General features: G+C 43.9%; 1 protein-coding gene and 1 long non-coding RNA gene across 2 annotated transcripts; one reads left to right on the top strand and one right to left on the bottom strand.

Annotated features, from left to right (window-relative positions):
- Positions 1 to 6,071: 6,071 nt before the first annotated feature.
- LOC115134262 (multiple C2 and transmembrane domain-containing protein 2-like) lies at positions 6,072 to 46,515 on the top strand. The gene is made up of 23 exons (XM_029668051.2): positions 6,072 to 6,201; positions 7,285 to 8,377; positions 10,587 to 10,646; positions 10,750 to 10,846; positions 13,771 to 13,913; positions 14,140 to 14,216; positions 14,297 to 14,408; positions 14,523 to 14,543; positions 17,073 to 17,273; positions 18,124 to 18,254; positions 18,480 to 18,666; positions 18,844 to 18,937; positions 19,050 to 19,152; positions 19,252 to 19,354; positions 19,479 to 19,580; positions 19,743 to 19,817; positions 20,162 to 20,281; positions 32,214 to 32,333; positions 33,374 to 33,415; positions 38,882 to 38,991; positions 39,180 to 39,289; positions 43,291 to 43,388; positions 45,638 to 46,515. Exons 2-23 carry the CDS (start codon positions 7,328 to 7,330, stop codon positions 45,695 to 45,697), a joined length of 3,216 nt encoding a protein of 1,071 aa, XP_029523911.2. The 5' UTR covers positions 6,072 to 6,201; positions 7,285 to 7,327; the 3' UTR covers positions 45,698 to 46,515.
- LOC135573389 (uncharacterized) lies at positions 32,331 to 74,467 on the bottom strand. Its single transcript, XR_010464712.1, has 3 exons — positions 74,035 to 74,467; positions 49,208 to 49,294; positions 32,331 to 32,465 (listed from the first exon to the last, which is right to left on the bottom strand). It is a non-coding gene; the product is annotated as an uncharacterized LOC135573389 (long non-coding RNA).
- Between the last annotated feature and the right edge of the window lie 47,429 nt (positions 74,468 to 121,896).

Here is a 121,896-nt window from a genome sequence, read left to right as displayed (position 1 = left end):
TTGTCTTCTTCCGATGACTAATGTCACGTTTAAAACAACTAGGAACTTGGAAAAATACGAGGTCAAATCATGACGTCAGTGTTTTTCAGGATGGAAAGCTGAGTTCGCGAGTTGGAATCCAAATTGATTTTTCGCAATCGAAGCTCGTTTTTTTCTCCAGATGTCCCAGTTGTTTTGAACGCACTGAAGTCGGATGTCAGAGAGTTCCGAGTTCCCAATGGTTTTGAACACGGCAATAAACACTAGTTAAGGGCGGCAGGTAGCCTAGTGGTTAGAACTTGTAACCGGAAGGTTGCAAGATCAAATCCCCGAGCTGACAATGTAAAAATCTGTCGTTCTGCCCCTGAACAAGGCAGTTAACCCACTGTTCCTAGGCTGCCATTGTAAATAATAATTTGTTTTTAAATAAAGGTTTAATAATAAAGGTTAATTTTGGGAACACTGATTGGCTGAAACCAAACGCTGTGATGGACAGCTGAGTGAGTGCGATATCACCATAACAGGACTGGGGGGAACTAAGGGGACTGTGAGGGATAGTTAGGTTGAGAGGAAGGGAGCAGATTGGGCTTTTTTATAACATAGTTTAGTCTAAATAAATATCCTTGGATGATCATCATTCGATGCGTGGATTTATGGGATCCAGTGGCAGACGCCGCGCCCGCTTGTTAAAACAAGCAACACCAGTTACACCACTCCTGTCTCACTAGCATTTTCAAATACCAACCAAGGTAGGTCTGTCCACATTGAAACAAAGGTCAAGGTAGGGCCCGACCCAAGCCTAATACCGCCTAAGTAAAAAAAAAATGTTAGTTTATTTTATCTCTATGCAGGCTAATACCCAACACATTACAATAAGGTTCCATTAGTAAGGGGTTTAATTACGCTATTAACGATGATTTAATCATATGTAAATAAACGGTTATATCGCGTCAAAATAGTGCAAAAACGGGTCAGTGTTTGCCAAAAACGGAGCCGATATTTACCTAGTTATTAACAATTTATAAATGCACGTACAAATGCTTAAAAGATTAACCCATATGTATCATCATGCGACCTTAATTTCAATAGCTGCACACTGAAACAATTATTTTAACACTTGTAGGTGTGATGAATTGGTGCTCTGTCCCAGGAACAGGAAATGTTGGTTTTCATGTGTCTTGATCGACCTTTGAGACCCTGGCCAAATGTACATACGGAACATTATTCAATCATCATTCCTAACATATTAGCCCTTACCAGATATTTTCAACACACTTACCACTTCTCTGTGACAGTCCAAGTATGGTGAAGTCTTTGATGTGAAATGGTAACTGTAATACCTTTGGTTGGTAAAACAGTGGAGGTATTCTCTCACAACGTTGAATGTTTTGTTCTTCATACCCACCATATTTTTTATATGATTAATGCCTCATTCCATCTCATGCATGTGATCAGTGTTATAGCCTGCACAAACAAGCAGTTGACCCTATTGATTTGCCAAGGTGGAACAAGAGCTTGCAGACACAAATATTAGGAGCAACTTCACTTTCCAATAGATCTATGGCAATGCAATGCATAAAGAAACTCCAATAAGGGCATTTTATCCCATTGAATGGACCAAGCCACCTGAAAGCACAGTGTTACTGTCTATCTTTCAGGGGTCTACATAGCCCAATATGTACTCTTAAGGAGCTTAATGTTACTGTACCCTTATTCCTTAAGGTACAATGATATTATGTTATTTTCAGAGGCAGACTGGCTCTTGCAGCCAAATACTCCATCTAAATGTGAATGGATTCTCAATTGCGAAACGGTTCTAGAAACATAAAGCCCTTTACTTTCATTTAACATCAAAATAATTTCACAAATGCAAAATACACACTGTTTTAACTAGCTTTATCACAGTTACAGCCTACAGTATTTTTGACAACATGTTTCTGGCGGCCTTCTTCTGTTACACACAGGTGTTCGGCGCATGCCAGATAGCTAATTAGCACAGGTGGTCCCTCTGTCTTCCGTAAACACGCGCTGCAACATGGAGATCTGGCCATGTGGGAACACTAACCTTAACCTCATAAAGGTGTGTATCAGTTTAACATCTATTTTAATTTGTATGTTTCTTGCTGATAAAAAGACAAGGTCCTTATGCTTACAAAACCGTACCGCAAGCGATGCGTGTTAATGTTTAGACCGAGCGTGTGGCCTCTTAAGAAATCTCCCCTGTACATAAGATGCCTTCGTTCAATGACTCTTATGTGTAATGTAAGGGAACTGAGAGTCATGATCACAGGCTAGGGTCTACAAATCTCTGTCCTCTGACAGTTTTTGAGCTACAGATTTGTAACAGGCTAATGCGATTCTTCATTACCCGTTACAGGATACGTACTTTTGGTGTAACACAGAGACCAACATTAACTTCCCAGTATTATCTTTGTTCTCGATTTGGCAAAACATCTAAAATGTCCGTGTCCAGTTGCAAGTGGTTCTCTTGAATTTAGAAAATGCTCTGTTATTAAAATAATGACATGTTTTTCTCCATTAAGTAATCCAACAATGTGTACACCGCCATCTTGGCTATTTAAACTCCCTAGAGTAGAGGTCGACCGATTATGATTTTTCAACGCCGATAGCGATACCGATTATTGGAGGACCCAAAAAAGCCGATACCGATTAATCGGCCAATTATTTAAAAAAATGTATTTATTCATTTGTAATAATGACAATTACAACAATACTGAATTAACAGTTTTATTTTAACTTAATATAATACATCAATCAAATCAATTGATCCTCAAATAAATAATAATCAATTTGGTTTAAATAATGCAAAAACAAAGTGTTTGGAGAAGAAAGTAAAAGTGCAATATGTGCCATGTAAAACAGCTAACGTTTAAGTTCCTTGCTCAGAACATGAGAACATATGAAAGCTGGTGGTCCCTTTTAACATGAGTCTTCAATATTCCCAGGTAAGAAGTTTTAGGTTGAGGTTATTATAGGAATTATAGGACTATTTCTCTCTATACCATTTGTATTTCATATACCTTTGACATTGGATGTTCTTATAGGCACTTTAGTATTGCCAGTGTAACAGTATAGCTTCCGTCCCTCTCCTCGCCTCTACCTGGGCTTGAACCAGGAACACATCGACAACAGCCACCCTTGAAGCATCATTACCCATCGCTCCACAAAAGCCGCTGCCCTTGCAGAGCAAGGGGAACAACTACTCCAAGTCTCAGAGCAAGTGACATTTGAAATGCTATTAGCGCGCACCCCGCTAACTAGCTAGCAATTTCACATCGGTTATACCAGCCTAATCTCAGGAGTTGATAGGCTTGAAGTCATAAACAGCGAAGAGCTGCTGGCAAACGCACGAAAGTGCTGTTAGCAGGCAATATTAACTAAATATGCAGATTTAAAAATATATACTTGTGTATTGATTTTAAAGGAAGGCATTGATGTTTATGGTTAGGTTCATTAGTGCAACGACAGTGGTTTTTTCGCAAATGCTCTTGTTAAATCATCACCCGTTTTTCGAAGTAGGCTGTGATTCAATGAGATATTAACAGGCACCGCATCGATTTTATGCAACGCAGGACACGCTAGATAAACTAGTAATATCATCAACCATGTGTAGTTAACTAGTGATTATGTTAAGATTGATTGTTTTTTATAAGATAAGTTTAATGCTAGCTAGCAACTTACCTTGGCTTCTTGCTGCCCTCGCGTAACAGGTAGTCGGCCTGCCATGCAGGCTCCTCGTGGAATGCAATGTAAGGCAGGTGGTTAGAGCGTTGGACTAGTAAACGGAAGGTTGCAAAAACTAATTAAGAGCTGACAAGGTAAAAATCTGTCGTTCTGCCCCTGAACAAGGCAGTTAACCCAAGGCCGTCATTGAAAATAAGAATGTGTTCTTAACTGACTTGCCTAGTTTAATAAAGGAGTAAAAAATAATAATAAATAAAAAAAATCGTAAAATCGGTGTCCAAGAATACCGATTTTCTGATTGTTATGAAAACTTGAAATCGGCCCTAATCAATCGGCCATTCCGATTAATCGGTCGACCTCTACCCTAGAGTATATTCATGAACTGGTGTGTCAATCTAAGTAACATAATTTAAAAAATCAAATCAAAATCCATCAGTTTAAGCTAGAGATATATTTTTTGCCATGGGCTGCATGCGTTTCAATCCACAGCATCAGTTTATGGCAGCCTTCCACATCTGTGGTGGAAGGTGGCCAAGCTACAGCAGTGTTTGTCAGACCATGAGACATCCCGGAAATTGGTCTTCTCAAAGAAACCGTCCAAACGGTATGGCCTACAAACCACTCTGTGGAAAAATGAACACGAAGAACATGTTGGTGGTCTCCTTTTTTCTCTACGACCTCCACAAGCCCCAGTGGTCTGAAGTTGGTACCGTTGATGTGCCAACTTCTGTTTGTAGCGCCCAAAGCGTTTGGGCTACACTGTGGAAAGGGGAGATTCTCACGAAGATGATGGTGTTCTCCGTTTTGCTCTAGGACCGCCACAAGGACTCCTCTTAAGGCAACCGTAAAACAATTATGGAAGTATGGGGATAGTTTGGTGCCAACCCAAAAAAAGGGGTTATATATGTGTAAAAAAATATATATATATATATTTCTTACTTCTCCTAGATATAGGACAGACACTTCAAAACCTTATTCCTTATGATAGGTTATTTGACTGTCTTTTTTTGCCATTTATGAATGTGTAATTCAATGTGTTTCTATGGGCTATAGTAGTAAAGGCCAAATTCAATATTTTATTATATACATTTTCTATTTACAAAAAATATACCTAAAGGGGTCCTAAAATTCAAAATCAAACAGCTAAATGATCCATTGTATGACCATTCTTAAAACAATTTTAGATGTTTGGCCGAATCGAGAACGAACATGTTGGCCGAAATTTCTCTGTGCTTCGCAAAAAGAACCTATCCTGTAACGGGGAATGGAAAATTGCATTAGCCCATTACAAATCTATAGCTAACAGCTTGCATGTGCTTTGAGGACATGTTTTTGGGGGTTCAGTATTATGGGCCAGCTGTGCATGGTGCTGGAATTAGTCCAGTGTGCATGTGTAAAGTAACCTTGCAGGGTTTTGGACTGTTTGAGAAGGAGGGCGACAGGCCACCTGCCACAGGGGCTTGCCCTCTCTGGGTCCCCACTCCTCCCTTTTAACTGGTTGCCAAGTTGGGGCTTCTTTCATGTGTGCCTGAGCTCTTTAAGACATTAGCAAACATTGAACAAGGCTTGGTCCAGAATCCCAACGCGTCTGTTGTCACAGAGTCACCTCTGTTCTGCATAGAAAATCAGTGTGTGAACATTGCTAGGCCTGTTGTATTAGCCTCCATGTGTGGACAGAAAGCTATTGTTGATTCTCAGCAAACATAAATGCTCACTTTTGATGAGCTTAGGCTAAACCATGTCGCACTGTAAATAACTAGAGATTAATTAAAGAAACGTAGCCTGGCTATGTTCTCTACAGACAAGTGATGCAGTGATTGGATGTAAGAGCTGGAGATCAGTAATGAGTTAACACAGCCTACATTCTTTACTATGCCTCAGACTCCATGACTCAGAATCCATCATCTGGGATGGTTTGTCTAATAAAATAAATATGCACGTTGTTTCTTGTAATACTTATGAACAACAGCAAACTTGAAAATATGACTATTCATGATAAAACAAACACAATGTAAACAAACAAACAAACAAACCAACAATCTGAACAAGCAAGGCTTTCCCGTCTGTCAGCAGCTAGTTAGTGTTTTTTGGGAGCAGTCACAGTTACCTACTTTGTTACCTACTTTGTTCCTTTCTTATGAAGCACTTCCATAACTTGAGGATTTCCCTGACTTTTCAAAATAATATGCAGTGAAGGTATACATTGTGCTATAATCCACGACTTCAACCTGCTATTATTGGACAGAAAATATCACTATGTCATGAAACTCACCTGGTGGGACTGGTGTGGCCTGTTTGGCCCTGCTGTTGCTCTCCACCCAATCATCAAACCTATCTAGAAGCAAGAGCATGTATTTATAAGTTCATTTGAAAGGGACTTCCTCATTTTCACCATACTATTGTCTGAGGGCAGTCCACTGACTAGCTCTCTGGAAGTTTCCTGAGACAACGGACTTGGAACATATTTCTATTTCCTCTTTGTAAGGTTGTGGAGCAGCGTTGTAACTGTCTAAGAAAGTATGTGGCTGTTTCATCATATTTCATTATCCAAATTCTGAGGCTGTTATATTCTGATCGTTTGTTAACCAATCTCTATAGAATGATGATTTTAGTTTTCTATGTCTGATGTGGGCCTCTCATAGATTGTGGTGATATAGCCTAGGCCCAGGTAAAGAACATTTGTTTTTGAGAGAGTGAGAGGGGGAGAGGAGAGGGATGAGGTCAGATTATAAATGGCCTATTTGGATGTCTCTTATTGACATTGGATTTCTTCATCTTAAAGGTCCAATGCAGCTGTTTTAATCTCAATATCAAATTTATGGGTAACAACTTAAATACCTTACTGTGATTGTTTTTGTTGAAAATTGTGAAAAAGAAACAAATAGTTTCTTAGCAAAGAGCAATTTCTCAAGCAAGAAGAAACCACTCTTACACTTAAATTATCATAATTTTCAACATTTCACAGTATTATTCCGTACGTTTGTTTATGTGTAACTCTGTGTTGTTGTTTTTGTCACACTGCTTTGCTTTATCTTGTCCAGGTCGCAGTTGTAAATGAGAACTTGTTCTCAACTGGCCTACCTGGTTAAATTGTTCCAACATCATAGTGTGGAAATGTATATAAAATACAGGAAAATCATGTTTTTGACTGCACTGGGCCTTGTATTATCTAAACAAACTCATCATATAAGCTGTGATATCTTTCTCTCTACCGTAACAAGATGCTACACCTAATATTGTATCTTTGTATAGATGTATCTTTTTGGCTCTGTGGCTTTTTTTTACCCCATGTCATCAGTAGGAGTGAATAGTGAACGGATACGAGTAAACGGCAGTTCCTACAGTAAATTGAATAACAATGTGATTTGTGTACCAAAAGCTTGGCAAGTGTCATTATATCATTACAGTATCACTCAGGGCATTGTGCCAATATAGATTCAGAGTTTGCGCCCAAAAGCGTCCCTGAATGCCACTCCTATGATGAGAATCAAAACAATTTTGCAATCATGTTTGTCAGGCCTGAAGCTTTTTTTTGTAAGAGTTCATTAGACAGTACTACTTAAACAATAATGCTGATACTACTTCATCTTGTTGTTGCAGTCTCTGTGTGAAAAGGTGTGGTCTGTTGCCTGCACCACTCAGCATGGACCCAAAGAAGAAGACTGTGTGGGAGAACCTGCGTGAGAAGACCAAGACCCAGTTCAACAACATAAAGAAGAAGAAGACCCCTGGGAAATTGGAGAAGAAGAAGCCCAAGCCCCTGCAATACAGGCGCAGTATATCAGTGCCGGACCTGAGGTTTGTTCAGGCTGAACCCTCTCCCACAGACAGTGCCTTCTGCACAGCCCCAGACAGCTCTTCAGGCTCCGGTGATAATACCTCTGTTAACTCAGTCCCTCTATCCACTGACAGGCTGACTGCAACTGATGCAGGCCCCTCAGGTAGAAAGACTGTGCATGATTTGACTTTCATAGATAACATGAATGTATCTGGATCTAGAATGATTGCACCTGTGGAGACACAAACTCTCTATGAAGAATCTGAAGAGGAGGACATGGCAACCTTTATGGGTGGAATCCACACGCCATTAGACAAACAGAACGCACCTGCAGAGAGATCTACTTCTTATGCTTCTTCTTCTTCAGCAGACAGAGTAAAAACAGCAGTGGACAGAGGAAAGCCACCTACCCCGAGATCAAATTCTCCACATATTCCTGTGCCCACACCAAGATTGGCTGCTTCAGTAGAGAGAATGAATATTTCTACAGAAAGATTGTTCTTCTCTAAAGACAGAGTGGTCACTTTTAGCGACAAAGTGAGTGCATCTGCTGAAAGATCTGCCTCTTCTGTCTCAGACCAAACAAACCTGGTTACAGAGAGACTGGCTGCTTCCAGGGAGGTAGGGAAACAACCAGCAGAAGTTAGATGGTCTGTTCCTACAAATCCACTTGACAGACTGAACATCCCCCCAGATAGATGGTCTCTGCCAGTGGACAGGGCAGACAGAATGGGCACCCCAGACAGGATGGGCACCCCTGCAGACAGTGGGGACGGTTCTGTGTGTGGAACCCCGTTCGAGGATCAAGCCTACTCGTTCTGGCCCATTGACTCTGAGGACCTGGATATGAGGGAGCCCTCCTTCTCGACAAACATCAGAGACATCTTATGGAGGGAGCCCCAGGAAGACATTGAGGTCAGATACCATACTAACCTTGTACTTTACAATACCCTCCACAGATATAGATATAGACCTACTGCATACAGTGTAAAGTCTAAATGCGGACTGACAGATTTCACACACGTTTTGATAGAAAATACATGTTTCTATGTGACAGTAATACAGGAGGATAGTTTAGTGACCAAGACACAGTACAGTGTGTTAAAGCAGTGCATTTTCACTGGGGTCTTATTAGCATTTGCAAGCTCTCTTTTCATATTCAAATACTGTGGTCTGGGTTTTCACACCCTTGAGCTGTTATTCTGACTCTATGCCTAGAAGTTTTCTATGATCAGTCTCCAGATCAGCTACAATAGATAAACTTTAAAGTCGTGGATTGTGCTTAAATCTAGAAACCCTAATTGCTACATCCATTTTTGGACTAAATTAATGATATATACCCATTGATTTTTGAAGAATATAACTTAGGAATTCCTTATGAGCTTAGTTCAACTATCATACCTCATCAGAACCCAAAATATTAAGTTGTTTTACTCTCAATGTTTGTAAACAATGTAAATGTGAGAGGAATGGGCATTTGAAATGTTTTGATTATCTTAGTACTTGCAGGATTTTTTTTAGAGTACTCGAATGAAAAAATATATATAATAATTAGAAAACGGCCCTGGATTTCTGTTGTTGCATTTATCTATATGCCAACAGTACGGAACAATGCCTAATTGATCATAACCATTACAGATAACACATCCTAATTACTAAATTGCCTCTATATATAATATAAATTGCCTTTATATATAATATCGATGAAAAAAATATTGCCATTTAAGATTAATTTATTGAAGCCATAATATCAAATCTTTGAACACAATCTTCAAAAAGGCAGCTACATCAGAAGTGGTGCTTGTTTGTAGAAGCCTTATGTTAGGAATCAAAAGGACTATGTAAAGGTAAGTTAGGTAATTAAATGTCAACTGAAATCAAATTGCCCCATATATACTGAACAAAAATATAAACGCAACATGCAACAATGTCAAAGATTTTACTGAGTTACAGTTAATATTAAGGAAATCAGTCAATTGAAATACATTCATTAGGCCTTAATCTATGGATTTCACATGACTGGGAATACAGATATGAATCTGTTGGTCACAGATGGGCGTGGATCAGAAAACCAGTCAGTATCTGGTCACCATTTGCCTCATGCAGCGCGGCACATCTCCTTCGCATAGAGTTGATTAGACTGTTGATTGTGGCCTGTGGAATGTTGTCCCACTCCTCTTCAATGGCTGTGCGAAGTTGCTGGATATTCAGTTCCAGTTTCTTTGTATGTGATAAGCATATGATTTCTCATGGATAGGGACATGTGTTTTGGTTAATCATGTCAAACAATCTGGATTTGAACCTTTATTTTTAGCCATTTCCAGAAATGAGAATTCAACCCAAAATGATGATGGCGCTGGACCATCTGACATGAAAAGGAAATCGGACAGTTTGATGAAAAGCTTTAAATAACGACAAAAATCCAGGTCATGCAACATGATTAACCAAAACACAGGGCCCTACTCATGGAGTTAGTTGTGCTGTGATAGGAGAGCTTGAGCTGGTCCAACGCTCTTAACCGCTAGGCTACCTGTCGCCCTGTTTTCAATTTTGACCAGAGTTATGAAATAAATCAGACAGTTTTACAGTATTAGAAAAAAATGAATCTCTGGTTAAAGATCGAGTTTCGACTTCCGTTTGAGTCCTCGATTAAACACTGTATACAGTAGCTTAAAAACATGGTTAAAACGATCATTTTGATTTCATGGACGGTCAGTCCTTGTATCCATAGAGAGTGGTTACGAAACAGAGGCGGGTGGCCGCTTTGTTCCTGTTTAAAATAACATTTTATCTTTAAGACAACGCTTCAGTGGTTCTTTGTCAGAAATCCCATTGCAGATAGCAATCCCTATACTCATATAATGTATATGCTGAGCAGAAGAAACATTATTTTAGGAGCTCTTATGCCGACCTGAAGTCCCTTCCATTGTATTAAATGTAGATCTGTCTTATTACAAGGCCAGACATTGTTGAGGCTACAAACCTGCCTTACTGGTTGCCGGTACAATTATAGTACCTGAGGTTAAAAAGTGGTAAACAACGTGACTGAACATGATAACATCTACATTTGTTCCATACTTTGTAGATGTCTTTTTGATAAGCTTACATTTTTTCTCTCCCTTAGTTACCCAATGAGCACAATGACTTCTATGCCCAGCCCTTGCAGGGTCAAGCAGGCAACAATGTGAGTACTGGACTTGGATGTCCTGACCTTGTCAATGATAATGGACAACACTAAGACTTTAGACTATAAAGCATCATATTAATGTGATTCCTTTCCTTGACAGGCTGTGGCAGCAAGGGGCCCACCTGGTCCTATCCAGAAGTACCTCCTCACCGTCAACCTGAAGGAGGGCAGGAACCTGGTCATCAGAGACCGCAATGGTAAGTGGATGAAAAGAACCTGCTACTTTTGGAGGTCTACATATGGATGAATGTAAAGTCTGAGGCATGCTGGGTATATTGATAGACACATACTTTCAACTTGAGAAGGTGTCCCTTATGCCGTGAGTAGGATGATGACAAAGCAATTCATCATATTTACTTTGTTGATCTTGATTTTGAACATGTCATCAAGAAGGTATTTTTTAGTTGAAGCACATACATTACAAAGGGCCCCTAACTGTGTGGAATGTATTTTTGACAGTGATTCCAGTCAGACCAGAATCTGACGCCAAAACACACCCAGGAGCCTTCCCTTAACAACACGTGTGGAGAAACAAATTATGTGGTATGGTTTTCAAAACCAATGCAAATTTAGATGCAACATGTTTTTGTCAGTTGGAGAGTTCATGCAGTATTTCACTGTTGCTTTTAAATAACATTTTCCCGCCACAAATGACAAGCTGCCACCTGCTGGAGGTTTGCTGAAATACATCCTAGGAAGTTTGGACCTCTGCTGTAATTCGTAGTGTTCTGAACACATTGAAGGAAATCCCTAGTCTTAAATCACAATGGTTGTAAATGTTTATGTTAACTTATGTCATACTTATTATTTTGGTCTGTATAGGACAGTAGATGTTGATATGTTGGCATGTCATATGAGTAAACTTAAGCAATAATGTACGAGTGGGTGTGATATATGGCCAATATACCACGGCTAAGGGCTGTTCTTAGGCACCACGCATCGCGGAGTGCCTGGACACAGCCCTTAGCCGTGGTATATTGGCCAAATACCACAAACCTCTGAGGTGCCTTATTGCTATTATAAACTGGTTACCAACTTACAGTAAAAATACATGTTTTGTCATACCCATGGTATACGGTCTGATTATTATTATTTTTTTTTACCTTTATTTAACTAGGCAAGTCAGTTAAGTACAAATTCTTATTTTCAATGACGGCCAAGGAACAGTGAGTTAACTGCCTTGTTCATCGATAGAACGACATATTTTTACCTTGTCAGCTCGGGGATTCAATCTTGCATCCTTTCAGTTACTAGTCCAACACTCTAACCACTAGGCTACCTGCCGGATATACCATGGCTGTCTGCCAATCAGCATTCAGGGCTCGAACCAGCCAGTTTATAAAAAACATTAGGATCACCTGCTCTTTCCATGACATAGACTGACCAGGTGAATCCAGGTGAAAGCTATGATCCCTTATTGATGTCACTTGTTAAATCCACTTCAATCAGTGTAGCCAACTTGAGACAACTGTGGGAAGCATTGGAGTCAACATGGGCCAGCATCCCTGTGAAACGCTTTCAACACCTTGTAGAGTCCAAACCCCAACGAACTGAGGCTGTTCTGAGAGCAAAAGGGGGTGCAACTCAATATTAGGACGGTGTTCCTAATGTTTTGTACACCCAGTGCATGGCATTCCATTATATACAGCAGATAAGATACCGAAGGCTTGTGGAATACTACTGACTGCTTGGGGTTTGTATCCCAAAATTATTGATTGTTATATTTAATATTTACTGAATATGATGTAGTCTCCCCTTCAAAATACAACTAAAATATTTCTCATATGCATACCTCAATTGTTAATTTCCTCAGTCATCTGCCCACTGTCATTGTGGGCTTGTTGGGATGCAATGCAATTGGTTTGGGGAAGCAGGGACCTCAACTGTCCATAAACTGAATTGCTGTTTGAAAAACACAACATGGACTTTATTCATTTCTCCGCTGCTATTGAAAACCAAACATCTCTGGAACATTTTGTTTATTTTATTTTATGAACATATCGGTTGGAGGTTTTTGGCTGAAATTCAATCAAACATGTTTTTTTGTCTGCAATCCTAAATTCCACCTCTTTGCCTGGCTGACCGCTGCTGCCATATGTAGGCTATATTATTTTCTCGATGTAACCCTCAGCTTGTGCTAAGGTTTCTTATGTAACTGTCGCTGTGGCTTCACTAACCTTGTCGTCTCGGGCCACAGCTCCCTGCTAGTTGAGACCTTACTTTTCCTGACAGGATGGCACCATGATGATGATGCAATACCCACACGCCCCCTGCCTCTCCACTGTTTGCCCTACAATCAACACGGTGCCTGAGACCCACCAACACCATCCACTGTCATTACATATTCTGAAAGGACCCTCGCCACCAGCCCCCACTTCTCTTTTCTCTTCTCCCCTTTTTTCGCGGTTAATTTCAATGGTCACCATTCTGTCACGCCAGAGCTTTTCTCCTCACTGGCTGCCACATTCTCCTCCTGTCAAGTTGCCTGGAGGTTTTCCTGTCAGACTGGCAGGGCGGAGCCTGCCTTCGGGAGATGTTCATTTGGAGTGGGGAGCTGACAGGCCTGACAGCTCATCCCCACAGGGCCTTTGTCATGTGATTCAAGCCTCCCTGCAGGTTCTCTCAAGCACCCTTTCATTTCTCCATACAAATGAAGGCATGGGACTGGCTTTCATTTTTCAGGCAATCTTCATACCATGGCTGAGACAAAGACGCCCCGTCCCCCCACCCCACCACCAGGCCGACTTACTTAACAGGCTTGTGAGATTAACACTGGTTGCTCCTGGTTTCAGGACTTTATTTGCTGGTTGCTTCATGCTGGCGAGAGTTTCTTCTCTTTCACAATTAAACAGATACATCCCTCTGTTTTCATAAACACATGTGCGGTGTACCTCATCCCTGCATATCTCAGTCTCTGTGTTCTAATTGGTGCGGATCTGACTCTCTCATTTGTCATATATATATTTCATTTTGTACGTTTATTTTTTAATACAATTGTTGTATAAATGACACCCCTTTGCAAGTACGAATTTGTCTCATATCATGATTGATTGTGTTGATAATCTGATAATGCTTTTATCTGCTATTTTCTGAACATTCTGTTTTGTTTTTGAATCTCTAGGTACAAGTGATCCTTATGTCAAGTTCAAACTGGAAGGGAAGACGATTTACAAAAGCAAAGTTGTTTATAAGAACCTAAATCCAAAATGGAGCGAGTCCTTCTCCTTCCCCCTGCAGGATCGAGAGCAGGTTGTTGACGTGAGGGTGAGTGTCACGTTGATCTGTTGTTTTGACTTAGGTTGTCTAAGTAACACCTACAAATGAACAGCAATGTACTTATATTGTCATAAAAGTGACAGATTGACACTCTAATCATGTCATAGCTATGGCCTGCAAAGGATACAAAACTGGCATGCAATAACAGTTCATTGTGCCAAACCTGATTGACATACAGTTTTTATATTGAATATGGTGTTTCTAACTGTTGCAGGTCTATGATAAGGACCTAACCACTGATGACTTCATGGGTTCCAGCACGATTGTCATCAAAAACCTTGAATTAGACAAGTGAGTAATACACATGCTCTGCTAATCACTCAGTGTATTATCTAGTAAACTGCAGTACGTCTCTGTCTCTCTTTGTCCAGGACCGGTGAGATGGTGTTGAGTCTGGAGGACCCCAACAGTCTGGAGGAGGACATGGGGGTTATCGTCATGGACACATGCCTCACTTTTAGAGACGCTACTATCAAAAAACGTGTAAGCCTGATTTGATTGGAGTCTAATGTTACATCCCTAATTTTCAATGTCAATATTTTCAATCACTATATTTTCAAATTTTCCTGATTTTTTTTTTCTTCTTCTCGTTAACAGAAATGGCACCAGAAAAAGAGGGTAGGAACTAGAATGTTCTATTTTCCACTGGTCTCCTTTCTACTTGCATAAATTTAGTTGTGTGCATCTAATTCTAAAATCTGTTCAATGTCAGTATATGCCAATGTCTATTGCTAGAATAGACATACAGTACTAGACTTACTAACAGTACAACCATTACTTTAGTCAAAGAAATCCAAATATGGCCGAGATTGTGCCTGATATCCAGCAGCAGGGGGCAGTAGATCACTGTATTATATATGACTATCATAACAAAGAGCGAAGTATAGTCCCAGGATTTAGGTTTTTGTGCATGCATTTTCAACCTTAAATAATGTATTTTGTACACATGGTTTCATAATGACAAGTTGTATTTTCAAGTGTCAGACTAAACCATGCATTACAAATGATCTAAACATGATAACAACATATTTACATGTTGACTAAGCACAGTTTGGAGTAGAGCCTTTATTGGGTTTAATATACAGCCCTTAATACAGCTCTCTCATTTGAAGCATTGTGATGAAGGCTGAAATTGGATGCAGTTAGTGTTGATGTGTTTTGGACTGGTGCTCTTCTCATGATGGTGCTTGTGGGTTTATTCTCACACCTATCCAGTCACTTCATCTGCCACTGTTTCATCTCTCTCTGAATCTGAGTTTGATGTTAAACAGGTCAGAAATAAAGCACAATTCACATAGTCACTGTATGCTCTGCAGATGGATAAATGGGCAGATAGAAAGACAATGTGAAAATGTTCATCAAATCGTGGTGCAAATGTACCCTGTCATTTGGCAGAGGCAGATGGCGGTACCAAGACATTTCGGTGGCCGTATGACAATGTTAATGTGATGTTTGAACCCATATTTTTTAGCAAAGATGATATTTCTCTAAATTACTGTTCCATTTGACACCTATCTGATGGCCGGGACTGAGCACTAAGCTAGCCATTCTTCATCTCCCACTGCTACTCCCCACTCCTGTTCACTCTCAACACTACCACAGAGACAACTACCACAGAGACAGTGAATGGCAACTGTCCCAGTAAAACTCTGTTTCTGTGCTTTGCTTGATAGTGTTTCTGTCTGGAGGAGGCAGTGTGGGAGGAGGGGTGGGGGGGAGCTCTGATGTTCGAGGCACATTGCCAGTGTGGGATGCCGAAGATTCGCGAGGTTGATAATTCCCAGGCATAGCGGGCAATAACCCAGATGTTAGGATGTAATATCACAGCTGTGGATGGACAGAGCCGAGGTACCAGCCAAATGGACCTAGGTTTGAGCTCATCCTGCTCGTCCCCATGCTGTCCCACCATATGGAAGCAATCGCATACCCCTTTTAGGACCAGGAATAGATTCTCTTTAGGGGCCACTTACAGTTAAGTGGAATTGTTTTATTGGCCGCTGAGATAGAACTCTGTCCAAGATAAACACTTGGGATGACTTGGCCAGGCCCTACGTTATGTCGCTCCTCCACTCCTCTGTATTCCTCCTCTGTAGAGAGCAGAGCAGGGGTATTTATAGGGCCGAGCAGCGCTGTGCCGTGGTATTCCATGTTAATGCAGGTCCCTGAGACCGACGTACAGGCTCTGATCCCCAGCAGCCTGGGCCCTGGGCTGCAGTGTGGGCGGTGACCCTGGAGAGAAGGGGAGAGGAGATGGGAGGGACTGGGTGGCAGGGGAGCCGTTTGAAGCTGTGCCGGCCAAGGCAGCAGAGGGAGACAGAGTATCAAAGAGGCCAGAGCAGATTATAGCCCTGCTCTTTAATTAGTCAGCCCACACAACCTCTCTCTCTCTCTGCTGTTTGTTTTGAAAGAGACGGCCTATCACTGCACAGGCTCAAGGGAACTTTAACACAGGGACACATATCAAGGCCTGTTTCTCCTCCTCTGTTTCCCGCTGTGCCACGGCAGGACCGTTGGATCATTTGGGAGAGGCTGTCCTTGATGTCTCAGTGTTTTGACATCCTGGACATTTAACACCCTAATAGTTGATTTTAGAAATTTGATTGGACAATTGAGATAAGAGATATCACTGAAGACAGTCAACATTTTGGTTTGGGATTCAGTGAAAAATAGACCAATGTGTACAATGCTGTGTATATCATTCCCAGACTGTATGTACACCCATGCATAATTTGCTGATGAGAGGGTTGTGTGGTTGGATTGCATCATTACTCACTGCTGCCTGCTGTCTCCTGTGCAGTATGCCAAGTGTCCTGCCTCCCCCCACTCTGTCTCTGGGTCTGTGATGAGTGGGACTGTCACAGCCAGGGACATCTGGCTGCTGTGCTCTGCTCACTGACATTCCGTCTCTCCAGGAACTGCACCTCTCCTCGCTGGTGTGGCTCTGCTGCTGTCACTGGAGATGGGCTAATGTTCTCAAACAGAGAGGGTCTGGAGCCTAGCGGAGTCCTACAGTACTTTCATGCAATCCATATATGTAATGAGGTGCCAGATTTGAGGGGCAGGTGAATGAAGTGGGGTAGCCACTCAGAGTGTTTTGTCATGGAGGGTGTCCTAATGCAGCTGTGTGTCCATGTTTGTGTCTCTTAGGGAGTCCAGAACCAAAAGGGGAACCAAACCCAGCCCCAAGATAAAGCCCAGATCCAGCGCTCGGCTGAGGCCACCAAGAACAGCCAGCTGTGGAGTGGAGTCTTTGGTATCACCCTGGTAGAGGGACAGGACATGCCTGAAAATGTCCAGGGGGACATCTATGTGCGCTACAGACTGGGAGAGCAGAAGTACAAGAGCAAGGTGAGCTTCTTTCTCAATCTATTTCTCCTTGTTTTTTTTGCCTCCTCCATTCCTCTTTTCTCTTCCCCTACCCTTTTGCACATACTCTCCACCGGCATTTCACCCCCCACTTTCTCTCATTCTCTGTCTCTCCCTCTCTCTCCTTCTCTCCCTCCCTTTCTCTCATTCTCTGTCTCTCCCTCTCTCTCCTTCTCTCCCTCCCTTTCTCTCATTCTCTATCTCTCCCTCTCTCTCCTTCTCTCCCTCCCTTTCTCTCATTCTCTGTCTCTCCCTCTCTCTCCTTCTCTCCCTCCCTTTCTCTCAGCAGGGGCCTGTCAGTGGCTCACCTCCACCTTGGCTCACTCGGGCATGGCAGAGCAGCTCATTAGACTGGGCCTCTCTGCCACTGTACCATCTCCCCACTATGCTCTCCTTCAGGTGGAGGGCTTCACTATGCTTTACTTGATTTGCATACCCAGCATGCCCTGCTCATCTACCTCTACTTGTTGGCCTCCCCCCTGATGATTCCGCAGTGCGCCCGTCTTGTGTTTTCATGTCATTTCTCTGTAAACCTCTGGTTTCGTTTCAGCTTGTTTGTTGAACAAAGCTAATTCTAATTGGATGCTGTCAGTGTTTACGATCCCAGAGAGGAGGCTGAGGTGCGCTCACACAAAAACCCCTCCTCTCCTCTCCCCCGCCCCTTCCTGGTAGTACTGAATGAAGACTTAATCCACCTGTCATGTAGTCTCTGCTCACTGTGACACTGCATTAAACCTGACACTGCTCCACACCAGGCTCTGTGTGTGATTGTGCCAGTGCCCACCTACGCTACAGTACTGTATCAGCACTCTGCTCTTTCTCTCTCCCCCAGAACCTGTGCGTTCAAGGCAACCCTCAGTGGAGGGAGAGGTTTGACTTCAACAAGTATGAGGACTGTCTGGAGCCACTGCAGGTGGAGGTGTTTGCGAAGAGAGGCAGGAAGAGCGAGGAATCCTGGGGAATGTGAGTATTGATTTGCTTGATTCTGAGTGTTGTTTTTGTGGTACGACTGCTGTTCTTTGAAATAGACATATGCATTGCTTGCTGTTTGGGGTTTTGGGCTGGGTTTCTGTATAAGCACTTTGTCTCATCTGCTGATGTTAAAAGGGCTTTATAAATACATTAGATTAGATTTTTATTTGATTCTATTAAGTAGTGATATTGAAGACCGATCCCATCGTTATCTAGGTTTGAGGTGGACCTGTCCAGGCTGCCAGTAGCCACTCAGCAGCTCTACACTCATGTCCTGGACGAAGACAAGGGCAGGCTGGTGTTCCTGGCCACCCTCAACCCCTGCTGTGGGGTGTCCATCAACGAATTCAACAAAACTCCCCTGGAACAGCCAGACGAGAGGGACCAAATCCTAGAGAAATATGTTAGCATGTTTAGTGACATATTACTATTTATTCATGCCACTTTTGACATTTTGCATGGTTGAATTAATATAAGTGCTACTAGTAGATAAGTAAGTACATTTCAAAAGCTCTCTAGGAATACTAGCTTGCATTAATACATTTAAGTAAGACTGGTTTGTATCGTTTTATTTTTGCAGAGTTTGAAGAACTCGCACAAAAGTTTGAGGGAGGTTGGCTTCCTTCAAGTCAAGGTTGTCAGTGCCACAGATCTCACATCAACTGATCTCAATGGTGATGTATCACTCCACTTTTAGCCATTACCGTTTTAACTGGTTAAGTTACATGGCTAAGTTAATCTACAATTGCACACACATTTTAACACAGCTTTCTTCATTCTTTGCAGGGAAAAGTGATCCATTCTGTGTACTGGAGCTGGGGAACAGCAGGCTACAGACTCACACCATCTACAAAACACTCAGCCCCGAGTGGAAAAAAGTCTTTACATTGTACATGTGTTTTTACTTGGTCTTTTAGTGTACTTTGCATACATTGATGCAAGTGAATGTATTCCTTCGGATTCGGACTAACTGGTTATCTGTTGGCAGCCCAATAAAGGACATCCATGATGTTTTGGAGCTGACGGTCTTTGGTGAAGACGGAGACAAAGCCCCAGACCTTCTGGGCAGAGTGGCCATTCCATTACTCACAGTAAAGTTGGGGATCCTTGGATTTATAAGGGGCTTATAGTTTATTCATTGACATTGACAAGTCGTAAAACATGTCATGGGTCAGAGAGGTGCTATTGATTGTAATGCATTTTCCACCGCTACAGGTTCAGAATGGACAGCAGGTCACCCGGGGGTTAAAGAAAGCGAACTGGGGGGGTCCGGCCAAAGGGACCATCTCACTGGTGATGGAGGTCCACTATAACCCAGTAAGAACTCCCTGGCTGATTCTAGCCTAGCTAATGCTCTTTGACAGATGACCCAGTCATATACCCAACTCACTGTATACTGAGTTTTCCAATTGCATTGAGTTTCCTTCTCATTGCTTTTGGATTGGATTTGTCTTTGATCATTTGTAATATCTTTCTCAGGTTAGAGCCAGCATAAGAACCTTCAAACCAATAGAGGAAAAATTCATGGAGGACAACCCAAAATTTGCCAAAAAGGTTTGTTTTAGCAATGAATTTTAGGCCTATATAATCTAAAATTCAAGATTTATACACATAAAGCATGGTAGACACAATTGGTTGGATGAAGGAGTGAAGTGTGAGTACTGGAACATGCCCCTCATATAACAGAAACAAAGCTGCCACAGGCAAGCAGCATAGAAGCTTTGATTGGTCATAGTCAAACTAATTGGCTTTATTAACTCCAGACATCAAACTAGTAAAGCCACACAGCAGCAAATAAGGCCTTGAGTAAACCTGAATAAACCTGCTTATGAATCATACACATACAGCTTTTAATCAAGTCATGCTAACTGCCATTTGCCATCTGATTCTCCCATTAGGTCCTTGCCCAGAATATCTACAGAGTTCGGAAAATCACCATGGCACTGCTGCATACGTTACAGTACATTAAAAGCTGTTTTCAGTGGGAGAGCACGCAGCGGAGTATAATAGCCTTGCTGGTAAGTCATTGCCCCATGTTAATGAACTAGCGCTAAGCCTTGGGCTGTGCAAGTGGTGTCTGTGTCCTATTTCACTGCAGAACATTTGAACCCTTTCCTTCATCTATATAATGGACAGTATGGTTAATTCAGGTACACACATCTAGATTCTTGTTACTGTTTCTCAGTCACGTACTTCCAATGAATCGAAGCTCCCATCTTCATTTTGCATTTGAAAGTAAAGTAGAAGCTGTGCTCTATCCTTTAATTCAAACCCCACTTGTCCTCCTTCAGTGTTCTTCTGGCACTAGGGCTTTATGTGAAGGGCTTCGGTCTGGCCGTTTGGTCATCTGACTTCCTGGTAAAGCATTCCCCCTGCTCTTCTGTGTGGAGGAGGAGTGACAGTCGGCCTGGGAGATTTGAACCTTGTATAAATGTCTCTGTTTAGAGGTTTTAATGAGGCGTTGTGATCTATTGCCCTAAGCTGAAATAATCTTTATTTCACCCCGTGAATCCCCCTTAAAGTACATGTAATGTCATGATTAAGAGCATCCTCTTGCCATAAAGCCCTGGCAGCGTCAAGTCAGGGTGAGAAAGCGGTCACAGACAGATCCCTGTCTTCACAGCCTTTATTCCTCTCTATGTTCTGTTTCGGGACGACGTGCATTTCATACCTGGTGTATTCTTTAAACCCTGCTCACTGATCCTCAGGTGGATGTCCCCTCAGGCAATGGCCTGGCTCACCATATCAGAGCCTGTGGTACAGGTAGGGACACAGACAGACAGACAGACAGACAGACAGACAGACAGACAGACAGACAGACAGACAGACAGACAGACAGACAGACAGACAGACAGACAGACAGACAGACAGACAGACAGACAGACAGACAGACAGACAGACAGACAGACAGACAGACAGACAGACAGACAGACAGACAGACACAGACACACTGACACACTGACACACAGACACACAGACTGACGGGAAGGTAGAGTATATTGTATGCAAGTGCATAGGCAGATAGGCAGAGACTTTGAGGGAGAAAAGCAGGTAGTCAGCCATGCGGGCGGGCAGGAGAACAGGCAGTCAGGAAAGCAGGAGGGTAGGCCGGCTGACAGGTGACAGGTCAGCAGTATAGGGCCATCTCCTGGCCCCCATCTAAAATGAGATGCTGTGCAGGCCACCAGAGTGTGGTAGTCTTTCTTTTTCACTTCTACTACACCTGCTGTTCAAGACAAGCCCACAAATAGGAGATCTGGGGAGGGAAAAACAGGGATTACTCTCTGGCATACCTTTGCCAGAAATATGTACATTATTTTATTACTGTGGGGTAAATAGATCTAAATATGTATACTGTAAGTAGATAGATCTTTTGTTGATTTAGTATGAGCATAGTGCTCCTGTTGAAAGTAAGGAAATGTTTTCTGTGTGTTGTCTTATCTTCATTGGAGGAAGATGGACAGTTTGGTACCCAGGCAGTTCTATTTAGAGACAGACACTGCAATAGAGCAGTCTGGCTATCTGCAGTCCACTGAGCCCTATGGCTTCCTCTGGAATGAGGTGTGCTTCCCAAAGCGCTGGTGTCAAAGGTGCCTGAGACTTGCCTGAGGAGAGAGTGAATCAGCCTGCTGATAAATAAGTAGTGTTTATCACCCACTCACCAGCAGATAGAGTTAGACCGGAGAAAAGTTCTGATTTCTAATCAGGCATCTCATCCACAACACCTCACTGCATGATGAGCAGCAATAATCATAGCCTGAATATGGCCTTCGGATCGACAGTCAGAGAACTCCTGGGCGTGAGTAAAAACACAGACAGACAAAATCCTTGCCATGTGAGACGAGAGGGCAGCCGAGGGGCCTTGACAGCCATTACAAGCCCTGTGACATACCACTACACACGCTAGTGCCCTGGCCCTCTGCGGGGTCAGCGACAGCACAGCCACACTAGGGCCACTCCTCCTCACAACAAGTCCTCATTTGCAATTAAGTTTGTGTTTGGAGCCATCTGAAGCAGCATGCCACCGCGTGCCTTAATGAAAGCAGCTCCCTCTCCTATATTTATATCTTTAGGCACTGGTAATAAGGTAACTGATTCAGACACTGACAGATGGCCTCTGCTTGCCTCTCAGATGTGCATAATTAGAAGACTGTCTGCTCTTTTCTACAGCAGCACTCTGCCTCTGCTTCTGCTGCTTCTCAGAATATGCTGCTAGGAACGGCTGCAGTGTTGGCTCAGCCTTTAATATACATTACAATACATTATTTATCAGCCAGCTAGACCATTCCTGCTGTTTTACTCCATATGCATCCTGTAATGCATTACCGCTGATGTGGTTTCATCCCAGGACTGTGGGATCATTTGCTAGTGCCTTACCAGGAAGCCTTAGCCACCAAGCTGCTGTAAGTCCCATAGGCTAATGCTCTGACCTGCTCACAACATGCAGTATACATTGCTGCTCAGATGAAGCAATCAATTCAGGGAATGTGGATCTTTATGTGTGCGTTATAAAATACCTTTTGGTATGTGTGAAGTATTTTTAGTTTGTATGAGAGATTTGTCTGACAAAAAGTTCACTGCAATCTAATCTCCCATGAGCTGTTTTGCCCTGTAGGTCTGCATCAGGTCTGGTCTATGTTAACAGAGGGATGTATGGAGAATGTTAGAATTTTTTATAAACTTCTCAGGCACATAACTTTTCCCTGTGGCAATCAGAGAAGTATGTATTCTGAGTAAATTGGGTATATAATGTACTCTGTTTGGAAATCAAGATTGATGGCTCATCAGGCATTCTACTGCCATAGAGTATTATAATGCGAAGAGGAAGCCTCGAAAGAATGCAAACTTCTGCAGCACTGTCATTTTTTGCAAGGCTGGAGGTTACTGATTCTGATTGCGTTGTCTCCTTTGTAAGTGAAGTTATTTTCCACCCATAGGTTTGTTTTAAAATGGCGACTTTCTAATTAGGTCATGTTAAAATAATCTTTCTCACACATAAAAAAAAAATTATCCTGCAAAAGCCTCATAAACCTCATCAGTGAACGGAAATGCAAACAAGAAATGTATATATTTTTCAGTGCTTGTTTATGCTACAGTAATGAGCTTAGGAAGTGCCTTTTTCTAAAGTTTGACAACGGCATGTCCCCTTCTTCTGAGAGAGAGAGAGCGTGACAGCTAAAATCTTCATCAAATAACTCCCTTTTAAATGTGCTTCTCCCCAACACTGAGCTAGATGAATGTGCTATACATCAGCAGCAACTGCAGAGAGAGGGGTCACCCAGAGTTCTTTCCTGCAGACATTTCCAGTGCCTGTAGAGGGAGCTATAGCACTGCTGAACTATGTAGTGGAGAGCCTGATGGGAGATCACTTACTGCTCCCAACTAGAATCCTTCATGGGAAAGTGAAATCCTCCATTCTGTGGATCCGCTGGATCAACAGAACAGAAGTTTCTCAAACATACTAAATGAGCATGTATTAGCTGGCCATATTAATCTGTTTCAGAAGTTTAAAGTTGAGAACAATTTTGATTTAGATGAAATGGATGTAAGTATACAAATGAAAAGGGGTTAATTTACACTTGAAATCTGATTTTGAGCTTTGCTGTCATTAGAGCGCTTTAAGTATTTAGGTAGAATTAATATTTTAACATATATGAGCTAGTCTCGTCTGTCAGGAGTTCTGACTAGGAAGAAACCTGTATACCTTATGAGATTATTTTAACCATTTTCTTTTTGACACTGCCAGGTAGCAACTGTTTTAGACATCATTTGACAGCCTGTGAAATGCTGATTGCCTCTCATCACAGAATGTAAAGATGGTATTTGATAAATGTTTGATCAGGTGCAGCTGTAAACACAGTTGGCAGCTGCCAAGGCTGCTTTTTTGGGCTGATAGACTCCTTGTCTCCCAGATGAGAGCAGGACAGGGTCAGATCTGGATCCAGTGGTCCCGGGGGACCACCTGTGAGGTGTCGCTGCACAACCCCCCCTCCGCGCCGGCCGGGGCTATTACCCAGAATACCAGGACGGCCAGGATCAAAGGCATAATCAGCGCTGTTATAATTATTCTGTTTAACACCGTCCCCCAAAATGACATGTTTGGTGAGCACTGATCTGCCCCGTTTTGGTTTACTGCAATGCAGTAATGCAGTATGTATGACCAGAAGAGTATAAGAGAAGTGTAAAGTTAAACTGCGTAAGTGCCTGAGAAACTTCCTCTCGTTCCTTTCTCTGCATCTGCTTTCTTTCTGTTGAAAAAGTTGGAGGACTGTGTGTGGCTCGGCTGGCTGGCCTTAAAGGAGTGGGTTCTTGCAGTCTCAGGGGGGTTACACTCTTAAACTCTATGGCTGTGGGAGTTCTCACAGAGTTTGCAGTGGGAATGTGGCAGGGAGGGAGAGGGAGACAGCCCTTGATGGTGATGTGTGTGTGCATGATTTAGAAAGTAGTCTGAGATGTATTAATGATTAAAGAATAGGATATTAGTATCTGGAAACATTAATGCCTTCTTTAAAAAAAATAAGCAGTATTGTTGTTATTGAGTCGCCATTGTGGATTGCAGTGTGTCAGTTGACAGCTCTTGGGGCTAGCTGGTAACCGTAACCTTGAGATGCTTCCTCTTATAAAACAGAGAGCCTTTCTCTGGCAGACAGTTGTCCTCTTTCAATTACAGCGCTAAAATAACATATTTCCTGCAAAATAATAAATGTTATATGCAAGTTTATTTTAATAATGAATTGGCTTGTATTGTGAAATATATTCATTTTCATAAACTTTTTGAAATATGACAAAGTGGCATGAAAGAGGATAAACAAGCCAGATGATGTTGCTGTGATTAACACTGCAGGCATCTGTGTTGGTGCATCCGCCGTGGTGCTTTGTCTGTGTGTCTGTAGCGGTTTTACAGTCAGGTCCAAAATTATTGGCACCCTTAGCAAAAAAAGAATGTATAAAATAAATAAAATACAAATAATGATGCTCTATGCTCAAGAAACGTAATAATACAAATGCTCTGAGAAATGTATTCTCTCAAAAAGATAGGGGTAAAATTATTAGCACCCCTGTTTTCAACACCTGACCTCGCGAGGATGACTACCCTGAGCCTTTTTCTAAAATGTTTTATCAGATTGGAGAACACATTGGGAGGGATCTTCCTCCATACAGAATCTTTCCAGATCCTTGATATCCTTCGTCTCTGCTTATGGACATCCCTGTTTAATTTAAACCACCGGTTTTCAATGGGGTTGAAGTCCGGAGACTGAGATGGCCATTGCAAAATGTTGAATTTTGTGGTCAATTAACATTTTGGGGGGGATTTTGATGTGTGCTTGGGGTTATTGTCTTGCTGAAATATCTACTTGCGGCCAAGTTTCAGCCTCCTGGCAGAGGAAACCATATTTTTGGCATACATGTCCTGGTACTGGGTAAAGGTCATGATGTCGTTGACCTTAAAAAGGGCCTCAGGACCAGTGGAAGCAAACATCAAAGCTCCACCACCATATTTTACAGTAATTATGGGGCTATTTTCTGCATATACAACTTTATTTCGACGCAAAACGCACCACTGCTGTTCATGGCCAAAGAGCTTTATTTTCATGTCCAATCCAAGTGCCAACGCCATTTAGCAAACTCCAGGCGTTTACATTTGTTGAATGACATGAAAATAGAGCTCTTTGGCCCCGTGGTGTGTGCTGTATCATAATGACTGCCTCTAACACGCTCACCACCTTCCCAGTCATAGAGGACACACCTCCCCAGGCGGCTGCTGCAGAGCCTGCGACCTGACCGCCCCTGTGTGTTGCTGTGACTGGGCAGGATTCGGCCCCGGCACGCTAATGTGTCTGTGAGTCGAGCTGACAGGGAGGGAAGGGAAATAGAGTCCACGCCACTCCCTCCCTCCCCACCTCCTCGGGGGGAAAAGGCTCGCATGGCGGATCTGTCACCCAGGAGGTCGCTCAGTGTTAACGCTCCCGACACGGATTAAACACTTGTGGCCAGTGCTGGAGCTTGGGGTCGGAGTGGCCACCACTGACAGGCACCACGGGGCCCCTGCTGACCACCCTGGTCCAACCCTGGTCCAGCCTCACTCCACCCTGCCTCCAGATATGCTCCAGCCTTGGCATGTGTCAGACAGGCAGGGAGACAACGGCTAACACCAGGCCTGCAAGCTAATGCTAATACCCTGCCGCTCTTCTCTTGTCTTCCCTTCCCTTTGATAAAGAGCCCACTATTACTACTGTACTGTAGTACTGGCACCTAACTAGCCGCAGAATTTTCTTAGCTAACATTAATTGATTTGGAAACCTTCAATTTCCTTGTTTTATTAATCATTATTCAGATAAACTAAATTAGATTCATAAATATTAAATTCATTTCCAGATTAGAATTTGATTCAAATTGATGGAGTTTAGATATGAATTTATTGTTAGATTTACTGTTGTTCCATGGCATACACTACTTACAAGCCACTGTAGTAAGTAAAACAAGAGTTCCTTTAAAAAAAGAAATGATATGGCCATGGATTATCAGAAACTCTTCTATGTATACCAATGGTTTATTTGTGTGAACTGTGTATACATTCTTTTGTGGAGCTTCTACAGCTGATATGGTCACGCTCAAGAGGGAGATGAGATTTCCCCTTTATCGCTCTCAGTAGAATGCAGCATCTCTCTCTTTTCTCTCCCTCTTTTTCGCTCTCGCTCTCCCTAGTCGATAAGACTTGAGCTGAGCATATTTTAAATATTTATTCAGCGTTAGCTCCGAGCACCATGGCTGCCCACACACTCTACCTGCCCTGCAGAGAAATCTTATCTGCTTCCTCTCTGCCTCCGACACCCCCTGAAAGCCTGTCCCCGTATTGGCCCGAGCTCACCACAAATTACATGTCTCATTGCTCGGGGTTTACACATGCTTTAAAGCCTGCCGCCGAGTAGCATCCCCAACATTAGCCCTCAACCAGACTCTCTGTTCCAGCCTGGCCAGTGGGGGCCTTTGATTTATTATAAATCTATTTCTTTTTTGTATTTTAATTGAGGAAGCAATGCAGATTACTCCTACTGCCCTTGATTTCACCCAGAAAAATACATCTATATTACGTTTTTCCCCCTTTTACATTTTGGTATTTTGATCTGTCCCAAGCACGCACGTGCACACACACACACACACACACACACACACACACACACACACACACACACACCCCCTGGAGCCTGTAGTCAGCCTTGTTAAACTTATTCAGCTATGTTCATGTAATCTGGCATCCATCCACATCCCCACTGACTGACCGCCATAATGCTGGTTGGCTTTCTTCTCTCCTCTCTCTCTGCTCAGTTTTTCTCTTAGCCACAGTAGCTTTCCAAGCGCAACCACGGATAAATATGAGATGAACACAGAAGAGAAAATATTTCCCATTAGAGCTGTTTGTTTACAGTAGTATTGTATTTGTAATTACTGTGTCCTCTTTAACGCATGCGTAATGTCCGGTTAATGAGTGATACGCTATTGGTAATAATTGCTATAATTGTAGGATTAAATATAATTCTCTATATCATCACATTTCATTAGTTGGCATATGCAGTATATACTGTGGTATATGTTTACTTGAAGCTGTGTAGACATGCCGGGTTTGGCAGACCTCCTGTCTAGTGTTAAAGTCTGTCAGTCAGTAGTCTGGGTTGGTAGACTGGGCCTCTCTCCCATTAATCAATTTGCAGGATGGTAGAAACTCTTGGAGAGGGCATCTTTGTCCTTTTGTTCCTGCTGCGGTCCCTTCTCCCCCTCCTGGGAGAGTGTGGGTGGTGTGAGCTGCCATGCTTGCTCAGCTTTAAGAGTTATTTTATTCACACTTTTAATCGCTGAGTGCTTTATTATTAGGTGCTGGATTTTGCTGGCCAGGGGATCTGCATGAGAAGGCGCAGAATGCATTTACTGGAATCATATTAATGGCACTATAAAACAAATCTGTCAGCCTGTTGTTAACCCCGCTGGCAGAGTGGCGCTGCCCAGGGTCGGTCCTTCTCCAGGCGCTTACAGGTGGCTAAGGAGAGTACATCTCCATCACCTACTCCACCGCGCGCTAATAGTTTTATTCATTCATTATTTTCCCCCTAGACACCCCATGCATGCATTATCATGCAGGCATTTTTCAGCTAAATGGTGTTTGTCAAGGGAGGTTTTCTACATGAAAGACACTCCTCCCAGACATACTAACACTTGTTCAATTACAAGTCGTTCATTATCCATTTCTGCTGTGTGGAAACGTACCTTTCAGGTAGATCATTAATTATTAGCTTCCCTGCTTTCTGTTTGTTGCTTTGTGTCCTTTTGGTGAAATAAATGACTGCTTTACCGCTCATGTAACATATTAGTGTTGTAGTATTTTGGACATTAAGGTTCCTGTTGTCATGTGTCATTTGTAGCGGGATAGTATATACGGTAGGAAGGCTCTCAAGACTGAAATGAAATATAGCCCAACTTTGAGGCCAATTAAAAGGTGGATTATTTTCAATATAAATTTACACTTAAGCCTGACAGGTTGCACTTTGTCCACACCGTCCTTTAATCACTCACGCTCGGCGCTAATAAAACATAAACCACTTAGCGGGGAATTAGTTCCATCTCCATTTCACAGAAGCAGCAGAGAATGTGAGGAGACAGGAGGAAAAATATACCTCTGCTCATTAATGAGGGATATCTGACGGCTAAGAGGCAGCTCTGTGCGCCTGAGCGAAGGAATCCGAGAGGCTTTCCCAGATGTTCACAGTAAAAATTTGTATTAGTGTTTAAAAACCGAGAGGGAGGAATTGAGAAGATATTTCTGACAGTTTTGGTTTATACCCTCATTTAGGCGCTCAGTTTGTACAAAAGGCATTGTATTTCTTTAGGCTTTTATCTTGTCCACCAAGCCAGAGCGCGGTGAGCTGAAATTTGCATTAGTGGGCGATTATGAATACCTGTGACAGATTCTCTCTGCCGGCTCCCTGGGAGGAAATGAATTGGCTGCCTCTGTTGACTCGCACAGGAAGACAGAGACCAGGCAATTAGACTTTAGTGGTTTATGTAGCAGCTTTTGCAGGGAGGGCAAGGGGGTTCAACATTCCTGCTGGGCTCTTGTCAGTTTCCAGGCAAATTTTATTCCTTTCTTTTTATTTTAAAGGGAAAACTCTGGATATGACAGGCTACCTGTCTGCCAGCCTGCTGAATTCCTGTGGGTTGAAAACAGTGTCGCTTTAGAATAGCCTCATGCGAATAGAGGTGACAACATATGACGTAGGTTATTCATAACCTAAAGGAGACATTTTGAAGCTACCTCCACACATCATGCATATTCATTTTTTACCTTTAGGTTTTCCCACCAGTGTTAGTTGTCGCTGCATAATTCAACTCATTTGTTATGGAGAAATTACAGTAACATATTGTTCATATTAGGTCTTCACATCTTGGTTATCCCACCGTGTTTCTGCTTGTTCCTACACTTCACATTACTCAGACATTATTGAATGAAGCCTAGGGCTGTGAGGGCCCAGTGTTTACAGTATTACTCATGGTTCACGTTTCCCTGGTGGCAGTTTGAATCCATTGAACCTAGGCCTTGTGTGGCAGTAGGTAGACTGCCCCAGAGCCAGTAGGGCTGGAGACAGGCTGATATGACAAGACCAGTCTGCTGTTTACAGGGCTCAAATGGAGGCCTGAAGGCCCCACCGGTTCACATCCTGTCTCAGGACTAAGTCAAACATATTGTTACTGTAACAAGCCCCCAGCAGTCCACACTCAGACTGCACAGCATGCTATTGTAGTGAGCTATTGGAGTGCAGGCATCCCAATTCTCATTTCATTGGGTGTTCTAAGTTACTAGGTTTGTTTTCTTTCAACCTTTTGGTTAAGTTCTTCCTCTCATGAAAACAAAGTTTAAGAAAAGAGGGGTTTTTGAACCTTTCAAAGATTAAATTGTATTTTATCCCCAGGTGGTAAGGGAAGGCAACAACACAGCTTCAAGTTCCTTGGAGTTCACATCACCAACAAACTATTATGGTCCAAATACACCAAGACAGTCGTGAAGAGGGCACGACAAAGCCTATTTCCCCTCAGGAGACTGAAACGTTTTGGTATGGTCCCCTGATCCTCAAAATGTTCTACAGCTGCACCATCAAGAGCATCCTGACTGGTTGCATCACCGCCTGGTATGGCAACTGCTCGGCCTCCGATTGCAAGGCACTACAGAGTGTAGTGCGTACAGCCCAGTACATCACTGGGGCCCAGCTTCCTGCCACCCAGGACCTCTATACCAGGTGGTGTCAGAGGAAGGCCCTAAAAATGGTCAAAGATTCCAGGCACACAAGTCATAGACTGTTCTCTCTGCTACCGCACGGCAAGCAGTACGGGAGTACCAAGTCTAGGTCCAAAAGGCTGCTTAACAGGTTCTACCCCCAAGCCAACAACTAATCAAATGGCTACCCGGACTATTTGCATAGACCCCCTTTTTTTACGCTGCTACTACTCGCTGTTTATTATCTATGCATAGTCACTTTACCCCTATCTACAGTACTTGTACATATTACTTCAATTACCTCGACTAACCTGTACCCCCGCACATTGACTCGGTATCAATACCCCCTGTATATAGCCACGTTATTTCATTGTGTTACTTTTTGAAACTTTAGTTTATTTAGTATTTTCTTAACTCTTATTTTCTTAACTGCATTGTTGGTTAAAGGCTTGTAAGGAAGAATTTCATGGTAAGGTCTACATGCGCACTTGACAAATCAAATTGGATTTGATTTATAGAATGGCGTATATCCATTACAAAATAAAAAAATGCCAGAAATGGGTAAAATGAATGTCTACGCCAAGTGTTACCCAGTAATAGATTTAAACTAAATTTGGAGGACTTTTTTTTATTTCTTCACGTCAACTGGCTAGTGCGCTCCTCCTCACACATAGTGGATAATTCCAGCTAGAGCCAGACTCATTAGGCTGTCACTAAATGGGTTTAAATGCAGCCGTCCAATTAGTGCTCTGCTGTGAAGTGCAGTGGGTGTTGTTCGCTGTTCTTAGCGCCGCTCCTTTGCAGAATTATGAGGGATTACTCATTCAGTGTGATCCATCTTATTTCTACCAGGGGTCTTGGCTTTTCTCACTATCATCGCTGTGGAGAGGTAAACGTTGCAAATGCTCCTCCAGTTGCCATATGCGCCTTGTCACAGTCAGACAGCCCAAATGCTTCCCAATCTAAGAGGGTTAGATATGCTGTATAAGAGACAGCCTACCCTTGTCAGACGTTCTGTTCTGCAGAAAGGGACACTGCCAGCACATGTTATCTCTGTAAATAAATTGGATTTTGGAATATTAAAAATCCTTCCCAAAGGTCTCTTACTTCCCAGCCACTAAGAGGGGGCTCTGATGCTGTATAGCAGTGATCATCAACTAAATTCAGCCGCAGGACAATTTTTTTTCTTGTGCGTATGGTCAGGGGACCAGAACATAATTACAATTTTGTAGACTGCAAATTGATCACAAGAAGCCAAAACAGATATAATATTTGACTAGAACATAATATTTCAAACATTGCTTACATTTGTATATGATCACATATCTCTCTGTTGTGCGTGGGAATACCTTGAAGCTGATTTTCTGGTGTTTTTACAGTCTTTTATGTCCAACAATGAAAAAAACATTGTGCTCAGAAAACTTAGGCCGCCAGTTGGGGTACCCTGCTGTATAGTGTCGTGGCATAGCTTTGCAGTCTGCTGTGTTGTTCATGGGGCTTGGGTGGTGGGTAAACCCATTGTTTGTTTTGAGTGGTGAATGCTGGGATGTGGGAGGAGGACATTGTGTCCGTGATGTCTGGGCTTGGGTTCTGGCCCATGTTGTATGAGGGCAGTGCCACCTGCCGTGCTGTATCCGTGTTGTTCATGAGTCTCCCCCTCTCCCACCCTGTCCTTCCTGTCCTTCCAGATCTTCATAGTGACGGTGTGGGCCTGGGAGCTCTTCATGCTGCCTCTCTTCCTGCTGCTGCTCATTGGCTGGAACTACTTCCAGATCACCACAGAGAGGATCAGCAGCAATCAGGACCTGGTGAGTGTCTCCTATACAGCTCTGGTCTATACTACACATGTCACAGCAGCTCTTCATGTTTCTCCTGGCCCACTCACCGGTCAGAGAGACAGGAAACACAGGGATAAATACACTGGGGGAAATAAGCGACACCTGGAGGGGGTGGAGACAATCACAGGGACAGGTGAAACAGATCAGGGCATGACAAGAGTATGCCGTTAGCATCATTTTTGCTAAATGTATTAATAAAAAATATATGTATTTTTTTTACCATGTTGATACCAATACAGTATTATTTCAGCATACAACATTGTATTGATGTTGTGTAGATACTGTTGTAGACAAAGTGCATTGAGTACATTCTCAAGATAACATGGCTATCTCCTCTGTATCAAAGACTAGGTTATGGAAATCAAGTCTCCCCCTAGCCATGTCTGTAAAGGTTAATGCTGTTCACACTTCTCAATGCCCTCCAATTTCACTGTGTTGTAAGCCATCTCGACGGCCGGGGCCTTGGCCTGCAAACATCCCCTCCCTGCAGCAACGTATCCATCCCCAACCCTAGCTCACTGATTGTTTGAGGCTGCTGGCAAAGATGCAGTCCCCGGGAAATGTTAAAGCCTGGATTCACCCTCATATCCAGTGTGGAGCCTCTTTCACCTCTCTGTGACCCTGTGCCCGGCAGTAACACAACCCTGTTCCCAGGCAATGTCACAGTGTGCACCATGCAGGGGTCAGGGATGACTTGATGTAAAGGGATCTAGGCAACAGCATCCAAATTAAATGTTTTTTTCCTCTTTCTGTTTTTCTGTTGTGTTTATGTTGTGAAGAAATTAGATTGCTTTGCTGTGACAGTGCTCTTGTGAGGAAGGCCCTCTTTCACCTCTCCTTTTGTGTGAGGTCACCCCTGTGATGCCGTCTCTATGGAAACAGGCCTCTCCCAATAGGGGTATATGTACTAGAGCAGAATTTCATTACTAGGTGTTTGTTCAAAATGCTCCAGTGCCCACATGTGTCCTTGTCCATTTGAAAACACACTACCTCTCTCCATTCTCTTGTAGGTGAACATGAACATGACCGATGATGAGGAGGAAGATGAGAAGGTATTTTATTTCCTTAATTTTGGACTATTCTATAGTATATTCTGTATGCCAGCTGTACAAGTTCTAGTTGGGACTTTTGCATAGTTCCACTGGAAATCCTCTCAGAAGCTTGTCTTTACCCAAGAAGAGAACATTTCATGCATTCAAAATTAGGACAGACTGTAGGTAAACAGTAATAGCATGTGAACAAACACATTTCCTTCAGCACCTGCAGTCTATTTCATTGAGTATTCAGTATCACTACAAATGTGCTCTGCCGCAGTGTCCCAGCCCTTTTAAACCCCAAATCTACGCTAAACTGCATCATTAATTGACGTTTGTCTGTCGTTGGAGATATTAGCAGCGAGTGAAGATTTTCTCACTAGACTTTTCTAAATGGGATGGTTACTATGAGACTAACCTTTTCCCTACAATAACAAATGAGGCTAAGAGCATGTACTTACTGTTCTATCAAGATTATCAGTCGCTTAAACAATTGGATCTCTATATTCATAATGAGGCCTTATTTATAATTGTTCATCTGAACTTGATAATACCAAAACAATTATTTGAATGCCTGTCCACCAGTGGACGTTCAATGTGTTCCATTCCAGCCATTACAATGAGCCCATCCTCCTATAGCTCCTCCCAACAGCCTCCACTGCTGCCCACACCAAAAGAAGAAGACAAAAGTGTCATGTCTTTTCCTCCTTGTTCCTCTTATCTAGACATTTCCCTTCATTTTGGTTAGGAGAGACAAGAGTTAATGGGATGTGTATTATTGCTTTATGGTGGAGAAGTGGGGAAGTGTGGAGCTGCTGCAAAGCCTCCAAGCAATGACCCCTCTGCAGTGCGCCTGGGCCCGGGAATCATATCCATAATGTGCTTAATATATTCTGTTGTGATGACCGGGGGCTACCATCATCTACGGAGAGGAACACCCTCTGCTAAAAAACAGGCCTGTCCTCCAAATCCTGTCTGAAAGCACAGGCTAATTCATGGTATGTGTGCATACACATAATACAGCTTACACTTAGTTGCACTACGTTTGTAATCATAGCTTAGAAAAGACAACCCAGTCCCCAAACAAATAGTAATGATATGACAATTGTGTGTTTGTATGAATAGTGAATGAGGATGTGCTGCTTTTGTTGCTTGATCCTGAATAGGATCATTAGTAGCAGGTCTTTATAATTTCACTCATCCTCAATGATTTGGCTTTTTTGTATTTTTATTCTCTGTTTGTTTTCTCCTTTAGATTAAAAAATAAGTATGTTTTTAAAAAGCAGGGAGTAGATTTTTCCAAATACATGTCCATGTGTTGTGGAGCTCAGTGTAACGGCTTAAACCAAATCATTCTTGTTCCTTGAAGTCCTCTCTGAAAGGTTTAACGTGCACTAAGCCCATTCACACTCTGTGAAAATGAAATATCTGCTTTCATTGACTAATTAAGTAGTTGCCTGTGTTTGTTTTTAAGATGTCAGCTTTAATTTAAAGTGGCTTATTTGAAAGTCGTGTTACGGTTTTGCTGTCACTTAAATGTGATATCAGGCAGACAGACCAAGCAATGTAGCTTTACACTTCATATCAAAGTGCTCTTTCAAACTATTTGGGGTTAAAGAGTGATCAGTGTTAAATTTCATGACTTCAAACGCACTATTCTTTTTATTGTAGTCTTTTCGCTAAGAAGTGAATAAAGGCTATTCCCTCTGAGAAGGTTACCATTGCCACTCAAATGTTTTTCCCCTGTTTTCCCCTGGAGGAAGGAGATATGTAAACTTCCGATAGAGCAGTTGGAATGTGAGAGCATGACGTTAAAGGGAGACGAAAGGCCCGGCTACGTTACATCAGGATAATACACAACAGATCTCTCTCTCTGAACAAATCTGTCCTCAGGGAAAAAGACAGCTTACAAATGATGTGTGGCCAAAGTGACTTCCCTTTGGCCTTAGGTATCAATTGTGTAGATGGACAATATTTATTAAATAACATAAAAAAAATACTAGAAAAGCAAAACAAGCCCATAGATCTCCACCACAATGAACAGAGAAGATAAACCAGGTCTTCTATGGCCCCTGGCTGGTATGGCTGGTCCAGGGTAAATAGGGGGGAGTGTTGCTCCTCAAGCACTGCCCAGGGGAGCAGGGGGTTGGGTAGGTGGGTTGAGGGGGTGACAGACTGAGCTGAAGGGGTGCTTTCCCTTACCCCCTCAGACCCTAGTCACCACTGGGTCACCTTCAGCACACCAGCTAGACAGACTGCTGATGTCATAGTCAGTGATGTGCATTATGGGAGGTATGTATCACGTACTGCCTCTGGGAGCTGCTCACTCCTCACACGTTTGTTTGTGTATCCATTTGTTTGTTAGCTCGTTTTAATATCATAAAAGAATCCACGTCAAAATCACAGGTGTTTTACATTAAGATTAACGTTTCTCTTCTTTGTGGAATAAGTCACTAGAAAATATTCAGTCAAGCTTTGAATGAATATTCAAATTTGGTTCCATTTATTCAAATTAAAGCAATGTTAAATTAACTTTTTTTTCAGCAGATTATTATGCCCCACATGCCTGTGAAACCACATTTTCTATTTACCTTTGTGCAGGAGATCAAATCTGTTCCCTTTAAAAGGTATAGCTTTTACAATTTGATCTGAAATGAGAATATGATTTGACACAGGTTTCCTAATCAGTACACATTTATGATTTATGTGGTCCATCCCCACCAGTATACCCATCCCTTTCACTTCAAAGGAAGACATTTTATTTATTTTTGTTTACCAGCAGCACAGAACAATTTTGTAGGCGGCTAAAAGGGAAAATGAACGAAGATAAATAATATCATCAAATGAGTGATGTAGTAAAGGACTTCCAATGCTCATCACTAAGGAGATGGAGGACTTCAAGGGAGATGAAAGGTGATAATCATGAGAGCTTAATTGATGCATACTTTAAAGTACATATCATTTGGATTCTTTTTTTTCAAAGAAACCTCAATTATTCTTATTCTTATTGTTTATTTTTCTTCACCTAAGTCATCTTTGGCTACATCTACCTTGTGCACACAGTCCTATCTGTTCTAAATAAGAGTTGATATCAGACTTTATCAGATTTGAATCCTAATTCATGTTTAGGGGGCCTTAATCAATTTTAGATTCCCTTTCATATCTCTAACTGATGAGGCTATCCAGTGAGCTCTCATTTCCCCGTGCGCAGCTCTCTGTCCATCAGGAGCACACAGACATGGATCTTAATGGCTTTTTAGCAGGCACAAACAGTTTCCTCTGCTGTGACTCAGAGCTCAGGAGAAAGAGATAAATTAACACCTAATGTGAAGTAAATGATACGCATTCTGCATTCACATTAGACTGAGGTTGTCTCGTTGCAGACAGTTTCTCTTCTATAAAACTATGATTCATAGGATGATACTCTTCAGTACTATCCTTCCCTCTTTTGTATGACACTATGGGATAGTAATCTATTCTATAGGATGATAGGCTACAGTACTATCCCTCTCTCTCTATTGTATGACACTATGGGATAGTAATCTATTCTATAGGATGATAGGCTACAGTACTATCCCTCTCTCTCTATTGTATGACACTATGGGATAGTAATCTATTCTATAGGATGATAGGCTACAGTACTATCCCTCTCTCTCTATTGTATGACACTATGGGATAGTAATCTATTCTATAGGATGATAGGCTACAGTACTATCCCTCTCTCTCTATTGTATGACACTATGGGATAGTAATCTATTCTATAGGATGATAGGCTACAGTACTATCCCTCTCTCTATTGTATGACACTATGGGATAGTAATCTATTCTATAGGATGATAGGCTACAGTACTATCCCTCTCTCTCTATTGTATGACACTATGGGATAGTAATCTATTCTATAGGATGATAGGCTACAGTACTATCCCTCTCTCTCTATTGTATGACACTATGGGATAATAATCTATTCTATAGGATGATAGGCTACAGTACTATCCCTCTCTCTCTATTGTATGACACTATGGGATAGTAATCTATTCTATAGGATGATAGGCTACAGTACTATCCCTCTCTCTCTATTGTATGACACTATGGGATAGTAATCTATTCTATAGGATGATAGGCTACAGTACTATCCCTCTCTCTCTATTGTATGACACTATGGGATAGTAATCTATTCTATAGGATGATAGGCTACAGTACTATCCCCCTCTCTCTATTGTATCATACTATGGGATAATAATCTCTTCAAGGATCTCTGAGAGAGCATATTTGAGATATTTCCAGCGGCCTCGTGGGAATTGCTCTCTTCCTGTGGTTGTTGTGGAGGAGACTGGGGACTGACAGTGGGGAGTCTCGCTGCTCTGTGCTGCCTGGCGGACAGCGTGTTTTCCCAGGGGCTGCCTCATGAGACTCTGATAAAAGCATTCTGTCTGGACACTGTCACTGAGCCCAGGCTGGGGCTGGAACTGCCTTCTAAGACAAACATATAGACATCCTCAAGCCTCCTGTTAGACTCCATCAGATACCTCCCCTCTCTCTCCCTCGCTCTTCTCTGTCATCATTCCTGTCATTATGTCCTCCTTTTGATGTGAGTTTTCTCAGCCCTCTTTAGCTTGCATTACTGGTGTTATCATCTCCAGCCTCTCCTTCTGGAAAGCTTCCCAGCGCTGCTTCTCCTCTGCTGTTAGCAGCACTCATCTGATCATGTCTAATTCAACTCAAGACAAGCCTGAGAATATCTCTCCCCCCCCCACACACACTGAAATTGACTGACACCTTCCCATACCATGGCCATCTGGTCTATATAAGATGTCTGTATCATATCACAACTTTTGCACTATGATATTTATATATCAATACAAAATGAACACTATAACACTATATATACACTTTGTTGGTGATGAAGGTGGACATTGCCGTAGTCCATTCACATGATATGAGAGTTGTATATGAGTGAGAATACATCCAATGATTACAACTCTGCGCTCTGGGGTGGCTGAACCACTTCTCCCTCACACACACAGAGAGGTGTGAGGACAGACCGACAAAGAGACAGAGTATAGAGGGGCAGAACAAGTCCAAACCCGCTGTATGGAGACTTGTGGGATTGGACTCCCTTACAAGTTGCACCATACATCCTCTGTCTGCTCTTCTTGTCTGGGTCATCTGGCCTGCTGCCTGATTACTGATGGCCATTTTATGTCTTTCTCATCCTACAGTTAATCTGTGTTTTAGATGTAGAGTACTTCCATTGTTTGTGGCAGACAAAAGTGGAAATCTCAGTCATCCTCATGACAGCTTTTCAACATTGAATCTGCCTCATTTTCAAAAGCATAGTCTGAAGAGACATCGTTTGCTCATTATAGGCTATTCAATAGATCAATTACTCATGATAGCACAGCAGAGATAAACTGGGCTTTGTCTGCTTCCTCAAACAATTGACATGCAGCACAGTAGACCTCATCAGTGCCTTTGTGTTTTTAGGAATCAGGGAAAAAGGGACTGATGGACAAAATCCATATGGTCCAGGAGATTGTCATCACTGTCCAAAACATTTTGGATGAAATCGCATGCATCGGGGAAAGAGTCAAGAAGTAGGTTTTACATTTAAAGTTTTGGAAATGTTTCATAACACATTACAGTATACTGGAGTTCAATATTCTCTGTAAATGTGGGTGTATACGGCTTTGGCTAGCAACTACATTATTGATTGTGCAGTATCTTGTATCCTCTTAGTCATAATGATATTCTGACTTTATTTGATGTAAAATTTCATCCACAGCACATTCAACTGGTCTGTGCCCTTCCTGTCCTGCCTGGCCTGCTTGGTTCTCTTTGTGGCAACAGCAACATTATACTACATCCCACTGCGCTACGTTATCTTGATATGGGGTAAGTCAAATATACACCATTATTTGAATAATACATACTGTATTTTGGAATGGATAGCTTCCCCTTCTGCCAAACATTGTTGTAAGAAGACAATTACAGGGAATAGCACTTATATCCATTATCATTATAACGTGTTCTTCATTGAAGTCATTTGAACATACAGCCATCCTCACATCTCTGTAATGCCCAGAGCTCAGACTGCTAGCTCCAGAGGCCCATTGTGCTCAGAGCTCACTCAGTGGGGGATGTAAGCAGACCAGTCTGAGGCTAGGCTCAGGGTCTGTGAGAAAACAAAGCCGAGTGGCAAGGCAGAGAGTATCATGCTGTATATAAAACAGGATGTCCTTGGGCAGTGTAGGCTACTGGTGTAAACCCTCATTATCTGCTCCAGTCCTACAGAGGAAGACAGTTGCCTCAGCGGTCAGAGGGAAACAGACACTCCTCCTCCAGCTGTTAGCCCACAACTAACTGTACTTCCACACTGCCTCCAACACAATCAATACCAAAATCATATCAAACAACAGCACTGATACACTCTCCTGACTCCCCAGTTAACCCCCATCTCTGGTTGTAACACAAGCCTTTCATGTCGTCTGCACACATTTAGGTCCTTAGGTTCTTTGTGTACACGTCGAGGTAAGCGATGTAGCTAGCAGTGAATATATGGTCTCATTAGAACCTAGAGGTATTTGTTTGCTTTCTAGAAAGAGTGTGGACTGCAACCAAATGGGTGGAAATAAAAGTATTGAAAATTAGATAAAGAATAAACTTTATTTGAATGAAAACAGAATAAATGTTTTGGTTGTTTGACTAATATGAAAAGGTGGTTGGGGGTGGAGTGGTGATAGGGGGAAGGGAGATTGGTAATCTCTGCTCCGGGCTTTAGTACTGTACGTGTACTCAGAGGACCTGAGTCGCCCTTGGACACGGACTGAAATGTATGTTCTGCAGTCAGCCACCAGGCTCTGTTCAAAAGCTCTTATGGATGTTTGTGTTACTGTGCACCTGCTGCCTGCATTACAGCATTCTCTGTACTGTTAAGCTGCCAACATACAGTACCAGTCAAAAGTATGGACATGCCTACAGTACTCATTCAAGGGTTTTTCTTTATTTTTACTATTTTCTACATTGTAGAATAATAGTGAAGACATCAAAACCATGAAATAACACATGGAATAATGTTGTAACCAAATAATTGTTAAACAAATCTAAATATATTTTAGATTCTTCAATGTAGCCACCCTTTGCCTTGATGACAGCTTTGCACACTCTTGGTTTTCTCTCAAACAGCTTCACCTGGAATGCTTTTCCAAAATTCTTGAAGGAGTTCCCACATATGCAGAGCACTTGTTGGCTGCTTGTCCTTCACTCTGCGGTCCAACACATCACATACCATATCAATTGGGTTGAGGTCGGGTGATTGTGGAGGCAGGTCTTGTGATGCAGCATTCCATCACTCACCTTCTTGGTCAAATAGCCCTTACACAGCCTGGAGTTGTGTTGGGTCATTGTCCTGTTGAATAATAAATGATAGTCCCACTAAGCGCAAACCAGATGGGATGGCATATCGCTGCAGAATGCTGTGGTAGCCATGCTGGTTAAGTGTGCCTTAAATTCTAAATAAATCACAGACAGTGTCACCAGCAAAGAACCTCCATACCATCACACCTCTTCCTCCATACTTCACGGTAAGAACCACACACGCAGAGATCATCCATTCACCTACTCTGCGTCTCACAAAGACAGGGGTTGGAACCTAAAATCTCAATTTTGGACTCAGACCAAAGGACAGATTTCAACCGGTCTAATGTCCACTGCTTGTGTTTCTTGGCCCAAACAAGTCTCTCTTCTTATTGGTGTCCTTTAGTAGTGGTTTCTTTGCAGCAGTTCGACCATGAAGGTCTGATTCACACAGTCTCCTCTGAACAGTTGATGTTGAGATGTGTCTGTTACTGGAACTCTGACGCATTTGGGCTGCAATTTCTGAGGTGCAGTTAACTCTAATGAACTTATCCTCTGCAGCAGAGGTAACTCGGGGTCTTCCTTTCCCGTGGTTGTCCTCATGAGGGCCAGTTTCATCATATCGCTTGATGGTTTTTGCGACTGCAGAAACTTTCAAAGTTGTTTTCTGCATTGACTGACATTCATGTCTTAAAGTAATGATGGACTGTGATTCCCTTTGCTTATTTGAGCTGTTCTTGAAATAATATGGAGTTGGTCTTTTACCAAGTAGGGCTATTGTCTGTATACCACCCCTACCTTGTCACAACACAACTGATTGGCTCAAACGCATTAAGAAGGAAATAAATTACACAAATTAACTTTTTTTACAAGGCACACCTGTTAATTGAAATGCATTTCCACTGACTACCTCATGAATCTGGTTGAGAGAATGCCAAGAGTGTTCAAACCTGTCATCAAGGCAAAGGGTGGCTACTTTGAAGTATCTCAAATAGAGAATACACTTTTTTTAGTTACTTTATGATTCCATATGTGCTATTTCATTGTTTTGATGTTTTCACTATTATTCTGCAATGTAGAAAATAGTAAAATAAAGAAAAACCCTTGAATGAGTAGGTGTGTTCAAACTTTTGACTGGTACTGTATACACGACATATACAAAAGTATGTGGACACCCTTTTGAATTAGTCAATTTCAGCCACACCTGTTGCGGACAGCTGAATAATATCAAGCACACCGCCATGCAATCTCCATAGACAAACATTGGCAGTAGAATGGCCTTACTGAAGAGCTCAGTGACTTTCAACGTGGCACCGTCATAGGATGCCACCTTTCCAACAAGTCAGTTCGTTAAATTGCTGTCCTGTTAGAGCTGCCCAGGTCAACTGTAAGTGCTGTTATTGTGAAGTGGAAACGTCTAGTAGCAACAACGGCTTAGCCACGAAGTTGTAGGCCACACAAGCTCACAGAACAGCGCATAGCATGTAAAAATCATCTGTCCTCGGTTCCAACACTCACTACCACGTTCCAAACTGCCTCTGGAAGCAACATCAGCACAAGAACTGTTCGTCGGGAGCTTCATGAAATTGTTTTCCATGGCCGAGCAGCCGCCCACAAGCCTAAGATCACCATGCGCAATGCCAAGCGTCGGCTGGAGTTGGTGTAAAGCTTGCCACCAATGGACTCTGGAGCAGTGGAAACGTGTTCTCTGGAGTGAGTATCACGCTTCACCATCTGGCAGTCCGACGGACGAATCTGGGTTTGGTGGATACTAGGAGAACGCTACCTGCCCGAATGCATAGTGCCAACTGTAAAGTTTGGTGGAGGAGGAACAATGGTCTGGGGCTGCTTTTCATGGTTCGGTCAAGCCCCTTAATTCAAGTGAACAGAGATCTTAACACTACAGCATACAATTACATTCTAGACGATTATGTGATTCCAACTTCGTCGCAACAGTTTGAGGAAGGCCGTTTCCTGTTTCAGCATGACAATGCCCCTGTGCACAAAGCAAGATCCATACAGAAATGGTTTGTCCAGATCGGTGTGGCCTGCACAGAGCCTGGACCTCAACCCCATCAAACAACCTTTGGAATGAACTGGAACGCCGACTGCGAGCCAAGCCTAATCGCCCAACATCAGTGCTTGTTGTGGCTGCATGGAAGCAAGTCCCAGCAGCAATGTTCCAACATATAGTGGATAGCCTTCCTAAGAAGAGTGGAGGCTGTTATAGCAGCAAAGGGGAAACCAACTCCATATTAATGCCCATGATTTTGGAATGAGATGTTCGATGAGCAGACTTTTGATCATGTAGTGTATTATTATGATGATACATATCAATGCCCTGTCCATACAACCCCACCATCTTACTGATATACAGATTCAATTTAGTTCCAGGGGATCAATTTAATACCATCACAAGGTGCAATTTCTCATACAGCAGTGAAAGAGCTAGGGATGGGGTCGCAAGATTGTTTTCTCCTTGTAAAAATATGCAGGTCTGGATGACACCTTTATTTATTAATGTGTCCTTGTTTTCACAGGCGTTAACAAATTTACCAAGAAGCTACGCAACCCGTATGCCATTGACAATAATGAAATACTGGATTTCCTCAAGAGGGTGCCTTCTGATGTTCAAAAGGTAAGGGTTCAATTTCACATACACATAGAGGTAGGGAATTCCCTGAAGATATCTGCATTATTTGCTCTAACAGAATTCTCAAGTGTTGGGGAAATATATCCTCTGGCTTTGTTTGATTATTAATGAACTCACGCGTTTAAAGCACCCCTGGCCCAATTATTTCTGGCGGTGGTTTGATTCAGTTGCCCCGTTGCCTGGATGGGGTCTGCTCTGATCTGTCCTCCGCCATATCGCTCCAGCCTCGTCCCTGATTAGCAGTTTTGTCTCTGTGATAAAAGCGCTGTGGTGTCGGGGCCTGTGATTGGCCAGGGGCCGGCGGAGGGCCCCTGACGTCTGTGGTTGTCTGTGGCTAGTGTGACCAGCTCTGTGTCAGCTTAGACACTCTGACGTTGCCCCCGCCACATCAGGGTGGGGGAGTCAATTAATGTAGTCGTGAGACCCGGCCATCCTGCTGGCTGCCATATGTGATCATATATTAGCCATGGCTGATATGTCATTTGCCGTTACATCACAGGGCTGGTAGCAGATAGCTGCCAGGGCAGGGTGCTGTCGGGGTACGTGGTACTGGGTGTTCATCCTGTTCTCTCTCTGTTCTGTTCTCTGACTGAGAGAGGCTGAGTGTGGGCAGGAAACGGAGCAGCAAACAGTGCCTTCCTCTCCCAGGTAGAGTACTCCACAAACAGTATTCAGCTAGGATACGTGACTGTCTGGATCTAGAAAGACAATGAACCCCGGTCTCTTTCTCCACTGTCCCCTTGATGTTGTCACTCTGAGAGTTATTGCCAAATGTTCAGTGATGTTGGAGAGAAGCCTATGTGATTTTTTTGGCTGAGTAAAGTTGGCAAAACAACAAGATGAATACATTTAGTTTTGCCATATTTTATGTCTCACATCTTTTATGTGACACATTGTTAAAGTTTTAAAAATGACTCCATTGGGACAATACTTTTTAGTCTAGTTTACAGATGAACTATGTCATGGATGGTGGGTACATAACAAAACAAAACATTCATAATGACTCATCAGTAGATAAAGTTTTGTGAATAATAATCTGCCGAACAAGACAAAGACAAGAACCATAACAATAGTTATTACCTTAGAACTCCAACCCTTAGATAGGCCGAGGGATGGACACAGTCTAGCCATATTACAAAGGCTGGAAACAGGCTCCTGTCTCACAGCAAAATTACTTGGCAATTAGTGCCTGTGCAAATCTACAAAGCCCCCCCAAACCGGGACTTCTGACAGGAGCTTGTCTGTCCTGAAATAAGAAGCATCTGTTAGTTCTAACAGTTTCATGTTCTGATGCAGACGGCAGTCACTTTGTTCCCTAATTCATTCCATCTCCCATTCTAATAATCAGGGTTTGGTAATTAGTATGGATTCTCTACCTTGATTCAACAGAACCATGTTATTGTTGTAGCAACAACAAAAATGCTTTTGAAAGCAATTTTTCTTCAAACTTCATTTTGTCAAGTTTCTAAATATTTTTCCAACTATCAATTGGTTTCGCATTATGGTTGTTTTGATTCATTTTTGGGGCCTGTTACTTTCAGTAGAGACTACAAAATTGGACAAAGATATTTTAGATACTTAGTTTTTCAACCATTTGCCATAGTAAGTTCCAATTTGGAAGTTTAATTCTAGACTTTCAGCCTTGATTTCTCTTACAAATATGTGTGGACGTGTAGGAATCTGTGTAAACCTGAAATCTTTGATGTTGAGCATAATTCTGCAAACATAACTGAAAGGAAACTGGGGTTTAAAGTTAAAATGTCAAAGTGGCAGGTCTCTTTTCTCGGATGAAATCAAAGTCAACTTTTAGTTCCCATTGAAGCATGTAAAATTCGACATCCCATTGATGCCAGTTGCTACTCTAGTTAAGAAACCCCTGGCTGAGGCCATTCTTGGCTTCATACAAAGTTTTCTCCGAAAGGACACAACTTGCAATGAGTGATTATGCAGTTTTACAACTCCCTCACTGGCAGGTCTTCTCAACAGTTGATGTCTGCTTCTAATATTGCGATTGTGGCAGAGGAGGGGGGAGTGCGCTGGTACGGAACCCTTGACTTCTCAAATCCTTCCTCCCTGTGATTAATCCCCTCTGCTCCTGTGTTTAAAAAATGATTCATTACAGGCAAGCCCGCCTCGCTTTCCCCTGCACCAGCTCTCCTCGGGGGAGCCATTACCGTGCGCTCCACTGAGCTCAGATTACCTGCCTCCGACCAAACTCCTGTTTGTTTTTACAGGTGCAGTACAGCGAGCTGAGAGCGCCCAGCGTCCAGAGCCCGCCACGGAGGAGAAGGTAAGCCCCTCGGACATGCTGGATGAAAGGCCCGGGCTCCTTTTGAAAATGGCACGGCCCAGTCCGCTACGATGGCAACGCTCCAGTGCCAGCAGAACCTGCGACCCCTCACCGCCTGCTCCCCCCTCTCCCGTGCCCCCTGCTGTGGGGTTGCAGTCAGCCGCTCTCCCGTTTGTGTGTCTGCCACCCCCCTGACAGGGGCTGTGCACTGCACCGGCTAGGGAGGCAGCACATGGAGCTGTCAATCACAGAGCCAGAGACGCCGTCTGCCCGCATCCATTCATGCATTTTAGAAAAAGAATGAGAGCTAGAAAGTTTGGTTTAACTCAGACCTCTGCTGTTTGGCTTTTATTGGTTTGAGTAGTATAACTGAACCGCTGCAATGCTTTGAATCATTTACATTTTATTTTCATATAAGGGCAAATTGGTATATGTAATACTGTAGGTGTGCTAAATCCATTTAATACTTTGTACTTTGTACATTCCTACCAATTTAAATTGATCTCTCAAATATAGACTTTAGGTAAAGTATTACAGGCATTAATTTTGTCTTTTTATGCTTCTCTTTTTATGTAGGCCGATAACTGTTTACTACAAAGCCTTTTTATATTCAAGGTGCATATCATTATTTTAATTAGTCAAATCAACTCTGTACAATCCCTTTGATCAAATATTTTGTATTATGAAGAAGTGATTTTCTGAACAGATTCAAAGGAAAGTTAGACACTAGTGCAACTTCTCATGTTTCCTGTGTTGATGTCTTTCTTATTTGTCAATTCTCAAATGAAAATGTGATGAATTGTAAAACCTCGAAAAATCCAATCTCAAACTGTAGTTGCTCCACAATGATTTTCTTTCTAACTGCACTGGGAATGTATTACACCACTTCTCTCCCTGAATACACAGTAAATACATCTGATTACACAACACACCCATTGGAACAGAGCTCATGCATCGGCCACCGCTGTGCCTTGGTTACCGAGCTCACATCAAAGCCCTGTATGTCGGTCCGGCGCAGTGGCTAATGCAGTGCTTTTGTTGCCTTCTCACAATAACAGGGTCCAAATGAGCGCTCATCTCACAGAGAGTACTTTTCATCTTCAGCACTTAATGCTTCACGTTTCCACTAAAATCACCTCAACTACCAAATGTTGGCTACACACAGGGGATAGTCTTTCTCTCCATGATGGAGTTCCTGGAAGAGTAACATATGCTCCCTACTCCATCAGACATAATCCTCAGAGGGTCTTTCACGGTTTGCTTTGAGGCATCTTCAAATTATTCACAACGATTAGCCTCAAACATTGATGTGATGTTACTTAGAGATGATTATTGGTGTGTTTAGAAGATTGTTTTAGATCTTATATGTATTAGATTTGAATGTGATGATTTTCAAACAGTTTTATCCTTGATGGGCCTACATTAACTGTCTCTTTCATTGCCTTTGACAAATTACAATATCTTTTTAATGGGAAATCGATTCCTCATGACATTTCCAGACTATGCACATATTGGATAAAATCCTTATGGAGTATTTCTTGCTCATGTACCAGTGGAACTTTAATCATATAACATGTTATCAGAGTTATTTTTGTCGTTGGATCTCCACACAGTAGGCCTTTGAAATAACTTATTGTTTAGTTGGTGTGTTCTCAGATCTGCTCATTCAAAGAAAGAGTACATAAATAAACAAGGAACACTTAAAAATAGCCCTAGTTTGAGCAGAGTTTTGGCTGAGGCGAGCCCTGGACCCCAGCACTGGAAGTTTGTTCTAGCTGATTGGTGTGCTGAGCATCCCAGTCGGGCGGGAGGGTGGGTGATCTCCTTCCTCTGCAGTAGCACGCTGGTGAAAGAGCATCTATCTGTGCTTTGTGAAGAGTTTGATTGGCTCAGGGGGACCTGGTGGAGCCCCAGGCTATCTCTTTTGACAGGCTGATAGAGACATCACTGGGCTCTCCCAGGAGCTGCCACCAGGGGTCCATTTCAAAGTGAGGGGGAGTGGAGGTGACCCTGAGCTTCTGACGAGCTAAATCCCACATACAAGCTGAAACCCTGCTGCATTCTGGGCTCCACTGGGGGTGGGGTGGGGGTGGCATGGAGGAGGAGGTGGGGTGCCCACAGAGAAGAACCAATGAGGTGTCCCGACAGGTGAAACCAATTAAGCATCACAGCTGTATCTCACACATACAGTGATGTGCACTACAATATGTTTGATCCTAGAAACTCATTAGGATTCAAAACTTCTAAAAATACAAAACAGAACTTTCCAAACAGAAATATAACTGCAGCTTGTTACTGATGCATTGTTTCTGAAAGAGATGACCAAATAACTATTAAGTGACATTTTGTCTTGAAGTTACAACCACTACCTGTTCCATAATGTTTGACATGAGTATCGTTGGCTAATATTGATGAATTGAGCCTGGCTCTGGGGACTTCTGGGAACTAAGAGGTTGGAGCTGTCATCAGTGGAGATATTATCAAGGCAAATGAGGTCATTGGTATTAAGAGAGGTCATGGTGAATAGGCTGTCTGCTTCCCAGCTGTCATGTCACTGGCACTGAGCTTTTGGACTTGGACGCCCTCTGTTAATGTTGAGTCATTCATTCAATGAGTTAAAGACAGGATATAGACAGGGTTAGGGCTGCCATAGAATTCTCACCAAGCATAATGTCTCTTTCCTCTTCATAGAGAGGTAATCATATTTAAGAAATAATTTATAACTCTATTCCCTCTAGGGAAAAGCCCAAATCTCAGCAGATAAGTCACCATGCAATCTGGTCCCTGAATGCATTAGAAACTCCCTGGATGTTTTACAAGCTTGCTAATAAACATTTGAGCCACATAGCAGTTAACATTGCCTGGATCATATTTTTTTTCACTAGTTGTTGTTGTTTTTGTGCGCTGTGTGGCAGTGATGTCTTCATCAGTCTGTCAAAATGGAAGTGCCTGCAGCTGTGGTGGATCCCCCCAGAGCCTGTCACACTCCTTGTTTCCATGGTAGTCCTTCAGGCAGCACCACAGGCAGGCTGTGCGCAAGGACCCCTACAACCTGTTTTTTCAGCAGTCGCTCCTGTGATGTGCAGCCCTGAAGCGGGCGTCAAACTAGCAAGCGCAAACACAGAGAACACTGATGTGATCGCTTCTCTCCTTCGCAGGTGTACCGCCCTGCCTTTCAGATGATGCCAGCAAAGGCTTCATTTTATTATGCCACTACACTCCGCACCTCTTTTTAGTAATTGTTACATGAGTGATTTCATGATGGTTCTCTGACCTCCCATCATGGAGACACTATTTCACCACAGTGCCGCATAGTGACAGAGGCACTACTCTTGGTTATACTTACAGGTGTCAAATCTCTTTGGTTATAGCTATTTGTTCTAGTGGTACCAATTGAAAAACGGGCCAATGAGATTAGCACTAGTGCCCTGAGTCTGGGCTGCCTTGAATTAAAATGCCAGAGGTCAGGGCCGACTCTAAGAGGACCTTGACACCAGTAAAGTGGAAGACTCACCTGGAATCAACTCAGTAACGACATCCAAATGACGGGCCAGATTGTGGTGCTACAGTCCCAGATTGGTCTCCTTCCATAAGCATGTACCTGAGGAGACAGCATGTGGAGCTTTTGAAAAGACATCCAAGCCTATATTCAGGTGCCATTTTGCTTTGTAGGAGTCGGTTTATCCTCCGTGTCAACTACAAAAAACCATGCAAATAGATTTTATACTGACAGTGTCGTACGTTATTCAAGAACAAACTCGAATGATAGGAATACTAGAAAGTGCAAGAACAGGGACTGATATGGTCTCTAGGATAAGGGGTGGAAATATGACTGCTAATGGTGGCTGTTTCCAGAAGTCATGGTTTGGTAATAATTTATACAGTGGCCCACTGTACTCTGTGGTGTAAAGACATGGCAAAAGCCATAATTCTTTGTAACATATCAAAAATAGAGGGTTTAAGAGCTTAAATTAAATCATTGGCCTTTAAAAGCATCTCTCCGAGGGGCAGCCTGCATTAATAAATTCAACTGATTCTGCTTTAATATTATTCAGAGTGCATTAAAATGAAGCGAACAGCTGGGATCACGGCCAGTCTCTGGAGCATGGCCTGGGCCATGAGTGGTGGTTGAATGCAAAGCATGTCGGAGGCAGTGCTGTGGCCCAGCATGGCCCTACATGCTGGATGCAGGGCCACAAGGTCTCTGTTACAGGTGCAGGCCTGACAGGCACTGCTCTAGGATCAGGGGGTCCTGACATGGGCCTCAGGATAGCTACTGTACTGCCTACCTTGGAACAATGTCACATGAACAGAAACCAGGGCCTTGCAGCCAATCAGGTCAGACCAAATTGTTACTGTTGCTGAGAGAACCTTCAAATGGTCAGTAATTCAAAACGTTATTTGTATGCCTCTACACTGGTTTCAACTTTATTTTCTTATTCTTCAAGATAGATTCCCAAGACTCCCTGAAAAACAGTGCCAATTGCTACTGAGTTTATCCTGGTTAAACAAATCAAATTGAACTAAAGCTCTACATCCTTGACAAAGAACCTTGAACATATTTGTAGGATAAACAGAGTTCAGGTCTGACTTTAAAAATTAAAAATACATTTTAAAAAAGCAATAGAACTGTAAAGCCTTTAACTTCTTGCGTTACCTCGATGCTCTGTACTTAGTGTGAGCGTCAGGCAACAATTCACAGAATAATCTAACTGCATATTTAATTTGAATTAACACTGAATGCAATGTGAGTCTGAGCCTCCTGAAGAAAGAGAAGAATATTTGGTTTGTTAAATCTGCTAAAGACATTGATAGTCTCGCCGTTGCAAACCCTGGAAGAAAAAAATACAAATAAAATCAGGTATCAATAGAGATAAGTACAGATCAACTTTTGTTTCATTGAAAGAGGGAGAGGAAAAACACATTTCCACAGTGGCTGGCACATGGATGACTGCAAAAGTGTTCAATAGGAATAGCCTTTCATTAAGGACACCGTTAGGACACCTCTGACACATTCTATAGCATCAGAATGAATATGTATACGCAGTCCTTAGGAAAGAGACACAGCAGAATTACAAAGTGAAGTCATGGTGGGAAAATCTAGTGTGATAAAGAAGCCCAATCTGGAGCTGATATACTGTATTTTGATCTGCTGTGAATTTAAAAGAAGCTAAATATTAATGTAATGAACATGAAGGGAGACAGAGAGCTGGTTTCAAGCACATTGGGATCTGGAGAGTGAGCTGCGTTCAGGGGATCTATGTGTTTGAGAGTGTGAGTTGGAGTTCCGTACCCCTTCCAATCCACCAGGTAGTGGATGCGACCACCCAGGTTCTTGGAGTCAAGGAGGGCTTGGGCGGAATAAGCTGGTGCTCCGCCAACATCAAACGGAGGTGCGCCACTGGTGGATGGAGAGGGCTGTACCTCACAGGCTTAAGAAGGGACATAAGGAAGGATGAGGAGATCCGGAAATGGTGGGGCAACTGGAGACTGTAGGTGACAGGATTGATGCGGTATGTTATTTTGAAGGGACCAATGAACGGGGGACTGAACTTTTTGCAGGGGTCACGAAGCCAGATGTCCCAGGTAGAGAGCCACACACGTTGCCCAGGGTGTAAGAGTGGAGTAGGTCGGTGGCGCCGGTCAGCGAACAATTTCTGGGAGTGGGAAGCTTGATGTAGGTTCCGATGTGCGGTCTCCCAAACCTGCTCACTCTGTCAAACCACTCATCGACAGCAGGGGGGGGGGAGTTAGTATCTGAAGACACACTGAAAAGGAGTGAGATTTGCACCAGGGAGTTATGTGCGTATTCGGCCCAGGCTAGATAACGACTCCACCCGTGTGGTCGGTGGGTGCAGTGTTGGCGAATGTACATCCCTATTTCCGTCTGCCCGTTGGTTTGGGGATGGTATCCGGAGGATAGGCTGATGGAGACCCGCAGTCGGTCGTAGAAGGCTCGCCACACCCTGGAAACAAACTGGGGTCCCCGATCCGAAATGATGTCATCCTATCCAGATAAAACACCCGTCGGAACATGCACTCGGCCATTTCCATGGCATTGGGTAGATGAGTGGGCACATCTTGGAGAACCGGTCCACTACAACTAAAATAGTAGTGATGCCCGAAGTGTCTGGCAGATCAGTGAGGAAATCCATGGCGATGTGGGACCATGGTCTGTGTGGTGTAGGTAAAAGGCTTGAGCTTATTGGTAGGTAATTTGTGCCCATGCACAGACGGGACAGAAAATAACGTAATCTCAGACGTCTGCTGTTAGGGATGACCACCAGAACTTGCGTGTCAGCAGCTCCACGGTCCGGGTGATCCCGGGATGGACAGAACTTAGCGAGGTATGGCACCACTGCGTTATTTGGCGTCTGATGGATGCCGGAACGTAGGTCTTGCATGCAGGGGTTTCGGGAGGTGCTGGGTCGTGGCGTAAGGTCTCTTCGACGGCTGATTGTATTTCCCACGACACAAGATGGAGGCAAGATGGGCTCTGGAGCTGGATTAGAGGAATGGGAGTCAAACAGACTGGATGAGGAATCAACCATCACATTTTTCTTGTCAGACAGATAGGTGACGGTGAAGTTAAAGCGGGTGAAGAAGAGTACCCAGCGAGCTTGTTTGGGGTTGAGCCTCTTCACACTTCTTAAGTACTTCAAATTGCAGTGGTTGGTAAGGACAAGGAATGGGTGGTGAGCTCCCTCTAACCAGTGGCACCACTCTTCGATAGCCAGCTTAATGGTGAGGAACTCTCGGTTCCCGAAATAGTTCCTCTCAGCGGGTGACAGTTTCTTGGAAAATAAGCCACATGGATGTCATTTGGGAGGTGTCCCTACCCGCTGAGAGAGAACCGCTTCTTCGCCTGCCTCAGACGCATCAACCTCCAGAACAAAAAGAAGGGTAGGATATGGCTGCCTATGGATGGGTGCAGAGATGAAGAGGCTTTTCAGTAGGTCGAGTTTGGAGTAGATGGTAGCCTGTCCAACTTGTTCTAGTTCGTCCGGAATCAGAGGGAAGCAATTTTTGATGGTAAGGCCATTGAGTGGTCGGTAATCTATGCAGGGACAGAGACTACCATCCTTTTCTTTCACAAAAAAAGAAACTGGATGCCGCAGGAGACGTGGAAGGATGGCTGAATCCCATGTCGAGGGCCTCTTCTATATAGGTGTCCATAGCCTCATTCTCTGGGATGGACAAGGGGTAGATCCGAACCTTATAGGGGGCAATGCCCCAGTAAGGAGGTCGATTGCGCAGTCCTTCCGGGCGATGAGGGGGCAGAATGGACGCCTTGTTCTTGCTGAAGACACTCAGAAACTGGGCATATACAGGTGGGATGTGGGTTGGAATGGCAGACTCCGATCCTTCTATAGAGGTGGCTCAACAGGGTAGACTGAAGCAGTTCTTAAAACAGGCAGGAGACTATGACAGCAGTTCCCTTTGCCGCCAGGAGATGTAAGGGTCGTGAAGGCTTAGACAGGGGTGACCGAGGATGAGTGGTTCTTAGGCGAAGACAACACCATTAACTGAATGACCTCAGAGTGAAGGAGACCAATCTGAAGGGTGATACTTTCGGTAGTTGCGAGTCACAAGACCAGTTCCGAGAGGTTGTCCATCCAGCGCATTAATCCTAACGGGAGGGGGGGGGTTAGAGGCACAGGTTTTCACGTAACCTCCGATGGCCGAGTTGCATGTGTTTGGGGCTATTAGACCGTGGTGGATGAGAGAAGGGCGTGGAAGACTCGCAGGCAATGGGCGAATGTATAGGTCTGCGGTCTACCAGTACGTTGCCAATGGATATGGACATCCGGATGTATTGGTTTAGGTTCGTTAAATCTCCTCTGCAGGCCCGTTTGGTCTAACTCCCAATTAAGAACCATCCGGTAGACTAAGGAGAGATGGTTCACTCCATCCACTGCCAGGCAGCCATGGTGCTGAACTCAAGGGTATACTCGGTGGTGGAGCGATGGCCCTGTCGCAGCTCACATAACATGTACCCGGTTTGATGACCTGAAACTTAATGTTCGAACACCTCCTTGAAGAGGGCGTGGAAACGTGATTCAGATGGCAGATCAGAACTTTGAGAGGCCCACAGGGTTGTGACCCAATCCAGAGCTTTGCCTGTGAGTAGGGAAATGACGAAGTCCACCCGGTCTTTGTCAGAGATTAAGTCAGCGGGGTGATGGTCTATGTACAGGTTACATTGCATGAGAAATCCTTGACATTTCCCTAGGGAGCCGTCATATTTATTACGCATGGATATGGAGGAGATGAACGAGAGGAGGCTGTGGCACCTGATATCGGTGAAGCAGGAAGGGACTGGTGAAGGAGGTCGCAGAGTTCATTGATTCGTTCCTCCTGTCGGGCCAGACATAGCTGCAGCTCCGCTGAATCCATCTGTCGTTTTTGGTGAGGGATTCAAGCACAGGGCGCAGCAGGTGTTCATTTGTAAAGGAGGAGGCAGGTAGCTGGGGGGCGGGAAGAAGGTCATACACAGGGGGGCCAAGAAGGCAACAGTACAGTCAGGGAAAATGTTAGTAATGTCGTCTGGGAGATCAGGCAATAGGTTGATAACAGGAAATCCGATAGGCTAAAGTACAGGCAGGGAATAGGCAAAAGGCGTCGTTAGTGAGGCAGGTCAAAACTATCATACACGGGAGAATTAAATTATGGGAAAACAAGAGCTACAAATAGAAGTGTGTCACAAAACAAACAATACCTCACAATGATGGGGTGCAAAGAACTGAACTAAATAGTGTGTGATAATGACATACAGGTGTGTGAACAGGTGATCAGAATTCAGGTGATTGGGATCTGGAGAGTGAGCTGCGTTCAGGGGATCTATGTGTTTGAGAGTGTGAGCTGGAAAGTGAGCTGCGTTCAGGGGATCTATGTGTTTGAGAGTGTGAGCTGGAAAGTGGGCTGGAAAGTGAGCTGCGTTCAGGGGATCTATGTGTTTGAGAGTGTGAGCTGGAAAGTGGTCCGGAAAGTGAGCTGCGTTCAGGGGATCTACGTGTTTGAGAGTGTGAGTTGGAAGCAGAAGTTACAATTAAACGTTTATTATTTAACCAAAATAGCATACACTACACATTTGAAATATCAACAGCCACACAATAACACACTGACACAAACATAATATCGCCATACTATTTTCATCTATTAGAGTAACCAACGGTATTTCAGGAACTACCTCGCATATCTTCAATCAATGTCTTTATTCAAAGCTACTTGTGTGTTTCACGTCAGTGACATCATGTAGCAGTACTGTCAGAGTGACACCAGGCAGCAGTACTGTCAGAGTGACACCATGTAGCAGTACTGTCAGAGTGACACCATGCAGTAGTACTGTCAGAGTGACACCATGTAGCAGTACTGTCAGAGTGACACCATGCAGCAGTACTGTCAGAGTGACACCATGTAGCAGTACTGTCAGAGTGACACCATGCAGTAGTACTGTCAGAGTGACACCATGCAGTAGTACTGTCAGAGTGACACCATGTAGTAATACTGTCAGAGTGACACCATGTACTTGTACTGTCAGAGTGACCCCATGCAGCAGTACTGTCAGAGTGACCCCATGCAGCAGTACTGTCAGAGTGACACCATGAAGCAGTACTGTCAGAGTGACACCATGCAGTAGTACTGTCAGAGTGACACCATGCAGCAGTACTGTCAGAGTGACCCCATGTAGTAGTACTGTCAGAGTGACACCATGCAGTAGTACTGTCAGAGTGACACCATGCAGCAGTACTGTCAGAGTGACACCATGCAGTAGTACTGTCAGAGTGACACCATGCAGTAGTACTGTCAGAGTGACACCATGCAGTAGTACTGTCAGAGTGACACCATGCAGTAGTACTGTCAGAGTGACACCATGCAGTAGTACTGTCAGAGTGACACCATGCAGTAGTACTGTCAGAGTGACACCATGTAGTAGTACTGTCAGAGTGACACCATGCAGTAGTACTGTCAGAGTGACACCATGCAGTAGTACTGTCAGAGTGACACCATGTAGTAGTACTGTCAGAGTGACACCATGTAGCAGTACTGTCAGAGTGACACCATGCAGTAGTACTGTCAGAGTGACACCATGCAGTAGTACTGTCAGAGTGACACCATGTAGTAGTACTGTCAGAGTGACCCCATGTAGTAGTACTGTCAGAGTGACACCATGCAGTAGTACTGTCAGAGTGACACCATGCAGTAGTACTGTCAGAGTGACACCATGCAGTAGTACTGTCAGAGTGACACCATGCAGCAGTACTGTCAGAGTGACCCCATGTAGTAGTACTGTCAGAGTGACACCATGCAGTAGTACTGTCAGAGTGACACCATGCAGTAGTACTGTCAGAGTGACACCATGCAGTAGTACTGTCAGAGTGACACCATGTAGTAGTACTGTCAGAGTGACACCATGTAGCAGTACTGTCAGAGTGACACCATGCAGTAGTACTGTCAGAGTGACACCATGCAGTAGTACTGTCAGAGTGACACCATGTAGTAGTACTGTCAGAGTGACACCATGTAGTAGTACTGTCAGAGTGACACCATGCAGTAGTACTGTCAGAGTGACACCATGCAGTAGTACTGTCAGAGTGACACCATGCAGTAGTACTGTCAGAGTGACACCATGCAGCAGTACTGTCAGAGTGACACCATGTAGTAGTACTGTCAGAGTGACACCATGCAGTAGTACTGTCAGAGTGACACCATGCAGTAGTACTGTCAGAGTGACACCATGTAGTAGTACTGTCAGAGTGACCCCATGTAGTAGTACTGTCAGAGTGACACCATGCAGTAGTACTGTCAGAGTGACACCATGCAGTAGTACTGTCAGAGTGACACCATGCAGTAGTACTGTCAGAGTGACACCATGCAGCAGTACTGTCAGAGTGACACCATGCAGTAGTACTGTCAGAGTGACACCAAGTAGTAGTACTGTCAGAGTGACATCATGTAGCAGTACTGTCAGAGTGACACCATGCAGCAGTACTGTCAGAGTGACACCATGCAGTAGTACTGTCAGAGTGACACCATGCAGTAGTACTGTCAGTGACACCATGCAGTAGTACTGTCAGAGTGACACCATGTAGCAGTACTGTCAGAGTGACACCATGCAGCAGTACTGTCAGAGTGACACCATGTAGCAGTACTGTCAGAGTGACACCATGCAGTAGTACTGTCAGAGTGACACCATGCAGTAGTACTGTCAGAGTGACACCATGCAGTAGTACTGTCAGAGTGACACCATGCAGTAGTACTGTCAGAGTGACACCATGTAGTAGTACTGTCAGAGTGACACCATGTAGTAGTACTGTCAGAGTGACACCATGCAGTAGTACTGTCAGAGTGACACCATGCAGTAGTACTGTCAGAGTGACACCATGTAGTAGTACTGTCAGAGTGACACCATGTAGCAGTACTGTCAGAGTGACACCATGCAGTAGTACTGTCAGAGTGACACCATGCAGTAGTACTGTCAGAATGACACCATGCAGTAGTACTGTCAGAGTGACACCATGTACTTGTACTGTCAGAGTGACACCATGTAGTAGTACTGTCAGAGTGACACCATGCAGTAGTACTGTCAGAGTGACACCATGCAGTAGTACTGTCAGAGTGACACCATGCAGCAGTACTGTCAGAGTGACACCATGTAGCAGTACTGTCAGAGTGACACCATGCAGTAGTACTGTCAGAGTGACACCATGCAGTAGTACTGTCAGAGTGACACCATGCAGCAGTACTGTCAGAGTGACCCCATGACAGCAGTACTGTCAGAGTGACACCATGCAGTAGTACTGTCAGAGTGACACCATGCAGTAGTACTGTCAGAGTGACACCATGCAGTAGTACTGTCAGAGTGACACCATGCAGCAGTACTGTCAGAGTGACACCATGCAGTAGTACTGTCAGAGTGACACCATGCAGCAGTACTGTCAGAGTGACATCATGTAGCAGTACTGTCAGAGTGACACCATGCAGTAGTACTGTCAGAGTGACACCATGTAGCAGTACTGTCAGAGTGACAACATGCAGTAGTACTGTCAGAGTGACACCATGTAGCAGTACTGTCAGAGTGACACCATGCAGCAGTACTGTCAGAGTGACACCATGTAGCAGTACTGTCAGAGTGACACCATGCAGCAGTACTGTCAGAGTGACACCATGCAGTAGTACTGTCAGAGTGACCCCATGCAGTAGTACTGTCAGAGTGACACCATGCAGTAGTACTGTCAGAGTGACACCATGCAGTAGTACTGTCAGAGTGACACCATGCAGTAGTACTGTCAGAGTGACACCATGCAGTAGTACTGTCAGAGTGAGTAGTACCATGTAGTTGTACTGTCAGAGTGACACCATGTAGTACTTGTACTGTCAGAGTGACACCATGTAGTAGTACTGTCAGAGTGACACCATGCAGTAGTACTGTCAGAGTGACACCATGCAGTAGTACTGTCAGAGTGACACCATGTAGTAGTACTGTCAGAGTGACACCATGTAGCAGTACTGTCAGAGTGACACCATGCAGTAGTACTGTCAGAGTGACACCATGCAGTAGTACTGTCAGAGTGACACCATGTAGTAGTACTGTCAGAGTGACACCATGCAGTAGTACTGTCAGAGTGACACCATGCAGTAGTACTGTCAGAGTGACACCATGCAGTAGTACTGTCAGAGTGACACCATGCAGCAGTACTGTCAGAGTGACACCATGCAGTAGTACTGTCAGAGTGACACCATGTAGTAGTACTGTCAGAGTGACACCATGTAGCAGTACTGTCAGAGTGACACCATGCAGCAGTACTGTCAGAGTGACACCATGCAGCAGTACTGTCAGAGTGACACCATGCAGTAGTACTGTCAGAGTGACACCATGCAGCAGTACTGTCAGAGTGACACCATGTAGCAGTACTGTCAGAGTGACACCATGCAGTAGTACTGTCAGAGTGACACCATGTAGTAGTACTGTCAGAGTGACACCATGTAGCAGTACTGTCAGAGTGACACCATGCAGCAGTACTGTCAGAGTGACACCATGTAGCAGTACTGTCAGTGACACCATGCAGTAGTACTGTCAGAGTGACACCATGTAGCAGTACTGTCAGAGTGACACCATGCAGCAGTACTGTCAGAGTGACACCATGTAGTAGTACTGTCAGAGTGACACCATGCAGTAGTACTGTCAGAGTGACACCATGCAGTAGTACTGTCAGAGTGACACCATGCAGTAGTACTGTCAGAATGACACCATGCAGTAGTACTGTCAGAGTGACACCATGTACTTGTACTGTCAGAGTGACACCATGTAGTAGTAGTAGTACTGTCAGAGTGACACCATGCAGTAGTACTGTCAGAGTGACACCATGCAGTAGTACTGTCAGAGTGACACCATGTAGTAGTACTGTCAGAGTGACACCATGTAGTAGTACTGTCAGAGTGACACCATGCAGTAGTACTGTCACTGTCAGAGTGACACCATGCAGTAGTACTGTCAGAATGACACCATGCAGTAGTACTGTCAGAGTGACACCATGTACTTGTACTGTCAGAGTGACACCATGTAGTAGTACTGTCAGAGTGACACCATGCAGTAGTACTGTCAGAGTGACACCATGCAGTAGTACTGTCAGAGTGACACCATGCAGCAGTACTGTCAGAGTGACACCATGTAGCAGTACTGTCAGAGTGACACCATGCAGTAGTACTGTCAGAGTGACACCATGCAGCAGTACTGTCAGAGTGACCCCATGTAGTAGTACTGTCAGAGTGACACCATGCAGTAGTACTGTCAGAGTGACACCATGCAGTAGTACTGTCAGAGTGACACCATGCAGTAGTACTGTCAGAGTGACACCATGCAGTAGTACTGTCAGAGTGACACCATGCAGCAGTACTGTCAGAGTGACACCATGCAGTAGTACTGTCAGAGTGACACCAAGTAGTAGTACTGTCAGAGTGACATCATGTAGCAGTACTGTCAGAGTGACACCATGCAGCAGTACTGTCAGAGTGACACCATGTAGTAGTACTGTCAGAGTGACACCATGCAGTAGTACTGTCAGAGTGACACCATGCAGCAGTACTGTCAGAGTGACACCATGTAGCAGTACTGTCAGAGTGACACCATGCAGTAGTACTGTCAGAATGACACCATGCAGTAGTACTGTCAGAGTGACACCATGTACTTGTACTGTCAGAGTGACACCATGTAGTAGTACTGTCAGAGTGACACCATGCAGTAGTACTGTCAGAGTGACACCATGCAGTAGTACTGTCAGAGTGACACCATGCAGCAGTACTGTCAGAGTGACACCATGTAGCAGTACTGTCAGAGTGACACCATGCAGTAGTACTGTCAGAGTGACACCATGCAGTAGTACTGTCAGAGTGACACCATGCAGCAGTACTGTCAGAGTGACCCCATGTAGTAGTACTGTCAGAGTGACACCATGCAGTAGTACTGTCAGAGTGACACCATGCAGTAGTACTGTCAGAGTGACACCATGCAGTAGTACTGTCAGAGTGACACCATGCAGCAGTACTGTCAGAGTGACACCATGCAGTAGTACTGTCAGAGGGACACCAAGTAGTAGTACTGTCAGAGTGACATCATGTAGCAGTACTGTCAGAGTGACACCATGCAGCAGTACTGTCAGAGTGACACCATGTAGCAGTACTGTCAGAGTGACAACATGCAGTAGTACTGTCAGAGTGACACCATGTAGCAGTACTGTCAGAGTGACACCATGCAGCAGTACTGTCAGAGTGACACCATGTAGCAGTACTGTCAGAGTGACACCATGTAGCAGTACTGTCAGAGTGACACCATGCAGTAGTACTGTCAGAGTGACCCCATGCAGTAGTACTGTCAGAGTGACACCATGCAGTAGTACTGTCAGAGTGACACCATGCAGTAGTACTGTCAGAGTGACACCATGCAGTAGTACTGTCAGAGTGACACCATGCAGTAGTACTGTCAGAGTGACACCATGTAGTTGTACTGTCAGAGTGACACCATGTACTTGTACTGTCAGAGTGACACCATGTAGTAGTACTGTCAGAGTGACACCATGCAGTAGTACTGTCAGAGTGACACCATGCAGTAGTACTGTCAGAGTGACACCATGTAGTAGTACTGTCAGAGTGACACCATGCAGCAGTACTGTCAGAGTGACACCATGCAGTAGTACTGTCAGAGTGACACCATGCAGTAGTACTGTCAGAGTGACACCATGTAGTAGTACTGTCAGAGTGACCCCATGTAGTAGTACTGTCAGAGTGACACCATGCAGTAGTACTGTCAGAGTGACACCATGCAGTAGTACTGTCAGAGTGACACCATGCAGCAGTACTGTCAGAGTGACACCATGCAGTAGTACTGTCAGAGTGACACCAAGTAGTAGTACTGTCAGAGTGACATCATGTAGCAGTACTGTCAGAGTGACACCATGCAGCAGTACTGTCAGAGTGACACCATGTAGCAGTACTGTCAGAGTGACACCATGCAGTAGTACTGTCAGAGTGACACCATGCAGCAGTACTGTCAGAGTGACACCATGTAGCAGTACTGTCAGAGTGACACCATGCAGTAGTACTGTCAGAGTGACACCAAGTAGTAGTACTGTCAGAGTGACATCATGTAGCAGTACTGTCAGAGTGACACCATGCAGCAGTACTGTCAGAGTGACACCATGTAGCAGTACTGTCAGTGACACCATGCAGTAGTACTGTCAGAGTGACACCATGTAGCAGTACTGTCAGAGTGACACCATGCAGCAGTACTGTCAGAGTGACACCATGTAGCAGTACTGTCAGAGTGACACCATGCAGTAGTACTGTCAGAGTGACACCATGCAGTAGTACTGTCAGAGTGACACCATGCAGTAGTACTGTCAGAATGACACCATGCAGTAGTACTGTCAGAGTGACACCATGTACTTGTACTGTCAGAGTGACACCATGTAGTAGTACTGTCAGAGTGACACCATGCAGTAGTACTGTCAGAGTGACACCATGCAGTAGTACTGTCAGAGTGACACCATGTAGTAGTACTGTCAGAGTGACACCATGTAGCAGTACTGTCAGAGTGACACCATGCAGTAGTACTGTCAGAGTGACACCATGCAGTAGTACTGTCAGAGTGACACCATGCAGTAGTACTGTCAGAGTGACACCATGTACTTGTACTGTCAGAGTGACACCATGTAGTAGTACTGTCAGAGTGACACCATGCAGTAGTACTGTCAGAGTGACACCATGCAGTAGTACTGTCAGAGTGACACCATGCAGCAGTACTGTCAGAGTGACACCATGTAGCAGTACTGTCAGAGTGACACCATGCAGTAGTACTGTCAGAGTGACACCATGCAGCAGTACTGTCAGAGTGACCCCATGTAGTAGTACTGTCAGAGTGACACCATGCAGTAGTACTGTCAGAGTGACACCATGCAGTAGTACTGTCAGAGTGACACCATGCAGTAGTACTGTCAGAGTGACACCATGCAGTAGTACTGTCAGAGTGACACCATGCAGCAGTACTGTCAGAGTGACACCATGCAGTAGTACTGTCAGAGTGACACCAAGTAGTAGTACTGTCAGAGTGACATCATGTAGCAGTACTGTCAGAGTGACACCATGCAGCAGTACTGTCAGAGTGACACCATGTAGCAGTACTGTCAGAGTGACAACATGCAGTAGTACTGTCAGAGTGACACCATGTAGCAGTACTGTCAGAGTGACACCATGCAGCAGTACTGTCAGAGTGACACCATGTAGCAGTACTGTCAGAGTGACACCATGTAGCAGTACTGTCAGAGTGACACCATGCAGTAGTACTGTCAGAGTGACCCCATGCAGTAGTACTGTCAGAGTGACACCATGCAGTAGTACTGTCAGAGTGACACCATGCAGTAGTACTGTCAGAGTGACACCATGCAGTAGTACTGTCAGAGTGACACCATGCAGTAGTACTGTCAGAGTGACACCATGTACTTGTACTGTCAGAGTGACACCATGTACTTGTACTGTCAGAGTGACACCATGTAGTAGTACTGTCAGAGTGACACCATGCAGTAGTACTGTCAGAGTGACACCATGCAGTAGTACTGTCAGAGTGACACCATGTAGTAGTACTGTCAGAGTGACACCATGTAGCAGTACTGTCAGAGTGACACCATGCAGTAGTACTGTCAGAGTGACACCATGCAGTAGTACTGTCAGAGTGACACCATGTAGTAGTACTGTCAGAGTGACCCCATGTAGTAGTACTGTCAGAGTGACACCATGCAGTAGTACTGTCAGAGTGACACCATGCAGTAGTACTGTCAGAGTGACACCATGCAGCAGTACTGTCAGAGTGACACCATGCAGTAGTACTGTCAGAGTGACACCAAGTAGTAGTACTGTCAGAGTGACATCATGTAGCAGTACTGTCAGAGTGACACCATGCAGCAGTACTGTCAGAGTGACACCATGTAGCAGTACTGTCAGAGTGACACCATGCAGTAGTACTGTCAGAGTGACACCATGTAGCAGTACTGTCAGAGTGACACCATGCAGCAGTACTGTCAGAGTGACACCATGTAGCAGTACTGTCAGAGTGACACCATGCAGTAGTACTGTCAGAGTGACACCATGCAGTAGTACTGTCAGAGTGACCCAATGTAGTAGTACTGTCAGAGTGACACCATGCAGTAGTACTGTCAGAGTGACACCATGCAGTAGTACTGTCAGAGTGACACCATGCAGTAGTACTGTCAGAGTGACACCATGCAGTAGTACTGTCAGAGTGACACCATGCAGTAGTACTGTCAGAGTGACACCATGCAGCAGTACTGTCAGAGTGACACCATGCAGTAGTACTGTCAGAGTGACACCAAGTAGTAGTACTGTCAGAGTGACACCATGTAGCAGTACTGTCAGAGTGACACCATGCAGCAGTACTGTCAGAGTGACACCATGTAGCAGTACTGTCAGAGTGACATCATGTAGCAGTACTGTCAGAGTGACACCATGCAGCAGTACTGTCAGAGTGACACCATGTAGCAGTACTGTCAGAGTGACACCATGCAGTAGTACTGTCAGAGTGACACCATGTAGCAGTACTGTCAGAGTGACACCATGCAGCAGTACTGTCAGAGTGACACCATGTAGCAGTACTGTCAGAGTGACACCATGCAGTAGTACTGTCAGAGTGACACCATGCAGTAGTACTGTCAGAGTGACCCCATGTAGTAGTACTGTCAGAGTGACACCATGCAGTAGTACTGTCAGAGTGACACCATGCAGTAGTACTGTCAGAGTGACACCATGCAGTAGTACTGTCAGAGTGACACCATGTAGTAGTACTGTCAGAGTGACACCATGCAGTAGTACTGTCAGAGTGACACCATGTACTTGTACTGTCAGAGTGACCCCATGTAGTAGTACTGTCAGAGTGACACCATGCAGTAGTACTGTCAGAGTGACACCAAGTAGTAGTACTGTCAGAGTGACATCATGTAGCAGTACTGTCAGAGTGACACCATGCAGCAGTACTGTCAGAGTGACACCATGTAGCAGTACTGTCAGAGTGACACCATGCAGTAGTACTGTCAGAGTGACACCATGTAGCAGTACTGTCAGAGTGACACCATGCAGCAGTACTGTCAGAGTGACACCATGTAGCAGTACTGTCAGAGTGACACCATGCAGTAGTACTGTCAGAGTGACACCATGCAGTAGTACTGTCAGAGTGACCCCATGTAGTAGTACTGTCAGAGTGACACCATGCAGTAGTACTGTCAGAGTGACACCATGCAGTAGTACTGTCAGAGTGACACCATGCAGTAGTACTGTCAGAGTGACACCATGCAGTAGTACTGTCAGAGTGACACCATGTACTTGTACTGTCAGAGTGACACCATGTAGTAGTACTGTCAGAGTGACACCATGCAGTAGTACTGTCAGAGTGACACCATGCAGTAGTACTGTCAGAGTGACACCATGTAGTAGTACTGTCAGAGTGACACCATGTAGCAGTACTGTCAGAGTGACACCATGCAGTAGTACTGTCAGAGTGACACCATGCAGTAGTACTGTCAGAGTGACACCATGTAGTAGTACTGTCAGAGTGACCCCATGTAGTAGTACTGTCAGAGTGACACCATGCAGTAGTACTGTCAGAGTGACACCATGCAGTAGTACTGTCAGAGTGACACCATGCAGTAGTACTGTTCAGAGTGACACCATGCAGCAGTACTGTCAGAGTGACACCATGCAGTAGTACTGTCAGAGTGACACCAAGTAGCAGTACTGTCAGAGTGACACCATGCAGTAGTACTGTCAGAGTGACACCATGTAGCAGTACTGTCAGAGTGACACCATGCAGCAGTACTGTCAGAGTGACACCATGTAGCAGTACTGTCAGAGTGACACCATGCAGTAGTACTGTCAGAGTGACCCCATGTAGTAGTACTGTCAGAGTGACACCATGCAGTAGTACTGTCAGAGTGACACCATGCAGTAGTACTGTCAGAGTGACACCATGCAGTAGTACTGTCAGAGTGACACCATGCAGTAGTACTGTCAGAGTGACACCATGTACTTGTACTGTCAGAGTGACACCATGTAGTAGTACTGTCAGAGTGACACCATGCAGTAGTACTGTCAGAGTGACACCATGCAGTAGAGTGACACCATGTACAGAGTGACACCATGCAGTAGTACTGTCAGAGTGACACCATGCAGTAGTACTGTCAGAGTGACACCATGCAGCAGTACTGTCAGAGTGACACCATGTAGTAGTACTGTCAGAGTGACACCATGCAGTAGTACTGTCAGAGTGACACCAAGTAGTAGTACTGTCAGAGTGACATCATGTAGCAGTACTGTCAGAGTGACACCATGCAGCAGTACTGTCAGAGTGACACCATGTAGCAGTACTGTCAGAGTGACACCACGTAGCAGTACTGTCAGAGTGACACCATGTAGCAGTACTGTCAGAGTGACACCATGCAGCAGTACTGTCAGAGTGACACCATGCAGTAGTACTGTCAGAGTGACACCATGCAGCAGTACTGTCAGAGTGACACCATGCAGCAGTACTGTCAGAGTGACCCATGCAGCAGTACTGTCAGAGTGACACCATGCAGCAGTACTGTCAGAGTGACCCCATGCAGTAGTACTGTCAGAGTGACACCATGCAGTAGTACTGTCAGAGTGACCCCATGTAGTAGTACTGTCAGAGTGACACCATGCAGTAGTACTGTCAGAGTGACACCATGCAGTAGTACTGTCAGAGTGACCCCATGCAGCAGTACTGTCAGAGTGACCCCATGCAGCAGTACTGTCAGAGTGACCCCATGCAGCAGTACTGTCAGAGTGACCCATGCAGCAGTACTGTCAGAGTGACCCCATGCAGCAGTACTGTCAGAGTGACACCATGCAGTAGTACTGTCAGAGTGACCCCATGCAGCAGTACTGTCAGAGTGACACCATGCAGTAGTACTGTCAGAGTGACCCATGCAGCAGTACTGTCAGAGTGACACCATGCAGCAGTACTGTCAGAGTGACCCCATGCAGCAGTACTGTCAGAGTGACCCCATGCAGTAGTACTGTCAGAGTGACCCCATGCAGTAGTACTGTCAGAGTGACCCCATGCAGCAGTACTGTCAGAGTGACCCCATGCAGTAGTACTGTCAGAGTGACCCCATGCAGCAGTACTGTCAGAGTGACCCCATGCAGCAGTACTGTCAGAGTGACCCCATGCAGCAGTACTGTCAGAGTGACCCCATGCAGTAGTACTGTCAGAGTGACACCATGCAGTAGTACTGTCAGAGTGACCCATGCAGCAGTACTGTCAGAGTGACCCCATGCAGCAGTACTGTCAGAGTGACCCCATGCAGCAGTACTGTCAGAGTGACCCCATGCAGCAGTACTGTCAGAGTGACCCCATGCAGCAGTACTGTCAGAGTGACACCATGTACTTGTACTGTCAGAGTGACCCCATGTAGTAGTACTGTCAGAGTGACACCATGCAGTAGTACTGTCAGAGTGACACCAAGTAGTAGTACTGTCAGAGTGACATCATGTAGCAGTACTGTCAGAGTGACACCATGCAGCAGTACTGTCAGAGTGACACCATGTAGCAGTACTGTCAGAGTGACACCATGCAGTAGTACTGTCAGAGTGACACCATGTAGCAGTACTGTCAGAGTGACACCATGCAGCAGTACTGTCAGAGTGACACCATGTAGCAGTACTGTCAGAGTGACACCATGCAGTAGTACTGTCAGAGTGACACCATGCAGTAGTACTGTCAGAGTGACCCCATGTAGTAGTACTGTCAGAGTGACCCCATGCAGTAGTACTGTCAGAGTGACACCATGCAGTAGTACTGTCAGAGTGACACCATGCAGTAGTACTGTCAGAGTGACACCATGCAGTAGTACTGTCAGAGTGACACCATGTACTTGTACTGTCAGAGTGACACCATGTAGTAGTACTGTCAGAGTGACACCATGCAGTAGTACTGTCAGAGTGACACCATGCAGTAGTACTGTCAGAGTGACACCATGTAGTAGTACTGTCAGAGTGACACCATGTAGCAGTACTGTCAGAGTGACACCATGCAGTAGTACTGTCAGAGTGACACCATGCAGTAGTACTGTCAGAGTGACACCATGTAGTAGTACTGTCAGAGTGACCCCATGTAGTAGTACTGTCAGAGTTACACCATGCAGTAGTACTGTCAGAGTGACACCATGCAGTAGTACTGTCAGAGTGACACCATGCAGTAGTACTGTCAGAGTGACACCATGCAGCAGTACTGTCAGAGTGACACCATGCAGTAGTACTGTCAGAGTGACACCAAGTAGCAGTACTGTCAGAGTGACACCATGCAGTAGTACTGTCCGAGTGACACCATGTAGCAGTACTGTCAGAGTGACACCATGCAGCAGTACTGTCAGAGTGACACCATGTAGCAGTACTGTCAGAGTGACACCATGCAGTAGTACTGTCAGAGTGACCCCATGTAGTAGTACTGTCAGAGTGACACCATGCAGTAGTACTGTCAGAGTGACACCATGCAGTAGTACTGTCAGAGTGACACCATGCAGTAGTACTGTCAGAGTGACACCATGCAGTAGTACTGTCAGAGTGACACCATGTACTTGTACTGTCAGAGTGACACCATGCAGTAGTACTGTCAGAGTGACACCATGCAGTAGTACTGTCAGAGTGACACCATGTAGTAGTACTGTCAGAGTGACACCATGTAGCAGTACTGTCAGAGTGACACCATGCAGTAGTACTGTCAGAGTGACACCATGTAGTAGTACTGTCAGAGTGACACCATCTAGCAGTACTGTCAGAGTGACACCATGTAGTAGTACTGTCAGAGTGACACCATGCAGTAGTACTGTCAGAGTGACACCAAGTAGTAGTACTGTCAGAGTGACATCATGTAGCAGTACTGTCAGAGTGACACCATGCAGCAGTACTGTCAGAGTGACACCATGTAGCAGTACTGTCAGAGTGACACCACGTAGCAGTACTGTCAGAGTGACACCATGTAGCAGTACTGTCAGAGTGACACCATGCAGCAGTACTGTCAGAGTGACCCCATGCAGTAGTACTGTCAGAGTGACCCCATGCAGCAGTACTGTCAGAGTGACCCCATGCAGCAGTACTGTCAGAGTGACACCATGCAGCAGTACTGTCAGAGTGACCCCATGCAGCAGTACTGTCAGAGTGACCCCATGCAGCAGTACTGTCAGAGTGACCCCATGCAGTAGTACTGTCAGAGTGACCCCATGCAGCAGTACTGTCAGAGTGACCCCATGCAGCAGTACTGTCAGAGTGACCCCATGCAGTAGTACTGTCAGAGTGACCCCATGCAGCAGTACTGTCAGAGTGACCCCATGCAGCAGTACTGTCAGAGTGACCCCATGCAGCAGTACTGTCAGAGTGACCCCATGCAGCAGTACTGTCAGAGTGACCCCATGCAGCAGTACTGTCAGAGTGACCCCATGCAGTAGTACTGTCAGAGTGACCCCATGCAGCAGTACTGTCAGAGTGACACCATGCAGTAGTACTGTCAGAGTGACTGCAGCAGTACTGTCAGAGTGACCCCATGCAGCAGTACTGTCAGAGTGACCCCATGCAGCAGTACTGTCAGAGTGACCCCATGCAGTAGTACTGTCAGAGTGACCCCATGCAGTAGTACTGTCAGAGTGACCCCATGCAGCAGTACTGTCAGAGTGACCCCATGCAGTAGTACTGTCAGAGTGACCCCATGCAGCAGTACTGTCAGAGTGACACCATGAGTGACAGCAGTACTGTCAGAGTGACCCCATGCAGTAGTACTGTCAGAGTGACCCCATGCAGTAGTACTGTCAGAGTGAGCAGCAGTGAGAGTGACCCCATGCAGCAGTACTGTCAGAGTGACCCCATGCAGCAGTACTGTCAGAGTGACCCCATGCAGCAGTACTGTCAGAGTGACCCCATGCAGCAGTACTGTCAGAGTGACCCCCATGCAGCAGTACTGTCAGAGTGACCCCATGCAGTAGTACTGTCAGAGTGACACCATGCAGTAGTACTGTCAGAGTGACCCCATGCAGCAGTACTGTCAGAGTGACCCCATGCAGTAGTACTGTCAGAGTGACCCCATGCAGCAGTACTGTCAGAGTGACCCCATGCAGCAGTACTGTCAGAGTGACCCCATGCAGCAGTACTGTCAGAGTGACCCCATGCAGCAGTACTGTCAGAGTGACCCCATGCAGCAGTACTGTCAGAGTGACCCCATGCAGCAGTACTGTCAGAGTGACCCCATGCAGCAGTACTGTCAGAGTCACCCCATGCAGTAGTACTGTCAGAGTGACCCCATGCAGCAGTACTGTCAGAGTGACCCCATGCAGTAGTACTGTCAGAGTGACCCCATGCAGCAGTACTGTCAGAGTGACCCCATGCAGTAGTACTGTCAGAGTGACCCCATGCAGTAGTACTGCAGAGTGACCCCATGCAGTAGTACTGTCAGAGTGACCCCATGCAGTAGTACTGTCAGAGTGACCCCATGCAGTAGTACTGTCAGAGTGACCCCATGCAGTAGTACTGTCAGAGTGACACCATGCAGCAGTACTGTCAGAGTGACCCCATGCAGTAGTACTGTCAGAGTGACCCCATGCAGTAGTACTGTCAGAGTGACCCCATGCAGTAGTACTGTCAGAGTGACACCATGCAGCAGTACTGTCAGAGTGACCCCATGCAGCAGTACTGTCAGAGTGACCCCATGCAGTAGTACTGTCAGAGTGACCCCATGCAGTAGTACTGTCAGAGTGACCCCATGCAGCAGTACTGTCAGAGTGACCCCATGCAGTAGTACTGTCAGAGTGACCCCATGCAGCAGTACTGTCAGAGTGACCCCATGCAGCAGTACTGTCAGAGTGACCCCATGCAGCAGTACTGTCAGAGTGACCCCATGCAGTAGTACTGTCAGAGTGACCCCATGCAGTAGTACTGTCAGAGTGACCCCATGCAGCAGTACTGTCAGAGTGACCCCATGCAGCAGTACTGTCAGAGTGACCCCATGCAGCAGTACTGTCAGAGTGACCCCATGCAGCAGTACTGTCAGAGTGACCCCATGCAGCAGTACTGTCAGAGTGACCCCATGCAGTAGTACTGTCAGAGTGACCCCATGCAGCAGTACTGTCAGAGTGACACCATGCAGTAGTACTGTCAGAGTGACCCCATGCAGCAGTACTGTCAGAGTGACCCCATGCAGTAGTACTGTCAGAGTGACCCCATGCAGCAGTACTGTCAGAGTGACCCCATGCAGCAGTACTGTCAGAGTGACCCCATGCAGCAGTACTGTCAGAGTGACCCCATGCAGCAGTACTGTCAGAGTGACCCCATGCAGCAGTACTGTCAGAGTGACCCCATGCAGCAGTACTGTCAGAGTGACCCCATGCAGCAGTACTGTCAGAGTCACCCCATGCAGCAGTACTGTCAGAGTGACCCCATGCAGCAGTACTGTCAGAGTGACCCCATGCAGTAGTACTGTCAGAGTGACCCCATGCAGCAGTACTGTCAGAGTGACCCCATGCAGTAGTACTGTCAGAGTGACCCATGCAGTAGTACTGTCAGAGTGACCCCATGCAGTAGTACTGTCAGAGTGACCCCATGCAGTAGTACTGTCAGAGTGACCCCATGCAGTAGTACTGTCAGAGTGACCCCATGCAGTAGTACTGTCAGAGTGACACCATGCAGCAGTACTGTCAGAGTGACCCCATGCAGTAGTACTGTCAGAGTGACCCCATGCAGTAGTACTGTCAGAGTGACCCCATGCAGCAGTACTGTCAGAGTGACCCCATGCAGCAGTACTGTCAGAGTGACCCCATGCAGTAGTACTGTCAGAGTGACCCCATGCAGCAGTACTGTCAGAGTGACCCCATGCAGTAGTACTGTCAGAGTGACCCCATGCAGTAGTACTGTCAGAGTGACCCCATGCAGTAGTACTGTCAGAGTGACACCATGCAGCAGTACTGTCAGAGTGACCCCATGCAGTAGTACTGTCAGAGTGACCCCATGCAGTAGTACTGTCAGAGTGACACCATGCAGCAGTACTGTCAGAGTGACCCCATGCAGTAGTACTGTCAGAGTGACCCCCATGCAGTAGTACTGTCAGAGTGACCCCATGCCTGTCAGAGTGACATGCAGCAGTACTGTCAGAGTGACCCCATGCAGTAGTACTGTCAGAGTGACCCCATGCAGCAGTACTGTCAGAGTGACCCCATGCAGTAGTACTGTCAGAGTGACCCCATGCAGCAGTACTGTCAGAGTGACCCCATGCAGTAGTACTGTCAGAGTGACACCATGCAGCAGTACTGTCAGAGTGACCCCATGCAGTAGTACTGTCAGACTAACACCAGACCAGCGTATTAAACAGCAGCAGATAGTCAGGCACAAGCCTGCTAATTATGGTCCCCTACCAGGTCCTCCAGCACTGAGGAAATGTATGCTCTAATTTCTGATTAAAAACATAAATGCATATGGAAAAAAGGATCAATTAAAAAACCAACCTCTAGCAAAGTCATTAGATGTGGTCTTTCATTGGAAGTGCTTTTGCTCTGTGATGAAGGTTTAAAGAGTCCAGTGGCAGAGACACTAAAACTGTGTTTGCTTTATTTACGACGCTGCCGTGTCACCCACCGGGGCCCAATTAGGCTGCGACTGATCCCTCTGAAAGCTCCTCGCTGCTCCTCTTTGACAGGAAATGAAAGCTCCACTTGCTCACGTCCTTCCACTGACCCGTAGGCTCCAGGCTCTGGCTTCAACCTGTTCACTGCAGTCTGGGCTGGTGGGGAGCAATGACTCTAACACGCCGCCACCAGGACTCCGGCCTTTAGCCAAGCATTTCACATCACTAATCTGTGTCAACAGATCAGAATGTCATGATGATGTGAATGTTTTAAGAATACAATTATTCAGGGCATAAGACACAAACAGCCTTACTGTATAGATGTAAAATCATGCCTGGCTACCTCCTGTACCATTTCTTAGATAGTGATGTTAAGCTACTGTACAGTGTTGCAGCATACTGTGTGAGCACGGTTTCTTACCCACATGAGGGAGCTGTGTGGCTGAACCATAAGGAATGGTTCTGATTGCCATGCTGGCTTGCGTTCTTATATCAGCTTCAGACGGTTTGTCAGTGTAATTTTCTTAATTAACTGAGATGTGCTCTGATTAAACTGATATTTACCAATTTACATCCTTCCAGACAGCTTTAAATTGCCTTCCATAGACTCCAGGCTGGTGTGTTATAGCCAGGAGTTACAAATAGAGCATAAAATGATCTATTCATGTTCCTACATCCCATTAAGTTGTGTGTTATTTTGCATGGACATGTAGATGTAGAAGATTGTGTTATATTCACACAATTGCATGTTATTAATAATACCCATCTTTAACACATGCCACTGTGCGCTATGCAACCGACAACAATATATGATAGGTTTATGTCATTCTTGAATTACCATACACACAAGTACATAAGTCGTTTATTAGTTTCAATAGACATAAAACCCCTAGAAATAAACCTATGGATCTTTAAGCAAGCAGCAAGAGACCAATTAGCAAGTATCTCTTTTCTATTCCTCCCTATCTGCAGTAAGTGAGTGTGAGAGGGAGAGGTGTGGGGGGAGGAGTTTGAGCGGCACAGACAGGCAGAGAGAGGCAAAACAAAGCCATCATCTCCTAGTGCTTGCCCTCCTCTCCCCTCTCCTCTGCAGCTCCAATTACTGCCTCCTTTCCCTGCCATCAGTATGCAGCAGGGCTGCTCCTCTCCACCACTCGCCCCAGGCCATTGAATACGTTACCTCCGCTATGGGGCTAGGGGCTCGGGGGCGCCGCGCCCCCTAACCCCTCGGATCATTTGGGATTCCTGCTCCTGCCTTGGAGAGACGATAACAATAAAAGATCCAGATAAATAAAGAAATAAGGTTGGCTCTCAAATATCCAGAGATCTACTGATTTATTGATTTGTTCATTCTTTAGTTTATTGTTATTTGTAAATCATTACTGAGCTGCAACCACCCGGCCCTGCAGCATCACCCCATGAGTATGGGTACACTGGTGTATAATACACTGCAAAGGTTCAGTGAACTCACAAGGACGGGACAGGAAGTTTGTGTTTGAGTAATTTTGTAGTGGAGCAAAATACTAGCCTACAATTTTACATGTTCATAGGACAGGTTATTGGGGAAATGATGCATAATGCTACATAATTCAATATTGTTATGATACTGTATATTTTTATATCGATAATGAGCCATCTTTATGGACTGATTATTGCATACTAAACTGATCCAATAGTATTGCACAGACCATTACTTGATAATAGTAATTCTTATGTCCTGTTAAACCACAAGGGTTTGTACAATGTACTCGAGGAAAGCCTAAAAAGCTGTTTAAACTAAAATGCTGTTGGCTCAGATTCCATCTCTGTGTCTTTGGGCTAGGTTTAGGGTAGCTCAGTGAGCTGTGGAGACAATACCGTTCTTATTAAAGCACTTAAGATGACTTACAGGATAACAAATGCATATTTGTGTTTCAATTCTGTTAGAAAAGTCCCCCTGAAGCCACCACATAACTACCTGGTCTAACTATGTTGTGCAACAACAAAAACTAGCATCCTGCTATAGTGGAGGTGAATATACTGTAATAGGAGTGTACAACAACAATGGAACCATATTTATAATGACCCATATCCTCTCGAAACCTTGAATAACAAAGCTGTGTGTTCCAGTTCCACATTGTAGCCAGTAAAAGTGTGTTATTCTGTAGCTGTGTCTTTACCTTTCATCTCCTACTCTGTGGTCCTCACACTGTCTTCTTTGTCCACAGCTGCTCTTCCCACTCCCCCGTGAGAGCAGATGCAAGCTCACTTTCTGGGTAACCTCACCACAGAATTGTTTTGTAGATGTGATAACAATAGTGGGGAATTCGATTAAATGGGATGAAAATGGTAGCGTGAAAAAGAGACCTTCCACTTCACTGTGCTGCTCGGGTAAGTTACCGACTGAGCAGAGGCTCAGAGCGCTCCCAGTCAGATACAGCTCACATTGCAACCAAACCATTTTATTCCTCCAATAGTGACATTAATGCCTCTTTTAAAATGCTTCTGTTTTCCCCGAGAAATTGTTTGAGTAATTGATTACTGCATTACTTAATGTAGCGATGAATCAATTCTCCAAAATGTCAGTCCCTGCTATGGTAGCAGGAGGAGAGAAGCCGTGTGAGACATTGAATGTGATCGAGCCATAGGGGGAATTATGAGACGATTAGGAGACGCTGTTGTTACTCTTGGCTTCTCAGAGGATTTTTTTCACTGAATGTATCTCCCTGTTAATAGTTGGCAGTGGGCGGTCAGGGGATGTTAAATCAGCTGGCCAAGGGGTTTTATATTGTGATATCTTAAAATTAGAGGATGAGGTAATGTGAGGTGAGGTAATCCACTTACTATGATTAAATGGGACACAGGACTCTGCTTTTCCTCTACAGTGCACTGGTAAAATTATGGTTCAACATTCACCACAGCCATTGTTGTCTTCAGAGTGATATAGTGCATCTGATAAAATATGTACAATATGAGAAATACTGAACAAGATCTATTACAAGTAAAGTAAAACCTAAAATATCCCCTGCGTAGATATCCTATGATAATGCTAGATTAACGACATTCCATACAGTTAAGCAGTGGTGCGGTGCGTATGAGACAGCAGTAGAAGTGGCACCTGCTCCTCAAAGACCCAGCTATAATCACTCTGATCTGCCCCCCGTGACACACTGACTTGGTGTTACTTAGGAAAGGAGATCTGCCTCTGAGATCCTCAAACACTTTTTCAGGGCGCGCCGTATTACCTTCCTAATTCAGGCCAGATGTGACGTCCCTGCTCTTACACCCTCTCCCCCCCCCCTTATTCCCACCTGCTAGCTGACCTGGGGACCCAGTGTGCCAGATTTTCATTTGGTCTGCCTCTCCTGAAGTAAAGTTCTTTGGCTCACCACAATCCTTCTTTCTCTAGCATGCCACTGCCTGGAGGGTCTGCTCTGCAAAGTTCATGTAGAAAAGCACTGGCATCTTCCCTCTGTCACAGCCCCCATCTCCTTTGTTACGTCCATCAACGTCTTAATCAGAATCCCCATGTCCATGACCCTGAGTGACCTACCTCACATGTAGATGGCTGAGAACCAAGGCTTCTAATATACAGGCTACATACAGGCTCTTACAGGATCCTTTCTTTACCAGCCACTCACAGCCATACTGAACCGTATGCATACAACCTTCATGAACACTGTATTCATACTTAACCTTGGATAAACACAATGTAATCGTACGTGTTTTAGTGTATTGTAAGAGATTCTTTATCAATGAAAACTATTGCTGTTCTTGCATAGCTTTGCAACTCACCATGTAGTCTTGCACTGAATAGAACCCTTTTGTCTTGAGAACACATTGGATTTAAATGAAAAACCAAAGGAATGTCATTGTTGGATGATGAACACCGTTGGCTTGTGCTGACCGGCTGAAAGATCTGAGATTTAATTGGATTGGTTGGCCATCCTATGCTGACGGACATGTCCGTCTCCCAGGAGCGCCCAGCGTCTGTCTCCACTGGACGGGCCCCAGTAAATAATCTCTCTACCCTAAACGCTTTACTGTTAATTGTGTTTCTTTTTTTCTGGGGATAATTAAGACAACACCTTTGCGCCTCGCTTTGGAACGTGGATTCCACAAGGGCTGAGGCAGGTGCCTCTTGCTGAGAAAGACTTACTGACAAGAGCTGTCAATCAAACCTAAAGAGCTCTCCATTTCCTTCAGCACTCTGAAGCCCTATTCCCTTTAGTCAGTTTATTCCAAACACAATTTTAAAGAGCCAGGGATTAGGCAGGTAGCAAGCAGAGCCAGACTGTCAGAGGGAATCAGTGCTCCCCAGCCTAGAGCCTAGTCTACCCTGCCTCCCTCCATGTATATGGTACTGAGATGGTGGATAGCTTTCCCTCACAGATGATAAGTGCTTGTGCATAAGAGACTTGCAATGGTATCATCATCATTCAAATTATAAAAGTTATTATGGCTACAGACATATTTAGTTTGGCATTTAGAGGTCACTGACTGGACCTTTACATAGGCTTTCAAACACTTGCATGCTTTGTCCCCGCATCATTATGAGGCCGATTTCTGTTTCATTCTCACGCATACATTCCTTACATCCATCCCCATTTGCTAGTCCATTGTATAAACGATGGTCAAAGGGATGCATTTGATGCACTTCTTTCTGAAAAGAAATCTAAACAGTATAGGCCTATATCTCTGTCTACGTTCTCGCATAATCCTTATTCATGCCGACTGTTAGCAATTGAAAGAATGAAGCATGCTAATGGAACAATACAGTCTTTGAGGAACATAGAAGGAGACGGCTATTGTTATTCTCATACCTGACCTGGAGGGCATTGTCAAGCAGAGCAGAAACAGGCCGACATAAAGAAGCGCATAGTAAAATAACCCAATCAAAGACTATCCACAGTGCGTGGTGCTAGAGCCCATTCTATGTGTTCAGACTGTGTCCTGATCTGGGAGACAGGCCACAGAGAGGCGCCAGCAGCTATTCACGCAGGAGTCGCCACAGCAAAGCGGGAAAGCAGGTCAAGGAGTCACGGCCACTAAGCGCAGCCGTGCTATAGAGTACCACTGACAGGCTGGGCCAAGGCTGGGGCAGCAGCTGGGTGGGTGGGTGGGTGGGTGGCTGGGTGAGGAGCAGCATTTGGGGATTGCATGGATCTTGTCTGCTCTTAAAAATGGTGAGGATAAATACTACTTGTCTGGATGAGAGAAAAGATATTACATCGCTCTGGGCTAAAATTAATTAGTGCAATGGTTGATGAAAGTATGGTGTTTATTCTGGAATAGATTTTCAATCACGTTTGGTGCTGCAGTCATTGAAGGTTGAAATATTATATTTTGAGCATTGCAACGACACAAATTGGTCAGTTAAGTTTCAAATATTTTTATTAGAAATATGTGCTGTCACATTTTGCAATGGTGTAAAGAAAAATTGAAAGACAAAGTGAATCTGAGCTTCTCCCAGCAGCCTCGCTGCTCGTCACACACAGACAGGAAATGGACAGGCACTTTGGGGGAATTCAATTCACTTGTCGTCCACTGTGAAAAAGATTGAATCACTAAGACATTTGAGGTGAATTAATGGTGTTAACATACTCACAGTACTGCACAATGACTTAAGCAAAACCGGCTTTATGGATTATTGAGTTCAGTGTAAAATATGTCATTTCTCTTAAATCTCCCAGTCCATTTCACTGAGAACAATAGATGGACATTAACTGTAAATTTGAAGGTGAAATTTGCTATGAACAGATTGGTGATGGATTCTGAAACAGAGAAATTATAAATACTCCTATACAATTCACTCTCATTTTCAGATGTGCTTTGAACATTTTGAAAGTAGGGCAGCTACAAAGGCTCATTTTCATAAACCTTCAGAATCCTGGCGAGGAAAATGTGTTGTACCACTGATCTACAAATACAAGCAAAGAGGCCTAAAGAACAAATGATCTAATAATGACAATAAACCCAATATGGCATTGATTACACTTTTCACATTGACTATCCTCTAAATCACTGGGTGTACAGCATGCTGTGTTATGTTAGTACAGTGATACTGTCTGCCTGTCTGTACTGCTGTCTTAAACAGCTGAATAAAGTCAGAGAGATAACCACTAAGGTCTTGCTACAGCTCACCAGCTGAGATGTGAGGAGCGTAGGTGGCGAGTCCAAGACTTCCTCACAACCACTGCATGAACCGTGGGAGGATCGGGGATGTGGAAACGCTTTGCCTTTTTTCACTAACTACAACAACATCCTACTCCCCTTGCCTCATGCACATGTCCTCTCTCTGTGTGCATTATGACCCTGATGAGCTGACCACATCCTTGGAACACTTCACAAGATAAATAATTGAACTCTCAATAGCCCTTGATGGACAACAATTGCTCCTCCAGCTGCCTCTTCTTCTCCTTTGTTCTCAGGAGGAGCAAACAACTAATGTGGCTTCACAAAAGCCTACACTAAGAAAACACAATTCACTCTCATATCATAGCAGATAAGGAGGTGAGGTTGCATTATCCCCTGTTCTGATGATTAGTGTTATTACAGGTGTATGTTGTATAAATAGTGATAAAGAAGAATCAAAAGAGATATGTGATCTTAAAAAGAATGCTTTATCTTACCAGCTGACTGATGACACTGAAATCAGGTATCTGTCACCACCTAACTTGCCTCCTCAGTAATCTGACAGTAGACAGGCAGACAAAGGTTTGTGGTCATGGTGAGTATTGTGGTTTGAGCTATAGGTGGCAGTATGCTACCACAAAAGGCAGTAGCAGCAGACCCAGCAGCTCTGTGGATCCAGCTCTTGGCAGTAGCAGGTCTGAGACTGCCCTCGGATTTAATTAGACAGAAACAGATACTTACATGTTCATTTCTCAGCTGCCTCCCATCCATTTCGTTACAGTTTGTTGGAGGAAAACGCTTTATGGTCCTATTGTAAGTTTAACTGCGTCCACAAAAAAAGAACCACACTTTCATTGCAAAAAGCCCAAGGGCTAAGACCTTATTTGACACCTCCTACGAGTAATCATTATAGCAAGTACTGTGCCTCTGTCAAAATCATAGTAGAGCTGTGAAAATCCTGAAAATCCTGAACTGAGACAATTACATTGAACAAAGAAACCAGTTGGAAAAATGCCTCAGGTAAGCCCATGTCTTATGAATCTGAAATAATATAGTACCATATTCAAGTTTCAGTCACCTGCTGTTCCAAATACTATGGCTCCTGAATAGAGGACAATGATGTAAAGAATATATTCAGTGATACTGAAGTTAGCTGAATGTTGGCTAATCCTTTTGCCCCAGGAAAGCTCAAATGGCTTAAGACTGACAAGTTTACTCTTGAAGGAAGATTGTATCTGAGATGATTATGGTGCTAGTGATGGACTATGCACCACCAGATTGCATGAGACACATCTGAGTAAAAGCAGTAGCAGTATGATTGTATAGAGGTAGCAGTATGATTGTAAAAGAAAACCTCATTGGTGCCTCTAACACATGAAGTATGTGGGCCGAGAAACGCAGTGCGGAAGAAGAGAGGAAGCAGGATCTGATGGTGAGAGTGAGAGAGAGTGAGAGAGAGTGAGAGAGACAGAGAGAGAGAGAGAGACAGAGAGAGAGAGAGCGAGAGAGAGAGAGAGAGAGAGAGAGAGAGAGAGAGTGAGAGTGAGAGAGAGAGAGCGAGAGAGAGAGAGTGAGAGAGAGAGTGAGAGAGAGAGAGAGAGAGTGAGAGAGAGAGAGAGAGAGAGGGGAGTTGGATGCCCAGTGCTCAAGCGACTTGTAGGTCTCAACCTTGGAATACCACTAACCCACATATCCTTATTAAAGGCATACTAAGGTGACTGCATGCAAATGAAAAGTAACTAGCTAAAGTATTGTTAATGAACCCAGACGTTGGAGTGCATATAGCAGAACCTGCCTATAGATAGGTGCTCCATAAATAGTACATTTGGCAGAGTGCCAGAGCGAGGGGCTAAGGCAGAGTAACTAATAGTAGGATAGGGCCTTTATTATGTTATGACGGACAGAGGAGACCATCAGACAGGATAGAGATATGGGCTTTCCTTTCCAGATTAATTAAAGAAAGGATCAATTAACAGTGATGAAAACCACAGCGCCATACTGACTGGCTGATAGTCCAATCAAGCCTTGAAATGCAGAGCAGTTGGCATGTTTTATCTCTCAAAACTTAATTGCAATATTCCAGAGAGAATGACGTGATCAAAATGACAGGGTGAAATTAGCATCATATGAATAAAGTATTTACACCATCTTGGACCAAACAGATGCATTTGTTCATCTGTGATTTCTGGATGAAGTGTGTCCAGCTCGTCTCCATATGCATAAAGGAGAAAATATTATTCAGTGCAAAAGGGCGCTCTTCATTTTGCAATTCAATCACCTTCTCCTCTCTCACGATGCTCACCTTTATCATGGAGATGTGAACAGAGCTGTGCTATTAAGAAGATCAGCATTAGCTTTTGCTGAGTCGCAAAACGTCTTGGCCGAGGACAATTTGTCCCTCACTACCCAATCATGCCAGATGCACGTGGTTATACAATACGGAGAATACATTTGCATATTATGACTTTAGATTCATAGTCCTCACTATACTACGTGACAATAGATGCTAAGGAAATGATGACCTTGCAATGGTCAAAAAGAAGAAACAGATTAGAACTGGACTGGTTATATGTGTGTGGGAGGAAAGATGAATAAACTGAGCTATGTAAGTATAAAAAATAATAATAACTGCCTCACATTCGGTATAATTTACAATTAAATTGCACTCTGGTAATGATTATTTATTTTCTAAACCTATAGAATAACAAATAGTAAAGATGGGCTTTGCAAACATAACCATGACCTTTGACCCCAGAAAACAGAGGTCTTGTTCTAGTTGCTCAGAGACCATGGCCCCCATTCTTTAGACCTGTGGAAAATCCACTGTAACGTTTGATCAACGTAGGCATTGTCTGACCCTGCTCTCCAAATGAGCATAATTATTCTACTTCACAGCCAAGCTTCACTGAACTGATAGAACTGGTAGGGTAATGCTGCATCCATGGATCCCCCTCACATTGGTGGTCTTCAGAATGTAGCTATGCTTGTTTTTAATAATTCATTTAGTTATTATAACAATATTAGCTAAGATTAAATACACACACATTGCTCATTACCTTGGGAACACAGACCACCAAAAGCTAATTTCCTGTTGAAGAAGACTGAGTAACCCCCATTGACCTCCAGATATTCTCATTACCATGGCCCAATGTTGAAGAGGAAAGCAGGCTTATTGAGCTAGCGAGCTACCTCAGCCTCAGCTTCAGCTGGAGCCACAGCCATCACAGCCCACTGCTGATTCATGAGCCAAACAAACCTCCTCTTTTAATTATTATGTATTTATTTTCCCTAACAAATCACTTAAGCAACAAGGTTATGGGAAACATTTAGACATAAAAAATGTATATCAAGTGGGAATCAGAGTAATGGTGCCTTCTGCTTAATAGGGAGAGTCTTTGACAGATGGAGGAAAACAAGTTTTGGTCAAATTCCTTTTTTTGTGCATTTGAACATGATATTTTGAAGTTGGTTTCTTATTTGATGATTACTATCATCTGGCTTTCTCACAAACCGTTTCATGAATATTGCATACAGTAAATATTTTCAAAGAAACGTCAAAATGGTCGCATGACTTTGTGACTCATTTATCTAATCCCTTTCCTTCTTAAAAGATGTCCCAGTGGAATACTACCTACCTATCATTATAAAAGGTTGGTTTCCTTTCCACACTGTACATATCCAGCCATTATGGTGGACTGGAAGGCCCTCTCTCCCCACCACAAAGATGCTGAGATATATCCATGTCAATAATGCCGTTGGACGGAGGAGCAGCCTAAGTGAGTCTGTCATAGCAATTATGGAGAACGGTGAAGACTATCAGGTCTTCCTTCAGCTCGCGCAGAGGCACACTAATCTATATACTGGACATAAAGAGTCTCCTGAGCACAGGAATATTGAAAATGCATACAGTACTTTATCTACCTAAGCGCTGGCTGAGGAAAACCAAATGCATTGTATGTCATGAAATAATGTATTACAGACACGTTATCAGTGTGACCTATGGTCAAATTGAGTTGCCATATTTGATAATCTAGTTGGTTTATGTCAGAACCTGAATAAAGGCTACCAGCTCAGTGGTTAATAAGGCAAATATATTGTTCTTGACAGGGAGAAGATGTGAAAGCTGCAGACCCATCAGCACTCTTATAAAGCAGCCAGACTTCTTTTCTTCTTTCATCCTCTGTTGACAGATGTCGCAGCAGAATAATGGTTTCTAAAAATACAACAAATAATCTTGAAGTGTATAAATAGCACTTCTGACTTCTGACTGTGAGAGAAGAATTAGACTTGGTTGAAATCATTTGCATTCTAGTTTAAATAGGCAGAAAAATGTCTAACTCCATGTCCATGTCACTGTCAACAAAGATAATATTCCAAACACAGTCCATTATCTGGAGTTTGTGAGTTACCTCACACAGACAGTTGGACTCTATGAAACAGGAGTCAAGCAGCAGTAATTGCAATGTGTTTGTGCATGAACTTCTCCGATGAAGCGGAGCCAGTTCACAGTCATTTGGTTCAAAATGGTAACATAATGCAATAATGTTTTGGAGGCAGTTGTTTTGATTGGGAAGGGATACCCACTAAAACCGCAGTTACAAAGTGAGAACATAATATTAGTGTCCATCATTCGAGGTAGCTAACAGGGTCTCGGTTTCAGCTTTTCGGAAATCAAATTAGTCCGCCAGACATCCAATTTGCGTTTTTATTTAGTCAAATGTACTGCTGCTGCTGCTTCAAATGCTGTAGGGCAGAACAACCTGGACTCAGGGATAGACGTAACATAATTTTTAAAAATCCGGGACACCAAAATTAGTATGATATGTTACGTTTGCTATGATTTGTGGATGTACATCATCCATTTCGTATGATACACTATATATACAAAAGGATGTGGACACCCCTTCAAATAAGTGGATTAGACTATTTCAGCCACCCCCGTTGTTGACAGGTGTATATAATAGAGCACACAGCCATGCAATCTCCATAGACAAACATTGGCAGTAGAATGGCCTTACTGTAAAGCACAGAGACTTTCAACGTGGCACAGTCATAGGATGCCACCTTTACAATGGCTCGCCGCCATTGAACTCTGGAGCTCTGGAGCAGTGGAAATGCGTTCTCTGGAGTGATGGATCATGCTTCACCATCTGGCAGTCTGACGGATGAATCTGGGTTTGATGAATGCCAGGAGAACGCTACCTGTCCGAATGCATAGTGCTAACTGTAAAGTTTGGTGGAGGAGGAATAATGGTCTGGGGCTGTTTTTTAGGGTTCGGGCTAGGCCCCTTAGTGCCAGTGAAGGGAAATATACAGCAGACAATGACATTCTAGATTATTATTTGCTTCCAACTTTGTGGCAACAGTTTGGGGAAGGCCCTTTCTTGTTTCAGCATGACAATGCCCCCGTGCACAAAGCGAGGTCCATACAGAAATGGTTTTGTCGAGATGTGGAAGAACTTGACTGGCCTGCACAGAGCCCTGACCTCAACCCCATCGACCACCTTTGGGATGAATTGGAACGCCAACTGTGAGCCAGGCCTAATTGCCCAACATCAGTGCCCGACCTCACCAATGCTCTTGTGGCTAAATGGAAGCAAGTCCCCGCAGCAATGTTCCAACATCTAGTGGAAAGCCTTCCCAGAAGAGTGGAGGCTATTATAGCAGCAAAGGGGGTACCAAGTCCATAATAATGCCCATGAATTTGGAATGAGATCTTCGACGAGCAGGTGTCCACATACTTTTGGTCATGTAGTGTATATTATGAATTACAATTTGTATGATATGTTACAAATTACAATTCGTATGTTACGAATTACAAATTGTTGAGGCTAATGTTAGCTCGGTGACTAGGTGGCTAACACTAATGTTAGTTAGGTAGCTAACATTACCTAGGTTAGGGATTAGGCTTAGGGGTTAAGGCTAGGATTAAGGCTAGGGTTGAAGCTAGTCAGGATTAGGAGTTAGGTTAAAGGGTTAAGATTAGCATTAGCGGAAGGGTTAGCTAACATGCTAAGTAGTTGCAAAGTATCTAAAAAAAGTACTAAGTAGTTGCAATGTTGCTAATTAGCTAAAATGCTAAAGTTGTCTGTAATGAGATACTAAAATGCACCATTTGGGTTTCTAGACGTTCACGTTATACGCCCACCCATCCACTCCGACCAACCACCACCTCCTTTTGTTTTTGATTTAAGTAAACTTCTGTCTTATGTAACCAAACCAAACATAACATATCATACTAATTTGAGTGTCCCTGATTTTAGTTTGCTATGTCTATGAGACAAGGCTGGGCAAAAAGAGAGAGAGAAGCAATTCAATCCCAAATCCATTCTCCAGAATATTACAAAGTGATGATCAGTCAGTCATAAGGACCACATAAGGAGAGAGACTCTACGAGTCTGATGTAAATAATATATTTTCATTCAATTTCCTAATTAAAAATCTTTTTTTTATTGTCAATAAATCAGTAATAGTAGAGGATGGTTTCCAAATGGTGAATGGGATTGTGAAGTCACTAAGGTGAGCACCTAGTTCCTCCACAGTTAAATCATATCAGATGGGCTATTGACAGCATCCTGTCTATAACTGAGCCATTGGAGGGTTGGCTATTTGCACATTGACTGATTGACTGTTTCTTAATAGACACATAATTGATGACAAAGACCTTCCAATGGAGTGTCATTTGCCAGAGCATTTGTGATAATTCACAGCCTGTCTAATTTTCTGTTGGACACAATCCCAAAGTAAAGGCTATGATGAGAAATATGAACGCCCGACAAGTGTGGTATTGGTTAGAGGAAAAATATTTGTAGCTCCACAAAATATCTTGATTGTGATTGAATACAAATAAAACATGTAAAGTAACTCCTCCTCACTAAATGCATGCCTGTATCTATCAAAGTTACTAACACAAACAAAAACACATTTAATGGTTTTGCAATTACGGAGGAGGTGGTTGGGTACCTATACATTCTATACGTGGAAAAGACAAACGTGGGGAGTGCAATATGCTGCATCTTGAACTTCAAACCCCAGTAGCTTTATTCATGAGCAGTAATATTACAAGCTGTTTTCTTCATTCCAGGCCTTGGACAATGTTGATGGATAGTCATTTTCACATGGTGGTTTTGTTTGCCTTATTTATCTACTTTCCTGTCTGACATATTGCATATGCACCACATCATCTCCTCCATCAGAGAGAGAGAGCGAGAGAGAGAGAGAGAGAGAGAGAGAGAGAGAGAGAGAGAGAGAGAGAGAGAGTGCGAGCGAGCAAGCACTTGTAAGAGGCTGTAGTGATAATAGCAGAGACATTTAAAGAAGAAGGTGGAAAAAACACCCCCGTGATCCACAAGCATTTCATAAAGGCTCTGCTTTTCAAACCAGCTGCTCCAATGATTTTTTAACATCTATTAATGCAGAATTACTCAAATTACAAGCCTTCTTTGCACCAAGGCCCCCTTCCGCTGCCCGCGTGAGATGGTGCACACCTCTGGGAACCAATCATAGCCCTCCCAGCCACCGGCAGCAGATGTAAGCAATTTACTTGTGATTTCTTCATATTCAGTGTGAGACGAGCTCCTGATGACCCCCGACCCTGGAGCCTGCAGGATTCTAACCCTATCAAATTAAAGCTCTCTGCTCACTTATTCCCCAGCGCTCCTCCGGTGCTAAGCAGCCATCTCGCTGCATAGCAACGCCGGTCGGGCGTGCTTGCTCATAGGCCCTGCCTCATCAGCCACTATTAGGGAAAATATACAGTGCTCTAATTGGATGAGATTCAGCTAAGGAAGTGCAGTTAAAGGTCATTTTCCACCGTGTGTCTTCTGCTCTTCAGAATAATTTCTGTGTCCTCCGTCTTTGGGAGATGTTAAACAATAGGGCCAAAGTTACAATCCTTTCTCTTTCCTCCTGACAGAGAGTGGCAGCGGCCGTGATGAAAGGAGAGTCCTAGGAATCATGTCAACAACATGGCGAGGCCCTGACTGTTGGTGCTCTGTGCCGACTGCAGATCTCCTCCTCTGTACTGCTCAATATCCTGGTGCCCACGGCCACGACCTTGTCGTTAGCCAATTTCATACATTTGCAAATGGCTCGAGGATGCCGCCTCCGATTCTAATCAGCAGTCCTTTTGCTGTAATCTTTCTTATCAGTGTCAATTTCCAAAGGATACACTTTAGTGTATTTTCGGACACAGATTCTAAATCACAGAATTAAAGGCCTTCAAGGAACTACATGCTAACAAGATGCTACCAAATATCAACATTATGAGAAACTAATGGCTGTGTTTTTGTTCACATAGCCACCATCATGACAGGCTGAGAGATTTTTCAGGCTCCAAACTATTATAATAGCTAGCTAGAAGACGGAAATCTACTTGGACATTACCATTGATTTTTCTTTCCTCTTCATTCTGTTAATAGGCCGTCCCTATGGTTTCAGAGATACATCTTTTCTGGAAATCAATATTTTTCCAATGTGTTTTCCAGGGAAACGTGTATCACTCAGCTTTGGTCCTGTAGATACATCACCTCAATTAGTATGATTTAATTTTGTCTGATTATCTAAAATAGATATTTACCAGACTTAATGGAAGCTTATCATACATAGCTAATATATGCTTTTCGATATGTTGTTAATTGATTAGCATAAACTATGTAACAATGGATAGCTTTGGTTATAATGCCGCTATAATCTAATCATGATCATCACAACATTTGCCAAAACAGGCCCTGAAGTAATGTTTAATTTTCAGTCGCTACCTGGGTGAAATATCATCCTGATGAAAAGCTTGGTTGCTTCAGGACTCAATCAGCCTGAGTAAATGCTGCAGTTTGTGTGGACTCATCTATGAGTGGGGGGCTTTAGAGGCTCCCTGTCAGCCAATTTTACAGCTGGAAGGGCAAAGGCCTTTTGAGCTCCACTGGAGAACTGAGGAGCATTCAGCGAATGAGAGGGTTGGGCCATGCAGTCCCACGGCTTCTCCCACCTTTTGTCCTGACTGAAAGGCTTTGCCGCCTGAAACGCTTCACTTGACAGCACAGTGTTTGCTGTTGGACAACCTGATTAAAGCAGGCGAGACACACACACACATACACAGCCCTAAGCCTATATACAGTATGACTTCCGCCACCCCCCCAAGATACTGTATTTGCCCTTGTGACTCGGGCGCTCTGAGAGAATGCAGGCGCCCATTGATCTGTGCCTGATAAACCCCTTGGCATGGTGTGCAAGGTGCCTTATGTGCTTCATTCCGCTCAGGCGAGTCCATTTCAGAGAGCTGTGGCTGAGCTAATGTGGGCCCCACTGCGCCAGTCACAGCCTTTGGGACTGGGCCTAAGTGCTGTGAGTCCTGACGCTTTGCTCTGAAATTCTCTTGCGCGGCCAGAAGTGCAGCACTTTCACACGTCCTTTGGCAATTCCTTCAAGATCTTCCCACCAAACGTCTGGACAGGTAGTTAGGTATAAGAAGGAAACAATAGATAAAGGACATGGAAATGTATAAGCTGAAACTTTAGCGTCAGAATAAATGAGTATTTGAAAGATCTCCCAAGTTTAATGGGGGAAAAGTAAACAACAAACAAACATGGGATGTAGTAAAAGGTTCAACAAAACTCAGCGCTAGACAATAGTGAGGTACCACCTGTCCATCTATACAATCACTGTGTCTCTTTTAAAGAGTGCTTTGCGACTGCTGAGCACACACTTCTGTCTGAGACATCTGACAGATGCTCTTTGAGGTCTATTGGCTTAGATCCTGCTGCCTGTCACCTTTCACATCTCGCTGGGCCCAGAGGTGACTCTGTTGCCATTGAGCTCCATACGTTATCGGCCCTAACACAATCGAATGCACGTTCAGCAAAAGGAGGTCGAAGAGGAGGCAGGCACTGAGGCGCCCTCATGCACAAAGAGGTCCAACCCCTGTGACCTCTAGCACCTGAACCATGACCCTCATTTACAAGCAGGTCCCCTCTGCAACAACTGCATTTACACAGGGTCAGCTCAGATCTCTGTTCTCCAAACGGCTCTAAAAAGCAGAGGGATCATAATCATATAGTCTTCCCTGAGACCTGGGACATTGGTGCACACCGGCAGCATATGAGAGTAAGGTCAGGACCCCGGTCTAGCAGAAAATACAGCACGTTATTTGGACAACCCCACTCATACAGACACACTGCAGTAAATCTATACACAACTATCATCTCAGCCTAATAGACAATGCATTGTCGCAAGCCTCGTAAGTATTAGTTCAACAGTAACGCCGTAAGTGGGAAAAAGAAATAGTTTCTCAGGTACTCACAAACTCGTCAAATCAGTGACACAAGTTTTTCTTCTGGCCTTAAAATGTGATCATTTTTTATTCACATCCAAAATACTGAATCCAAGCTTATGTAAACATGATAAACCAAAATGAATTTATAAATAAAATCATTTATTTGAGTTTATCAACCGGCAACATTCCTTTTTTCTTCTTCTTCTTTTTCTTTGTTTTATTTGTAAGAAATCGCATCACATATTCTTTTGGACACAGTGAAACGTCTGAAATGTGATGGCACAGAGGAGTTCATTGTAGTTGATTGCGCCTTCTTGGCATAAAGCTGTACTGAAACAGTGCCCTTATTGCTGAGACATCTCAATAAAAGTGAAAAAGAGGTATTTTTTGCTCTGACCTTCTGGCAATACTAAATGGTCCTAATAGGGGTGACATAATGCACCATTTTATGGTTAATCAAATTCCCACAGAGGTCAAGAGTGGCAAATCAATCAGCCCTACAGCTGAAACTTGACAGATGTTGGCAAATTTTCATCTGCTTCACATTAAATGGATATTGTCTTAATATATTTAAAATATTACAATTTTCATTACCACACCCTTACAGTGAAACTGATTTCTGTGTTCCTGGAATATTAGTATGACATGACATTAGATGAAGATCCAACACAAAGTAAATGCTTTATAAATGTAATATTGGCAATGTATTAATTTTGTTCAAAGCACATGCTGGGATCACTTGTACAAAGACCAGTTAAATTCCAGAGGCACAGACATCAATATCCTTGCAACATATTGTTTCACCTTGTATATTTCAGCTGAATACACAGCACATACTACACCTGTCAACTGACAACTACACTCTCATAATACACTTATATGGAAAGAGAGAGAGTTGGAGAGAAAGACGGAGAAGGAATAAGAGATGCAGACAGAGAGATTGAGTGAGTAGAGAGAGAGAGACAGAGACAGACCGAGTGAATAGAGAGAACGAGGCAGGCAGAGATGGAGAGGTCACAGCGACCGTGTGATGGTCGCTGACACGGGAGTTCAGCCGGCGGTCAGGGGAAGCGGTTGAAGATGAAGGAGCCACACAGGCCAGGCTCTGTGTGCAGGTGCCCCCTCGCTGCCCCGTGCGCTTTCATCCCCCATCCACTCCCACATCGCCCCGCCAGCCATCCACCAATCAGGGCACAGGGGGGGCGGCGGCCCAGCGGGGCCACATCAAAGCTGTCTCTCGGTGAGAGGCTCAGGGCTGAAGCTGGCACAACACAGAGGAGCACAGAAGAAAGCAGGGACGGCCAGTTAAAAAACGGGAGTCCAAATGGACCCTTTCTTGCAGAAGGGCACCACCAGAACAAAACATTTCATTCTCTTCACAAACCAGCATTATGCCAGCCTTGCACCCCAAAACCCAGACATTTTTCTCACTGCCTTGAGCCAATGGCCCCCTTGAGTGTGTGAAGAAGAGGGCTAATTTAATAAAGAAAATCCAATCTTCCAGTTTGGAGGAACAAAGTTAGATTTGAATGAGTACAATATGTTCCCTTCTTTATTTTTTTTCAAATGATAATTTCATAGCTGAAATCAAAGCATTGGATAGACTGCTTTTCAGTGGGGGCGTGGAGACTCAGACTCTGAATTTAATTTTCCCTTCAAATCTATTCAGACATAGTATTTCCATAGAACAGAGACAACAATAAATCATACTTGGTAATTGAATGTGGCTTAGGACCAAACCATGTTTCTTTAAGTGGGAAAAAAATGTATCAAACAGACCATAATGACAGAAAATAAATTCATATAACAATACTTTTAAAAAAGTAAAACAATTACTAAAACTAAAAAAATGTTAAGTCACTGTGAAGTTCAATAATGAGCTCAAACTCTGATTAGCACTTAAGATACTTGAAATGAAAAGGGTAAAACAAATGACTAAAATGTATTATATGTGAACAGTATGTTCTATGTTAGAACTGAATATGTGGAGGCCTCCTGAGTGGTGCAGTGGTCTAAGACACCATGACCAGGAAACCCATGGGGTAGCACACAATTGGCCCAGTGTCTCCCGGGTTAGGGGAGGGTTTGGCCGGCAGGGATGTTCTTGTCCCATTACTTTCTAGTGACTCCTGTGGTGGGCTGGGCACAATGCGCACTGACACGGTCGCCAGGTGCACAGTGTTTCCTATGACACATTGGTGTAGCTGGCTTCCAGGTTAAGTGGGCATTGTGTCAAGTTGCAGTGGCGAGAAAAAGGGGTAAAAGTCAAAAAAATATCTAAAATAGAACTGATAATGTGACTCCCAATCAAATAGGTGGGAGACTCAATGTGCCATAAAACTACTGAGAGAAAGTCATCACCTTGGCAGGGGTCTCCAACCTTTTCTAGCATGAGAGCGACTTAAAAAAAAATGAAATATGTCGCCAGCTACAAAATCAATTATAGCTTTTAAATAGGCACTATCATGACACTATGCGAGACCGAAATGCAGACACAGGAGGAAGATGGTTGGAGTTTAAGATGTTTAATAAATCCAAAGGGAATAGGCAAGAGAATGGTTGTGGACAGGCAAAAGGTCATAACCAGATCAGAGTCCAGGAGGTACAGAGTGGCAGGCAGGCTGGAGGTCAGGGCAGGTAGAATGGTCAGGCAAGCGGGTACAGAGTCCAGAACAGGCAAGGGTCAAAACCGGGAGGACTAGAAAAAGGAGAAAAGGCAAAGAAGGAAAACCGGAAAAACCGCTGGTAGGCTTGGACATACAGGATGAACTGGCACAGAGAGACAGGAAACACAGGGATAAATACACTGGGGAAAACAACCGACAAATGGAGGGGGTGGAGACAATAACGAGGACAGGTGAAACAGATCAGGGTGTGACAGGCACATTCTTCTCTTCTCCTCTCCCCTGTAACTCTTCCCGAGGTCCTTGGTGTACAAGAGAAAGTAGTGCACTATTTTCTGTAAATATACCTAGTAAAATAAAGGTTAATAAACAACTAAGGGAGGCCTTATAAGAATTCTCCCAAATTCCTTTTGATATTTTCCCAAATTATGTTGTTTTTTATTCTTAAAATAACAATTGTTCATAGAGAAACAACTCAATTGGATGTTCTGAGTTCATATCAATGCTTAAATCACATCAGAAGACATTCTGCTTTTGGTCTGGAAGAAAACTAACACATTTAGATTTTTTTGTGTAATTCCCCTTTAACTATGCATCTGGCCCTTTATTTGTGCATCTAGTGAAGCCTCGTTCACACTACCCATAAGCACTCCGTTACATTGGGCCAGATGTCATTTTAATGGGAACGTTCACAAAAAAGCAGAAAAACAACGCCCCCTTGCGGTTCAAGGCACCGTTGCGAAACGGACGCCGCATACTTGTACATTTTTCTAACTTTGCGTCGTCTTCAGTCAGCCAGAGTCCGTCGAGAAACAGGAAGTTACCAAACCACAGAAGAAGATGACAATGTGGTTTTCTGGTTGGATTTATGGGACAGCTAGCAAGTTGTAAACATTTATCCGTTCCTATAAGTGAGTACTATTTTAATAGTAATGTTAAATAAGCTGTCAAGTTAGTTATATTATATGACTGTTTCCTCCAGTTTCAATTTATTGTGATGGTAAGGACATTTGTTATTGATGATTATTATTAGGTGGAAGTCGCTAGCTACAATGGTATCTTCAACCTAGCCTAGCTTTAAATCACAATGTAAACAGGGCATGACAAATGTGCCATCTAATGTGTCGGTCTAGCGATGGTTCTATACTGCTGCTGCTCATTTTATGGCAAATTATATACTTACTCATTATATACTTCTGCCATGTAAGGCTAGATTTTGTTAGGTTTGTCTTTTTAAGCCAATAGTGGCTAACCAGGGACGGGATGATGTAAATGTTGCATTGATTAAATAGTAACTGTGGGAGCTTGTGGCGTCTGATACTTGTGAGATTTGTTTATGACAGTTTGCGGTGGAACATATGAAAATTGCATGTACCTTCAGAATTGTTTGGCGAGCTACTCATAGGTGGGTTGCGAGCTACTGGTAGCTAGTGGTAGACCAGTTGGAGACCCCTCACTAGGGAGTATCCAACTAACAAAATGAATAGGAATAATGACTGAAGTACTGTTTCAAACATAGACAATGTTTTATAACTTGATTTCAGGTAAAGCTAAAAGCTACAAGCAAGGAATTGCACACTCTAACAATTACGAAATTAATAGGTGACAGGTGCAAACAAGATCTAATCTTATCATCAATTTGTTGCGATTTTGGAAAATCAAGCTCATGCTTGATGAGGTATCCCTGCCTTTATGCTTCATTCTCCCACAGTATAACCCTTCATGCTCTCTCCAAACATGTGACTTTCAATATGAACGCTTTCACATTGAGTCGGGCTTTCAAAATGAGAAGCACCCCTGCACTAGACAGGAGCAGACTGTACAAATGCACGAGCTCTACAAAACAAGTGTCAAGTCCCTCAGTGAGTATGATGCACAATCCAGTGAGCTCTTGCATGTAAAGGAAAATAATGGGTTCCTATGGGAGAAGACGCAGACACCCATGAGTGAGCATGACTAAAGAAGGACAATGAAGGGGTTCCTCACCACACAGTAGATCACAGTAGCAAGCAATGATAAACAAAACAACAGATATCCAATTATGTGCCACAACAGAGAAATAAAGAACCATTTGTCTGTACAATAATAATTGTTTAAGGATTCGCTTCTTCCCTACCCTTAAGGTGCAGTAGCTAAGTCAATTGAGCAAAATGTAGCCAAAAAATACAGAGGGACAAATGCTTACACTTACTTAATGAGCATCTTTTGTTTTTGCTAAATGCACTTCATTCCCATCTTTTCCCCTAATAAAAGCAAACAAGCTTGTGATCAATACTGAACACAACAACAAAACCCCCAAGTGACCGAGTGCTAGCTAGGGTGAGCTGGAGAAAAGGGTTTCGCAGACTGAACTCATGATCCACTCATGTTTTGTGTCATATCAATAGTGTCACCTTCAATGACTCTTCAAGTCAAGATGCATGAATTTAAGCTCTCTTGAGTGTCCCATAAGGCAAGAAAACATGACATTTACCCAGGGCTCTGTGTACATTAGTTGTGTAATGTCTGGAGACAGAGAACAAAGGCATAGCTTCCATTGTCTTTTGCCCCTGAAGTCACACTAGTATTGACTGACATTACTCACGTGGTAAAGACATACACCAATTACATCTCTCAAAGCATCACTTTGAAAAGCTAAGCCTACGGGGTGTAGAGTTGAACACTCGAGAAGCTAAGCCTACGGGGTGTAAAGTTGATCACTCAAAAAGCTAAGCCTACGGGGTGTAAAGTTGATCACTCGAGAAGCTAAGCCTACGGGGTGTAAAGTTGAACACTCGAGAAGCCAAGCCTACGGGGTGTAAAGTTGAACACTCGAGAAGCTAAGCCTACGGGGTGTAAAGTTGATCACTCGAGAAGCTAAGCCTACGGGGTGTAAAGTTGAACACTCGAGAAGCTAAGCCTACGGGGTGTAAAGTTGAACACTAGAGAAGCTAAGCCTACGGGGTGTAAAGTTGATCACTCGAGAAGCTAAGCCTACGGGGTGTAAAGTTGATCACTCGAGAAGCTAAGCCTACGGGCTGTAAAGTTGAACACTCGAGAAGCTAAGCCTACGGGGTGTAAAGTTGATCACTCCAAAAGCTAAGCCTACGGGGTGTAAAGTTGAACACTCGAGAAGCCAAGCCTACGGGGTGTAAAGTTGAACACTCAAAAAGCTAAGCCTACGGGGTGTAAAGTTGATCACTCGAGAAGCTAAGCCTACGGGGTGTAAAGTTGAACACTCGAGAAGCCAAGCCTACGGGGTGTAAAGTTGAACACTCGAGAAGCTAAGCCTACGGGGTGTAAAGTTGAACACTCGAGAAGCTAAGCCTACGGGGTGTAAAGTTGAACACTCGAGAAGCTAAGCCTACGGGGTGTAAAGTTGAACACTAGAGAAGCTAAGCCTACGGGGTGTAAAGTTGATCACTCGAGAAGCTAAGCCTACGGGGTGTAAAGTTGATCACTCGAGAAGCTAAGCCTACGGGGTGTAAAGTTGAACACTCGAGAAGCTAAGCCTACGGGGTGTAAAGTTGAACACTTGAGAAGCTAAGCCTACGGGGTGTAAAGTTGAACACTCGAGAAGCTAAGCCTACGGGGTGTAAAGTTGATCACTCGAGAAGCTAAGCCTACGGGGTGTAAAGTTGAACACTCGAGAAGCTAAGCCTAAGGGGTGTAAAGCTGAACACTCGAGAAGCTAAGCCTACGGGGTGTAAAGTTGAACACTCGAGAAGCTAAGCCTACTGGGTGTAAAGTTGATCACTCGAGAAGCTAAGCCTATTGGGTGTAAAGTTGAACACTCGAGAAGCCAAGCCTACGGGGTGTAAAGTTGAACACTCGAGAAGCTAAGCCTACGGGGTGTAAAGTTGATCACTCGAGAAGCTAAGCCTACGGGGTGTAAAGTTGAACACTCGAGAAGCCAAGCCTACGGGGTGTAAAGTTGATCACTCGAGAAGCTAAGCCTTACGGGGTGTAAAGTTGATCACTCGAAAAGCTAAGCCTAAGGTGTAAAGTTGAACACTCGAGAAGCCAAGCCTACGGGGTGTAAAGTTGAACACTCGAGAAGCTAAGCCTACGGGTTGTAAAGTTGAACACTCGAGAAGCTAAGCCTACGGGGTGTAAAGTTGAACACTCGAGAAGCTAAGCCTACGGGGTGTAAAGTTGAACACTCGAGAAGCTAAGCCTACGGGGTGTAAAGTTGAACACTCGAGAAGCTAAGCCTACCGGGTGTAAAGTTGAACACTCGAGAAGCTAAGCCTACGGGGTGTAAAGTTGAACACCCGAGAAGCTAAGCCTACGGGGTGTAAAGTTGATCACTCCAAAAGCTAAGCCTACGGGGTGTAAAGTTGATCACTCGAGAAGCTAAGCCTACGGGGTGTAAAGTTGATCACTCGAGAAGCTAAGCCTACGGGGTGTAAAGTTGATCACCTCGGGGTGTAAGTTGAAGCTAAGCCTACGGGGTGTTGAAAGAAGCTTGGGTGTAAAGTTGAACACTCGAGAAGCTAAGCCTACGGGGTGTAAAGTTGAACACTCGAGAAGCTAAGCCTACGGGGTGTAAAGTTGAACACTCGAGAAGCTAAGCCTACGGGGTGTAAAGTTGAACACTCGAGAAGCTAAGCCTACGGGGTGTAAAGTTGATCACTCCAAAAGCTAAGCCTACGGGGTGTAAAGTTGATCACTCGAGAAGCTAAGCCTACGGGGTGTAAAGTTGAACACTCGAGAAGCCAAGCCTACGGGGTGTAAAGTTGAACACTCGAGAAGCTAAGCCTACGGGGTGTAAAGTTGAACACTCGAGAAGCTAAGCCTACGGGGTGTAAAGTTGAACACTCGATAATCTAAGCCTACAGGGTGTAAAGTTGAACACTCGAGAAGCTAAGCCTACGGGGTGTAAAGTTGACCACTCGAGAAGCTAAGCCTACGGGTGTAAAGTTGAACACTCGAGAAGCTAAGCCTACGGGGTGTAAAGTTGAACACTCGAAAGTTGAACTCGAAAAGCTAAGCCTACGGGGTGTAAAGTTGATCACTCCAAAAGCTAAGCTACCTACGGGGTGTAACTCCGAGAAGCTTGAACACTCGAGAAGCTAAGCCTACGGGGTGTAAAGTTGAACACTCAAAGAAGCTAAGCCTACGGGTGTAAAGTTGATCACTCGAAAAGCTAAGCCTACGGGGTGTAAAGTTGAACACTCGAGAAGCTAAGCCTACGGGGTGTAAAGTTGAACACTCGAGAAGCTAAGCCTACGGGGTGTAAAGTTGAACACTCGAGAAGCTAAGCCTACGGGGTGTAAAGTTGAACACTCGAGAAGCTAAGCCTACGGGGTGTAAAGTTGAACACTCGAGAAGCTAAGCCTACGGGGTGTAAAGTTGAACACTCGAGAAGCTAAGCCTACGGGGTGTAAAGTTGATCACTCGAGAAGCTAAGCCTACGGGGTGTAAAGTTGATCACTCGAGAAGCTAAGCCTACGGGGTGTAAAGTTGAACACTCGGGGTGTAAAGAACACTAAGCCTACGAGTTGAACACTCGCTAAGCCTACGGGTGTAAAGTTGATCACTCGAGAAGCTAAGCCTACGGGGTGTAAAGTTGAACACTCGAGAAGCCAAGCCTACGGGGTGTAAAGTTGAACACTCGAGAAGCTAAGCCTACGGGGTGTAAAGTTGAACACTCGAGAAGCTAAGCCTACGGGTGTAAAGTTGATCACTCGAGAAGCTAAGCCTACGGGGTGTAAAGTTGAACACTCGAGAAGCTAAGCCTACGGGGTGTAAAGTTGAACACTCGAGAAGCTAAGCCTACAGGGTGTAAAGTTGAACACTCGAGAAGCTAAGCCTACGGGGTGTAAAGTTGATCACTCGAGAAGCTAAGCCTACGGGGTGTAAAGTTGAACACTCGAAAGCTAAGCCTACGGGTGTAAAACACTCGTTGGGGTGTAACACTCGAGAAGCTAAGCCTACGGGGTGTAAAGTTGATCACTCGAGAAGCTAAGCCTACGGGGTGTAAGTTGAACACTCGAGAAGCTAAGCCTACGGGGTGTAAAGTTGAACACTCGAGAAGCTAAGCCTACGGGGTGTAAAGTTGAACACTCGAGAAGCTAAGCCTACGGGGTGTAAAGTTGAACACTCGACTAAGCCTACGGGGTGTAAAGTTGAACACTCGAGAAGCCTACGGGGTGTAAAGTTGAACACTCGAGAAGCTAAGCCTACGGGGTGTAACTCGAGTTGAACACTCGAGAAGCTAAGCCTACGGGGTGTAAAGTTGAACACTCGAGAAGCTAAGCCTACGGGGTGTAAAGTTGAACACTCGAGAAGCTAAGCCTACGGGGTGTAAAGTTGAACACTCGAGAAAGCTAAGCCTACGGGGTGTAAAGTTGAACACTCGAAAGCTAAGCCTACGGGGTGTAAAGTTGAACACTCGAGAAGCTAAGCCTACGGGGTGTAAAGTTGAACACTCGAGAAGCTAAGCCTACGGGGTGTAAAGTTGAACACTGAGAAGCTAAGCCTACGGGCGTAAAGTTGAACACTAGAAGCTAAGCCTACGGGTGTAAAGTTGAACACTCGAGAAGCTAAGCCTACGGGGTGTAAAGTTGAACACTCGAGAAGCTAAGCCTACGGGGTGTAAAGTTGAAGTAAGCCTACGGGGTGTAACACTGAGAAGCTAAGCCTACCTACGGGGTGTAAAGTTGAACACTCGAGAAGCTAAGCCTACGGGGTGTAAGTTGAACACTCGAGAAGCTAAGCCTACGGGTAAAGTGAACACTCGAAAGCTAAGCCTTGAAAGTTGAACACTCGAAAGCTAAGCCTACGGGGGGTAAGTTGATCACTCGAGAAGCTAAGCCTACGGGGTGTAAAGTTGAACACTCGAGAAGCTAAGCCTACGGGGTGTAAAGTTGAACACTCGAAGCTAAGCCTACGGGCGTAAAGTTGAACACTCTAAGCCTACGGGGTGTAAAGTTGAACACTCGAGAAGCTAAGCCTACGAGAACACTCGAGCTAAGCCTACGGGGTGTAAAGTTGAACACTCGAGAAGCTAAGCCTACGGGGTGTAAAGTTGATCACTCCAAAAGCTAAGCCTACGGGGGTGTAAAGTTGAACACTCGAGAAGCTAAGCCTACGGGGTGTAAGTTGAACACTCGAGAAGCTAAGCCTACGGGGTGTAAAGTTGATCACTACTAAGGGGTGTAAGTTGAACACTCGAGAAGCTAAGCCTACGGGGTGTAAAGTTGAACACTCCTACGGGTGTAAAGTTGAACACTCGAGCTAAGCTACGGGTGTAAAGTTGATCACTCGAAAGCTAAGCCTACGGGGTGTAAAGTTGAACACTCGAAAGCTAAGCCTACGGGGTGTAAAGTTGAACACTCGAGAAGCTAAGCCTACGGGGTGTAAAGTTGATCACTCCAAAAGCTAAGCCTACGGGTGTAAAGTTGAACACTCGAAAGCTAAGCCTACGGGGTGTAAAGTTGAACACTCGAGAAGCTAAGCCTACGGGGTGTAAAGTTGAACACTCGAGAAGCTAAGCCTACGGGTGTAAAGTTGAACACTCGAGAAGCTAAGCCTACGGGTGTAAAAGTTGAACACTCGAGAAGCTAAGCCTACGGGGTGTAAAGTTGATCACTCGAGAAGCTAAGCCTACGGGGTGTAAAGTTGAACACTCGAGAAGCTAAGCCTACGGGGTGTAAAGTTGAACACTCGAGAAGCTAAGCCTACGGGGTGTAAAGTTGAACACTCGAGAAGCTAAGCCTACGGGGTGTAAAGTTGAACACTCGAGAAGCTAAGCCTACGGGGTGTAAAGTTGAACACTCGAGAAGCTAAGCCTACGGGGTGTAAAGTTGAACACTCGAACACTCGCCTACGGGGTGTAAAGAAGCTAAGCCTACGGGGTGTAAAGTTGAACACTCGAGAAGCTAAGCCTACGGGGTGTAAAGTTGAACACTCGAGAAGCTAAGCCTACGGGGTGTAAAGTTGAACACTCGAAAGCTAAGCCTACGGGGTGTAAAGTTGATCACTCCAAAGCTAAGCCTACGGGTGTAAAGTTGATCACTCGAGAAGCTAAGCCTACGGGGTGTAAGTTGAACACTCGAGAAGCTAAGCCTACGGGGTGTAAGTTGAACACTGAACACTGAGGGGTGTAAAGTTGAACACTCGAGAAGCTAAGCCTACGGGGTGTAAAGTTGATCACTCGAGAAGCTAAGCCTACGGGGTGTAAAGTTGAACACTCGAGAAGCTAAGCCTACGGGGTGTAAAGTTGAACACTCGAGAAGCTAAGCCTACGGGGTGTAAAGTTGATCACTCCAAAAGCTAAGCCTACGGGGTGTAAAGTTGATCACTCGAGAAGCTAAGTTGAACACTCGACGGGGTGTAAAGTTGAACACTCGAGCTAAGCCTACGGGGTGTAAAGTTGAACACTCGAGAAGCTTGAAGTTGATCACTCGAGAAGCTAAGCCTACGGGGTGTAAAGTTGAACACTCGAGAAGCTAAGCCTACGGGGTGTAAAGTTGAACACTCGAGAAGCTAAGCCTACGGGGTGTAAAGTTGAACACTCGAGAAGCTAAGCCTACGGGGTGTAAAGTTGAACACTCGAGAAGCTAAGCCTACGGGGTGTAAAGTTGAACACTCGAGAAGCTAAGCCTACGGGGTGTAAAGTTGAACACTCGAGAAGCTAAGCCTACGGGTGTAAAGTTGATCACTCGAGAAGCTAAGCCTACGGGGTGTAAAGTTGAACACTCAGAAGCCAAGCCTACGGGGTGTAAAGTTGAACACTCGAGAAGCCAAGCCTACGGGGTGTAAAGTTGAACACTCGAGAAGCTAAGCCTACGGGTGTAAAGTTGAACACTCGAGAAGCTAAGCCTACGGGGTGTAAAGTTGATCACTCGAGAAGCTAAGCCTACGGGGTGTAAAGTTGAACACTCGAGAAGCCAAGCCTACGGGATGTAAAGTTGAACACTCGAGAAGCTAAGCCTACGGGGTGTAAAGTTGATCACTCGAGAAGCTAAGCCTACGGGGTGTAAAGTTGAACACTCGAGAAGCTAAGCCTACGGGGTGTAAAGTTGAACACTCGAGAAGCTAAGCCTACACTCAGCGCTAAGCCTACGGGGTGTAAAGTTGAACACTCGAGAAGCTAAGCCTACGGGGTGTAAAGTTGAACACTCGAGAAGCTAAGCCTACGGGGTGTAAAGTTGATCACTCCAAAAGCTACCTACGGGGTGTAAAGTTGATCACTCGAAAGCTAAGCCTACGGGGTGTAAAGTTGAACACTCGAGAAGCCAAGCCTACGGGGTGTAAAGTTGAACACTCGAGAAGCTAAGCCTACGGGGTGTAAGTTGAACACTCGAGAAGCTAAGCCTACGGGTTGTAAAGTTGAACACTCGAGAAGCTAAGCCTACGGGGTGTAAAGTTGAACACTCGAGAATCTAAGCCTACGGGGTGTAAAGTTGAACACTCGAGAAGCTAAGCCTACGGGGTGTAAAGTTGAACACTCGAAGCTAAGCCTACGGGGTGTAAAGTTGAACACTCGGAAGCTAAGCCTACGGGGTGTAAAGTTGAACACTCGAGAAGCTAAGCCTACGGGGTGTAAGTTGAACACTCGAGAAGCTAAGCCTACGGGGTGTAAAGTTGATCACTCGAGAAGCTAAGCCTACGGGGTGTAAAGTTGATCACTCGAGAAGCTAAGCCTACGGGGTGTAAAGTTGAACACTCGAGAAGCTAAGCCTACGGGGTGTAAAAAGTTGAACTGAACTAAGCCTCGGGGTGTAAGTTGAACACTCGAGAAGCTAAGCCTACGGGGTGTAAAGTTGAACACTCGAGAAGCTAAGCCTACGGGGTGTAAGTTGAACACTCGAGTTGAACACTCGCTAAGCCTACGGGTGTAAAGTTGAACACTCGAGAAGCTAAGCCTACGGGGTGTAAAGTTGATCACTCGAGAAGCTAAGCCTACGGGTGTAAAGTTGAACACTCGAGAAGCTAAGCCTACGGGGTGTAAAGTTGAACACTCGAGAAGCTAAGCCTACGGGGTGTAAAGTTGAACACTCGAGAAGCTAAGCCTACGGGTGTAAAGTTGAACACTCGAGAAGCTAAGCCTACGGGGTGTAAAGTTGAACACTCGAGAAGCTAAGCCTACGGGGTGTAAAGTTGAACACTCGAGAAGCTAAGCCTACGGGGTGTAAAGTTGAACACTCGAGAAGCTAAGCCTACGGGTGTAAAGTTGAACACTCGAGAAGCTAAGCCTGTAAAGTTGAACACTCGGAAGCTAAGCCTACGTAAGTTGAACACTCGAGAAGCTAAGCCTACGGGCGTAAAGTTGAACACTCGAGAAGCTAAGCCTACGGGGTGTAAAGTTGAACACTCGAGAAGCTAAGCCTACGGGGTGTAAAGTTGAACACTCGAGAAGCTAAGCCTACGGGCGTAAAGTTGAACACTCGAGAAGCTAAGCCTACGGGGTGTAAAGTTGAACACTCGAGAAGCTAAGCCTACGGGGTGTAAAGTTGAACACTCGAGAAGCTAAGCCTCACGGGTGTAAAGTTGAACACTCGAAACACTAAGCCTACGGGTGTAAAGTTGAACACTCGAGAAGCTAAGCCTACGGGGCGTAAAGTTGAACACTCGAGAAGCTAAGCCTACGGGGTGTAAAATTGATCACTCGAGAAGCTAAGCCTACGGGGTGTAAAGTTGAACACTCGAGAAGCCAAGCCTACGGGGTGTAAAGTTGATCACTCGAGAAGCTAAGCCTTACGGGGTGTTTAAGTTGAACACTTGAGAAGCCAAGCCTACGGGGTGTAAAGTTGAACACTCGAGAAGCTAAGCCTTACGGGGTGTAAAGTTGATCACTCGAAAAGCGAAGCCTACGGGGTGTAAAGTTGAACACTCGAGAAGCTAAGCCTACGGGGTGTAAAGTTGAACACTCGAGAAGCTAAGCCTACGGGGTGTAAAGTTGATCACTCCAAAAGCTAAGCCTACGGGGTGTAAAGTTGATCACTCGAGAAGCTAAGCCTACGGGGTGTAAAGTTGAACACTCGAGAAGCCAAGCCTACGGGGTGTAAAGTTGAACACTCGAGAAGCTAAGTCTACGGGGTGTAAAGTTGAACACTCGAGAAGCTAAGCCTACGGGTTGTAAAGTTGATCACTCGAGAAGCTAAGCCTACGGGGTGTAAAGTTGAACACTCGAGAATCTAAGCCTACGGGGTGTAAAGATGAACACTCGAGAAGCTAAGCCTACGGGGTGTAAAGTTAAACACTCGAGAAGCTAAGCCTACGGGGTGTAAAGTTGAACACTCGAGAAGCTAAGCCTACGGGGTGTAAAGTTGAACACTCGAGAAGCTAAGCCTACGGGGTGTAAAGTTGAACACTCGAGAAGCTAAGCCTATGGGGTGTAAAGTTGAACACTCGAGAAGCTAAGCCTACGGGGCGTAAAGTTGAACACTCGAGAAGCTAAGCCTACGGGGTGTAAAGTTGATCACTCGAGAAGCTAAGCCTACGGGGTGTAAAGTTGATCACTCCAAAAGCTAAGCCTACGGGGTGTAAAGTTGATCACTCGAGAAGCTAAGCCTACGGGGTGTAAAGTTGAACACTCGAGAAGCCAAGCCTACGGGGTGTAAAGTTGATCACTCGAGAAGCTAAGCCTTACGGGGTGTAAAGTTGAACACTCGAGAAGCTAAGCCTACGGGGTGTAAAGTTGAACACTCGAGAAGCTAAGCCTACGGGGTGTAAAGTTGATCACTCGAGAAGCTAAGCCTACGGGGTGTAAAGTTGACCACTCGAAAAGCTAAGCCTACGGGGTGTAAAGTTGAACACTCGAGAAGCCAAGCCTACGGGGTGTAAAGTTGATCACTCGAGAAGCTAAGCCTTACGGGGTGTAAGTTGAACACTCGAGAAGCCAAGCCTACGGGGTGTAAAGTTGAACACTCGAGAAGCTAAGCCTACGGGGTGTAAAGTTGAACACTCGAGAAGCTAAGCCTACGGGGTGTAAAGTTGATCACTCGAGAAGCTAAGCCTACGGGGTGTAAAGTTGAACACTCGAGAAGCTAAGCCTACGGGGTGTAAAGTTGAACACTCGAGAAGCTAAGCCTACGGGGTGTAAAGTTGAACACTCGAGAAGCTAAGCCTACGGGGTGTAAAGTTGATCACTCGAGAAGCTAAGCCTACGGGGTGTAAAGTTGAACACTCGAGAAGCTAAGCCTACGGGGTGTAAAGTTGATCACTCGAGAAGCTAAGCCTACGGGGTGTAAAGTTGAACACTCGAGAAGCTAAGCCTACGGGGTGTAAAGTTGATCACTCGAGAAGCTAAGCCTACGGGGTGTAAAGTTGAACACTCGAGAAGCTAAGCCTACGGGGTGTAAAGTTGATCACTCGAGAAGCTAAGCCTACGGGGTGTAAAGTTGATCACTCGAGAAGCTAAGCCTACGGGGTGTAAAGTTGAACACTCGAGAAGCTAAGCCTACGGGGTGTAAAGTTGAACACTCGAGAAGCTAAGCCTACGGGGTGTAAAGTTGATCACTCGAGAAGCTAAGCCTACAGGGTGTAAAGTTGATCACTCGAGAAGCTAAGCCTACGGGGTGTAAAGTTGAACACTCGAGAAGCTAAGCCTACAGGGTGTAAAGTTGATCACTCGAGAAGCTAAGCCTACGGGGTGTAAAGTTGAACACTCGAGAAGCTAAGCCTAAAAGTTGATCACTACGGGCTAAGCCTACGGGGTGTAACGTTGATCACTCGAGAAGCTAAGCCTACGGGGTGTAAAGTTGATCACTCGAGAAGCTAAGCCTACGGGGTGTAAAGTTGAACACTCGAGAAGCTAAGCCTACGGGGTGTAAAGTTGATCACTCGAGAAGCTAAGCCTACGGGGTGTAAAGTTGATCACTCGAGAAGCTAAGCCTACGGGGTGTAAAGTTGATCACTCGAGAAGCTAAGCCTACGGGGTGTAAAGTTGATCACTCGAGAAGCTAAGCCTACGGGGTGTAAAGTTGAACACTCGAGAAGCTAAGCCTACGGGGTGTAAAGTTGATCACTCCAAAAGCTAAGTCTACAGGGTTAGCTTCTCTTGGTTTAATCACCAAAATACAACATAATGATATCTTTTCAATTTAGCCGTTTTAACTACCAGTTAATCCAATAGCAAACAATGCAAGATGTGTTTCAAATCGCCGTTAGAAATACTGCTGCTGAACGGAATATTTACATTTACATTTAAGTCATTTAGCAGACGCTCTTACCCAGAGCGACTTACAAATTGGTGCATTCACCTTATGACATCCAGTGGAACAGTAGCGCATCTAAATCTTTTAAGGGGGGGTGAGAGGGATTACTTTATCCTATCCTAGGTATTCCTTAAAGAGGTGGGGTTTCAGGTGTCTCCGGAAGGTGGTGATTGACTCCGCTGTCCTGGCGTCGTGAGGGAGTTTGTTCCACCATTGGGGGGCCAGAGCAGCGAACAGTTTTGACTGGGCTGGGCGGGAACTGTACTTCCTCAGTGGTAGGGAGGCGAGCAGGCCAGAGGTGGATGAACGCAGTGCCCTTGTTTGGGTGTAGGGCCTGATCAGAGCCTGGAGGTACTGAGGTGCCGTTCCCCTCACAGCTCCGTAGGCAAGCACCATGGTCTTGTAGGGGATGCGAGCTTCAACTGGAAGCCAGTGGAGAGAGCGGAGGAGCGGGGTGACGTGAGAGAACTTGGGAAGGTTGAACACCGGACGGGCTGCGGCGTTCTGGATGAGTTGTAGGGTTTAATGGCACAGGCAGGGAGCCCAGCCAACAGCGAGTTGCAGTAATCCAGACGGGAGATGACGAGTGCCTGGATTAGGACCTGCGCCGCTTCCTGTGTGAGGCAGGGTCGTACTCTGCGGATGTTGTAGAGCATGAACCTACAGGAACGGGCCACCGCCTTGATGTTAGTTGAGAACGACAGGGTGTTGTCCAGGATCACGCCAAGGTTCTTAGCGCTCTGGGAGGAGGACACAATGGAGTTGTCAACCGTGATGGCGAGATCATGGAACGGGCAGTCCTTCCCGGGAGGAAGAGCAGCTCCGTCTTGCCGAGGTTCAGCTTGAGGTGGTGATCCGTCATCCACACTGATATGTCTGCCAGACATGCAGAGATGCGATTCGCCACCTGATCATCAGAAGGGGGAAAGGAAGATTAATTGTGTGTCGTCTGCATAGCAATGATAGGAGAGACCATGTGAGGTTATGACAGAGCCAAGTGACTTGGTGTATAGCGAGAATAGGAGAGGGCCTAGAACAGAGCCCTGGGGACACCAGTGGTGAGAGCACGTGGTGTGGAGACGGATTCTCGCCACGCCACCTGGTAGGAGCGACCTGTCAGGTAGGACGCAATCAAGCGTGGGCCGCGCCGGGAGATGCCCAACTCGGAGAGGGTGGAGAGGAGGATCTGATGGTTCACAGTATCGAAGGCAGCCGATAGGTCTAGAAGGATGAGAGCAGAGGAGAGAGAGTTAGCTTTAGCAGTGCGGAGCGCCTCCGTGATACAGAGAAGAGCAGTCTCAGTTGAATGACTAATCTTGAAACCTGACTGATTTGGATCAAGAAGGTCATTCTGAGAGAGATAGCGGGAGAGCTGGCCAAGGACGGCACGTTCAAGAGTTTTGGAGAGAAAAGAAAGAAGGGATACTGGTCTGTAGTTGTTGACATCGGAGGGATCGAGTGTAGGTTTTTCAGAAGGGGTGCAACTCTCGCTCTCTTGAAGACGGAAGGGACGTAGCCAGCGGTCAGGGATGAGTTGATGAGCGAGGTGAGGTAGGGGAGAAGGTCTCCGGAAATGGTCTGGAGAAGAGAGGAGGGGATAGGGTCAAGCGGGCAGGTTGTTGGGCGGCCGGCCGTCACAAGACGCGAGATTTCATCTGGAGAGAGGGGGGAGAAAGAGGTCAGAGCGCAGGGTAGGGCAGTGTGAGCAGAACCAGCGGTGTCGTTTGACTTAACAAACGAGGATCGGATGTCGTCGACCTTCTTTTCAAAATGGTTGACGAAGTCATCTGCAGAGAGGGAGGAGGGGGGGGAGGGGGAGGAGGATTCAGGAGGGAGGAGAAGGTTGCAAAGAGCTTCCTAGGGTTAGAGGCAGATGCTTGGAATTTAGAGTGGTAGAAAGTGGCTTTAGCAGCAGAGAGAGAAGAAGAAAATGTAGAGAGGAGGGAGTGAAAGGATGTCAGGTCCGCAGGGAGGCGAGTTTTCCTCCATTTCCGCTCGGCTGCCCGGAGCCCTGTTCTGTGAGCTCGCAATGAGTCGTTGAGCCACGGAGCGGGAGGGGAGGACCGAGCTGGCCTGGAGGATAGGGGACATAGAGAGTCAAAGGATGCAGAAAGGGAGGAGAGGAGGGTTGAGGAGGCAGAATCAGGAGATAGGTTGGAGAAGGTTTGAGCAGAGGGAAGAGATGATAGGATGGAAGAGGAGAGAGTAGCGGGGGAGAGAGAGCGAAGGTTGGGACGGCGCGATACCATCCGAGTAGGGGCAGTGTGGGAAGTGTTGGATGAGAGCGAGAGGGGAAGGATACAAGGTAGTGGTCGGAGACTTGGAGGGGAGTTGCAATGAGGTTAGTGGAAGAACAGCATCTAGTAAAGATGAGGTCGAGCGTATTTCCTGCCTTATGAGTAGGGGGGAAGGTGAGAGGGTGAGGTCAAAAGAGAAGAGGAGTGGAAAGAAGGAGGCAGAGAGGAATGAGTCAAAGGTAGACGTGGGGAGGTTAAAGTCGCCCAGAACTGTGAGAGGTGAGCCGTCCTCAGGAAAGGAGCTTATCAAGGCATCAAGCTCATTGATGAACTCTCCGAGGAACCTGGAGGGCGATAAATGATAAGGATGTTAAGCTTGAAAGGGCTGGTAACTGTGACAGCATGGAATTCAAAGGAGGCGATAGACAGATGGGTAAGGGGAGAAAGAGAGAATGACCACTTGGGAGAGATGAGGATCCCGGTGCCACCACCCCGCTGACCAGAAGCTCTCGGGGTGTGCGAGAACACGTGGGCAGACGAAGAGAGAGCAGTAGGAGTAGCAGTGTTGTCTGTGGTGATCCATGTTTCCGTCAGTGCCAAGAAGTCGAGGGACTGGAGGGAGGCATAGGCTGAGATGAACTCTGCCTTGTTGGCCGCAGATCGGCAGTTCCAGAGGCTACCGGAGACCTGGAACTCCACGTGGGTCGTGCGCGCTGGGACCACCAGATTAGGGTGGCCGCGGCCACGGGGTGTGGAGCGTTTGTATGGTCTGTGCAGAGAGGAGAGAACAGGGATAGACAGACACATAGTTGACAGGCTACACAAGAGGCTACGCTAATGCAAAGGAGATTGGAATGACAAGTGGACTACACGTCTCGAGTGTTCAGAAAGTTAAGCTTACGTAGCAAGAATCTTATTGACTAAAATGATTAAAATGATACAGTACTGCTGAAGTAGGCTAGCTGGCAGAGGCTGCGTTGTTGACTATGTAGGCTAGCTGGCAGTGTCTGCGTTGTTGACACTACACTAATCAAGTCGTTCCGTTGAGTGTAATGGTTTCTACTGTGCTACTGTGCTGCTATTCGGGGCTAGCTAGCAGTGTTGATTTACGTTACGTTGCGTTAAAAGAACGACAATAGCTGGCTAGCTAACCTAGGAAATCGCTCAAGACTACACAATTATCTTTGATACAAAGACGGCTATGTAGCTAGCTATGTAGCTAGCTACGATCAAACAAATCAAGCCGTTGTACTGTAATGAAATGAAAAATGTGATACTACCTGTGGAGCGAAGCGAAATGCGACCGGATTGTTGAGTGCGGAAGTTCTGTTACGTTAAGGACGACGAATAGCTGGCTAGCTAACCTCGGTAAATTAAGATAATCACTCTAAAACTACACACTCTAACTACACAATTATCTTGGATACGAAGACAGCAAAGACAACTATGTAGCTAGCTAACACTACACTAATCAAGTCGTTCAGTTGAGTGGAAGTTGTGCTGCTCATCGGTAGACGGTGGACTAGCTAACGGTAGACGTTAGCTAGCTAGCTAGCTGCAGGGCGGTGTAGACTTTTTTAGGACGACGAAATACGATAATTACGCAATTATCTATGATTATCTATGATACAAAGACGGCTATGTAGCTAGCTGAGAAGAACAATTGCTAAGATTAGACAAATCAAACCGTTGTACTATAATGAAATGTAATGAAATGAAAAACTACCTGCGGACCGAGTGCAGATGCGACCGCTCGCTCCAACCCGGAAGCACTAGAATGCACTAGAATATGCTACAGTACTGTAAATTACACCGTTTTCACATTAGGCAGTACACTTACATTACCCAACAAAATTGACAGAAAATCTGAAATTTCCATAATATCTAACCAATGTATAATCAAAGGTGTGATCAATGAAGACATCCTCTACAATCATTCATGCAAAGAAAGCATTTTATTCTTCAGATATAATTGCAACATAGCTGTACTGTATGTGATCAAATGTAAGAAATTTAATTAATCAATCAAATTAATTGAATGAAAATAAAACATAACGTTTAGCACGCATTAATTTGCATCCAAGCCTGTCTTGAGCATTTGGCCATACATTCTCATCCACATCAGAGTGAATGTCATTGTTCATGCACCGTGGGAAAAACCTTTTGGCAAGGCAAATCTAAACTTGACATTGGTCTGCATTGATGTCGTCACAAGCCTCATCCATGGCCAGAAGGAGGGTGGCACGCTCATGGGGATTGCGATTGTACACATTCCACCACCATGATGAAAAAAATTCCTCAAGAGAGTTGAGGAAGGGAGTGTATGAGGGAAGGTATAGGATCACAATTTTGGTTAGTTATGTTTACAGTATAGTTCCAATATGATATTGTCAAGTAGCATGTGTATCAAATAGTAACAGTAATACAGTATATAGTGCTATACTTGAACATACTTGCATCGCAGTTATTTCACCCGGTTGTTGTTTCTCTCAAAAAGGCACCAAGTAAATGTGTTTTATAGATACCTGGTGTCTCTTCAAAAGGAGGGAGATTGTTGGTAGGCTGATGGATGCAACATTGGGAAAGGTGTCATCCTTCAACTCAATGACCTTACCACATACTTTTCCCCTGACACTGAAAGAGTACTCGTTACATTTTGAAAGCTTAGCAGGACAAGAAAATGGTCCAATTCACACACTTATCAAGAGAACATTCCCGGTCATCCCTACTGCCTCTGATCTGGCGGACTCACTAAACACTAATGCTTCAATTGTAATTGATGTCTGAGTGTTGGAGTGTGTCCCTGGCTATCTGTAGATTGAAAAACAATAACATTGTGCTATTTGGTTTGCTTAATATAAGGAATTTGAAATTATTTATATTTGTACTTTTACTTTGATACATAAGTACATTTTATCAATGACATTTACCTTTGATACTTAAGTATTGTAACGTCTGCTTCCAACTCACTCTCAAACACATAGATCCCCTGAACGCAGCTCACTTCCCAGCTCACACTCTCAAACACATAGATCCCCTGAACGCAGCTCACTCTCCAGATCCCAATCACCTGAATTCTGATCACCTGTTCACACACCTGTATGTCATTATCACACACTATTTAGTTCAGTTCTTCGCACCCCATCATTGTGAGGTATTGTTTGTTTTGATACACATTCTATTCGGAGTGCTGTTATTTCCATATTAGTCCTCCTGTGCATCGTAGTTTTCGGCCATCCTCACTAACGATGCCTTTTTGTCTATTCCCTGCCTGTACTTTTGCCTATCAGATTTCCTGTCATCAACCTCTTGCCTGATCTCCCGGACTACGCTATTAGCCTTTTCCCTGCTTGTACTGTTACCTTTTCGGAGTCCCTGTGTATGACCTTCTGCGTGCCCCTGGAGCCAGCTACCTGCCTCCTCCTGTGGTCCTTTACAGAAAAAACCTTGCGCTTGAAATCCAGCACCATCGTACTCATTACAAGTATATTTTAAACCGAATAATTTTAGACTTCTACTCAAGTAATTTTCTATTGAGGTATCTTTACTTTTACTCAAGTATGACAAATGGGTACCTTTTCCACCACTGACGATATGTAGTTTACTGTAAATGTAATGGTAAAGCATAGAGCATATCTTGCAGACTTACTGGTTTTCTTGGCAAAATGTTCTCTTTTAAGATTGGGGTGAACTAATCTGGCAGCCTCTGCCATGGTAAGACCTCTGGCCCAGACTTCATTAGACACAACAGTTTCCTGCCTTCTGCATCCCTCTCTCTGATGTCCACCTCGTTGACGGGGCCCATGTCCACCTCTCTGACGGGCCCCTCTCCCTTGCTGTCTATCCTGCTCCATGTTGAAAGAAATTGCAAGTGTTCACACACACCCTTTTATACAGTGACCAATTGTGGTTATTACTATGTGAAATCAATTACTAATAACGAGTAGTCATTATGTATGGTTATCATGTATCATACATGTCATTAGATGTTTATACTTTACAGTAGTCATTATGTATGGTTATCATGTATCATACATGTCATTAGATGTTTATACTTTACAGTAGTCATTATGTATGGTTATCATGTATCATACATGTCATGTAGATGTTTATACTTTACAGTAGTCATTATGTATGGTTATCATGTATCATACATGTCATTAGATGTTTATAATTTACAGTAGTCATTATGTATGGTTATCATGTATCATACATGTCATGTAGATGTTTATACTTTACAGTAGTCATTATGTATGGTTATCATGTATCATACATGTCATTAGATGTTTATACTTTACAGTAGTCATTATGTATGGTTATCATGTATCATACATGTCATCATAGTCATTATGTATGGTTATCATGTATCATACATGTCATGTAGATGTTTATACTTTACAGTAGTCATTATGTATGGTTATCATGTATCATACATGTCATGTAGATGTTTATACTTTACAGAGGTCATTATGTATGGTTATCATGTATCATACATGTCATTTAGATGTTTATACTTTACAGTAGTCATTATGTATGGTTATCATGTATCATACATGTCATGTAGATGTTTATACTTTACAGTAGTCATTATGTATGGTTATCATGTATCATACATGTCATTAGATGTTTATAATTTACAGTAGTCATTATGTATGGTTATCATGTATCATACATGTCATTAGATGTTTATACTTTACAGTAGTCATTATGTATGGTTATCATGTATCATACATGTCATTAGATGTTTATAATTTACAGTAGTCATTATGTATGGTTATCATGTATCATACATGTCATTAGATGTTTATACTTTACAGTAGTCATTATGTATGGTTATCATGTATCATACATGTCATTAGATGTTTATAATTTACAGTAGTCATTATGTATGGTTATCATGTATGTCATGTAGATGTTTATACTTTACAGTCATTATGTATGGTTTATCATGTATCATACATGTCATTAGATGTTTATAATTTTACAGTAGTCATTATGTATGGTTATCATGTATCATACATGTCATGTAGATGTTTATACTTTACAGTAGTCATTATGTATGGTTATCATGTATCATACATGTCATTAGATGTTTATAATTTATCAGTAGTCATTATTTATGGTAATTATGTATCATGTATCACATGTCATTAGATGTTTATAATTTACAGTAGTCATTATGTATGGTTATCATGTATCATTAGATGTTTATACATGTCATTTAGATGTTTATATACTTTACAGTAGTCATTATGTATGGTTATCATGTATCATACATGTCATTAGATGTTTATACTTTACAGTAGTCATTATGTATGGTTATCATGTATCATACATGTCATGATGTTTATAATTTACAGTAGTCATTATGTTTTATCATGTATCTTTAGATGTTTATAATTTACAGTAGTCATTATGTATGGTTATCATGTATCATACATGTCATTAGATGTTTATACTTTACAGTAGTCATTATGTATGGTTATCATGTATCATACATGTCATGTAGATGTTTATACTTTACAGTAGTCATTATGTATGGTTATCATGTATCATACATGTCATGTAGATGTTTATAATTTACAGTAGTCATTATGTATGGTTATCATGTATCATACATGTCATTAGATGTTTATAATTTACAGTAGTCATTATGTATGGTTATCATGTATCATACATGTCATTAGATGTTTATAATTTACAGTAGTCATTATGTATGGTTATCATGTATCATACATGTCATTAGATGTTTATACTTTACAGTAGTCATTATGTATGGTTATCATGTATCATACATGTCATTAGATGTTTATACTTTACAGTAGTCATTATGTATGGTTATCATGTATCATACATGTCATGTAGATGTTTATACTTTACAGTAGTCATTATGTATGGTTATCATGTATCATACATGTCATGTAGATGTTTATACTTTACAGTAGTCATTATGTATGGTTATCATGTATCATACATGTCATGTAGATGTTTATAATTTATTAGATGTTTATAATTTAGTAGTCATTATGTATGGTTATCATGTATCATACATGTCATTAGATGTTTATACTTTACAGTAGTCATTATGTATGGTTATCATGTATCATACATGTCATTAGATGTTTATACTTTACAGTAGTCATTATGTATGGTTATCATGTATCATACATGTCATGTAGATGTTTATACTTTACAGTAGTCATTATGTTTATACTTTACAGGTTATCATGTATCATACATGTCATGATAGATGTTTATACTTTACATGTAGTCATTATGTATGGTTATCATGTATCATACATGTCATGTAGATGTTTATACTTTACAGTAGTCATTATGTATGGTTATCATGTATCATACATGTCATGTAGATGTTTATACTTTACAGTAGTCATTATGTATGGTTATCATGTATCATACATGTCATGTAGATGTTTATACTTTACAGTAGTCATTATGTATGGTTATCATGTATCATACATGTCATTAGATGTTTATAATTTACAGTAGTCATTATGTATGGTTATCATGTATCATACATGTCATGTAGATGTTTATACTTTACAGTAGTCATTATGTATGGTTATCATGTATCATACATGTCATGTAGATGTTTATACTTTACAGTAGTCATTATGTATGGTTATCATGTATCATACATGTCATTAGATGTTTATACTTTACAGTAGTCATTATGTATGGTTATCATGTATCATACATGTCATTAGATGTTTATAATTTACAGAGGTCATTATGTATGGTTATCATGTATCATACATGTCATTTAGATGTTTATACTTTATAAACACACATTTTCTTCCTGTAGTTCTCAAAGTCCATATATAGTAGAAAAAACAGTTTAGAATCTATAGGTTTACCAAAAGGTTAAGTGATTAACCATAAAGCACAGTTGGACTAAGTGATGGTCAAATGTATTTAAACAAAATAATAATGAGAAAAGAATCATGTGAAAAGTATTGTGAGCATTGCATTGTGAAAGGCAATTACTTTATATGAAAGGTATTTCTTTCTACATGAAACATTGATTAGGCTTGGTGAAACAGTTACTGTGTGATTTTGTGTGTTGTACTTAAGTCAATTGAAAATGTGCTTAAAGTTTTGTACTAAGAGTTGTGAAATTTCTCCACATACATCACTAGCACATTAGAGGCTGCTGCTACCATATACATAGACTTGAAATCTCTGGCCACTTTAATAATGGAACACTAGTCACTTTAACAATGTCTACATATTTTTCATTACTCATCTCATATGCATATACTTTATTCTATTCTACTGTATCTTAGTCTATGCCGCTCTGACATTGCTCGTCCATCTATTTATATATTCTTAATTCATTCCTTTACTTATATTTGTGTGTATTGTTGTGAAATTGTTAGATGTTACTTTTTTAGATATTTACTGCACTGTTGGAGCTAGAAAGACAAGCATTTCGCTACACCCACAATAACATCTGCTAAACACATGTATGTGACCAATAAAATTGGATTTGATTTGAAACAGTACCAAAGCGAGAGAAAAAACGAACTCACTAAAATGAAAACGTATTGATGTCCTGTGTTGCTGTAATGATGATATTGATTGAATGTGCTGAGCTATCATCTGTATTATTCAAACAGTTTGACATGTGTCAATGTATGTTTGCTGGGGAAATATTACTATCTTCTGAATTGTGTTACAAATGCTAATAACAACAAAAAATGACCAGTTATAACAAATCTCAGGACTTTCTGTAACACTGAACAACAAAGAGCTACTCTATAGTAACTGGGAACATTGTAACACATGTTTCTGGTCCCTGGAAACTTGTGTAAAGACATGGCTGACATTTTGGCACCATCCTCCATTCTGTTTGTGCTCTGTGTTCTCTGCTCCTGTGCCAGCTGATCCTGTGTGTGGTCTTCGCTGTGACTTGGCACTCTGCTTCCCCTGCTCACATTACTGCAGCATCAGAGACTGATTCTATCTACAGAACATAAACAACCATCTCTGGAGGTTGGGAGGACAAACCTGACAACATGAGCTTCATGGAAAAGGTGTTATCTGAAAGCAGCAGACGTTTATCAGTTCACTGTCTGACTGTAGGAGTCAGTATGATGCTGTGGCGGTGGCGGTGGCTTTCTGCAGCGCGTGTTTGAGATGACCTTCCCTTTGTTCCTGAGAGGAGGCCTGTTTGCCTCTGTTCTGCCCCTGGTCTGGGATGTGTCTGTGCCCATGGCCACACTCATCAGTAGCTCGGGCACCATCTATCTGTCTTCCCTCATTGTGCACAGAGGTGACAGCTGGCATTCAGCTGTTTGTAAAAGGCCTTTAAAAAACACACAGGGCCTCCATCCTCGGCTACATTAAAGTAATTAGCTGCCAGGCTAGTAGAAAGCACCCCCCACCAAGTGCCAGCAAGACTGTGGATTGAAGCCGGCATCCTGTTTGACACATCTGGGCAAGGGAGAGTAATGAAAACAGCTGCTTCTGCCCATATGGCATCCAAAGGCTGGCAGCGAGGCGGTGTGCCATGCCAACCTTAGGCAAATTATCCATCATTAATCCCGGGATCTGACCAGCATACGAGTCGCTGCTAATCAAAACATCTGGGGTTGGTGGCAGAAGAAGGGGGAGGTGTCACTTGAAAGGACCACATTTTGCAAGTAGAGGGGATGCAAGGCAACTGTTCAACAAAGGGCCTGGCTAGATTAAAGGTGTGATATCTGATGCAACCACACAAAGCTTGAAGACATGAATGTGCTGATTGAACAATATCTGACAGGAGACAGTTGTCAAAACCTATGAGCCTCATAATTTTTTTTCCCTCAATCCATTATTTTACAGGTTTCTCCCTCAATATAATACACTATAAACTGTATACTGTTTTTTTTTTTTTTACCTTTATTTAACTAGGCAAGTCAGTTAAGAACAAATTCTTATTTTCAATGACGGCCTAGGAACAGTGGGTTAACTGCCTGTTCAGGGGCAGAACGACAGATTTGTACCTTGTCAGCTTGTCAGCTTGTACCTTGCAACCTTCCGGTTACTAGTCCAACGCTCTAACCACTAGGCTACCCTGCCGCCCCGCATCTTTCTCTGTGAATAGCAATACACAATTTCCCAGTAGCCACTCACAGTTTAAAGGATTAACCATGGGAACACAGCATTTGACTTTTCAATGGTGTCAGCTTTTGAAATTCAAGCAGCATAAACTTCTACTTTGAAAATCAATGCTCAGATACAATTTGATTAGCTGCAAATTGCCCTCACATTCTTTTCTGCGTTTGTCTATTGTGTGTCCTTTTCACTTATTGGCCAGCCTGTTCAAACCCCGCCTTCAAATTCCCTTAGAAAGTCAGTGACATTAAAATGTCCTTTGATGTACCTTCCCCAAGCAGGGTATTAACAGTAATAGTGATTCTGTCATTTAATGCTTTTCCTGGGATCAATAGCTCTTAAATGCTACAGTGGGACAATTAAAAATAAATAGGAGGTTGCTCCATTCTAAATCAGATTATACATAGCTGCCCCTAGCTGGCCCTCATAAGCACAGTATGGCTTCCCCACCAGTCATCCTCACAGCATCCTGGTTCAGGAGTGCATCATGCATATGTAAGTGAAGCTGAATTTAAAATGCATAGCATTCGTTTCTCTCTCTTGCTTAAATCAATATATCCCCTACAAACACAACATATAAAAACAAAATACAACATGAAACTGAAATAAATGTAAGGCTCTAAAACTAAAATGTAAACACTGAATTAACCACAAAATTAAAGACATTAAAGAATATTTGCTTATTTTTTGGAAGCATGTATGTCTGAGACATGGCAGTGAGGTCACAGGTTACCCAGAACCCCCCTGTGGCTGCTGTAATGTCAACCCTGGTAATAATACAGATGTAACTGGAGGCAGAGCATGATGGGAGCCCTGGCTGACAGACATGACCAAACCCAACACAATTAGCCGGTGACAGCAGGTGCTGCCTGACTCCACCGCGTTAACACATCTCAGGTTTCCCTGTAATGGTCACAAAGTGATCCTAACTTTCAATTAACACATCCCCTGCCTCCACACACAGCGAGAGCCAGCAACTCATTTCCGCATCCCAGCCATTAGGCGTGTGGGCAGGAGTGCTGTGGCACACACAGCCCATCTCCATGCAGGCTGACAGAGAGAGAGGCATTTCTTAGTGCCACAAAGAGACTACAACAGCTACAGTTCACAAACACATACACAAAATTTCACACCACCGATTCGAGTCATTGGCCACACCATTGTTTAAAATAATATCTGTCCACACTAAATCAGGATAAATAGGGGGAGAACCCCACCTGGAATAAAGAAGAAGGAGGCGGCACTGAGTGGAAACACACACGCACGAACACGCACACACACTGTACACTCTCACACACGAGAAAAGGTTGATCTTCATTCAATGACCCACCATCCATCATTTACCGTGACTCCCCAACAACACCAAACAGAGAGTTCTATAGCTGTCTTCAGAGCAGCTCTCTGTTACCAGGAAAATTACAGGCCACAAATGAATGCACAGGTAAGAAGCCCTGCGGTACACTCCAGCCATGTCTTCTAACCTGCACTCCTCCTCTCTCCATCAGACAAGGATGAGGTACTGTTATGGCCTGTCATTGGAGTCGATTGACCTTTAATGATTCACTGACTGTCTGTACCTGAGACAACAGCTAGGCCATGGGATGAAGGGGTTGGTCCAAGCCAATACAACAGAATCTGTCCGATGAGAACCACTGCCCTGCTCCATTGAATGCAATTTACCAAGTCACCAAGCGGCCTCATCATCCATATGGATGACCACGTTATGTTCTCCTCTCGACCATCTATGTCATGCATGCAGAAGTAATGCATTATGACCCGTCAGGGTAAATGTACACTGAGTGCACAGAACATTAGGAACACCTTTTTTTGCCCTCAGAACAGCCTCAATTTATCGGGGCTTGGACTACAATATGTTGAAACCGTTCCACAGGGATACTGGCCCATGTTGACTCCAATGCTTCCCACAGTAGTATCAAGTTGGTTGGATGTCCTTTGGGTGGTGGACCATTCTGGATACACAAGGTAAACTGTTGAGCGTGAAATACCCTGCAGCGTTGCAGTGCGCCTGGCACCTACTACCATACCCTGTTCAAAGGCACTTACATTTTTTGTCTTGCCCAATCACCTCTGAATGGCACACATACACAATCCATGTCTCAATTGTCTCAAGGTTTAAAAATCCTTATTTAACCTGTCTGCTCCCCTTCATCTACACAGATTGGTGGATTTAACAGGTGACATCAATAAGGGATCATAGCTTTCACCTGGATTCACCTGGTCAGTCTATGTCATGGAAAGAGTCCCTAATGTTTTGTACACTCAGTGTATAGCATAGATGAACATTGTTTTAAGTGACATATGTGCACTGTTTGAATGGCATGTATCATTTACATTTAAGTCATCATCATCAGAAATTATATTTTGTGTGGAATTAAATCACTTCACCACCAAGAGATATACTGCTGTATACTGCTGTATAATGGTAAACTACAATGTCAGTCATGCAATGTCCTCAGGCAAAGTGTACATTCAGAATCCCTTCCAGAACCATTGTTAATGTGAACCAAAACTGTTGTTGTGCAATCATACATTTTCAGTAGCAAAATACTGTAGGCCTACAACATTATGTAGACTGTTGGGCATTGCAAGAAGCAGTTATTATATATTTAGTTATGGATTATACAAAACAGTATGAACAACATTTGCAGCAAATGATGCAAAATATATCTTCATTAAAAACTAAAAACTGTTTTCAGTGAGAATAGGCATTGGTCTGAAGCCGAAATAGAAAGGAAATTCACGAGGAAGAACCTCCTCTAAGAGTATGAATTAGGCAGTTTGAGAAAGTTTGAATCCTAAGCAACCTGCCTACACATAGTTTGAAGTACAATTCCAACATCGCTACTGTAGTACACTACCGTTCAAAAGTTTGAGGTCACTTAGAAAAGTCCTTGTTTTTGAAAGAAAAGCACATTTTTTGTCCATTAAAATAACATCAAATTGATCAGAAATACAGTGTAGACATAGATGGAACCTTATTACATAGATGGACATAGATGGAACCTTATTATACAACATTATAATACAGCATAACAAAGAAATAAAACTTAAGTAGAAGTAAACAACAATGACAAATGGCAACAGAAATCATGTAGTTAGTATTTAGTTAATATCATCACCTGATTTTCCAAAGGGAAGTGAAAAACCAGAAACCCATAGCCAATATGGAGTAAACTGGAACATTTTCCCATGACCTCTCCTAAGACAATCGAACAAGCTTCTTTCAAAAACAAGGACATTTCTATGCGACCCCAAACTTTTGAACGCTAGTGTATATATTTACCCAAAAAATATATGGGGAATGGAAATGATGCAGACAATTACATTGATGGAAGCAACAATCTATCCTCAATATTAAAGCTGATCCACCCCCTGAAAAAAAAATATATATACAATTGAAGTCGGAAGTTTACATACACTTAGGTTGGAGTCATTAAAACTCGTTTTTCAACCACTCCACAAATTTCTTGTTAACAAACTATAGTTTTGGCAAGTCGGTTAGGACATCTACTTAGTGCATGACACAAGTCATTTTTCCAACAATTGTTTACAGACAGATTATTTCACTTATAATTCACTGTATCAAAATTCCAGTGGGTCAGAAGTTTACATACACAAGTTGACTGTGCCTTTAAACAGCTTGGAAAATTGTCATGGCTTTAGATCAAATCAAATCAAATCAAATGTATTTATATAGCCCTTCGTACATCGGCTGATATCTCAAAGTGCTGTACAGAAACCCAGCCTAAAACCCCAAACAGCAAGCAATGCAGGTGTAGAAGCTAATTGACATCATTTGAGTCAAGTGGAGGTGTACCTGTAAATGTATTTCAAGGCCTAACTTCAAACATAGCGGCTTTTTGCTTGACATCATTTGAAAATCAAAAGAAATGAGCGACCTAAAAAAAAGAAATTGTAGACCTCCACAAGTCTGGTTCATCCTTGGGAGCAATTTCTAAATGCCCGAAGGTACCACATTCATCTGAACAAACAATAGTACGCAAGTATAAACAACAATGGACCACGCAGCCGTCATACCGCTCAGGAAGGTGACGCATTCTGGCTCCTAGAGATGAATGTACTTTGGTGTGAAAAGTGCAAATCAATCCCAGAACAACAGCAAAGGACCTTGTGAAGATTCTGGAGGAAACAGGTACAGAAGTATCTATATCCACAGTAAACCAAGTCCCGATATCGCCATAACCTGAAAGGCCGCTCAGCAAGGAAGAAGCCACTGCTCCAAAACTGCCATAAAAAAGCCAGACTACGGTTTGCAATTGCACATAGGGATAAAGATTGTACTTTTTGGAGAAATGTCCAGTTACACCAGCTCTGTCAGGAGGAATTGGCCAAAATTACCCCAATTTATTGTGGGAAGCTTGTGGAAGGATACCCAAAACATTTGACTCAAGTTATACAATTTAAAGGCAATGCTACCAAATACTAATTGAGTGTATGTAAACTTCTGACCCACTGGGAATGTGATGAAAGAAATAAAAGCTGAAATAAATAATTCTCTCTGCTATTATTCTGACATTTCACATTCTTAAAATGAAGTGGTGATCCTAACTGACCTAAGACAGGGCATTTTTTACTAGCATTAAATGTCAGGAATTGTACAAATCTGAGTTTAAATGTATTTGGCTAAGGTGTATGTAAACTTCCGACTTCAACTGTATTTACAAATCTGACATTGCATAGGTGCTCTAAATCATTTAGCTACAAATGTCCTTAAAAATTCTGTACTCAACTGTCCAACTCCAGTAAATGAGCATAGATTCACACATGTCAAATCAAATCAAATCAAATTTTATTTGTCACATACACATGGTTAGCAGATGTTAATGCGAGTGTGGCGAAATGCTTGTGCTTCTAGTTCCGACAATGCAGTAATAACCAACAAGTAATCTAACTAACAATTCCAAAACTACTGTCTTATACACAGTGTAAGGGGATAACGAATATGTACATAAAGATATATGAATGAGTGATGGTACAGAGCACCATAGGCAAGATACAGTAGATGGTATCGAGTACAGTATATACATATGAGATGAGTATGTAAACAAAGTGGCATAGTTAAAGTGGCTAGTGATACATGTATTACATAAGGATGCAGTCGATGATATAGAGTACAGTATATACGTATGCATATGAGATGAATAATGTAGGGTATGTAACATTATATTAGGTAGCATTGTTTAAAGTGGCTAGTGATATACTTTACATCATTTCCCATCAATTCCCATTATTAAAGTGGCTGGAGTTGAGTCAGTGTTGGCAGCAGCCACTCAATGTTAGTGGTGGCTGTTTAACAGTCTGATGGCCTTGAGATAGAAGCTGTTTTTCAGTCTCTCGGTCCCAGCTTTGATGCACCTGTACTGACCTCGCCTTCTGGATGATAGCGGGGTGAACAGGCAGTGGCTCGGGTGGTTGTTGTCCTTGATGATCTTTATGGCCTTCCTGTAACATCGGGTGGTGTAGGTGTCCTGGAGGGCAGGTAGTTTGCCCCCGGTGATGCGTTGTGCAGACCTCACTACCCTCTGGAGAGCCTTACGGTTTTGGGCGGAGCAGTTGCCGTACCAGGCGGTGATACAGCCCGCCAGGATGCTCTCGATTGTGCATCTGTAGAAGTTTGTGAGTGCTTTTGGTGACAAGCCGAATTTCTTCAGCCTCCTGAGGTTGAAGAGGCGCTGCTGCGCCTTCTTCACGATGCTGTCTGTGTGAGTGGACCAATTCAGTTTGTCTGTGATGTGTATGCCGAGGAACTTAAAACTTACTACCCTCTCCACTACTGTTCCATCGATGTGGATAGGGGGGTGTTCCATCTGCTGTTTCCTGAAGTCCACAATCATCTCCTTAGTTTTGTTGACGTTGAGTGTGAGGTTATTTTCCTGACACCACACTCCGAGGACCCTCACCTCCTCCCTGTAGGCCGTCTCGTCGTTGTTGGTAATCAAGCCTACCACTGTTGTGTCGTCCGCAAACTTGATGATTGAGTTGGAGGCGTGCGTGGCCACGCAGTCGTGGGTGAACAGGGAGTACAGGAGAGGGCTCAGAACGCACCCTTGTGGGGCCCCAGTGTTGAGGATCAGCAGGGTGGAGATGTTGTTGCCTACCCTCACCACCTGGGGCGGCCCGTCAGGAAGTCCAGTACCCAGTTGCACAGGGCGGGGGTCGAGACCCAGGGTCTCGAGCTTGATGACGAGCTTGGAGGGTACTATGGTGTTGAATGCCGAGCTGTAGTCGATGAACAGCATTCTCACATAGGTATTCCTCTTGTCCAGATGGGTTAGGGCAGTGTGCAGTGTGGTTGAGATTGCATCGTCTGTGGACCTATTTGGGAGGTAAGCAAATTGGAGTGGGTCTAGGGTGTCAGGTAGGGTGGAGGTGATATGGTCCTTGACTAGTCTCTCAAAGCACTTCATGATGACGGAAGTGAGTGCTACGGGGCGGTAGTCGTTTAGCTCAGTTACCTTAGCTTTCT

Source organism: Oncorhynchus nerka, linkage group LG9a, assembly GCF_034236695.1.
Source record: "Oncorhynchus nerka isolate Pitt River linkage group LG9a, Oner_Uvic_2.0, whole genome shotgun sequence".
Classification (NCBI taxonomy): domain Eukaryota; kingdom Metazoa; phylum Chordata; class Actinopteri; order Salmoniformes; family Salmonidae; genus Oncorhynchus; species Oncorhynchus nerka.
Note: the sequence above shows the minus strand (reverse complement) of the source record. Positions and strands in the feature narration are given on the sequence as shown.

Excerpts from the sequence above, each read along its gene's own strand:
- LOC115134262 (XM_029668051.2), top strand. The coding sequence starts at position 7,328 with ATGGACCCAAAGAAGAAGACTGTGTGGGAGAACCTGCGTGAGAAGACC. Across the intron at positions 19,818-20,161 it reads ACCCAAAATTTGCCAAAAAG|GTCCTTGCCCAGAATATCTA; the intron begins GTTTGTTTTAGC and ends TTCTCCCATTAG. Across the intron at positions 33,416-38,881 it reads ATGAGGAGGAAGATGAGAAG|GAATCAGGGAAAAAGGGACT; the intron begins GTATTTTATTTC and ends TTGTGTTTTTAG.